Source organism: Solea solea, chromosome 6 (assembly GCF_958295425.1).
Source record: "Solea solea chromosome 6, fSolSol10.1, whole genome shotgun sequence".
Lineage (NCBI taxonomy): Eukaryota > Metazoa > Chordata > Actinopteri > Pleuronectiformes > Soleidae > Solea > Solea solea.
In genome coordinates, this window is record NC_081139.1 from 1292819 (window position 1) to 1412968 (window position 120150).

Below are 120150 nucleotides of genomic sequence, written 5' to 3' on the forward strand. Positions count from 1 at the left end.
AGTGTTTTGTTTTCCATGCAATATGATACTACACCAATTACAACAGCCCAGTCATAACAACAGTGTTTAAGGAAGGCTACTTGTTATCAGATTATTATTTCTCTCTGCAGATAATCTGATTTAAAAAACAGATACACTGTTTTTTAAATCAGATTATCTGCAGTAAGTAAGGAATTACATTTACTCGCATTAATGTAATTTTTTACAGTTGTACATTTTGAAATAATTGTTTTAAATTTGTAATTAAGCAAGAACTGTACTTCACTACATAGATCACTGAGTAAAAAAATGTTGGCCTGAATTTAAATTAAAGAAAAATAATTTATGCACCGGAAACTTTGGCAGTGAACAATGAGGACAGGTGAACGATGATGACAGGTGAATGATGAGGACAGGTGAATGAATGAGGACAGGTGAATGATGAGGACAGGTAAATGAATGAGGACAGGTGAATGAGGATGACAGGTGAATGAATGAGGACAGGTGAATGATGATGACAGGTGAATGAATGAGGACAGGTGAATGATGATGACATGTGAATGATAATGACAGGTGAATGAATGAGGACAGGTGAATGATGATGACATGTGAATGATGATGACAGGTGAATGAATGAGGACAGGTGAATGACAAGGACATGTCAATTGCTGTTGGTCCCTGAGTGAGTGAGAAAGTTAAAGCATTTGTGACCTTTGACCAATTTGGACTGAAACATTATGTTATATATATTATTATATATATTATATTATAATATAATATTTATATATATATATATATATATATTTTTTTTTTTTTTTTGTGCAAAAATCCTTGTCATTTTTGCATGACACAAGAAAGAACCCCAACCTTGTTAAAAAAAACAAGATAACTTTTTACTTTAACTTGAGTACATTTTTAGACCAGTACTTTTACTTGTACTTCAGTAAAATGTTGTGAAAATAGTGGTACTTTTTACTTGATTAGAATATTTCAGTCCTCTTTCCACCTCTGCTTGTGTGGTCACATGCGTTGATTTTCTTCCAGTTTACGCAGCGTGTCAACCTTCACTTCTTGTTTCCATGTCACATTCTGTCATGTTGGAAACAAAGACGTGATCCTGTTTATTTCCACATGTTGATGGTTCTGCTGCATCACAGGTGAATGTGGAAATCACAGATACAGAAGACAAGCAAAACAAGACAGTCAGATCTGACTATAATGTTGCTCTAAAAGTATTTGTAAATGCTCTGTGTTTATATTGCATGTTCTGGTCTTGGTGACCACTCACAGCTGCTTTACACCACAGTGTAGCCATTTTTAAGCCAGCATCAGTCCTCGTCATACATATCAAACCGTCTTTAACCATTAAATTGCCATGTTTTTTGTCATGACGCAGCAAAAATAGTGATTTGAATGGGTTTCAATGAGGACATTTTTGGGCGTAAGGTGTGTTAGTGTGAGTATTTTTAGTCCACGTTGTTTACAATAGACTAAAAGATAATCTGATAGATTTTAAACATTATATATAGCACAGTGAACGAGGCAAACATGCACAACTATACATAAAGTGTGTGTGTGTATTTGTTTCCTCATTTGGATCTTAGGCATAAACACTGACCTTGTCAGGAGCAGTGGTCCACATGGAGACCAAAACATGGTCCTAATGAGGAAAAACCTATTTTCCCACACACACCAATTAGTGTTGGGGAATTCGACCTTGGGCATTTAACCTATCCTTATTATTCCACATGAGTAGTGAGTGGAAACACACACGAGCAGTGGACAACAATTATCTGCACCCAGGGAGTAATGGGGGATTGGGTGCCTTGCTCAGGGGCACCCGGGCCCTTGACCCGTCCTGGGATTGTAAGGTAAATGTTAGGGTTAGGTATTCACTGGTTATGGTTAAGGTTAGGGTTAGGCATTCACTGGTTATGGTTAAGGTTAGGGTTAGGCATTCACTGGTTAGGGTTAATGTTAGGGTTAGGCATTCACTGGTTATGGTTAAGGTTAAGGATAATGCTTTGTTTAGGCTGTCCAAATAAATGTAAGTCAGTGCAGAGTCCTGAGAAGAATAGCTGCACAAACCTGTGTGTGTTTGTAATGATTATACAGTTGCTTCAGCCGTGTGCTCGGCTGTGTTTTACTAATTATAATTAGTAATAGTAGTATAATTTACTAATTACACGGCTGAAGCCACATCATTTTATAATTACAATAATTAAAATTGAGGTTTTATTTTCACTAAAACTAACACATGCTCAGGCCGAGACGTCTGTGACACTTGACTGACAATCATTTCACAATAAGAGCGTTTTTAAATCTTCAAGCTTTACTTCTGAATACCTTCTTGTCTCTAGCTGCAGAGGAAAATTAGAGTTTATGAGCAACATTTTTTTTGAATTAACTGCCAAATCAAACAGTTGATGTGATTGGCTTTAATGCTCTAGGTGTAATGTAAAAGCTAATGTTACTTTGTGATGTGAAGGATCGTTGTGAGCAGTCATTATATTATGTATTACAGTGAGACAGGACTGAACTGATGGAACGTTACATTTCTGTGAACGGAATCAGTCTACGGAAACAACTTGAACAAAGAATCCAAAGAATCTACATCAAACTTATTTAAAAATGTAATTAAATGTGTTAGTATGTTAAGAATAACTTGCATATCACCAAAAGGATGTTTTTGATTTTTGGAATCTGAAGTTTTGTAATTTTCTTGTTTACTTGTCTTATTTTGTGTATATTATTTTAAATTTTATTTTATATACTATGTCAATTGATTCATTGGGATAAAGGGGCAGACTAAATAAGATTATTCTTCTTTCTGCTCCTTTCCATTCAAGACTTGGACATTTTTGTGTTTATATTAAATAGTTTTTTTTATTTGTGAATGAAATGAAATACAGTAATTAAACTAAACTAAAACAGTCTATAGGGTAACCTCGCGTACAGTATTCATGAAGATAAATCTGTTTCTTGGCCATAAAGAGTTGCTCTCTTATACTTGTGTACATTTGGAGTGTTTGTGTGCCAGCTTCACTCTCTCACAATTTTATTCAGCACAAGTTCTGCCACTGACTGTGTTATGCAAAACAGCTTAGTCAGCTGACACAGATTCTACGAAGCCGAGGCCAGAGCCACGCTGGAAACTGAGAGCAGGCATTCACGAGCGTCCCCGTGCAACAGTGAGCTCGCTTCATTCTGTGCTGTAAGAAAAAAACCTCATCAGCAGGCGGATCAAAGCAGGGGTTTAGTTAGTGAACCTGTCTGTCTGTCTGTAGGATCATGAGACCTGGTCCAGCATCCTCATTTTCCACGTCACAGGGTTTGTGACGCATGGAATTAATTTTGGAGAAACAAATTCAAATGGACATGTAGCTGCAGCACTTATGATTCCAACAACAACAACAGCGAGGTTAATCCTCCCCTCTCAATACCACCCTGTGTGCAACACCATCATCATCATCATTGTGAATGTCACACGGTATGACATGCAGTGTGAGGACGACTGCTGCTGCTGCTGCTGATGATGCACAAAATAAAGTCACTACAAGGTTTATTCTGACAGACAATTAAATTCAAAAAAGTGTATTCACCTCACTAATGTTCTATATAAAAGTGGAAGTTCAGAAAAATAATATTCTGACAAAATCTAATGTTTAAGGATCAGGGAAAGTGGTTGTTTGTGAAGTTTAGTGTATTTTTTAATCATGTTTTGCTGCTTGAAGAAATCCCTTGTCAGGCTAACACTGCCCCCTAGTGACCATAATGTGAGCGACCTTTTGCACTTCCAGGTATTTTAGATAACTCTAAAGATAGATGTAGATACAGATGATACTGGTAGTTTGATGAACTCTCTAAAAACCTGTCTGTGGAGTTTTAAATTCATGGGCACAAATAAAACAACCCAGTTTTGGACACTTATATTCACAGCACTGGCGAATGACAAGCCCGACAGTCATTAGAGTCACTCTCTGATCAAAGATAACAAGAGAAAGCCAGAAAGATGGACTGCTCCACTGTCTGTGTGTGGGCATTTAAACCCCCCCCCCCAAAAACTGGCTTTCCAACTGAATGAAGAGCTGATGAAAAATACCAGAACAATCCAGGCTCCAGGAGAGAGGATATGAAAGAGTCTGGCACAAGTAATGACCGACATGTCCACTGGCTGTTCACAGACAATCCTAAAACTAATGAAAAACTGAATTATATTCTTTTATTAAGCTTTGGGATTTAAAACCACTACACTGAAGGCTGATTTACCAGTATGATTTCAAACCGCCCATCATGTTACTACGTCTCAGTATATTGTGCAACAAAGTCACAGCACTGAAGCTGTACGGACTCAGGGACATGAAAACAATCATCTAAAAACTAAATATCCAAGTTACATTACAGATGTGTAGCATATGAACAGGAAGTTATATGTATCTTGTTAGAAGTGATCTTGGAGATCATTAATCCCAATCACAGCTCAGTATCTGTGTATTACTCACACTTCAGGACAAGTGAGAAAACAAAGGCATATTTGTTAGTATTTGTGGGCACAGTTCAGGTTTAATCATCACAATGATTGATTTGGAGTCTCACAGAAAAGGAAAAAGAAACAAACTATTTCATGACAAAATATCAACCTATATCCAACATTTTATGTACATAAATGGAATAAAAACTACAGTCTATATCTGTACAGGGAGAGGGGGCTTTTTTCTCTTCTCTCGTCTTCTTCATGTCACAGTAAAGTCATTTGGCCACACACACACAATTGTCAGGATTTCACAGTTCCTTGCAATTACTCCTCTCTACACTCAGCTCACTCGATCTCAGTGAAGCGTGAAAACATGGCCTTACGAACAGCATCCTTGTAGGTGTCAGATGCTGTCAGTTCGTACGCGCTTCCCTTTATACCCAAGCCTGTTCCCTTGGTCCTTAATGAAGCCTGCAGGGAGACAAGGAGCAGTTATTAGAGGAGGCAGACCGGACACTCAGGTAACACTGCTAATTACTTCGCAAGTGGTAAAAAAAAAATGAAATAAGAACACAGTGGGATGCTTATTCCATCTGTTATTTGTGAATGTTAGTTTCCTCACCGCAATAGGAGTAGTGATGCCCTGTTGGTGGCGCCCCAGGCCTTTGCCTTCCTGCCAGCCCATCGCTTGCAACATTTTGTTCCCGATATTATCGCTTGTTAGGCCGTCTTTGGTCGGCTGCTCGTAGTCTCTGTGGAGGTGGAAGACGGGACGTGACAATCTGTACATTCGCTAAAACCAGACTCTTTAAAATATGTGTTAGTCCAAATAAAAGTTGACTCATCAAATATCTCAATAATGCCGTTAGAAGCTGAATAATTACTGCATGAACAACAATAATAATAATAATAATAATAATAATAATAATAATAATAGATTTTATTTGTATTGCACTTTACATTTGAACAACAAACCTCAAAGTGCTACATTTTTAAAAACAAGATAATAAGATAAATAAAAGAAATAAATTAGCTGTATGCTTTTCTAAAAAGGTAGGTTTTGAGTTCATGAACACTTTCATTCAGACTCAAACTGGCCTGTGCAAATCTGCACATGCTCCACACATCCCACCTCTGGGTTTGACCCAGAAATAAAAAGAAGGAAAAGACAGCAGCGAGAAACAAACGGTCCAGGACGGCTCTTTATTTGGACCAAGGAGACCCGAGTTCATGCTGTGTCAGCTTAAAGAATGGAATACTTTTAAGTGCACAAATGGTCGAAAAAGGCTCCAAGCGACTAACGAGCCGTCAACCAGAAAACATCAAATACTAACAAGCTGAAAAAGGGGGAAATGGTGCCATGGAGCGTAGTTCACTGTGAGAGGAAACATCCTGAAAAACTGCGAGTGACACTTACTGTGTTGGGGGTGGAGGTTGATAGCGTTTCTTCTTCTTGGGTGCAGGAGGAGGTTCAGGGACACCGTACTTCTCCCTCCTCTCTGCGGCTCTGTCTCTGTATTTCAGCTGAAATGACCACGACACATTAGTGAGACTATGAAAGGAGAAAGATTGGACTACATCTTACGAGCCAAATACCTCCGTCTCCTTCCTCTCCAGCTCCTCCAGTTCAGCTTCCGTGAGCCTCGACCTTCTCTGGATTTCCAGATTTTGCTACAAAGTTGAAAGAAAACGTTAGCCGAGCTAACACGAGCTAACGACATCATGTAAAATATCCTATTTCCATCTATATTCACGACAGTTTAAGATCTATAATATCTTTTCTATTTTCACATTTCACTTCCTCCACTGAACAGATGGCACTGCCCGGAATATTCATGGCCACTGCCGTTTTCCACGCTCACCTTGTGGAGGTCAGAGAGCTGCTGGTGACGCAACAGAGCGTCTTTGGTGGGAAACTGACGCCGACACAGCAAACAAACCATTTTCTTCCAGTCTGTTATGTAACTGTCGTCCTCGACCACTCGCTCTGAGCCGCCCTCCTCTGGGTCACTGTCGCCATTATAAGTAACAACGGGGGCAATCTGCAATTAGAGAGCAGGTAAAGGCTGCGGCGTTCACAGATAATATTCATTATCTTCATTAATAATTGTCAAGAGGGGGAAAGAAACCTTATCTGGAGGCTCCTGCTCAGGGATCCTGAACTGTTCATTCATGAGGGGTGACATTTCGAAACCTCCACTTTGCTGAAAGGAAACAGAGACAAATGAAATGTAAAACACAAGATGGTCTGGAAGATAAAGGCCAGTCTCTCATGTTTTAGTAGTTTTCATGACCAAAACGCTAATGACAGCTAAAGGATTCACTGCCCTTCATGTCCGATGTGAAGTTTATTTCTTATTCACCATGACACTTATCCAACTGATAAGAAACAGTATGAGGGTCTAACAATGACACTACCTTCTTCTCAAAGAGGAAGAAACCGGCATCAGCAGCTGCAGACTCTCTCCTCTCTTCCTCCTTCGACAGTCCCATGCCTTGGAAAGTGCTCTTGAAACCTTCTTTTTGCTTATTTAAGCTTTTTGCCCACCGCTCCATGTCTTTCGCAATCTGCAATTTCATTGACAATATTTTTTATTTTAAAAGACACAACAAAAATAGACTTAAATTAAATGAAAATACCTTTTAGAAAAAGCAGCATTTACCTGTTGTGCAGATTTGCTTTTGGGCTTCTCTTTTTTCTCTTTGGGCTCTTTGTTGTTTGAGCAGCTCGCTGCGGACATCTGCTCTGCGTTTGGGTCTGCTGATGCAGGAAAGTACGTCTGCTTATCGCTGTCCCAGTACAGGTACTGCTGTGTCTCGGAGTTATAGTAGTACTATTGAAGACAAGAAAAAATGAAGAAAAAAATAAGTCACGGTTGTGATAAAAACAAATAAAAGTCAGAGTGTTTGGAAGGATTTTTTTATTCTGCACATACCTGGCTGCTGGGATCATAGTACAGGCCAGTCTGTGGATCGTAATAGTACCCTGAAGACTCGTCGTACTGATACGAGGATGAATCTGGGACATCTGCAGATAACAAAAAAACATGTTAAATAAAAGTAAAACACATAGAAACTTAACTAAACTGGATATAATTTACAGTTTGACCGATAAAGGCTAATATGATCTTTAGAAATCAGGGCAGATCAAATACAGTATGATGCTATGTTATTTTTGGCATTTTTCTCTTTATCTGATAAAATATAACCACTTAAGTTATACTAAATACCCGATCTGCACTGTATCGTCTATAGTTGGCTGTAGGTGCCTGGTCTTGCTTGAGTTAAGTCCAGACGCCTACAGCCAACTACAGAAGAGGACCTGGATGACTGAGAACCTTCACAGACCTGTCTGCACTGTAGTTCACCAGTATATTAGATTCTCAAGATTCTCAAGATTCTGCAAATCAATACACTTAAATGAACAATTTATTCATTTTATATCGAAACAGCAACAAGCGGCCTGGTTGATTAACTGGTCTCTCTCTAAATGATAGACACAAAGAGGACGGTACATGCAGCTAAATGAATTATTTTACCTGACACGTTAGCAGCCGGGGCGACACAGGCTGTGACTGAGGAACCTGCTGGTGTTACCAGTGATGGAGCGCAGACACTGGCAGGGTGTTGATGCACGGCGTCGACCACACTCGATACTTGATGTGGCTGCAAAGTGCAAATGAATCACGATGATCTTCCACATCCATCACACAATACTAGACAGAGTTACTTATAATCCTTAGATTATATACAGACTATATTATTCATGTAACAATGAATAGGTCTGTCTGATGACTGTACAGTAGATGACGTGTTGTAACTACCTGTATAAGTGGCTGGCTGACGACGACAGGCTGGTAGAATTGAGCCGTCTGGGAAAGGACCACACCACTGGCAGCAGGGAGTAATGTCTTGATTCCTGGAGCAGCTGGTGACGGGAGCAATTAAAAATTGCAGTTTTAAACGTTGTGTAAAAAAAAGGCATCAAAACACTGTGAGTGATTAACACCTCGTTATTACCTCCGAGTAATCCATCTCCAATGACAGGAGTCAATCCTTCCAGCTGCTGCCGCCACACTTGGAAATTCTGTCCCTACATCAGAAAAATAGTTAGAAAATCATGGCTCATTCTCATTAAAAGGAAACATTGTCACAATAAAGTTAACTTAGTTAAAATTAAATAAACTGACCTGCGTTTGTGGTGGTGCAACGACCTCTGGAGGAATGTATTCAGAGGAAGCCCCTGAACCCTGTTTCAACTAAAGAGACAAGTCAGTTACCAAACAACACAAGCTATATTTAAAACTGTATCGTGTTTTCAACACTCAAAGAAAAACCAAATAATTCTACCTGGCTGGACGACCACTGGGCAGCAGCGATGGCTGTGCTGGCTGCAGAGAGAGCGCAGGCTCTGGTCCCATCAGGCTGTGCAGAGTCTCTGAAAAAGACAGAGCGTTCATTTTTCAATAAATATGGCAAAAGAAATTAGCCCCTAATTGTAGGATTTCTAAATAACATTTTTTTCCTCCAGAAAATAAATACATTTTTAAAGAATGTATTGTATTGCGTAGCATGTATAATTAAAATTCCATCATCCACAATGTGTAGTCATGCACTACCCCAAGCCCCAAAGGTGCTTAACTGTGCTGGATTCTATTCATAGAAAGCTAAATATGAATCCAAGCTGTGTGAGGTGTGATGACTCACTTTCTAGCACTTTTGGCATAATCCACGCCGATTGTTTTCCCATCCAGTTTCAGAGGTGGCTGAAGGCTCTGGAGGATGGTGAGCAGCTGAGAAGCCTCCTGTAAGCAAGTAAAGACACAGCATTGTCACACTTGTGTACACTTGTGTACACTGACACTAAATTATAAACACAAAAATTATACTGCACTGACTAGTGATTGGGCTTTTCAAGCTAAAAATGATATTTGACAGCCCACTAACAACAAACCCCCTGCACATGAGAGCTTGTGAGATTAATGCCGGCTTCACAGTGTGTTGAGCCAAGAGCGGCAGCGAACATGATGCATTCAATGACCCTGGTACATTTCATTTAGGCTTTGAAGAGTTGCTTGAAGATGTATTTCATCACAAGGAGTCCACTACTGCTGCCACCTTGTGGTAGTGGATGCACCACAAATCAAATTGACATGGAAGACTGCATGTTTACTTCCTAACGCAATCATTGAAATTATTGCTCAATTTTGTATATTTTTAATGTAATAACCAGGGCTGCAATGATTATTAATTGATTACTAAATTAATTGTCAACTATTGAGTGTTTTTTTTTTCTATAATTAAGAAGTCATTAAAACATGTTAATTTTGGTCTTTGGATCAAACAAAACATTCAAGAACATCATCATTTCCAGGTTTGGGAAACATTTTTCAACATTTTGTGACATTTTATAGACCAAACAAGTACTTGATTAATAAAGAAAATCAATCAACAAATTAATTGATTATGAAAATAATTATTAGTTGCAGCCTTAGTAATAACGAATAGTCAAGTTCAGTGACTGCGTTAACAATCAAACAAATAATTCATGCCCATCCCTTGTACTGACTGTGTCCATACCAGGGGGGATGAGAGTTGAACAAAAGCAAAGCCTCTATTTTGTCCTGTTTGCTTGTCTTTGATGAGGCGGATGTTGCCCACAGACAGATTGGCGTAGGGAGACAGTATGTTCAAAATCCCATCGACACTTGAAAGGGGGGCGATGTTCCTCAAAATGATAGCTGTTAACAAAAAGAGTCGCAATGAAAAAATGTACAATGTTGTAAAGATTAAATACTTTGAATGTGCAGTAGCAAAAACAACAACAACTCACTATCTCCATTGTAATCTCCTGGATGTTGAGATTCTATGTTTAACCCATTAACTGCGGGGGTCTCTCCGTCTACACGCCATCACAACAAAGAGTAACAATTTGTTGGTCTGTACAAGAGGACAAATCCAATTTAAAAGAAAATACCTATGGTTTGATAAAGCTACCAACTCACCAACTTTTGCTCCTCCACACCTGAAACACTTCAGCCTTTTCCGGAAATTGTACAGACCGCACTGTAACAAAATCAGTGAAAATTTGTTGTGTTTTTCCAGTTTACCGATGCAGCAGAAACACAAACAATGTGTTGAAAAAAACCACTCACAGAGTTGCAAAGCCAGTTTTCAAACTTCTGTCTCCTGTTGCTGTAGTGCACTGCAATGCTTTTCCCCTGGATCACCAAGTTGTTCTGTGAAAGTCAGAGGGTTCCCAGTTATTTCAAATTGTGACATATTCAAGCCACAGAAGCAGGTGAGATCCTGCCACTACCCCACCCAGTGAGTGAGAGCATCTGGAACAGGGAAAGAGTGGCTAGGCTTACACTCGCTGGTTAGGTAGAGTGTCTTTGGGGAATACAAGGGAACAGAGGTAGAAAGAGAGAGAGAACTGCAATTCTGTGTACGAGGAGATGAGGCCTCAAAAACAGTTCAGTGTGTTTGGGACCGGAGTGCTGCCAGCTCATCCCAGTCTCATTCCAGTCTTCGGGTTTTAAATGGAAATGAGGAAAATATCCAAGTGACTGAGCTGGAGCAAAATGTGCTATGAAACCACAGGGAAGTGAAAACTAAAACATTGGGGCCCACTCTGTTAATAAAAAAAACCCTCATTTTGAAAGAGAGGCATGGTGTCTGACTGGGCATGTAACAGACAAATGCAGAATACATCACTGCATTTCATAAAATACAGTGATTTATGCCTAAATTTACAACATACATTAAGAGAAGCAGCTGAAAGAGGATTTTAATTTGGCAGGAAATGTAACTGTATCGTTAGAAAATGAATCATCCAAGTGTGTGATATCAAAAAAATAACTGATTCTGATATGACAGTTTTTGGACTCATCACCCTCACAGCATTAGTTAACTGGAGCTTTAATCTCCAAGAATAATTCTAGACTTGGTGATTATTGAGGCAACCTGATTGGTCTCCATCCATCGGGTAGAATCTTGCAAGTGATAAAACTCCACGAAGGCGAAACCTCGGCTTATACCTAGAGACAGCATTCAAATATAGATGGGAGGTGTGTTAGTTAGAATGCTTTGATGGAACATGCAAACTCACATTGGGTCTTGTACAGTCCAATTCAAAGTAAAAAAAAAAAAAAAAGGTGGGGAGGAGGGTGCTTATAAGGTCAAGAGGATGGTTGCTGCATTTTGTTTACCATAGCTTCAAATGATGCTACTAACATGATAGACGTATAGTACATACTGCACCTGACCGCATCACCAAAAGAGACATAAAGGATCCTCTGAAAATGGTATGACATTTTATATAGTGGTAAAAGTGGCTTTTATGACTGGTGCATTTTGTCTGAGGGTGAGACACGAGCCACTGTAAGGCATCAATCACCTGTTCTCTTCCTCATCAAGCGTATGTCCACAGGCTGCGGTCCCTGCAGCTGCTCGAGTACTGTGCGGATCTGGAATAGAGAGACAGGCGGTCAGAGTCATCCGACTACAGCTGCTGTTCTTCAGTGTTTTTCTATTTTTTTTAACATCATACAAAGAGATCAAACTTGCTCTGTTAGCAAAGTAAAAAGCAATTGTGGTTCTTGTCACAGAACTGTCACTTGACTCCTTACTAAGTTATCCATGTAAAATAAAATTGACTTCCAGAATAAAAGTGAATTTAAATTTCCTCAAACTTTTCCCTATTAGTTGACTCCCTTCTTCTCGCCACCTGAAATCCAATCACACCTCTTGCAAGAGGTTCTGTTTTACTCAGAACAATTAAGAGGGAAGTAGCAGCTGGACCTATCTAGTAGGGATAGGGATTAAGAGAGTAATCATTCTCTTATCTTAACCTCCTGTCACGTTGTGTAGCATTTAGGGCTGAACGATTTAAAATATCTAATTGCGATTATTTTGACAGGACTCGCGATATGATCTGCAAAAACACAGGGATAGGTCATTTTTCAGTTGTACATCATTATTCTCATTTTCATTCCAAAAACATATTTAAAATTATTACTTTGTAATATTTGTGCAGATCTGTGAGAAACAAATAGGAGGAATTCTGACAGACTTTTGCGTTAAAACACACAGCAGTTGAATGTCCATACAACTGCAATTATTGTAGGTTAACACCCCGCAGCAGACCAGTGGCATTTTGCTTTAAATCTCGTGTGATTTTACCCTTTAAAAATACTCTCAAAGTTCTGGCTCACAATCAAAAAGGGTGAACTTCAAACTGTGGATTAAGACCTTCAAACTGTGAAGGGCAGCATTACACCTCTCGGTGAACAGCCTGTCATAAATTATGAGAAGAAGAAGAACTGTAAGCTTACATCATCCTCTGTAACATGGAGAGAGAGGCCCCTAAGCATAATAGTCCTGCTCTCCTCCTCTGACTCCATTCTGTAGTCCTGGTCTGGATAATCTCCATCATATTCATCATCAGATCGGTCACTGCTGTGCCGTTTTCGCCCCCTCTGGTATAGACAAAACAAAAATGTAATGCTGTTAGTGTTGAATTTTGACATTTTCAGTGGTTTCTGCTTCTACAGGTGAGAAAAAGATAAAAGATGTTCCTATATTCACTTACCTGTGGACTGTCTCTGCAATCGTCAAAGCGCTCTCTGTATCTTTCATCGTGTCTTTCATCGTGTCTATCATCTTGCCTATCATCATGCCTGTCATCGTGTCTATCTTCGTGTCTATCATCTGCCCAGCGCCGGTCATAATCCCTCTCTGCATCTCTACTTCGTCTTTCCTGCCAATCTAGATCCTCTCTCCTTCCAACTGAACCATATCTTCCACTACGTTCTCCACGAGTAGTCCTGTAAAAACAAGAAACAACCGATGACATAAATACAATGAACATGTGCCACAACAGCTGGCTGATGTTTAGTTTTACCTTTTATCGCTTCCCATGGTTGACTGTAGACAACACGTGCTCGATCAAGAAACTGTGGGGAAAAAATATTTGACTTCTGTCAGTGAAAAGCAAAAAAGGGTTAACAGATAAACAAACTGAAGCTTCATGATGCATAGTTTTCATGGAATTTCCATGACCTATTTCAATGTTCATCCTCAGAAACAACTACAGAAAGCTGTTGGTAACACCTCTTCAGTGACCACATTGCTCAATTATTCTGGCTAACTTGCCTTAGTTTAATTAAGTGTATTCTTGCTAGATAGCTTTGGATTTTAAGATATTTTAATTAATTCAACACCTGCTTTGAAGATCAAAGCATCTATTACAATCATCACGCTTTGTTTCTTCTTCTATGGGATTTAACAGCAGCTTGTATCCAGTGGTGTGCACAGACAATTGGAAGGGCAGGGGTTAAAATTAAAAGGACACCACCTACTGCACTCTGGTGGGCCGGGGGCCACAAATGCAACCTGTGGCCAACGGAAGCCCGGCCCTGGGGACTGAATTTAATGCTCAATAAGTTCCATAATGATCAATAATTGTGAATGTTCTAACTTGACAATATTTAACGTGCTGTTTTTAATGGTTCACTTTCTGGTTCAGTGTGACATGAGTACTTAATACAGAAAAGTTATTGTGAATAAAGTTAAAGTATTGTGGAATTGTCTGTATTTTGATGCTGTTGTCATACTTCTTTTGACTACATGTGTATTGATGATTGCTGCAGACAAAATTCCATTCCACACAACTTTTAGTAAAAGTGTTAATGTTATTATTTTAAGTTTAACACACGGAGGTCATAGCGGGTGATATCACTGGCTTGAACAACTTAATTGCCAACAAGACAAAGGTATAAGCTGTATCAGATGCCGTGAACTTCAGCTAAAATGCAGATGTTTTAAATGTGCCCTTAAAACATCACTTTATCGTTTTTGAATGTAAAACGAGCATTAGCCCTTTGCTAACACGAAAGCAAACAGGCCACTTCGGCTAACGAAAAAAAAAAGCTAGCGAACGACGTTACTTTAAACGTTTGACGGAAACGGTAAAGACGTTAAATTCAGCCGTAAACTCAGCTGATGAAAAACACAGTTGCACAACTATTTAAATGACGTATATTTGCACTGACCTGATTAGCGAAGCTTGCTATGAATGCATGTCCTTCCAGTCTGTGAAAGAACAAGTCTGTCCTTTTCTTCTTCTGCTTTTTTATTTCGGTTGTATGGCGGTTGGCAAACAACGATTTGGTGCATTACCGCCACCATCTGTTGTGGAGTGTGGATCAATTATTTATCAATACAATATTTATGGTCATTTGTAGGTAGCCTGCTCCAATTAATGATCATTTAATTTTGAATCATAATGGTAATAATGGTAATATTAAGATGATTTTGAGTGTTTTGTCGCATCTACTTAATATTGTTTTAAACAGTTCTGCAGTAATAAGTATGTTATACTCCTAGTTCTTTATTTGATTAACTCGTTAACAATGTTTTGTTGATTTTAAGGTCTTACTGCAATAAGTACTATTGTGCTATGTATATGATTTTTGAGTTTCATTTCAAATGTTGGCTTAGGCTGAATCCTGTGACCTTATTAAATGAGTTAAGCCTTGTTGTATCCTTATTTGTGATGAAACCGTTTTGCATTTAGATATTTACTTACTTATATTTTACCGTTGGTTGCTGGTTGTTGTTTTTTAATCGGTCCCCTGACAGTTTTTGAAAGCCCACTCTTGTCCGAGTTAGAGGCCACACCATCGCCAGGAGACGCTTCCCTCCATCACCACTCGGTGGCACTGCAGCCCCGGAGAAAGAGATGCTGATGAGCGACAGAAGCAGAAATCTGCCCCTCATCCTCAACACTACACCACAATGAATGTGGCAGTACGCACGAAGTGATAAAGATTGTTCGATTCATTCAACTACCTCACATTGCGCCCGGTGTGCGTCTGCCGCAGCGGTGAAGTAAAACGCCTCACGTGCTGCTGCTCCGAGCGCTAAGAAGACTCACCATCTCCCATCGAGCACCAGGAAGAAGGTAGCCAGCTAGCTAGCGTTAACGTTTTTTTTTATTGGCGCAGTTAACCCCCCCCATTTTCTGGTTTATGTGACAATAACAGTTATTGTATATTGATTAATACAAACAACACATGTTTTGTAGATCAACGAAGTCGTTTCTACGTGTCAAATTGCTCCTTGTCATATGTTAGCTTCATGGCTAACGAGGTTTAAGGACTGACAGTCCATCCGTTTGTGCTTTCGAAGCATTTCCGTTGTAGCTTCTGTTGGAGGTGTTGATGTGAATGTTGACTCAGCATCAGTTGCTTTCAGTCTTCTGATGTTTATCTATTGTTGCCTGTTTCGGTTTCGGTATCTGCGTCCACGGTTAACCCTCAATTTCATCATTCGGTTCGTCGGTAAGATCTAAGCTTGTTAACAGCTTCTTTTTTTAATCCTGACAGTTTTTTGGTGTTTAGCATACACAATTGTTCTGTGCTTTAAGAGAGGGATAATCCAGAAGGATTGAGAAATAAGGATGAGAATGAAGGAGAATTTGCAACTGTTTTCAACAGTTGAATGGAGAAAATTGAGAGATGTGATGAAGCAGGGTGAAAATTCATGATAAACTGCGTTTAAGAACGAACTGTGATTTATTTTTTTGGCTGTGGAGGGCAGTGTTGCAATACCTCTTAGTAAATTATTATTATTATTATTATTAGAAGACCAAAATGCGGCGATAACGGACTTCTGTGATAAAGAAATAACTTGGAACTATGTAGGGCAGCATTACACCAAAAGTGTGGCTTGAGTATAGGGTGCAAAAACTGATACTCTAAATTGACTGATTGCATTACTGTGTCCATCTTCTCTTAACCTTTACCTTTTTAAAATCCACCTGACCTTTCTCCTTCTAAATCTTCTTCTTTGATGCTTTACACCAGGCTGAATGGCAGAGCCGGAGCTTCTGCTGGACTCCAATATCCGACTATGGGTGGTATTGCCCATTGTCTTCATAACCTTTCTTGTTGGGGTGATACGGCATTATGTCTCCATTCTTCTTCAGAGTGACAAGAAGCTGACTCTAGAACAGGTTTCTGACAGGTATGTGATCTGCAGTTGAGGTGAATAATGTTTGGGGAAAAAAATGCAATTCATCCAATGTCTTTTTTCCTTTCTTCTCCATCTAGCCAGGTTCTTATTCGGAGCAGAATTCTCAGAGAAAATGGAAAATACATTCCCAAGCAGGTAGAGATTTCTCTTATTTGATATTGGTACATTCATGTTTTTCCTATGTCTAACACGTTTCCTTCTCTATCTTTCTTCTTCAGTCCTTTTTGATGAGGAAGTTTTTCTTCAATAGTCAAGAAGATGGATTTTTCAAGAAGACCAAAAGAAAGGTTGTTCCACCCTCTCCAATGACAGGTAAGTACATAACGCAGGGCTGACTCCTTTCACTTTCCCAGCAGGTGGAGAAGCAACAGACCACTTTTCTGGGTCTTGAGAAGCTGCTTACGTACTATAAAAGTTTTCCTTTGTTTGTCTCCCATTCACCGCTTCACTGTCAGTTTTCAGCTGCTCACTTTTCAATTATAACTTACCTTTTACATAGATATGAAGAGGAGAGAGTCTGGGAGAATGATTCTAAACAATCCCAAGATAATGGTGTGTTTGATGTGCTTTCACTGTGCAAGTGAAAATCATTAGTAGCCAGTTGTGAAGTTTGAGTGGCACCGCTTGGAATCATGTAGCACTGGTGTACTAGTGCAGATTCTGGATGAATACTATTAAACCTACCTGTATGAATTAAAAACCTATAGAGGTCAATAACAGACTGTAAACTGGATGCCAGGACACATTCTGCAGCTACAATATATGATCCTTCAACTTCACAGGCTCTTCTCTGTTTATTTGAATCAAAATAAAGCATCCGCTGCTAAAACACGTCTGTTGTAAAAAAGGCCTATTGAGAGTTTATAGAAAATGTCAAATGCCAAAAATGGTGTTTCTTTTGACACATCTACATTTTTATCAAATGGCAAATTCAACTAACAATAGTTGATTCAACCGATATTGACTCCAATAAAACACACCTACTGTACAAAGCATTTGTTTTTTTCTACAGATCCCAGCATGCTGACAGACATGATGAAAGGCAACGTCACCAATGTGCTTCCCATGATCCTTATTGGAGGCTGGATCAACTGGACATTTTCAGGATTTGTTACAAGTAAATGATCTCTCTTCATCACCCGATTTTACAGCTTATCGTGCAGAATGTTGCATGCTGTGAGTTGGAGTAGCTACCACTTAAAGATATTATTAATTGAGATATTTTATATGTTTTTTCTGAACAGCTAAGGTTCCGTTCCCTCTTACGCTGCGCTTCAAGCCCATGCTGCAGCAAGGAATAGAGCTACTCTCGCTGGATGCATCCTGGTAAACAAATAAAAGACCCACTGCCGTTACGTATTTAAGAATATGTGTTTCAGACCTTGACACGTTTGCTTTTGTGTGCACTTTTCATCCAGGGTGAGCTCAGCATCGTGGTATTTCCTGAATGTGTTTGGACTTCGAAGCATGTACTCGTTAATTCTGGGCCAAGATAATGGTAATGTTGAGATGATTTTTGTCACATGACATTGTGAAATTCTACATTGCATTCAGATTTTTATTTGTTATCTTTGGTTGCTGATTGTTTTGACATGCCGTCTCACAGGCGCAGACCAGTCGAGGATTATGCAGGACCAGATGAGTGGTGCTGCCATGGCCATGCCTGCAGATACAAATAAAGCATTTAAGGTATATTTTACGGTCAACATAGTTTTGGGAGTTGTGGTTTGTTGAGTTGTTCATGTGATGTTTGTTCTTGATTTTAGGCTGAATGGGAGGCACTGGAACTGACTGACCATCAGTGGGCGCTGGAGAGCGTTGAGGAGGATCTGATGAGCAGGGAGCTGGACTTTGATGGCATGTTTAGCAAAGAGCTGCCAAGCGGCATCTTCTGATGACCTTGGTGTTGCTATTTGTAGCCTTCAATTTACATTTTGTATCATTGCGGGAATATTTTTCTGTTAAAGACAGAGATTGGATGAATCCCTTAATGTTATGCAAAGTTTACATTTGCTTATTTGTAATCCTTGTTTTTTTATTTACACCTGTCTGTGAAATACCTGAAACTAAAAAATACACTGGTTCTGTGACCACATTGTAGATACTGAAAGCATTTCTTTGTTGTTTTTTTTCATCTTTGAGATTTTAAGTTTGGTAGAATTTAGGATGCTTTCACTTATAAAACGTTTTATTGTTTAGCTTTTTAATGTATGCCATCATTATGCCATTAAGTAATAGAAAGCATTTTTTTAAACATTAAGATTTGTTGTCTTCATTGTTCCACGTGTAGTAGAAATACAGCACTATTTTACAGGTCTGAACGTCATTTAATAAAACTAACTATGTTTAAAAAAAAACCCTGCTTGGCTAGATTACAAGTTATTGTCGGTGATTAGTGTTGGCTGGACACATGTTTGTGTGATTGAAATATTGTTTTAAGCATTTTGACTGTTTTATTTTGTAAAATAACTCCCTTGTGTTGTTTTGTACGAGATAAAAAGTCTGTTTTAGCTACCTACATTTAATTGCTGTAGTGCTGCAATTATTGCTGCATTTCCTCAGAATTTCCGAGGCAATATAATTTCCTTTAAGAGATAAAACTTCCGTTAAAGAAATAGGAAACTGGATAGCTACGCATTTGCACACATAGCAAAGACATGCAGCAATGTGACGATGTAATTGTAATTATGACACTGAATAGCATCAGCAAATGTAATTTACTCTTGAAAGGAAACTATCAAGACATCTGTGACCCACTCGGCGTTCTGTATTCAACCTGATAGGCTGGGTTAAAAAAAAAAAAGTTGTATACAAATATAAACATCTGGAAAAGACTTGGATAGCAAACCGTATCAATACGCGGGTGTTAAACCCAAACAGGAATCGGCAGCTGTTCGCGACTCGTGAACCAACCGTAGAGGAAGAGCGTTTCCGACGTGAACGCCGCCGCTCTGAAGCTCGCCGAGTGCGGCTCTCCACCCGCGCGTTCACGATACCGGCATACACTGACTGCATGATGGCCGAGGGAGGCGGACCCGAGTCGGGTGGCGCGGCAGACTCAGACGCGGAGCCGGTAGCCGCACAGATGCCAACCCCTTCGACCGAGAGTCAAAAACAGACTGTTGGATCTCTTTTGAAAACTAATCTAAGGAAAGGCGACGAATGGTGAGAACAGAAACCGACCCGCGTTTACGGGGTCTCCCGGTTTGCGTTAGCTAACGTTAGCTTGTGTATGATGAACAGGAAATGCTAACGTGCTATGCTTGGCATGCTACCTTAGCATGTTAGCATTTCCTGTTCATGTCACAACGGAAGCCGCTGTGATAGTGACATTTTGCTCAGCTAATGTTTAACAAGTTAGCATGCTAGTTGCTAACTTCACTAGTTCCAGCCCGGCTTTATACTTGTTCTGTTAAGAGTGGTACTTCAATAAACACTTGTAACCAACAGAACGAACACGGCTAATCAAATATCTTATCCGTTTAATACTGATGCGTGTGGTGTGTCACTATCCGGGCAGACTGGTCGATGTTGAAGGCTAGTCGTCAGTTAAATTAGGCCCTGGATTCAGGTGGTGGATTCTACTGCTGGCCAAACCGGCTCGTTGCTTAATAACAAGGAATTAGGCCCTATCACGGGGACTGTGGCGTAAACAATGGCGGTACCTGTATGTGATGATTTGTCAGATTAATTTGTTCGATGTGTTTGTTCAACTTGTCAGTAACGTGCGTTTGCCAAGGCTATTACTATAAGATCGAACAGCACATAGGCCTGGGCTCAATGCAGCCTCATGGTTTTAATCTCAGCAAGTCATTTCATAGAGAAAATGTACATTTAATATGTTTTTAATAGATAGAACTGGACAAATAGGCAAGAAGCAGCTATTGGTCAGGTCAGCTAACGTGTTGAAATTGGCGTTTAATTAGCCACCACTACTTATAGATGGTCTCAGTTGTGTTGTAATTTAAACGACCTATCATCCCCTGGTATTCAGGCTAGTATATAAAGTTCACAGGCTCATTAACACTGTTGTTTACCCTGGGTAACTCTCTGGACTGGAAACGGACAGAGAGGAAACAATGGGTGGTACAATCCAGAAGAATGCAGCAGTGTAACGTTACAGATGCCAAATGCCATAAAATGCCACTACCAACTTCACAAACAATCACCAGGGGGGCAGAGATTACACTCATTTCATTTTGTGCCTTTTGTACATATTTTCTGCAGTGGTTGCATAACGTGACCAGCATCTTGCTACTGAATTAACCAAAGGTGATTCTCCCTTGTGATGGGATCAAGTCAAACTAGCTTGCTCTTATCATACCTGCAAATGCCAAGGCAGTTTGGTGTTGCATAAAGTCCTGAGTTAGCAAAGTGTACAGTCTCTCCAAACCCTATATATTTTACATTATTAAAATATACATATTCCTTTTCTATTTTTGCTTGATATGCCATGTACACCAAGTGATCGAAAATGTAGGACAACTGATCAAAGTATTATATGTTTATCATTTTCTATTTGTTTTAGGTATCTAATAGACAGCAGGTGGTTCAAACAATGGAAGAAGTATGTGGGATTTGACAGCTGGGACATGTACAATGTAGGAGAAAGAAGCCTCTATCCAGGACCAATTGACAACTCTGGGCTGTTTTCAGGTAACATTTGTTTTTTGAAGAATATTAGAAATTAAAACAATAATTCCAATTCCACAAAGAGATTTAAATATATGTTTCTTTAGTCATCATTTAATTTTTTTCCCCATCAAAGACCAGGAAACTCAGACCCTGAAAGAGCACCTTATAGATGAGCTCGATTATGTCCTTGTACCCACCGAGGCATGGAATAAGCTTGTCAGCTGGTACGGCTGCCTTGAGGGTCAGAGACCAATTGCCAGGAAGGTAATGCTGTTGAAGATCTTTTCATTTACACTGTTCTGTTAAGGTGGGACTCCCTAAATATACCTAAATGTATGCTTTGTTTTCTAGGTGGTTGAACATGGTATGTTTGTGAAGCACTGTAAAGTGGAGGTCTATCTGCTGGAGCTGAATCTGTGTGAGAATGACAACATGGACAATGTTGTCACACGCCATTTTAGTAAGGCTGATACTATAGGTAAGTTACCTACCTGTGACACCTGCAATGTCGGCTTTGCTTGGATACAGGGAAGATAAAATCTTCCAAATCTTTTTTTCCCCAGACATAATAGAGAAGGAGATGAGAATGCTGTTCAATATCCCATCAGAGAAGGAGACACGGCTCTGGAACAAATACATGAGCAACACCTATGAGCAGCTGAACAAGCCTGACAGCACTGTGCAGGATGCTGGTCTGTTCCAGGGGCAGGTATGGTAAAGCTTTATTATTCAAATGACGTCCAGATCACTGATGGACACTATTCCTCATTTCTCTGAAATAAAGAGCACCACTGTCCTGAAGCAAACCTGTGCTCACCGTATACAAAATTAATTTACAGACATTGTACAAAATAAGTAGAGCCTAATGCATCGCAATACATTATCCCTATAATAACACACACTCGTTGAGACTGATATAGACTTGGTTCCGCTCTATTTTTATTAAGTGGAGTTTACATTGTGTTGTACTCCAAGGGCAGTGTAAGGTGTTCTCTTATATAAATTAGGGGTCTAGGAAGCCTCACCTGCTAAACAAACCGCTTATTTAAGTCCAGTTGGATACTCTTGTTTTGTTCATTTTAGACTAGTGAAACAGCACCTGTACCCAGGAAAAGTTGATTTCCAGACCTTGAAAAGTCTCCAATTTTGTGTGAAAGTCTGGAAAAAAGTTTTGCCCATAGTAGAGTTTTAGAGTCTGTGCATGTTTTTGAATATCAGTAAAACATAATTGGCTGTGAATTATGCGTTCATTCCTTTGATTCATTCATGCTTTGATTAAAATGATCTTTTCCATTAAACACAAAAGATACAATCTCAAACAGAAAGCAGGCATGCACATATAATGCCCCTGCCAAGTTTGCAGCATGTCAAGCAACCTGTTCGATAGATATGCAAATAGCAGACAAACTTTCACTTTCATTTCTTATCCAAACAAAGTCAAATGGTCTGTGTTAAAGAACCTTGAACTGTGCTTTGTCTTGAAAATGTAATGGAGCACTTTCAACCGTGGAGGGCACCTCTCAGTGTACAGCCTTTCAGAACATATTGGAAGAAGAGGAAAGTCAAAGTCAACAGACTCGAGTCAAGTGTTTAATTTACTACTGTGGTTGCTGTGGTAAACCACATACAGATGATGTTTGAGGACGTCTCACTCATTCATCTTCTACTGCTTTATCCTCCACATGAGGGTCACATGGGGGCGCTGTGCTCAGTTGACATAGGACGACAGGCAGGGTGTACACCCTGGACAGGTCGCCACAGTCCATCACAGGGGCCACATATAGAGACACAACAGTAACACTCAGTGTCCAATGTGCTCCAAATAACCCTAACCCACACACAGGGAGAACATGCAAACTCCATGCAAAAAGACTCTTGTTCAGATTGTTGACCTCTACACTGAGGACAGTGTCTGTCTCCATTAATTTCTCCATATGAGACAGGGCGTAAGTGGCTCATATAACATTATCTACTGTGTTTCAAAGTTGGTATTACACACATTCAAGCCCTTTTATTAACAAGTTAGAATCTTCTATGTACATTTTATTACCGATGGCAGCCTCTCCAAGACACTGCACCCTCTGACTCATACATTATTTAATTTAAGTCTGGTATATAGCATATGAAGGTCAGTTTGGCTCTTACTCGGCTTGCTTTCACACAGGTGCTTGTGATAGAGCGAAAGAACGAGGATGGCACGTGGCCCAGACAAGCGTCTCATCCCAAGTAAGCCAGGATTTATTTATTTTCTTGGTAAAAGGAAATACAAACAGCAAATCCTAATGTTTAAATGTGTGTGGGGGTTTTAAGTAAATGTTCATTTCAGACGTTTCAGATGTTTTTCTCCTGTTCACCAGATCAAGTACAACCCCATCCAGGAATTTCACTACCTCCCCCAAACCCTCCTCTTACTCATCAGCCAGTATCTCCTCAACATTAGCCAACGGAGACAGCAGCTGTAGCCCTGGATATACACTCAATAACAGCACGTCCTCCGGGAACAGGCAAGTTTTTCCCAAACATAACATAACACTGTTTACCTCAGACACTGGTTTTACTCTCTCTGTGTTTTGCACACGTCTCTTCCATTTTGTATTAAATGGGTATTGTATGGCTTTATTTTCTTTGTGTCTTTTGCTGTCAAATACACACTCTCTTTCACTCAGAAAACTTCTGCATGTGTGCAACCATTTTATAAATGTGTATGTGATATAATTAGAGCATCATTTCAGCCCAGTTTGTGTAATGTCACTGGAGAGTTTGCTGTTTCCTGTCCAGGCAAACATGCATACCCCTATTTAGTTGTGTTTGTGTTTAATAAATTGATTTAAAGTGGCAACTAACGATTATTTTCATAATCGATTACTCTTGTCGATTATTTTCATGATTAATGGAGTAATCGTTTGGTCCATAAAATGTCAGAAAACGTTAAAAAAAACCTGTTGATCAGTGTTTGTCAATCCTGGAAATGATGATGTTCTCAAATGTCTTGTTTTGTCCACAAACCAACCATGTCTTTGTAATGTGGAGCAAAGAAACCACAAGATATTCACATTTGTTCAGAAGCTGAAACAATCAGAAATCTTGTTTTAATCATGAAAATAGCTTCAAACCGATTAATCGATTATCGAAATAGTTGAAGATTAATTTAGTAATTGATTAGTAATCGATTAATCGAGTAATTGTTTCAGCTCTACATTAATTGTGATTGTAAGCCAAATTAAAGATTCCCCTCCTGTGGATAAAGTGGTAGAAAATGGATAGATGGAATTGGTATCTGTGACCAGATTTGTAAATGTTATAGAGACCACTGTAGTGGCGAAAGTACACTTAATTCCAAAGCCACTGAATAGTTGTTAGCTGTAAGCAGGCTTCAATTGGCTTGACTCGTAGGTACTGTTTTAATTCATCAATCACGAAGGCGAGAGAGAGTTGTGAGAAGGGTTTGCACATTTATTTCCACTTACCGTACATCCAAGTTACATTTGTGTCCAAGCTTCTCAAGGATCAACAACACAGAAATATTCCCTTGATGTTCAGTTTGTGAATGACGATCTATAGATTCCAACAGTAAGACAACGCAACCTAATGTCACGTAGTGACCTGACGTCAAAAACCCTTGTTACACCAAAAATTAGAGTACAGCTTCTAAAACGAACACACCAATCCAAGTGCTAGATATTTTTCAGTACATATATTCCAATTCCTTTCTATCATAGCCGTCAAAGATATCAAAGCGTCCATCTAAAGAACAATAAAAACAGAATGGCCCCAAAGCCATGTTCCTTTCCTTGCGAGAATATTTGAATTTAATCAAAGGCTTAAGGGTTACCCTAAAGCCTTTGATTAAATTAAATATTCTCGCCCTTTCTGATGTTTATATAGTTATATAACTACTTCAACTGTTCATGAATTACATTGTAACAAGTGTCAAATCTTGCATTAACCACCCGACCTAACTCTGGCTCCTACAACCACATTTAATCAAGCAAAAGTTGAACGGTAAAGAAAAAGCTTGTATTATAGTTGTGAATTTGTGAAGGTGATGTTCTTTGTTGGTAGTTAGAGCAACGTTTTCCTCAAAATGAAGTTCAGTCTTTGAGAGTAGATGGAGCGTAGGGGAAACCTGGTGATGGTAGACGGTTGTGCTTTCACACTCACCATGAACTCTCGTGCCCAGTTACTGAGTACCGAGTACAGAGAGGGCAAGTGTGAAGCTGAGGTTTGCTGAAAACCATATACCCATTTCTGCCGACTCGTTGAGAAAAGAAGTTAATGTCAGCGCATCACTGTGTCAGGATTTGTCCCAGTGCTGCTAATGGCCCGTCCACATGTGACAGATGGCGTTTTAGAGAGAGGAAGAAAAAACTTGGCTCAACGAAAGTTTGGTGGACCAAAGTAGACTAGTTAATTGTTTGGAAACACTTTTGAGGTACGCATGATTTCTACTGCTATCGGCGCTGTAACAGATCTGCTCTATCTACAGATTGGGGGGCTACAACTCGTATAGCTCCTCCTACAACTACAGGGAGTCCCAGTCGCAGCCTGGCCTTTGTGGTCTCAGTAATTTGGGCAACACGTGCTTCATGAACTCTGCCCTCCAGGTAAAACTCCAAAGTCCTGACATTTATTCATAGAGAGATACTTGTGTTCTCGTGTGTCATATTTCCCCATCAATAATATTAATTGTTTCCTTTTTCTCCAGTGCCTGAGCAACGCATCACCACTCACAGAGTACTTCCTCAATGACCAGTATGAGGCCGAGATTAACCGCGATAACCCATTGGGAATGAGAGGCGAGATAGCCGAAGCCTATGCTGATCTAGTGAAGCAGATGTGGATGAGCCGTAGCAGCTATGTGGCCCCACGCACCTTTAAAGTAAGTCGTGTAGATGCATCTTCATGAGTGGATGCGTGCCAAAAATGATTGAATCCAAATGTACACGGCTAATTAAATGGATTTTTCTCACCAGACCCAGGTCGGACGCTTTGCCCCCCAGTTTTCAGGCTACCAGCAGCAGGACTCGCAGGAGCTGTTGGCCTTCCTGCTGGACGGACTACATGAAGATCTAAACCGTGTCAAGAAGAAGCCTTATCTGGCCCTGAGGGATGCAGAGGGCCGTCCAGATGAGGTAAAGTGAAACTGAAACAGAATTCATGCATTAGTGATTTCCTTCGTGTAGCACACGCAAACTCACCAACAACAAACTAATTAAAGTCAGGCTCAATCTGATGCTGGAGTTTACCTGCTGAAGCGTTGTTGTTTTTAGAAAGTGAAAGCTGAAGGGAAACCTAATTAGAAGCTTCCAATTGAGTTCACCATCTCCACTAATTGATTCACTTTCCTCATCTTGTATTGAATAAACGTTTGAATAGATTTTCTCCATTATTTGTTTGTTTGTTTGTGCAATTCCAGATTGTTGCTAAGGAAGCCTGGACAAACCACCGTTTGCGCAATGACTCCATTATAGTAGATATTTTCCATGGCCTCTTCAAATCCACGTTGGTTTGCCCAGAGTGCGCCAAGGTGTCCGTCACCTTTGACCCATTCTGCTACCTCACACTACCTCTGCCCATGAAGAAGGACCGCACCATGGAGGTTTTCCTGGTGCGATCAGACCCTCAGTCGAGACCCACGCAGGTAAATTGACATTAAACTAACACAACAGTTGGCAATCATTCAGTTAAGCATTGTTCATAATCCTGTTTATTTCTCCGACAGCATCGAGTGATCGTCCCCAAACTGGGTAACGTGACAGACCTGTGCAATGCTATGTCCAAGCTCTGTGGTATCCCTTCAGAAAATGTAAGACCTCTATTATTTTACACTGAGAGCAAGGAATCTTCTTCATTATTAAACCTTTTACATTTTATTTGTCGTTTGCTGAAGCGCTAACTCTGCTATTCACATGTATTTCTAGATGGTGGTGACGGATGTTTACAATCACAGGTTCCATAAAGTTTATCGACGGGACGAGAACCTCAACCAAATCATGGAGAAGGACGACATCTTCATGTAAGTCTCGTTGGTCTGTAGATATTGAGTTTAGTGTTGGGTCACCATGGTCGCTGTTTTGTGTGACATGTTTCTATATATGTGTTCTGCAGGTATGAGGTACAGGAGGAGAACAGCGAGAGGATGAACCTGCCTGTGTACTTCAGGGAGCGCCATTCGAAACACGCCGCAAACTCCACGAGCACCATGCTGTTCGGCCAGCCTTTGCTCATCACTGTGCCCAGGCACAACCTCGTAGCAGATGTTCTGTATGAAAAGATCCTGGAGAGAATTGGGTAAGAAATGATTCTGTTTAATAACTGGAATACAGTCATTTATTTCTGTAATTTATCTTCACTCTTTTTCCTCCAGGCGTTATGTTAAACTACCCCAGAGCCCCGGCACTGAAAGCAGGGCCTCGGCCTCCGTTGCCAGCTGCAGCCAGGCACCAGAATGTTCCACATCTACAAGTGTCAATGCCGGCCTGAGTGGCTGTGGCAGCCCCCTGTCCGATGGAGCCTCCTGCAGTGCCAGCTCCAGTAACGGCAGCAACCACTCGGGGACCTGCAATGAAACTAACGGGACATACGATGGTAAAACAGCCGAAGTTACCCGTCGCTCCAATTTCAAATGAATGTAAAGGGAAGCATTTGAGTCATTAATTCTACATTCATTGGTTGTGTGTTCAGGTGATGAGGAGGCCATGGACCACCAGGTGAGCCCAGAACCGCAGAACGGCCAGTCAGAAGAAGAGGAGGAGGAGACGACGTCTGACTTGGAGAACGGGTCGAATAAAGTAGAGAGCAAAGCAAAGAAAAGCACCGCGCCGGCCAAGCTCTTCACGTTCAGCATCGTCAACTCTTACGGAACAGCCAATATCAGCCCGCTTCCTTGCGATGGAAATGTCCTCAAGCTAAATCGTCAGTGTTTATATATGTATATATTTTATGGTTTCATTTATTTGTTAGTTTCAATGAATTGCATCCAGTTGACGCACATTTCCCCCCCATTTCCTTTATTTACAGCACATTCCACAGTGGCCATCGACTGGGACAACGAGTCAAAGAAGTTGTGCTACGATGAACAGGAAGCCGAGGTCAGTGGGTTAATGTTTCTTAGGCAGCCCTTTGACACAGTATCCAAAACAGTCTTATTTATATTCAGTGTAAATATTGTATATTTACAGGCTTATGAGAAGCACGAGAGCATGATCCAGCCTCAGAAAAAGAAAGCCACCGTGGCCCTGAGGGAGTGCATCGAACTCTTCACCACCATGGAGACTCTCGGAGAACACGATCCATGGTGAGGGTTGAAACACCTAAGGATTACCGTACTCGTTATTTTAAAATCTGAAAAAGAACTGTCAAATAAACCCAACCCCCCTTTTTTAACGCAGGTATTGTCCCACGTGTAAGAAACACCAGCAGGCCACAAAAAAGTTTGACCTGTGGTCGCTGCCTCGCATTCTGGTCGTTCACTTGAAGCGTTTCTCATACAATCGGTGTTGGAGGGACAAGCTGGACACGGTGGTGGACTTTCCCATAAGGTATGATGGAAATCAGGATTTCTAAAGTTTTACCATGTAAGCATGGGGGCTGGAGACAGCGGGTGTTGAATCCTAAGAAATGAACATTCCCAGGGTTATGAGTCCCTTTTTTTTGGCCATTTGATTTATACTTATATATTACATGAAAATGGTGCTTATTAAATTATCCAGGAAAGGCTGTTATTATTATTATTATTATTATTATTATTATTATTATTATTATTATTCAAGAGAACACAGAGGATTTACCCCAGTTTTAAATACAGTGTTAATAATCTTTTTACGGTGATGAACTCCCTCACAAGAGGGAGCTGTTGTCTAAAAACTCGTCTGAGTTATTGCAATCGATATGACTCCTGCCTCTTGAGTCACCGTATTCCAAAGAACAATTACCCCTGTGTTCTTATCTGCTGTTGTGTAACTGTAGATGTTGAAACTTGAGTCATTAACCCCTTTTTTCAGTTGGTACAGAACAGATTTCCCTTTGTCTTTAAAATAGAGAAGTTGCTTCAGGATTACGTGGTTTTAAAGGCTTCCCTCTTGGCGCCGTGTGCGGCACTCATTGACTTTCTGTAGAGGAACTTGATCCAGCTGAAAACCAGGAAGCGGAACACAAGTTACTGTGTGCTTGATTTTGAAAAAGCCTGAGTCATGCTTACTAAGGATGACTGAATCAATTCTTTTTTTCAAAAGTTTTTTTGATCAAGGTCTCTTTTATTTTTCAAATATAACAAGCAAGAAAATACAATTCATACATGGAACAGTCAAGTCTAGTTCCTGTCATACAAACAAACAAACCAACCAACTTCCCAATGCCCCCCACCCACAGGTACTGGACCCCCAGCAAATTTCCATACATCCCAACATATTCAAGTATGGGTCTGCAGACTCATACGTATATAATTAAAATATCTAAGTAAATAAAGGAAAATGACAACATAAATAAATAATAATAGTAATAATTAAAAAAAAAAAAAAACAACATCAAGGTACACACACACACAATTGGGTTACATAGATATGTTAGTAGCTGCAACACCCTCTACAAAGGAAATAGATGGCTGCCAAATGACATAAAGTTTTCTTATAGTGTATCTAATTTTTCCTAAATGAACATGACTCATAACCTCTCGAATCCATTGCCCATATGTTGGGGGGAGAGCATTTTCCATTTAAACAGGACAAGCCTCCGAGCCAACCCAATTCTTCATGCTTTAATGCTGTACATGGTTTGTTCTGGTGTGAAAATTCATGACTCTTTTAATGACTGTGGGTATTTTCTTTTAACAGAGATCTGAACATGTCAGAGTTCGTGTGTGACCCTAAGGCCGGCCCTTACGTATATGACCTCATCGCCGTGTCAAACCACTACGGAGGAATGGGAGGTGGTCACTGTAAGTCACTGTTCATTTTCTTTATATCTTAAACGACAAGCACAAAGTCTGCCAGCTCAATGACAACCTCTGTTATCATTTAAATCACATCTCATTGTTCTTTTATGTGCATTTTATGACTGTTCCTCTATCTGAGTAAACTAATGGCTTGTAACAGCTGTTTGGTAACACTTGTCTTCCTTCCCTCTGACAGACACGGCCTATGGCAAGAATAAAATGGATGGGAACTGGTTTTACTTTGACGACAGTAGTGTCTCGTCTGCCACAGAGGACCAGATTGTGGTGAGTGTTGACTCTTCAAATAATAATGAGTCTGTTTCTCCTATCATTTGAATCTCCTCGGAGGCTCCTCTTTTTTTTGTTTGTTTGTTTGTTTGTTTGTTTGTTTGTTTGTTTGTTTGATTGATTGAAAGTACGTAAAACTCTGCTCGAGATACATCTGTCGTCCACACACTTGCCCACCGTTTTAAAGCTCACAACAACAGAAGTATAGAAACGCTGCAGGCTCTAATTTAGTTGGAAAACTCCAGGGCTGCGTTTCATTACAGATGGGCTAAAAACAACAGTTTTAGAGGATCAATGACATGTTTTCAGGTGTGTTTAGTATGGACGCAATTTTAGGGCTGCACAGTAAATCGTTAAAAAAATCGAGATCTCGATCTGCAAGTACGCGTTCCTTCACGCCATGTGATTGTTGACAAGTAGCACAGAACATAGAAGAACGTGCGTCTGCTCAGCTGAAATAAATACAAAATGGATGGCGATGAAAACCCAGGTGGTAGTGACGAGAATCACTCAACCACCTGACGCAAGCTTATGTCTCGCCACTCACAGGCTTTCAGCAGTGCTGTCACTAAATACACCACACTCCTCTGTTAAATGATGAGATTTTAGATATTTCCTTGCAACATATTAGAGATGATCCCTTTTACCGGGCAAAGAATTCTATTTGGTAACTTCTGGAGACACCCAGAACTGTGTTACCATGAAATTTCACCAATCGTTGGAGGCCTGCGACACTCAAAACTTAGTGCAGTTCCAGAAGGCTCAGTCTTCTCCTGCATCTGCAGTAATATCTCAAAAACTAATGATAGAAAGTTGATGAAAACATGGAAAACCTGGAGGACCAGGATTGTGAAAAGTTCTAAAATAACATTCCTTTCACTTTATTTGTGTTTTCCTTGTATATCTACATACGTATAAGGGCAAGGTACCATACATGGTACTTTTCTGCCTGAAAATAAAAACATTTTGACAAATTTAACAAAAGGAAAAAGGTCTTTCTTTTTTCATTTCCAATGGTTAAGTCTTTTTAACTGATCTACAGTTTGGCCTCTTCCTGTGACGGCACTCACATTTTCCCTGGTTATGACCAGAATCCAGGATCTAGAATCGTGCAGCTCTAACACAGATTATTACTAAAACGCTGTTAAAACGGACGCAGATCTTTTTTCTTCTTTTAAATGAAAATGTAGTCAGAGATGCGGTTGTTTTTATCAACAGACCATTATCAGATGCAGGTGACTGCAGCCGCCGCCCTGTGACTTGTGTCCAAAGTGTCAAGTGTCCCAGGTTTTTGTTTGGTAATCTTATCTCTTGTCCTCCTCCTCCTCCCGTTTCAGACGAAAGCAGCCTACGTGCTGTTCTATCAGCGCAGAGACGAGGAGTCTCCCTCCAAACCTCAGCCTTCGGCCTCACTGGGTGGAGCGCCCGAAGCAGCTGAAGACCACATGGACACAAACTGAGGAGCCCTGACGAAAAAAGAAAAAAAAGAAAAAGGGACGCGCACTGAAATGCATAGAGCAAACCGAGACACTTGGATGCACACAAAGCTACTTTAGTGACAGAAGACTCCACAGACTTGACGTTATTAACCCCCACCTTCCCTGTATTTTGGTATTTTGTCTTGTATGTTGTCAACTAGAGCCAACAGCCTTGTCAGAGACTTCCTTCTTGCAGTGGGGGTGGCCTGCTGATTTCTGAACATAGTTTACTAGTCTGGAACTAAAGAGGAATATACACGGGATAAAGATTGTCTCACTGGATGAACAGAATGTTAGGAGTGCCCTCAAAACACATAGGTAAATAATTGTTTCTGTCGCTCCCAAGACTACAGTCAGAAATATAAAATAAGCCAAATGCACATGTTTCAACCAAAGTGTTTCAAGTTATTTATGATTAAAAACAAACAAACTTGTAAGACATTAGCAAAATAACTGGGACTGTGCCTCGGATAATCTCACCGCGCTGAGGTCAGTGCTAACTCGCGCAGTAAACGCCAAGGTCGGAGAAAGGAAATGCTGGGACTGAATGTCACCTGTGAAGAAAGAGAGTGGATTGCTGATGGGGGGGCAGGGGGGGGGGGGGGGGGGGGGGGGGGATCCTGCTCTTGCAGTGTAGCTGTGGCAGTTGTGCTCCCGGTGTCTGCTGAATCAGTGATGCAATCTAAAACCGCAGAGGGGAATGTGTGTGGTTTTCATTTTTTTTTCTTTTCAACGACGAGGTCCTGACATCTTGAGTTGTCTGTTTTTTTTCCGGGTTCTTGTTCAGCCTTCTCCGTTTTCCCCCCTCGTTCTTTTGACTCGCAGCAGTGGGCTCTGCTGTCTCTCGGACCCTAAACTTGTGAGATAAGTCTGACCTTGCTTCAAATTTTTGTTATTCTTTTCCCTTTTTTTTTTTGTAATCACAATGCAAAAGCGGCCTTTTTGATTCCTGCAACCTGACTAAAAAAAGGAGGCACTTTGAATTCTCCACTAGTACTTTATCTACCTGCTTCTGGTGTTACTAGACATTACAGGATGGTATTGTTTGGTCTTTGGCGTTCAGGTCGAGTCACACACACACACACACACACACAGGATGATTTTAAACGTGTCTTTTAAGCATATTTTAATCGCTGCCTGATTGGACCCCTAAGCTCGCCTGCGATGGCTTGTCCTCATTAGTCTTGTACATTTAATGCAGATCTGTATTGAAATGGCTGTTATTTGATATCTTCAAAGCACACACAGAGTGAAATCAAAAATAAATAAAGTATAAAACTGGTGCTTTCATTCATGAGACTTGCTCCGGTCACGAGGAACAGAAAATGCATGTGACTTCAGGTGGGGGTAGGGCGGCAGCAGCAGCAGCAGCAGCAGCAGCAGCAGCAGCAGCAGCAGCAGCAGCAGCACATGACAGTTTGAATTAGTTTTCTCCTCTTATCTGACTTATTTTTTTTTTTTGGTCTTCATGAAAACAAACCTGCTCCACTGAGTTATAACGGGCGTTGAATGTGATGAGAATAAAGTGAAAGTTTACTCAATCTTGGTTTTCAGAGGTCGAGTGAAACTAGAAACGATGCGTAGCGGTTTGTCTGTTTCCTGTTCCCTGCACTTTGTTTCACAGCAGTGTGTCTCTGCTGGTTGTTCACAAACAACTACCTAAATATAACCATGTATGCCTGTGACTAGGAAAGCTTTATCACATCATATCTGTAATATATGGCTAAACAAAACTTTTCTTTAAACTACAATTCAAACCCTTTTCCCTTCCTTCAATCTCGACAGTGATTATTCAAACCCCCCCCCCCCCCCCCACACGGAAATCGCTGAAGAGATGTAAATAATCACACTATTTTAAATAGGTGTATAAATTCTTGTCCTCATATTTATCTTATTTGCGATATCTTACAATTATTTGTTTTTAAAAAAAGAAATATTTGATTTCAAAATATACAATAAAGACTGGAAGCCTCAACTAAAGCACGGTGCGGTGGTTTGTTTGTAATGATTCACACAGAGTGGAAATGAAGCTGGAAAAACTGCATCATTCTGAATCAGCTTAAAGTTAATTACTTTGCATTATAGAAAAACAAAGCTCTCAGTTTGTTTATGTCTTGTAGGGAAAGAGCAAATTTCAGAGGTTCAAGAATGTAAAGTTTGACTTTTCTAATGTTGGAATTCATCCATCCATCTTCTACCGCTTTATCCTTCACATGAGGGTCACAGGGCGACAGACGGGGTCACACAGTCCATCACAGGGACACCGAGACAGTCATTCCCTCACACACACACACCTATGGTCAGTTTAGAGCAGGGGTCTCTAACCTGTTTTCTTCTAAAAGCTTCTTTGACAACATGAAAATGCCCGAGAGCGACTCGTGTTTTATTGTTTTATCTTTATCGCTTATATCCACCCAAACAAAAACACTGGACCTGAAATTTTATATAAAATGTTGACGTCGTCCGCAACTCACATTTTGCAATGAACACAAAATAATATTTAAGCACTTAATTCAGCTCCATGTGCGTTTTGTATCTCTGTAATCTTTTCTTTTCTAGTATAATCGCACACACTATTGAATTAAAATATTAATGCTGTCAAAATAGAAAAATGCATTCACAAATATAAAGACATGTTGTCTTATCTGCCCACTCTGTCACAGCGTCACATGTACAGCTGTATGTATGATGTATATACTGGTATTTCCATTTAGTGACGTGACTGGCACTTGCATGGAGTCAAAGAGAGAGGGGTCCACTCATTGGCTAATCATTTAGTGTTAGAAGGGGCAGGACACCCTGTTGGAGACGCCCTGGGTTAGAGTGTCCAATGTTACCTAATCCCCTTACTGCATGTTTTTGGACTGTGGGAGGAACCCGGAGATTTTACATCATAAACATGTTTTTATGTTTTTAAGTATTGTGAAAGACTTTTACTTTGAAATTTGCAAAGTATCATCACATATATCTCTATTTCGATATCATGATGGAATGTTGTGTTATACTTTTTAGATCATATTGCCCACTTGCCTCCCAAAAGTTGTTTTCCTCACTTTTTCCTCCCCCTCTTGACCAGACTAGACGCTCACTGGCCCGTTAGAATCCCATGTTCGACTAAAATCCACAGTTTAAAAAGACAGTGAGACCATTTTTTAATCCTTTTAATATTTCAAAAACCACAGCAGTGCTTTACATGTACTCGATGTAGCTGAGAGGTTCAGCCTTTTACGTGTCATCAGATAACCTCCTCACATCTAAGCTGGTTTCAGAGGATGCCTTCATTTAGTAAAAGGACAGAACACAGTCATCGTGCACATGAGAGCACAACAGGTGGTTAGGAAACGTGTCCAACCATCTACAGAAGCTGCTGAGGGGAAAAAAGGACAAGCATTTAAGTGTATTTAAGTGTGCTCACTAAGTGCAGAGAGGCTGGTGACAATAACAATCTGTAGGACAACAAAAGAACACTTGAGAGGACGGCTCGTTCAGTGCGCCTGGCTGAGGAGCTTCTTGATGTCTGCCTCGATGTCGCTGGTGAGGAACCTCCTGCTGTAGCGCTTGAACGGCGCCCCGTCAGGCCCGATCAGGAACTTCTCGAAGTTCCAGGCCACGTCGTTCCGGCACACGGGGCTCCAGATGATGCACTTTGGGTCGTTCATGAGGGCGAAGCGCTCGTCGCTGGGGAACGGCAGCTGCTCTCTCAGGAACACAAACAGGGGATGAGCGTCCTTCCCGTTCACGTCCACCTTCTCCAGGAGCTGGAACTTGGGCTCGAAGCCGCTGCCAGGACGGACGTACTTCAGGGACAGCAGGATTTCCTGGTTCTGGCAGTTCTCCTGCGTGGGGAAAAGCATTTAGTGGAAGATTTCTGAGCTGCTTCAGAGTGTGACGGGTTAAAACACTGGTGGTGTTAAGACTTTAAGAGCAGCTGAGCAGCTGAGCACCAGATACTGTTGTGGAATAAATAAGGCACGTCACCAAACCTGTGCCTGACGCACTGATCTTAATCCCTGTAAACACTGACATTTGGTTTGTTTGTTTGTTTGTGAGTCACATTTTTAACTGACTCAGACATTTTTATTTACCTTAGCTTTTGTCTTTTTTTTTTTTCCTTCGACAGGAAGAACCAGCTCCAATCACACAATACCTTCCACTTCCCATTGTCAATAACCTTCAATGAATGAGTGACTTATCCCGAGTTGATGGATAACTTGTTGCTTACTGAGTGCATCATAATATTCTAACATTATTAATGTTAGATTTCCACTTGTTTGGTCTCCTGATGAATGCTGCTGTGTGAAACCTCCTGTTTCATATGAGTTTATGACTCAGACTTTTTTTCTGTTTAAAATACAAAATGCAGACTAGAAAAACTCAGACTTTTTTAGTTTTCGGTTAAGTTAAATTGTATTGGTAAATTGTGCAACCTTTTTTTTTGGCAAAAATTCAATAAAAATGTAATATACTACCCAAAAATATGTTTGTACGAGTAATGTAAACACTTTAATTTTTGTTTAGTAATTTTAATTTTAGTTTGGAAAGTGAGGCATAAAAAAAGAGAAGTCAGCTCTGTTTGTTACAAGAAAAGTTATAATAGTTTGGGCTTTTTCATTAGTTTTTGTCTTAATTTAGTTTTGACTTTTATTTTATTGTAAATGCTTAGTTTTAGTTTAATTTTTATGTATTTCAGGGTGTAATATGGGGTATTTGCCAGGTGCAGGAATCAAAAATGTCATCATACGTATTGTGTGTCTTTAAAAACCCAACATTTTAAAAATGTATGATAACATGAACAACCATCTCTGAATCAAATATAATATAATAATAGAAATTAGACTAAAGTGCAAAATGTGCACTGTTATTATGAATGAAAATAAAACATTTCAAAATAAACAAACTGCAGATGAAGCCAGAAGAATGATGTATGAAATTAATTTACAAAGATGAAACTAAACATTTTTACTGCAATTTTAGTTAGTTTTGTAAACACACAATTCCAGTTAGTTATCAGGGTTATTTAAACTCTTGCTTTCTATTTTTATTTCAGTTAACTTAAATTTTTCTTCCGTCATTTCGTTAGTTTTCGTGAGCAAAATCTGCTCTACATGGCTTACATAAAACAATAAAAGGGTCATTAAATCTAACATGTGCCTCTCATATATATGATGATATATGATTTGACTCAAAATATTGAAATAAATTCTAGAAATTCATCCTATAAGTGACAAAATCTCAAAATGTCACCTGTGTCGAAACAGCGTGGGACTTCCGGGAAACATGGATACACTTATATAAGATAATTAAATAATTAAATACAATTCAAATAAAGACACACACGCACACGCACGCGCGCGCGCACACACACACGCGCGCACACACACGCGCGCGCGCGCACACACACACACACACCCTGAACATTAAAGGAAGAGATAGATGGATGTCCTCACCTGGTGGCCGAACTGGTTGCAGGGAACTCCCAGGATAACGAGCCCCTTGTCGGCGTAGCGCCCGTGGAGCTCGTTCATCTGGGTGTAATCCCTGGTTGTCGTTCCTCAGAGAGACGCCACATTCTCAATGAGGACCACTTTTCCCCGCAGAGAGGAGAAGTTAAAGGTTTCCCCTGTCAACAATTTGGCCGTGAGGTCGTAGAACTTCGCTGCCATTCTGGCGGTCATTGATTTGTCCTTTCCAGAGAGAGTGAGAGAGTGGTGTCCGCCTTCTTTAGTGTCCAAAAGTCTGTCTACTTTGACTGTCCTCACTCCTTGGAGCAAAACCCTTGAATTGTGAACAAAGAACTGGTGTTGGTTTACGTGTCAAGATAATTCACCCCCACCTCCTTCTTCTTCTTCTTCAAAATATTTCGAGAATTAAGTGGTAATATTAAAAAAAAGTCATAATATTGCAAGAATAAAATCATAATTTACAAGAATACAGTCATAATAGTTTGAAGACAAACTCGTAAGATTAAAATAGTTGTAATATTACGAGCATAAAGTCGTAATATTATGAAAATAAAGTCGTAATATTAGCAAAATGAAGTCGCAATATAATGAGAATAAAGTCGCAATATTACGAGACTAAAGTCGCAATTTTAAAAAGTTGTAATATTATGAGAATAAAGTCATAATATTGTGAGAATAAAGTCACATTATTAAAAAGTAATGATATTATGAGAATAAAGTTATAATACTGTTGTTATATTATTATTATTGTTATTGTTATTTAGATTTAATGCTAGTTGATAAACAGTGTAAAAGTTGCATTACCGCCACCTTCTGGTCTGGAGTGTTAGAAAAATCTGACCGTTTCCTTACGTAGATTCACCAGCGTTTAAGTGTTTTCTCCAACTTTTCAGCGCTTTTCTTCCGTCCACATTCTCTGTTGATGATATTTATGACATTCTATTATTGGAATAATAATAATAATAAATAAAACCTGTTTTTGTTGATGACGTTTTCCTAATTACTGAGTTGTTAAGATTCTGTTCAATCCACTTGTAATAATGCCCCCAAAATAAATAACTTTCTACATGTTTTTACTCAAAACCTGACCAAACATATGTGTAGTTTAATGACCTATAACTTCTTGCTACGTCACATGACTCAAAATGTTTATTTTCATAATTTTCACTTCAGATGTTGTGATTGTAGTTCGTGTGTCACATAAGAATTTTTGATTTACAGCCTTTTACATGTGACGCACTATTTATACGTAATTCAATCGTTGTAAAACACGACTGAAGGATGCATGCAGGGGGGAAGCAGCTTAAACAACAGTTTACTCTTCGATGTGGTTGCGCACCTACAATTTCTCTGTGGTTGCGCCTGTTTCACCATACAACGTCGCCCGAAAAGCTTCACCATATTATTACAATATGGGATAAACTAAACCCCGCCCGACAGTGTAGAATACGCTGTAAAAACAAGCACGCACATTTAAGGGACTGTATAATAATGTGTTTTTATCTCGTTAATGTTGAACACCTTTGCATTTAATAGATTACCGCGTCCAGGATAATGTTATAAATGAGTTACGAAGAGAAAGAAACTGTGAATGAATGAATGAATGATGATGATTTTCTTTGCCGCTACAATCACTGCTCCGCTACGTCACACGGAAGTGGACTGTGTTCCCTGGCTGACTTTGATGACGCAATGGTGCTTTGGCGCGGAAGTTTGTTTTGTAAGTGGAATAATCGTCTTCAGTCGTCTGTCTTTGAGCACTTCTATTCACTTTTACATTCTCTTTTCTATTCACTTTTCTATTCACTTTAAAACCATTTTCACAGCCAACAACTAAAACTCGTCGTAACCACATACACGCGAGGTATGTGTCATGACTACAGACTCACGTCCTGTCTTCATTAATACGTCAACTTCTCTACATTTACTGTTGTACAGTACAGTAAAAAGCTCATTAGCTCGTGTTTTCTCTGGTAAACTCTCTGACGTTTGTTATTCTTTTAGATGTTGCGCAAAAAACGACGCTCGTCTGCGTCTGCGGATAAAGGAGAGACATCCACCACAACTAACAGTAAGTTTTTATTTTGTTTATTTTAAATTTTTAAATATTAAGTCATAACTCATAACCAAGTTTATAATAATTTGGGATTTTTCATTCGTTTTTATTTGTTGTAAATGATTAAGGTTTAGTGTTAGCTGTTTTTAATATGGAACATTTGCCAGTAAGGGCAAGATTCAAAAAATGCAGAGTATATTCTACTCTAGTAAAAGTACTGGTCTAAAAATGTACTCAAGTTAAAGTAATATATATATATATATATATATATATATATATATATATGCAGTTAGTGTGCCAGGTAAAAATCTAATAGCCAACTGACTAAAGGATACACATGAACATAACATAAATCTCTAATCTCTCTCCCTCCATAATAGAGGCAAAGAAGAGCCGCAGCACAGGTCGTCATCCTAAAGTGGCCATTCCGGACGTCACTAATGAAAGTGCATTTACCATATTCCTGAGAGAAGCAGGTGTCACCTTAAAGCGAGGTGGCACATCCAATGAGATCGGTAAACATACTTAAATTCAATTCCAAATCCATTCTTTGGCCAAATTAAAGATATTGCTTTAAATAATCTTTAAGATTTTCTCCTCTCTCTCTAGCTGTCGATCAAGTCGTCTTCCAGAAAAGGATAGAGCAACAAATACGGAAGAGTCCCAAGTACCCTGGAGTAAGTAGTGTGTACTGTATACATGTACACAAGACTGTTATGTTCATTGGCATTTCATTTCTCAGGTTGTTCAGGAGTTTGTCACTGGGTTAGAGAGTCACATCGAGGACGCAGATAGTTTTAGGAATTGCCTCCTGCCGTGTGTCCCACGACTGTCTGACGGAGATGACAGGTAACCTTTTTACAGACTATTATGTGCTTATGTACTTAATTAAGCCACGTTTGTATGCTGTAACAGACTGATTGAACGTCTTTGTTGTCGTAGTTCTGCCAGCTCATTCCAGGAGAGTCTGCTACGCATGCTGTTGGCTATTGAACTTCTGCAGGTAAGAATTTGACCTCTGACAAGGACAAAAGTGGACAGATTTGAATCACATTTTCTGGGGATGTAGGTTGTGAACCAAGGAAGAAATGATTAGATTTTTGTGGTAATTCAGGATTTCTTGCAAGATTGGGGATTGTATTAATGCTGTGGGAGACTGAGCGGTCTTGGATGAGTGTTCTTCTCTCTACAGCATCACATTTATATGATCAGACGAATCAAACAATACAAATATATGAATTGTGCAAAGTCTACACATATGTGAATCCTTTATCTTCATTTTTCTCTCACGCAGACTTCCATCATTAACACCTTGCTTGAAAAACTCCCCGAGTTCATGCTCGATGGGTCAGTATTTAACATGAGTTCATGAAGGGTTTTTTTCCCCACTGTCTTCTTTCTTTTTAAATGTCACCTGTCTTCTTGTTTCCTCACAGAACCGGAGATGGAGGACTCAGCATTCCACGCATGATCATTAACCAGCTCAAATGGCTAGACAGGGTTGTGGACAGCAAGGTAAGTCATTCCTCTGATGATAGGGTTTCCTTACATGTTCATTTCTCACGCCCATGTGTGATGTGCTTGTTAACCTCTGTCCTCTCTGTGGCCTGTTACTGTCTGTACCTGCAGGAGTTGGCAGAGAAGCTCATGGAGCTGGTGTCCGTAGCGCCGGTGGATGTCGCGCGAGACATAATCACCAGTCTGCCCGAGATACTGGAAGACTCGCAGCACAATGACATCGCCAGAGAGCTCAAGTGTGTACACTAACTACTACTGTAACTACACTGTCTGTGATTCCTCTGTGGTTTATTTATCTCTGCTCTGTGTAGCGATTTGCTCCAGACCAACACTCAGCTGACCGTTCCCATCCTGGACGCTCTCTCCAGTCTCAACCTCAGCTCCTCATTACTGACTGAGGTAGCAGACGCCGCACCGTTCATTACACTCACTTTGTGTGACTTATTAAAGGCTTTAGTGAACGTTTACTCTCTGTTTTCACAATACTAAAGGTCCGTGGAGCAGTTATGGCCACGCTGGCTGCCGTGCAGCTGGAAGACCTGCCCGTGGTTGTCAAGTTCATCCTGCACTCTGTTTCAGCCTCTGACGCACATGAGGTTAGATCTCTTACTCATGTCTACAGCCGTGTGCTTGTAGTTGTACTTGTTGCTTGTTGAATGTCTAAGAATCAGTGACATCTAATGGTGAGAACAAATGAAGATCAGGCAACTACAGTGGTCTTTCCTTTGTTTTTATTTTGGGTTTTTTCATACTAAGCTCCACTTTAAACCTGGCATCACAAGATGGCAACCTCTGTAAAGCAAGGCCTTCACCCTAAAGTAGTTATAAAAGGCTGATTATTAAGGATACGAAAATCCAGTCACATACACGTATATGAACATAACCATGGGTAGTTTATTCAGTATTTGCCAGTAAACCCTCCTAAATGTTTCACACTGGAACTTTAATAAATTGTCTGTTTATATTCCTGTGCTTTTATTTTGAAATGAAGGTGGTGAATGATCTTCGTAAGAAGCTGGAGCTGGAGCAGTGTGTTCTCCCTCCAGTGTTGCAGGCCTCTCAGAGTCGCATGAAGAGCAAAGGAGCAACAGAGTAAAACAAAACACATGAAGAACATTTCTCTGGTTTGATTCTTGTCATCTAATAAATCTGACTTTTGGCACAGGGTCACGTCGGCTCCAGGAGCTGGGAACAGCATTACACTGACACTGGACGGCATCAAGTCAGCAGTGAGATTTCAGAAAACTATTTCAGAGGCTTGGCTCAAGGTGGGTTGTTGTTGTTGTTGTTGTTGTTGTTGTTGTTTTGTGAGTGCAATTTATTTCTTTTTAATCATTAGCAAACATTTGTTTTCACAGACTTAACTTTCCCTTTGTTGTCTTTCGTCAGGCAATCGAGTCTGTGGATGAAGCTGAGGACCACAAGGTGACTGTTATCTCCTCTGTTTGTCTGTGTATTATTATTTGATATGCACATCTTCTCTATGAATGTGACTGCAGGAGGTAAAGGAATTGCTGTTTTTTTCAACGTTTGACAAATGTTGCTTCTCAGAAATGTGATGAATGCTGCACAAGTGTTTATTTGAAAAGATTTGTTTCAAGACCTGTTTACTGTATATAATATTTAATTAATAACATATATATGAGTGCCCTGCAATGCAGACACAACATGCAGTTATTCAATAGCTGTTTTTAAGTTATTATGATAATAATAATAATAAGAATAATGAGAATACTAATAATACTAATAATAATAATGATAACAATAATGATTATAATGGTCATATATCGGCATGTATAGAGAAACACATATTGGTGGATCTTTCCTTTAAAAAAAACAAACAAACCTCGGCTGGACCTTTCCAGGTAATAGATCTGCTGGTGCTGTTCATCCTCCACTCCACCAATGCCAACCTGAGTCGACGAGGAGCAGAGCGAGTGCTGAAGCTTAAAGTGAGGACAGGACTGATTCAGGAGACTCTGCTGCAGAAGACCTTCAGGGACTATTCCCAGGTGGGTCAGTCTGTTCACACAAGGTGGTATCACAGAGACATATTTTACTTTGTGGATCATTAACTCTTAGAACACAGAGCATTTTGGCTGCTTTTTTCCCATTACTATGTTCAAACATACAGTTTTTGCCAACTATATAGACACACCTGAGCAGAAAGTACTCACAATGTTTAAAATCTGATTTTTCTGAAATTACGTCACAGTTCAAAGTGGAGCTGAAACAATTCCTCGATTAATCGATTGCTTTTTTCATTATAAAAACAAGATTTATGATCGTTTCAGCTTTTTAAATGTGAATATTTTCTTTGTTTCTTTGCTCCATAAAACAAAGAAATCATTAAAAGTGAATAAGTTTGGTTTGTGGACAAAACAAGATATTTGAGAAACTCATTATTTCCAGGTTTGACAAAACGCTGATTGACTTTTTTTAACGTTTTCTGACATTTTCGATTGATCCATCGATTAATCGTGAAAATATTCGACAGACTCATCGAAAATAAGCGCCAGTTTATGAACAAAAAGAAAAGAAAAACGATCAAATTTTGTGACTTCTGCACAATTATTGCCACTTTATATCACGTCTAAAAACTTTGACAGAAGAAGTAGGAAAAAAAAACCCACACATTTTTTAAAGCCTGAATATGTGACACACTATAAACACACACACACACACACACACAGCTGGATGTCCATATCAGGAGTTGTGTATTATTCCCCCGGCAAATGACCATGGGTGCACCTGTATGAGCACTAAGGGTTAATGATCAACTGATAAACGTGTTGTACTTTTTCATTGATTCAGGTGTTGCGAGGGTATTTCCCGTCCATCTTGTCTTTGGCTCAGTGCTTGTTGCGCTCCCATGACCCCTGTGTGGTCCCTTTTGGAGGATTCATGTACCGACTCTCCTTCACTGTGTTTGACTCGTACTGCCAACAAGTGCGTTCTTCTTTTCTTTCATTTTCAATGTGCATTTTTGTATTCATCTGTTTCTTTTAAAGTGGAATGCACGTGTGTGTGTGTGTGTGTGATTTGTCACTGTCCTGTAATGTTTGTCAGGAGGTGGTGGGCTCTTTAGTGACCCATGTCTGCAGTGGTGTGGCGGGGGAGGTGGACATGGCCCTGGAGCTTCTCTGTGACCTGGTCACAGAAAAACCCACAGAAATGTCTCTTTATGCCGTCTTTGTGAAGGTGAGGAGGTCACACTGTTCTGTTTTGGTTTGGTTTGGTTTTTGACTGAGCATTAATGTGATATGATTACAGGGGATTTTGGACTACATGGACAACCTCACACCCCAGCAGATACGCAGACTTTTCCACCTCCTGAGCAGACTGGCCTTTGGGCAGCAGCAACAAGGCTCTCACATTCAGGTGAACAGTCACGCGTTCATGTGTCCCACCTTTCCCGTGTTGTGTCTGTTCTCTAATGTCTGTTCTTGTCCCCCCCCCCCCCCCCCCTCAGGACGACATGCACATCGTGATCCGTAAGCAGCTCTCCAGCACCGTGCCCAAGTACAAGCGAATCGGCATCATTGGTGCCATCAGGATTGTAGGCAGCATGGGAGCCTTCAGGTGAGGCCAGTTTGTCGTAGGCGTCATTGTCATTATATTCTCTGTATCCTGATTATTCTTCTTTTTCCACATCCAGGCTGAAAGTGAAGGACACACAGAATGAGGCGTTACCTCAGGAGACGTTCAGACAGGTAGGTACAAGTTAGGATGAAATGTGGCGCAATACTTCATTTGCATTTAGATTTACAGTAAATACTTCATTGTCTGTGCTTAGGTTATTTTCTGAGAACAAAACATGTTTTTTGTTACAGTTTATCCATTTGTTTTGATGTAAACAGCTAAATTGAAATGAATAACACCTTTATGACAGCATTTTGTTTTTGGATATTCTTCATCTTCTATCTTTTTGGCAAACGTGTTTCATCAGACGGTTATGTTCGTTTGAAACTGAGAATCTCGTAAATGCTTTACTATATTAGACTAGAACTGAAACAAGTACTCAGTGAATCGATTATTCATCGATTACTAAATGAATCGTCAACTATTTTGATTTATCGGTTTGAAGTTTTTTTCATGATTTAAACAAGATTTCTCATAGTTTCAGCTTCTTTAATGTGAATATTTTCTTTCTATTTTTTGATTTCTTTGCTCCATTTTGGTTTGTGGACCAAACAAGACATTTGAGAACATCATCATTTCCAGGTTTGACAAACACTGATCAACGTTTTTTGACATTTTATGGACCAAACGATTACTTGATCGTGAAAATAATCGACAGATTAATCGATTATGAAAATGATCGTTAGTTGCAGCCCTATATGAGACCTCCTCAGTTCAGTCCAGGTTAACTATTCTTTATTTGGTGATTCATGGAGAGCTCATGTTTGAGGCATATTTACTTGATGACCCCACTGCTGAGTGGTGATACCTGGTTGGTTTCTGGTCCGTCGACGTGCTCGTCATGTGTCAGTGTTTGGTTTCCTTGCAGGTGACGACTCTGTTGGAACTCGTGAGGTCAAGCAGCGAGAGTTCACCCGAGGCCACGGCTCTGTTCTACGATGAACTCGCCAATCTAATCTCCAGCTCCACTCTGGACCCGACGGTGCAGGTGTGTCTCAGCAAATAATGATTCACTGTAAGAGTGTTTGAAACAACCTTTTATGAACTGCACCTCCTGTTCCTACTAGCACTTTGATTCTGTTGTGTGTGTATATATATATATATATATATATATACACATATCCCCTCTTCCCAACAGGAACACATTTCTAAGAGCGTCATAGACGACTTTCAGAACGACTTTGTGGTGGATGTTTGCCCTGAAATAAAAGGGTTAGTAAGAATTAGACAAGAATTTACTGGAATGTTTATTTCTTAGTGTCATTAATCCCCCCTTCCCCCGTGAATCTCAGGTCCTTCCCTTTACCGGTTCATTTGATGTACAACCTGGAAGTACTGGATGAGAACAGCATCGCCATCAACCTGTTGCCTCTGCTGGCGAAAGATATTCAGAACAAAGGCGAGCAGCAGAGTCAAAGCAAGAAGGCGCACAAGTCAGTCGACTTCCCCTTCTTATGTTCTTATGTATTTTAAATCAGTGATGTACTGTCTTTCACTTTTGATGCAATCAGATTGAGGATTATAGTTTGAGTAACAACTGTCCATAATGATTTTACAGAAGAGTATTAGGGCCACATGTAAAAAATAATAATCTAATAATAATAACAAATTGAAAAAAAGAAAATAAAATGGCATGAATTCTGACGAGACTTTAATAATTCTGATTTTAATCTCAGAATTCAGACTTTAATCTCAGAATTTAGACTTTAATCTCAGTTTCAGACTTTAATCTCAGAATTGTTTTTTTTCTCAGAATTATGAATTTAATCTCAGAATTCATGCCGTTTTATTTTACATGTGGCCCTAATCCTCTTCCATATGATCTAGATTTCTGATGTTTATTTAATTTGTTTGATTTTATTTACAGGAGAGTGTCTCCTCTCTGTCTGGCTCCGTTTTTTCGCCTCCTGAGACTGTGTGAGGAGAAGCAGAATCCTGGAACCCTGGAAAACATTGATGGTCTGCTGGGTAAGGACGAGGAAAGAGACAAATCTATCATTAAACCTGTTTGTTTTCAGTGCTGTGGTTGTGAAGTAATGACTGTCTTTGGCGTGGGTCAGGCTGTCCTCTGGTCCTCACAGACATGGGTGTAGTGGAGAAAATCGAGAGCCTGTCGAAAGCTGAGAGGGAGTTTCTTTGTAACTTACTCTTTTACACCATCAACTGGTTCAGAGAGGTAACTGCATGTTGAATTTAAATCATTTTTGTTTCTGAACATATGAGCTCTGTGACTAAAGTCAGGCGTTGTTTTCTTGCAAGACTGTAAATGCATTTTGTGGGCAAAAAGAAACTGAGTTGAAGATGAAGGTGATGACCCGACTGCAGAACATCACGTACCTTCAGACGCTGCTGGAGAGGGTGCTGGCCGGTACGTATTTGACTAATTAAAGTCTCAATTATGTTTCTAAAACTCTCTGTTAGCTTGTGAGCTGCAAAATCCAAAGTCTGGTTAGTCTAGTCTAGTCTAGAGTCTAGTCCCTGCTGGTCTCTGCTACATGTAATGCATTTAAATACAACATAACAAACCTTGGTGATGCCGCGTCTAATATTAGCTCTTCCAGGACTTGCAGGGTTATGGCAGAACATTTTCAAAGGCCCTGGGTGTCTTCGACGACGTAGGCTCACACCGCTGGCAAATTCTGCTCCACTTTGCCGGTGTTTTCGCTCCCGCTGCTCCCAACGCACCGCAGTTCTCATATACAGCAACAGTCGTTGGACTCCACACAGGAATCTCTCCAGCAAACACACCATACACGGAACACTTGCCCATGGACTATTTTACCTTCTCCATTGCTCCGAATGGTTGTAGCGCTATCCTGTTGCATGCAGAGGGAATTTGAAGGACGACCGTTTATCCCGCCCCTCGGATTGAGCCCTGCCAGTTGTGTGTGTCAGGCTCGGTCTCCCTGTGACCCCTGCAAAAGGGGTTGCATTGGTTTTAGTGTAGTTTGCTACGTTTGTCCAGATTTGGACTAGTTCCCCCCCCCACACACACACAAACACACACACATCTTTGTGTATTAAAGTGTTTCAGAAACAAATTGACATACAAATTCTATTCTATTCAGTGGAAACATATCAGTTCAATAATTGAACACAATCTTAACGTGTGTTTCAGGAACGCCTGGTTTTCTTCCACCTGTTGCTAACTTTGATGGAGACAGCGCAGAGGGAGCAATACTCGTTAGTTCCACTGCTCCTGTGAACAAGGCAAAGAAAGGTAATAAAGCCCAACACCTTTGATGAAATACTTCAAATAAATATTTAGTATAATATATGAAACATATGTTATGTAGATGGTACAGGAAAGAAGAGGAAGGCAGCCGGTAAGAGCTCCTTAGACAGCAGCTCCCTGCACGATGAGACGACTGAGGCAGATGAGACTCAGCAGGTAAAACTTCAGCTCTCACATTATCTCTTCTTTGTTTAACATGACCAAGCTAAAAAATAAAAAAACCTCCTGTGCTTTTTCTTAAAGGAGCAGCCCGAGAAGGAGAAGGAGAAGGAGATCTTACACGGAGTCAGTCTGGTGTCCTACAGACAGTTTTTCAGGGAGCTGGACGTGGAGGTGCTGAGTGTGCTGCAGTGTGGCCTCCTGTCTCGCTCACTGTTGGACTCTGAGCTCCACACCAAAGTAAGACCAAGAATATAACTCTCTAATCTTATTCAAAGGTCTAGTGTGAGAGAATCAGTGACCTCTAATAGTGACGCCTTCCTTTCATAAACACAGAGAACTCTGTCCGAGCCAAGGATGTTTTCTTTTGTGTAGTAAGACACAAAACACTTGTTCTGGTTGGTTTGTCTGATTGGGCTGACGTAGAAACATGGTGGTATAACTTATTATTATTATTATTATTATTATTATTAATAATAATAATAATAATAATAATAATAACAACAACAACAACAACAACAACAACAACAACAACAACAATAATGTAATAAAAAAGGAAAATAACATTTAAAAAACAAATACAACATTGAAACTCAACACAGTATGGAAAGGAAAAGTCTAAAGTGAAAAAGTGAAAACCCTGTGTTAACTTTAGATAAACTAAAAATGGAATATAAACAAGCTAAAATGACAGCCTACATAATGCAAGGCTATGAAAACTCTTTATATACTTACATACACAAACATACTGATAGGTAATTTATGCTATTTCTGCCAATAAACTCCACTAAAAGGACATTTTAACACAGAAGCCTTTCATATTTGTGTTTAATTTAATTTAATTTAATTTAATTTTATTTTATTTTATTTTATTTTATTTTATTTTATTTTATTTTATTTTATTTTATTTTATTTTACTTGTTTATTTTTTAATTTTTAATAGTTTGCCACTAATTTTATTTCTAGGTAACTGAATGTGTTCAAAATGAACAGAAGAGATGAATGAGGTTCATTTAGATTCAAGTGAAATTTGTGAAATTTATGCCAGTGATTGCTGGTTTTTAACTCCACCCGTGATACTCTGACTTTACTGAGGTGCAAGAGGAAGTCCTGCTGGGTCCGGCCGAGCTCGTCCTTCTGCTGGAGGACATGCTTCGCAAACTGGAGTTCAGTCTCACCTCTGCTCCTGTCAAGAGAGCGCCGTTCCTCAAGGTACGAATCATTCAACAGATTTGAGCGTTCAGGTGACAAAACATGTAGTATCAGAGTTATTTTACAGCTGCAGACGACTTGAGTTTCATCTGCAGGTTATTAACATTTTGACACTACAGATTTGGTAGTAAAGTTGTAAACCGAGGAGGTGCAGAAGTGTTGATGTATATTCCACTGAGAGGTTTAATGGAGTTAAAGATCAGTGATGCCAATGGTTGAAAGTTATGGCATTAGCAGAAAACATTTGACTGAGGGAAAACCTGTTAATCTTTGGTAAAACTCAATTTTCTTGTGTATTGTTTTCTTACATCTGACTGATAAAGACACCTGAGAGTTGACTGACTCTGTCCCTTAGTCATCAGTGATGTTCAGAGGCTCCGGGTATCAGTGGCCTTTAGTTGCAACTGTATAAAACTGTCATCAGCAGGCTCATATGAGCCAAACACTAAATGAAATGTTTTCTTTTCCAGGCAAGAGCCGATAAAAGCGCTGGTTTCTCCCATCTGCAGCAGAGGAGCGCCAAGGACATCGCTACCTTCTGTGTCCAGCTGTTACCTGCGCTCTGCTCACACTTGGAGAACTGCCACAACCACTTTCAGGTAACAAAGTCACACACTCGGGTCGAGATGGACTGATTATTGACAGGTTTTTATATCACAATCGGCCAATTATTAATCATATTGTTTGCTGTGAATTGATAAATGCTGCAAAGTGCACTAACTAAGAATTGTTTTGACAGTGTTTATTAATATTTAGTTGATATCTTGCTTTTATATTAAAGGTATAAATAAACTGCAGTGCAGTAGAAATCCAATATCGTTATTATTATCGTAATATAGTTCCAAATAAAAGGACTGTCATGCTGTCCTCAGACTCTGCTGACGGACAACAACGGTGTGATGGATGGACCGGCCACAGACGTGCAGGAGCAACAGTTGATGACATCTTGCTATCAGCTGCTCCTGCGGGTTCTGAACACCACCTTCAGCTGGTGAGAGCTGGTGGTGACACTGATTTGTTCTGATCTGACTTCCTCCTGTTGACCTTGTTTTGTGTGTGTTTTTGTTCAGGTCTGGATTCAGTTTGCCAGGTCAGAGAAGTTTACTGAAGAAAGCTCTGGGAGTTGTCGCTGAACGACTCGAGGGACAGTCCGAGTTGATCCTGGAGAAGCTCGTTAAGTGAGTTACAGCAACTCGTTAGTGTCACTGCATGAGAGCAGAATAAACCGGATCTTTACCATGTGTTTTGTTTTAGACACTGCTTCAAGTACCTGCTCAACTTCAGCAGCACGATGCCGAGTCTCAGCACCGCTCTGTGTCTCACCCGGCTTCTGTCCACCGTGTCGGAGAAAGGAGGAAACCCCGCTGCCTTCCGAGAGCAAACCGGTCAGTCTGACTCGTTTTTGCTGTGTTTAAATCAACTTCTAATCTAATCTCCAGTGAACTGTCGTGATTCATTGCTTTATATTTTTAATCTCAGCTTCACTTGTGAAACGTTTCCTGAGTCAAGACTGGGTGACGGCCAGTGGAGAGAAGGAACGAGGGAGCAAATTCAATGAAACACTTCACACTCTTCTAAGGTGAGTCTCCTGCACTTGGATTTCTGTAGAATGGGATTATGGCTGGTAGTTTTAGCAAGACATAGCCGTTTAGAAATGACATACAGCCAAAGGAGTGTGGGCCTGATTGATGCCTAATTTACCCTGAAATCTGGTCAGGGACCCAGATTCTCTTCTTGCTGACTCATCAGTGCTGTCCCAATAATATCAAATATGTCTGATATTTAAAAAATAACAATAATAAAAAAAACACTGATGAGGATTATGTTTGAGCAGTACTTTCAAAGATGAAATGCAATGGAAAAATGCGGCCATGAGGCTAATATTATGAAGTAATACTAAATTATTAATAGAATGTAAAAGTGCTCTTTTGTGTATTACATAATCTATATTGTAATCTAATTCTGAGATTAAAGTCAGAATTATTAAAGAATTCTGAGATCTCAGAAGTCGCGTAGTTAGTTAGTTGCATACAATTTACTTTGTAAAATAAATAAATTTTATTCAGCAACTGCTTTAGCTGCACATGAACTATGGTGAAAATATTAAAGTCACAACCATACATTGTCTCTATTTGATTCTTACGCCTGTTTTTAAAGTGCACAGTTCCTAGTTTTGTTATAATTCAAGTTTTTTCTTGACTTTTGTCTTTGCAGCATCTACCTAGAAAATGTCGATGACGTTCTAACGGCCGTGGAGGAAATAGCTGAAAATCAAGTCTCTGAGCTCGTTAATGCATCAAAAGACGAGGGCTCGTCATCGTGGCCCACTCTCAACAGGTAGATCCTCACCCCTTCACTTTCCCTGTGCACTCTCCTTAGAGTGAAATAGAAGTTTGCTTGTGCAACAGTGAGTTATAAAAAAAAAAGCCACCCAGCATTTGGCTCCCTCACAGCCTCCACGGCTGATTACAACAGTGTAATGTAAACTGTAATTATCAGACACAACCACAGTAAAGGATATCATTAGCCGTGTTATTGTTATTCCTGTGCCAATCTTCCATAATCCCCCCCCCAGGCAAACATTCCTGGTCTTCTATAAAGTGATGATGGCAGAGCTGGAAAAAGCTGTCAAGAAGATTCCTGCGAGCAAAATGAGTGACAACACTGAGGTCAGGTTCTTTCAAACAACTCGTACTAAAAGTCTAAAAGTCATACTGTAAAACATGTGTAGGCTTTTTTTGGACTTTGGCCTGATTCCTGCAGAGAGTCGTTCCTGTATTTCTGTATTTAATCGTTATTTGTGCTGCTGTAATACCTGACGTGGTGATAAATAAAGGATTATCTGTCTGTTCTCAGACGCAGAGTGAGAAGCTGCTGACATGGAACCTAGCTGTCAGAGATTTTAACATTCTGGTCAACCTAGTGAAGGTACATTATTGGCTTTTAAATGTTTATTTCAATTATTTTAATGATTTTTGTACAGTTTTACTAATATTTAACTTCATCTTTATGCATTACAGTTAAGTTAAATTCACCCACTCGCTGTTTTCCTGCAGGTGTTTGATTCCAGACCAGTTCTCAACGTGTGCCTAAAGGTGATCTCCACAGTTCCACAGTAGCATTTCACATCCAGGTGCAGCTGCTGGTAATAACCGATGTTAATGTCGTTATCTCATAGTATGGCCGTCTTTTCTTGGAGTCTTTCCTGAAATTGGGGATGCCGCTGCTGGACTACAGTTTCAAAAAGCACAAGGTACAAATGAAATTGAAAATTCCACAGTGCTCTGATTTATGCAGCACAGTGCAGTGATCCTCGACCTTATCATTCGTGTGTTTGATGTATGTGATTGTCTGTGTTTCAGGGGGAAGTCCACAACCTCCTAAAGACCTTCCAGCTCAGCACCAGGCAGCTCCATCACATGTGTGGGCACTCAAAGGTGATTACAGATCACGCAGTTTCAAATTCTACCATCAGAGAGAGAGAAATGCTTCCATTACATTAGAAGGAAGCATACGTCTGGGCATATGTTACTCCTCAGGTGCTCAATATCGTCATGTGTTTTGTGCACAGATTCGACAAGACATGAGTCTGACCAACCATGTGCCGGCCTTGAAGAAGAGCCTGGAGCAGTTTCTGTACAGAGTGAAGGCCACGCTCACACTCAACAACTGTCAGGAGGCATTTTGGATCGGCACTTTGAAAAACCGCAACCTGAAGGTACAGCCTCCTCGCTGAATGTGTGAAATAGAGCGTTTTTTAATAATGGTTTCACATATTGTATTTTGTTTTTGTGGTGTACGCTGCAGGGTGAAGAGATCCTTTCACAGAGGTCACAGGACAGTGACGACGATGACGATGACGAGGAGGAGCAGGGTCCAGCGCAGCCTGCACAGGCGAAGGCTGAAGTACCTGCAATTACAATTACAGTCTTTTTAGTGGTGTTATATTATTAAATCTGATTCTAAATGTTTTTTTTTTTTTACCACATATGAGAACATGTTGAATATTAATTAATTTCCCTAACATACAAGCCATTGTCAAATACGTCCCTGTGAGTGCTGGAATAGATATATATATATATATATATATATATATATATATATATATATATATATATATATATATATATATATATATATATATATATATATATATATATATATATATATATAATATACACATATATATATACATATATACGTTAACATATTTTCCATACTCATTTCAAAGCAGATGTAGATATAGATTTTTTTCATTGAGCGAAATAAATAAACGCAAGAAAATAGTAGTAGTAGAGGTCGCCGGCATAGAAGTCAAGGCGGTCGCAGCTACTGTTGTAGTCGTTACTCATATCAGCAGATCTTGGTGTGTTTCTGATAATATATAATATTTCACAATATACACTAAATCCTGATTAGAGCATATTTTTGCCTACTAAAACTTTGTTAATATTGCTTAGAATAGGTAAACCAGACATTTCCAAGAGAAATATGGTTTTCACGCATAGGCCATTGAAAACATGCACAAACACATAGTAGTTGAAAGGTGTCATAAGTGTGAATGTCTTTTTATTTAATGTATTTCAGGGATAAGCAGCACACGTGAGTAATACAGTTGATTACATAAGAAAAACACACTCTCACACTCGTTTCCACGGTGGTCATTTCTGTGTCAAGTATACATGTGTTGGCCAACAGACTGTGGAAACTGTAAAGAGCAGTGTGGGCTGATATGATCATTTTTTAGAGCTCTTGAAAAAGACACTGATGATTAGTGGTGAACACAGTTGGCAGGGAAACACTTTGATGTCTTAATGTGAGCATTCATTACTGGACTTGCTTGAGATAAGTTTGTGTTTGCTAATGTTTCTCATGTTTTTTTCCGTCCAGGCCAAGATAAGTGACTCTGAGGAGAGTACGAAGATAAACGGAGTGAACGATGTGGATGAAGAAGATCTCACAGAAGACTCTGAGTAACGCGCTGAAGCACATGTACATAACAACACAGTTAGCTGTTGGCTTTAAATCTACAGTTTATTATTATATTTTGAAGTTTGGAATGTTTGTATGTCTTATTGATGTTTTCAGAATGTATTGAATATTGCTGCGCGTAGTAAATAAAATCACATCTGGCAAAAACACCACATGCTCATTAAAGAAATGAAGGGATGAGTTGTACTTTCATGTTTCCCTCTCTGTTGGAAGATAAAATAACACAGTAAATGGAAGTTTTCAAATCATGGAATGTAAAGAGTGTGAGATCTAGAGATCACTTTTACGAGGCTTGTTTTTTTATGCTTATTGGGTTATGACAAAACTATACATTCACTATGTAAAACTATAGAGCAACACTGACTTATTTTAACCACACAAAACTTAGTGAGAGCAGAAAATGGAACACTGCACTCAGAGTAAACACTGAGATCTTTGTTCCTGCAAATCCCGTAAAAAACCACAGCACTGATGACTGTACTCTTTAAAAGCTGCTGTGAAAAGAGCCACCTTTCATTCAAATGTTTGCATGAAATTCAAATCAAGTAGACGTCTGAGGGAGGGATACCTGTCAAGGTCATCCTCATGAAATAAGAAGATTATCAGAAATTAAAGCACAGATTGAGGCTGGTTGTACAATAAGTAGATCCTCTGCTGGTTTGAGTACACAAGACAAGATTTAAGTGAAGAGAATTAATAAATCAATACACATTATCCTGCAGAACATTTAATCATCACTGCATCTGTATCTAGTCACACTTTATATATTTAACTGAATAACAAGACAACAAGATGACATTTTAAACTATTTTAAACTATGTAGCACACTAACTTAAGCATGTAATAGCACACTGTAGGGATGTACAAGGTATCGTATAGATATTGACCGGATATTGGCAAACAAGCCGATATCTGCCAATAATTATGACTGATGACTACAACGGTTAGCTCCTTGACTTAAATGCTGGCGTCTTCAACAACTATTATTATTATTTCATGTTTAAAACTCAATATTATGCTAATTTCACTGACCTCTGCAGCTTGGGGGGAACCATATGTAAGTTATCGGCACTATATCGGTAAAAGCTCCGATATCATTAACTGGTCATTGATCTTGTCACACGAGAAGAATTATGCTTCTACATTTAGATGAATTATTTTGTATTTGTTTGTGAGTCTTGAGGAAATTGTCTGTCCTGTTTTGTCCTCGGTGGACTTTGTTGATAAAGTTGAACGCGGCAGGTTCAGTGAAGTGTTTTTGACTCTAAATAAACAGCATTATTACATGAGACATTCACGTTATTCACTCAACTCAGAAATCAAAGAAAGAAAAAGAAAGAAGAACGTCGTTGTTTTTCCCTTTTGTTCCAGCGTTCTGTCACTTTTCGGGTTAAACCATAGTAGTGAAGAGCGGGGGGGAAATCTTTGTCGTGCGTGAGCGCCAACGGTAGATTTACAAGAGCGAAAGGAGTAAAACTATAATCACAATTATACATTTAATACGTGTATTCCATATTCCGTTTGTTGCGGTTGATATATGGAATGAACTTACTCATAAACATGTCCATTCACAGCGCTCTCCCCCCTGTGTGGACGAGAGTGGTTTATCCAGGAAGCTTGTTCCAGTGTTGGGGTAAAACAGAAAATACCCTAAACAAACTGACAGTTATTCTTTCTTTCTTTCAACTTCACGAGTGTTTTCTTTCACTCTCGTTTCCGGTCGTTTCCCCCGCGAGTAACTGACATTTCACTGTGTCTGTTTCTGTTCAACCCGCTGAATGTGACACGGAGCAGGTCGTTCTGAGCGTTAACAGACAATTGTTTGGACCTATTTCACCGACTCCTGCTCCTGCTCCTGCTGCTGCTCCTGCTCCTCCTGCTGCTGCTCCTGCTCCTCCTGCTGCTCCTGCTCCTGCTCTGAGGGGAAACCATGTCTGACTTCATCCTGGTGCTGCTCATCGTCTTCCTCCTCCTGTGTTTGGTGGCGACGGTGGGGGGTGCCCTTCTGTTCTCGGGGCTCCTGTCAGACGTGGTCGTAAAGACGGGGCCACCTCCGATCCGGAACGTCACCATCGCTTATAAGTTCAAAGAGGGGCCATACAAAGACTGCGGGGCCGCCTACACAGAGAGCTGCAGCATCGGCCCAAAGCTGAGCTCCATCGGCGTCTTCTACGATGACCCCAAGCAGGTGAGGTCACGCACACGCAGGTCTCAGCACCTGCAGAGAGTCGCCCACGTCTGTGTTTACACGTGACCTCATGACATAACCACGAACCCCTCGTGTACTTTGTTTCCTGATAAGGTTACAGTCAGTGTTTTGTTTGACGTGGACAGAGTCACGTGACAGGTCACACAAACACTGATGCTGTAAAAGTCTTGTTTAAAATGACAAACAGAGTCTTAACTCATCTATTATGCAAACAACTTACACCACACGTGATCTAGAAATCACATTTCATAAGTGTAAAACAGTAGATTCATTGTTTATTTAGACAAATGACCATAACAACACATACACTATATTATTTCTTATTGTGTAAAATACTTAACAAAGGTACGGTCTATAGGTATTGGAGACATACAGTATAAGTGTAATGGCAGCGGTGAAGACAGTGGAATAGATGCCTTCTTATTCAAATGTGTTTATATATTATATAAATATTATAATTATATAAATACCTTTATAATATATTATTATTATTATTATTATTATTATTTTATGTACTATGAGCTTCGTTTCAATCTTTTTTTTAATTCCTATTTTCATTTTACTTGAATTTGTAATAAAGTGTGAATAGTCTGTGAGTTCTCAGTCATCCAGGCCAACATTACCAACATTAAGGAGTGTAGACGTAGGCAACTGGACTTGTAAAGTCTGAATTGCATCAGTTCAAGTTGATGTAATACAGTGTAACTCCCAAGGCATGGCTCAATGGGTTAAACATCCGAGTTTTCTTTTGAAGGAAGTCAGCTGTTCACTGCCACGTTGCACTGTTGATACTTTCCCCCTCTCATCTGTGGCTCCACCATGCTTCAGCCTTTTTCTTGCCTTTGACTCACACTTGCCATAATGGCCTGACATTTTAAATGCAGATGTGTGACACAATGATTCTCCCTCTGGATGTTCCTTAACTTAAACCCACGACACACAGTCGGCCACTCCTTGGCAGAGCTCTGTAATTGTCCGCTGCTTCATTTTACATCACGAGTTGTGTTGAGTCAATAATAAATGTCTGCACAGCAGCTGCTTGTTAGACAGGAATGTTTGCCGACATCCAGGGTGACACAGGTCACGGACACCACGTCCATTAAACTAAATAATACCGTTTCACAATGGTACATGTACACATTTATATATATATTATATACGGTATGTGTATACTGTTCTATTGTGTTCTTTGATTAGCTGATTAACTGACACCGTGGCAGCACTGCTGACATTTGAGTGTTGACATTTGTTGTGGTTGTGTGACTAAATCCATCTTTCAAACGGAACGGCAAAATAACGGCTTTTGGCATAAAAAAAGTAAAGTATCCCAGTGAACACGCTCAGCGGGTGTCCGTCATGTCAAACCATCATTTAGTTCTCCTTTGAGGAACAGGAAATACGGCACACTGGCAGCTGAGCTCACCCCCCTTTTTTGGGGCATGTGGTCTGTTTTAAGTCGAGGCTGTAAGTGGAAATGCTGAATGTGAGTTTACCAGTGGAAAGTTTTTGGGCCTGAGTCGGAGTTTGTTGAGGGTCTGGATCACATGCAGCCGTGAGCAGGTGCACCGAGGTCTCTGGGTCAAACACATTCACTGATTCTGGGACGTGTCACTAAGATCCAACGATGTCTCGACCTCTGATTCTTTTTGTGATGATAAATTGGCACTCGCATAATGGATTAAGAACTGGTTTAGCTCAGTTAAGTTAAGCTGTAAATGCTCAATTTACAGTTGGACCTCTTAGAAGTAAGCAGTTCAATCACTCAGGCAGAAATGAATAGCCCAGTAAATTGGACTAATAACATTTAATTAAGCCTAAAAACAAACATGTAGTGTAGTGAATGTTCCAGTTGGGCCTTTTTCCACTGAACCTGCTGAAGTTTAGTGTTTGTTTACTCTTGTAGTTTATCAAGACCGTGCGTCTGATTACTCGCTCGCTCGCTGCAAGCACAGTAAACTGTGCACAGTACAGCGATGTTTTATGCCTGAACTTTATGTGAGATGTTAATTCCTGGACTCTCATTGTTCAGAGATTTAAGTTGGAGAAAATGGTGAATCATAGTTGTCCCGAGAGGTTTTTAATCCTTTTAGTTAGTTTTATGTTGACTTTTCTTTCTTTTTCAGCGTGACAAGAGTTGCAGTGTCATATGTAACTTGCTCTGTTCATTGTTTAGGCTTCATCAGCTCATTTCAGTTGGCCTTTGTGTCTGCTATGACTACAGCAGCTCATTATTGTTATTATTATCATTATTATCATTCACTAATGCATGTAATAGTAGTACAAACCAGTCAAATCACCAGCTCAGGTTGTACTGTATGTTATTAATGTTATTAAAGTCTGTCATGCATGAACACCACAGTGTGCTGCTTATATAATGTGGGTCACGGTTGTATAATATGGCTCTTGCTCTATTAACCTGAAAATATTGCTCAGTAATAAATATATTATATACTCTACTTACTACCCGACCATGTGCACTGTGTGTCGGTGTAACGTGACGGCCACTAGATGTCAGTATTAGCATTGAAAGTGAGCGCATGAGGGAGGCAGGAGCCACTTGGAACCCCCTATTGATGTCATTCTTAATTTAAGCAGGATGACTCAGCCTGGCGTCTTTGAAGCATTTAAAACAGGAGTTTCATCACATTGAAGTAAAACTAGACTCAAAACCACCTCCATCAGTGGCTGTTAGGTATTAACCGGTTGCTGCCACTCATGCGTCTTTCACTCCTGCCTCTGGATCCTCCTGAGTTGAGCTGCTTTTCATCAAGCACTTATTTGCATTCGCCAGAAATTTGTGTTTAATGAGCACGATAAAAAAACAAGCAGGACTTTGTTGTTGCGGCTCAATCTGTTGTTTCCCTGTCAGGTCAGTGTGTGTGTGTGTGTGTGTGTGTGTGTGTGGGGACAGTCTGATTTTACCCTGCACTGATAATGACAGGTGGCTGAAACTCTCACCTCGACACTCGGAGACATTTAAGGCAGCGAGCTAATTAACACCAAATCCAGTTGCTCATTTTCATGCCTCTTGCGTCCGTCTGTGTGTGTGTGTGTGTGTGTGCATGTATTGTATACTCATCATTAACACAATATTAGTCACTTGAACCTGCCTCAGGCTCAGCTGTAATGGGGATTTGACATAAATATTTAAGACTGGTTAAAGTGCATCACACTGTCTGTCTTATTGCAAGGAATCTCCCAGGTACACTTGTGTGTGTGTGTGTGTGTGTGTGTGTCAGTAAATATGGGACAGTAAATAAGCAGAGAGTCATGAATTCAATGATTAATATGATTTCAGTGTCTGTAAATAACTGTTAGTGTACACATGTCGTGGACGTGCTCAGCGGAGATGCTGAAAATAAAAGCTGCAGCTTGACAGCATGAGCATTGGTTTTGTGGGTGGAACATTCCATTCCATTTAAAAACAATCATATTTAGCTGAGTGCTTGTATTGATTGACCGAAGTAGACGTGCACATTAATTACGGATGAAATGCATTGTGGAATCAAATGGCATCGTTGATATGAATAAATCAACAAATTAATTTATTCTGAGAAATGAGATGAAAGGAAAAGCATTAGACAAAGTATATGAAAAAAGGTCATAATAATAATCAATGACAAAGGAATATTGAGCATTTAGCATAAAACTAAACTGAAACGAATATTAAACAAAAACTTCAGTATTAAGCAATTCTTTTCAGCATTTTGAAGCTTTTTCTCTTTGGTAGCAGAAATGACTGTAAAACGAATCAGGAGTCAGACGATCAACACTGATGAACCGGTGTTTGTTTGCACTAATCTCTGATGTGATAATTGTGGTGAAATCCAGCCGTGAGTCCAGTGAAGATGCACAGATCACATGTGGACACCGTGGTCACCCCTGACTGACACTGATGACATGTTGTGTTCACGTCAGAGCTCAGTCAGGCTGCTGTTGGGTTCATCCTCCGAACCGCTGAATTCCCACTTTGTTTTACTTTCCGCGGCGAGCCCACTCACAGCCCGCCCGCCCCCCCATGACAAGCAGGAGAAAATGAAATGTCATGTGTAGACACGTACGGGAGTGGCAGTGAGAGATGAGGCGAGGTGTGCGACTGCCTTTAGAAGAGGGATATAAATTGGCAGGGGTCTGACTCGCCTTGAGAGCCTCGCAGTGTTCAATTCATCAGTTGGAATTTTTAGATCAGAGCGCGGCGTTGCCACACTGCCACTCACATTTATTAGCATTTTAGTGTCGCCTGTCTGTCTGTTGACAGGCAACAACATGAAAGAGGGGGCTTCTTTTAAAGGTGGATATAAAACGAGAGGGAAATATGGTAATACTCTGAAGACGAGTCCCACAGGTCTCCAAGTCAATATCATGAGTCACTGTGGATGTCCCGGCTAAATCACCGTTAACGGTTATGGACGTCTCAACACCGAGTGACGTGCTACAAAGTGATTATGGCAGAAATCCAGACAGAATCGGGTTAAATGGAGAACAGCGTTTTATTCTAAACGCTTGTGTAAAGAGTCATTTCAGGCCGTTTAGATTTGGTTTTCACAAACTGTACGACATTACTCTGCAAGGTGGCACGAGTGAAACGAGACGGTGAGGAATGTCTCCAAACCCTCTGCGCCATCAATCATGTGACGCGTGTTGGCTTTTCAGCGTGTGTTATGATGCGCGGGATATTGGATTACGGGGCTGAATATTTATCAGTGCAGTTTAGTAGCGGCGGCGGCAGCGAGGAGGTGGAGAAAGATCTAAATATTTGTTGAGAAGGAAGTAACCTCCATGCAGAAGAGGAGGAGGAGGAGGAGGAGGAGGAATTCATTCATATCTCCTATTAGAGGAGATTATCTTTCCACTCTGTCATCTGGCTGGAGGAGTGCCACACTCCGTCCAGCTGGCCGAGGCGTGGTGAAACCAGCCGCACAACTGTGGCAGAGGAAAACGTGTGTTCTGCCTCCAGCAGGCTGCTTATCCTCGGCAGTAATTATACATGCCAGAACTCCCAGGATGCTTTGTGTAATTACCAGCTAAGTCTGAGCGCAGCCTAAAGGAATCGAGCTGCTGTTGGTGAAAGAGTCACAGAAAGAAGAAAAGATTTCCACTGGCTCCTGCCCCAAGGGGTCGCAGGGGCCGCAGGGGCCCGTGCCTCATCGCTGTTAAGGATGTGTAATGGAGTTCGGATGCCAGAGGAGGACATATTTGCACTTTGCAGTGCCAATAATGACTTTTACACTTATTGCAAGCAATGTAGGTTTATTTAAGCCGACGTTAAGTCAGTCAGTGTTTAAGTAGCAGGCTCGCTTTAACTAAAACTCTTTACAGCACTTGACAATTTACCTGCGGTTGCTGATGCTGTTTCAGTTTCCTGCCTGGCAACTTTGTGGGTGGATGGCTTTCCATCAGCCGACGAAGGCAATCACTCTGACTCACTCTGAGGGGGAAAAAAAGAGAGATTGCTTAACCCATAGTCTTCTGTTCTCCTGTGTCAGGTTATTTGCTTTTTTAATGGAAATGGACACCTGTCAGTGTTCCAGATGTAAAATGTAGATGATACTGTGTGAGCCAGTGAACACAAAGTGAGACAGACAGCTCTGAAGTGTATTCTGTGGGCAATTCATTCGTTCAGTGTGTTCTATATGAATGCTGCATTAGCTGTGTAAAGATGTAAAGACGGCTCGGAGGTCAGAGAGATGAGGTTTGATGATGTGTTGACTGCAGTGGAGTGACGGACACTTGTACGATCAGCCATAGTGCCACCACTGTGAAGGCCACCACACCTCCCTTATGAAGAAGGCAAAAAAAGAACGTGAATGATGGTTACAATCTGCAGTATCACCTTTTAGATCATGTTACTAATTCTTACTCACTGGCCCTTAACCCTTACTGCTCATGCAGCAGGGATCTGTGCCGCAGGTGCACCCATGGTAAATTCCCGTGGGAATAATACACAACTCCTTAAATGGACATCCTGGGCATGTGTGTTTATAGGTGACATATTCAGGCTTTAAAAAATGTCTATTTTCATCTTCTTATGTATTGTTAAGTCAAAGTTCTGATTCATTTTATATTGCATTTTTAGTCGTGATATAAAGTAGCAATAATTGTGCAGAAATCACCAAATTAGAGTGTTTTTCTTTTCTTTTTCTTCCTAAGAACGAGCTTTGAACTGTGAAGTATTTCCAAATTTCACGAATTCAAGCCGATTTTAAACATTTTGAGTGCTTTTTGCTCAGGTGTGTTTATATAGTCGGTGAAAATAATTGTTTTTTTTTCATCAGATTGCCTAAGTTGTGCTGAAAAAAATGATATAAGACACTCTATATTGTGCATGCTTATACCCTCTGTATATACTGTACATTTAAACATAATAAAGGAAAAAAAGCAGCCAAAATGCTCTGTGTTCTGAGGGTTAAAGTCTTTAGGTTTGCCTCATAATAGCACTAAATGGTATAGTAAGTTTTAAGAGACGGCCAACGTTATCCTCTTCAGGTGTTAAATGCTCCCACTCTGCTAATTTAGCTCCACATTTTGTTGATTTGTCCCTATAAAAAGGGGCATTGTGTTGATCCTCCATCAAGAGTGAACAGCAGTGAACTCGTGCTGCTCTAGTTATGATCCGGGCCCTGAGGCCCCCCCCCCCCCCCACACACACACACACGACACTTCAGAAATAACCCGCTGTAAATGGGTCCAGAAAATGGTGTAAGCCAATATCACGTATTTAACCACATGCACATAAAGAATAGAAAAGAAATGAACAAATGGGGAACGTGCAAGCAGAGAGGGATATTTTCATTACAACATACATCAGGCTTATGGGGTGAAAACTGTTCTCAGTTGTGCAGAGAGAGCTGGTGGGAGATGCCCTCGCCTGGCAGGACAAATGCACACTGACAGGACTAACCGACAAATAAAGGACAAGCGACACACAAGAGGACAGGGAAACAAACACAGGGGAAGGGGAACGTACTGTAGCTGCACACTCCTAATAGAAAGATGAGTAAATGAAGAAAGTAAATCGTCATTATGTGTCTGCTAATAAAGAATTACCTCTGTCAGTCGCACTGTTTTATTGTTGCAGAGCCCCCATCCATCAAAAATGGCCCTTGTAGCCTCAAGCAAAGAATTGCTTTTGAAATTACTTTTTCTCCCAACAGGTCCCAGGAGACTGGGCTGTAGTGGAAACGGGTAGAGATGGGAATGGCACCATTTGTGTGAGGAAAATACATTTTAGTTTCCCCATGAGCTCGACGACCGGAGTCGGCTGTAACGCGACTTTCTTCAGATTTAATTTGCCTTCTTTAGGGAAATACAGGATTATTGCATAGGTAAGCGGCAGAGAGACGTATTCAGATGGAATTAACGCGTTTTTGCAAATCGTGACGCTAAGCTTTAAAGTGCATTCAGCGCACATTGCAAGTTACTGTAAACTTCATTGGTTTTTCCAAGATGGTACAAAGATATAATTTGTCCGTGTCGAGGTAGAACTCTCACAGTCTTCGCATTATCAGACACTCTGCTTCTCACATGGACCAATCAAAAGACACAGTCGGCTCTCTTCAGCTACCTGTGAGGAGCAGAATCTCACGCTGTCTTTTAAAACATCGCAGCTTTGGCAGCAACAGCTGACTGAGTGACTGAGTGACTGAGTGAGTGGTGTCCAGCTTGGAAGGCATCTGAGAGATTCTACCTTGTGGAAACAAAACACCTGTTGCAGGGAAGCGAAGTCGAGTGCGTGGAGTGGTGTTCCTCTCTTTCTAATTGCCTGTAGTCTCTGGTGTTTTATCTGGAGAGAAACAGAGATGAGATTTCTGTCGACGCTGCTGTTTGTTCTTGCTACTGTGTGGGATTTGAATGATCACTACAGAGCCCTGAATGATATCATTAGTGAACTACACACACACACACACACACTCTGCAGAGATCGTGAGATGGTAAGATACTGAGTCAAGATTGTGGGAGGACAGTTGTTGTGCCCTTTGTGTGTGTGTGTGTGTGTGTGAATGGTTATTGTTGCTTCTTATCAAAGATCACTGGTGTTGACAGGAAATAGCCACGTACAGTAGCCTTGTCAACAAGTTGTTTATGAGAAAGAAGAGCGATTCCAAACAAGCTTTACATAAAAGTCCACGTACATGTGAAAATATAGATAAATATGACGTATACCGACACATCTGACATGAAATGTACAGTTGAAACTAGGCAGCATTGATAGATAAGTGGTTGTTGGTTATTTAAACAACAAAGACTTGAAGAAGACCTGAAACTACTGATTTAAACCATGAACTCTTCAGGAAAATGTTTACTGACATTATAAATCAAGTGGGAGTTTTCTCAGACTTTCCACTTGCAATCAGGAGGGTTGCCCCGAGTGACCACTGGTTTTATTTGTGGGGATGTTTCTGGCGCTGCCGCATTACAGGAAAGCACCTGTATTATGCAGAGTGAGTAAGTGTTGTGTAACAGAACAATAGGAGCACCTGTGTGTTTCCTTTTCTGAATCGCCCTGTAATCTGATTCAAAGCCTCTGACAGTGCAACATATTTTGTTGTGAGGCTGTAAACAGAGCCAAGAGGAGGTGTTAAAGGAATCATCAAACAAATCATTGTTTTGTTTGGTTCCTGTATAGTTTATTATTCTTATTTAATCGTGATTTTCCCATTCTTTAAACGTTTAACTCACTCAGTATGTCTGTAACTGTGTAGGTTGGAAGACAATGTCCCTTCATTGTTAAGTCCTCACCTGTGCTGCAATATAATTATCTCCAGGACAGAAATGTCCACTGCACTCATTATGCTAATGATGAAGAACACCAGTGTTTGCTGTGTGTGATCGTTCTTCAGGTCAAAATGTAATAATATTGATTATTGCATAGTATTGATCACCTATAACCCTAACATGTCCATCCGTTCATCCATCCATGCATCTCCTACCGCTTCATCCTCCACATGAGGGTCGCGGGGGGGAGCTGTGCCAATCTCAGCTGACATAAGGCGGTAGGCGGAGTCACGGCCTGGACAGTGGGCCAGTCCATCGCAGGGACACATACAGAGACGAACAACCATCCACTCTCACACTCAAGGTCCATTTAGAGTGTTCAATTGACCTAACCCCCAAATCTGCATGTCTTTGGACCGGCGAGGAAACCGGAGAACCCGGGGAAAACCCGCGCACTCTCCATAAACGCCATGCGGAAAGACCCTTGTTCCGACCCGGGTCGTCCTGCTGCAAGGGCAAGAGTGCAAACCACTGCACCACTGCACCCTGACATGTTTGCCATCAAATCAATAACGATTTGGACACTGCCTGGCCAAAAAGAAAAGGGTCACACACTCTAATATTCCGTTGGACCGCCTTTAGCTTAGATTACTGCACTCATTCATCGCTGCGCAAAGCCTTCTCCAGCACGTCCCAAAGATTCTCAATGGGGTTAAGGTCTGGATTGGTGGCCAATCCATGTGTGAAAATGATGTCTCATGCTCCCTGAACCACTCTTTCATGATTTGTGCCCGACCTGTCAGCTGAGATTGGCAAAGCTACCCCCCACGACCCTCCTGTGGAGGATAGAGTGGTAGAAGATGGATGGATGGATGGAATCCTGGCATCCTGTGGCATCAGGGAAGAAAAAATCCATTGATGGAATAATCTGGTCATTCTTTATATTCAGGCAGTCAGCTGACCTCATTCTTTGGCCACATAATGTTGCTGAACCTAGACCTGATCATAGCACTGCCCCCCACAGGCTCGTACAGTGTGCATCACTTCCTCTGCCTAACCCAAGAGGCAACTTTCTTTTTGTCCATGCTGTGTAATTCAGGGTTATTTGTGTGTAGCGTGATGGGCTGCGTGACACATGGCACCACGTCCAGTGCTCTGGGAACCGGCCCGAGGCATGGAGGCTCATCCGCATTGAAAACATGGCTGACATCAGGGGACACGCAAGGAAACAACTGATTTCAGCCGCTGAATAAAATCTCCACCTGCTTAATTCTGCAACATCTTAAGAATACATACGCTGCTTTATCTTTTTGCTGTTAGACAGCGTTTACCTGCTGGATATTCTTCCACTTAAAAGAGATAAAAAATAGGTTTGTGTCACTCAGGGACATGTGAGAACCCTCAACTATAACCCGTAAGTGCTTGTGTGTGTGTGTCTGCGATGATTCATTGTTGTTCTATATTTCATGCCAAGTTGTATGAATGTCTGTCCAAAAGCGAGTCATCTCACTGTTTAACATGGAAGCGTCTCCGTCAGGTGACAGTTAAGATTATCTGCTACTGTCAGTTATTATTATTATTATTATTATTATTATTATTATTATTGTTACCCATGTGATGCAGACAATATGAGACATAGAGAGTTAGGGGTGGAATGATCAAATAGATGAACTCAGCAGCAGCAGCAGCAGCCAACAACACTGAATTATGGCACAGAAGCTGCTCTTTGTGAACAAAGCAAGAATCAGTGTCGTCGCTGCATAATGCGGTCAACAAAAATTTAAATAGTAATGAAATAAAAACACCCCGGATGTGAGAAATCTGAAGGAGAAGAAGAGAGGGTTGTGGCATTTACACTGTGTGCCAGGGACATGAAGATGAGTGTCGCTGTCTCCCATCTGTGCCCCTTCAGTGCCAGAGCTCCACAGACCTGTGGTGTCACAGAGCGAAGAGCAGCAGCAGGTCTCACTGAAACACACCAGTCTGTTTGTCTGTTTTACTTTTCAGTTTAATATCTCTGTCCTTCAGACCGACCATGGCTCCCTAAACTTGGTAACAACATTATAAAAAAAACTAAACACACTGCTGCAGTTTATATGACCCATTGTTTCCCCTGGAAGTTATGAAACATTTACTTAGACAAATAAAAAATACTGTGGCAAGATCCAGAGAGTTATGGGCACAAGTGTGGTTGAGTTAGTTGAGTTGGCAGCGCACACACAAAGCTTTTATGGTCTTTTAACAACAGTTCCCACTCACCATCTGAGGCTCTCCAGATAAACTGAGGCGGATAATCTTCTTATTTCTTGACCACGCGCTCCGTGATTGTCATTCTGTCTCAGTCTCACATCTGCATACAGACACTTACAAGACATAAAAAGACACTTGATGATTATTAAAGCACATATATAAGGTAAACTTCTTTATTATAGTAGTATAACAGGCCATTTTAGTAGTATCTAAAATGGCTACCCTGTTATTTGTGACGTTTCTAATAATATTCCTATGCTATAAAATGAGTAGTATCATTTAAATGACCACACACGGGACAGAGAGTGACCAGGCTGTTGGATAATCTTTAATCATGGGATGTTTACCACAGCTGACAGCCCCTCTCCTCACTGACTCTGAAGGTGCAACGTCTCCAAGGATTTAAATCAAATTGTTGCTATTTTTACTTGTACACATGTGCAGCTTTTTGCTGACACAACGTTAACCTCAAACGTGACACACTCTTATTCTTCAAGGACTCATTCTTAGACGTATTCTTAGTAATAATGATAAGAATGCATGACGGATTATTGACTCATTTATTCATGAGCAACTTTGAGCGATTTTGTTGTCCGTTTGTTCTTGTGTTGTATTTATTTTGTCATGTATTTGCAGTTAAATATGAAAGAATCAAATCAAATGTCTCTTAGTTGTGTTGCTTCTACTACATGCTGTGTTATTTCCATGTCCCACAGCTGAAATACAGGCGCGATGGTCTTATAAATAAGAACACGGCTGGCTTCCACTGTACATCCATTATTCTTTCCCTCTTTGTCTTCTCAGAGGCCACCAGAGAAATGCCGCTACTTGGTGGGCAGTGTCCTGTGTGAGGGAGAGGAGAAGCTCGACGAAGAGCTGCAGAGGATGTACGAGGAGTTTGGCTTCAAGGTGTTTTCGCTGCCAGAAGTGAGCCACGCCGTGACCACCAGCTTCCCCTGCACTACGCCTCTGTCCCACGTGCTGGGACCTTACAGAGTCTACCCGAGGCTTGCTTCTTATATTGAGGTATGTCCGTCGTTCTAAAGTTAATTATGGTCTCATTCTTTTAACTAAGTTTTTCCACGGTTGATTTTCTTAATTTGAGGTTTCATAGAAATGAATAGTTTGATGCACTTCACACAAACTGTAAGACTCTCTCTCTCATGTCCATTTTCCAGCATGTTTCGCCGTCATCTCTGCCCTCATTCCGGCGCCCTCTCTCGTGTTTAATTAATCACACGATGCACAGTTGCGGTCTTTAAAGACGATTAAGAATAGATGACATAGTAGGAAGTATAGGTATGTTGCCATTCCCACAGCCCGTATGCCGGTCTCCATGTCCTCAGGACAGGCCTGAAAAAGCGATTGACATTTACGAGTGACATTTACGCACAGGGATTCATTTAGGGACATCCCAGAGCATGAATAATGCCCCACATGCACTTCTGTGTGTGAGCGTATGCACATCTGTGCAGCTGTCCATCTGTTTATCGAAGCCTCTGCCTTTTCAACAGGAGGTAAAAAAGAAAAGTGCTGGATGTTCTCACGTTCACCTTTTTGTCGGTGAAACTTTTCTCTCGTATTAATGAGAGTGGGAGACGGGGGAGAGCTGAAATGCAGTGGTGTTGCTCTCTTATTCTGGGAACCTTTAAGTATTTCTTCAGTGAGCTGCAGTCTTCTGAGTTGCCGGCACATATCTGGTCAGTGATCAGCATGTAAAACGCTGGTGTCAATGTGCTGTTATTATGCCGTGGGAGTAGTGCGCTCCTGTGCTGATTCCTTCGTGTGTGGTTGTGTTATTTTGAGGAAAGGCATCTATAGTGCTTCGTGGTATAGATGTGTCATAGGCTGACTTTTTAAGAAAATTCTCAGCTGACTTTTTTTCCTTTTACTCTGGCCTTATGGTTTTATTTAGGAACTGCATCATCCATCCATCTTCTACTGCTTTATCCTCCACATAAGGCAGGCTGTGCCAATGTCAGCTGACATAGGGTGATAGGTGGGACAGATCGCCAGTCCACATATAGAGACAAAAGAGCTGAAACTGGTTCAAAGCTTTCTTCATGATTAAAACAAGATTTCCGATTGTTTAAGCTTCTTAAATGTGAATGTTTTCTTCTTTTCTTTGTTCTGGATAACAAAGAAATCATTAAAAGTCAATCATTTTGGTTTGTGGAAAAAAGACGTTTGAGAACATCATCATTTCCAGGTTTGACAAACACCGATCAACATTTTTTAAGGTTTTCTGATATTCTGAACACCAAACGATTAATCGAGAAAATAATCGGCAGATTTATCGATTATGTAAATAATCGTTCGTTGCAGCTCTAGAGACAAACAACCATCCACTCTCACAATCACACCTATGGTCATTTTAGAGTGTCCAGTCTACCTAATCCCCATATTGCATGTTTTTGGACTGTGGGAGGAAACACACACACACACACACACACACACACACAGACACACACACACGGGGAGAACATGCAAACAAACTCCATGCAGAAAGGGTCGCGAACCCGGATCTTCTTGCTGCAAAGGCAAGAGTGCTAACCACTACACAACTGTGTGGCCCCACTGACTACATGATGATTTTGTAAAATGTTAATTTGTCCCACAAAAATGCAACACAGTGCAGGATCAACTGTATTTACTGTACCCCAGATGTAGATTTTTTCACCTGCCCACACAACAGGATTTGTTGTTGTGTGGCTGAAGTGCATTCTCTAATGGCCAAAAACTGCCCTAAACTCTATTTGCTTTCAGACGCTGAGCAAGAAATCACAAAAGCAATGGTACAAAGTGTGATGTTTACCTCTGGGATATTTCATTATGTACAACCTTGTGCACATTTGAATACCTTTTCCCTGCTTCCACATGTTGAGGTTGTAGTGGTGTTATTAGTCTGTTATGTACAGAACCACTGTCACTCTCTGTTTGTCATCGTTTCCCAGCGTTGTGTCCTTTTTGTCTTCATACTGTAACACTCTGCATCAGAGCGAAGGGCAGACCCTTTAAACGTGTGCACTGACACAGACTAAATGGCACAGGGAACAGCATCCATCCATCCATGTTTCCGTATGTAGTAGTATTCCCTTGTAGGCTCCGGTCCTGTTACATCATCGCGGACAGTGTCAGTGCAGTGTGCGTCCTCTGTGAGCCAGCAGATCTGTCCGTCAAAGCTATAGCGAATGTCAGAACCTCAGTCAGTCAGTGGACCTGACTGTTGTGACAGGTTGTTAGGGGCTGTGCTTGTACAGCAGAGATGCTAATCACACACGAACATCCAGTGTAGTGAGTGCACTATGTACTGTATACCAGCCACAGCCACGCTAATGAATAATGGAGTGTGGTTTGGAGGGGATGGTATATGCATGTGTGCATATATACTGTATATGTATGACTAATTGAGTAGGTTTGTGTCGTATAAGGGACTTTGAAGGGAGGGAGACTCTGGCGTGACGTCGCATGCTGAGGATTTATCTGAACTGTTTTCAATGCTGCAGCTGAGGGAGGGCGCGATGAGAAGAGCACGGCTGACAGGAAATACACAGTTAAACCCAAACTGTATGTTAAAGACACCAAGAACGTTCTGTATCCCCTGGAGACTCATCAACAAGGTCATGTAGTGCTCGTCTTCATAGTCTTCACAATCACTCAAAGTGATCGATTCATCGATTACTAAATTAATCGCCGTCGGTTTGAGTGTTTTCTAAAGAATTAAAACCAGTTTCTGTGATTTTTCAGCTTCTTAAATGTGAGTATTTTCCGGTTTCTTTGCTCCGTGTAACAAAGAAATCATTCAAACTGAATCATTTGGTTACGTCTGAGAACATCATCAATTTCACCAGGTTTGACAGACACTGATCGATATTTTTCAGCATTTTCTGACACTTTGTGGACCAAAGGATTACTCGATTAATCGTGAAAATAATAGTAACTTTTACACTAGTTTTGCCATCATTCACCAGTTCAAACTAGAGCTGAACAAGTAATCGTAATATGAACGAGTGCAAATATCCAATTTGACATTCTGCAGAGCTGCTGGAATTCAGTGGCCAAAAATAATCCCGCTCTTCAGATGAGAGATGATCATTTAAATCATTAAAATAACATATATAGCAATCACAGTATCTGTCACAATACTTTGTGTATGTACGTGTCATGCTGGTCAAATTCATACCCTCTTCACACAGTAGAAGCACATCTACGGTTTAATTTTTATGACCTTCTTGTTAAGAGACAACCCATTCTACCTCAGTGCTTGTAACGGCTCGGTATTCTCTTGGAAGGCGCTGGTTTACTGTGTGGGCTGTGGGTGTTTTCTTTGGTAAACCTCTCAGCTTCCTGCCATGCTTTAGATATCACATAACGGGTTAAATGCATTACTACACCTTCTTCACTTGAAGAATTCTTCTCCGGTTCAACATCTTCCTCGCAGCTTACCTTGCTCCGTGTTCTCGACGCGCAACCAACGCTTATCCCACACCTAACTGAAAACTAATTCAGAACTCAACCAGCCCTTTGAGAGTAGCAAGGACTATATGTTTGAACCCAGGTGTTTTTCATGTGTGTTTATCATCAGAGGAAAATCAGAGATCTTAGAGAGCTGTATTTCTGTCAGTCCACATGAAAAGCACAGATCAAGCTTGTCACAAAAAATCAGACTGAACCCAAATGTGGAGTCAGGAAGCAGGCGGGGCACTGAAATATTACAAGGTTTATTGAATATGCTTTGAAATGAGATGACAAAAAAGGTTAGAAAGCCCTTGAAAAACAAGCAAGAAAACAAATGCTGACAAAAACAAAATTACGAGATGGAGGAGAACTTTGAACAAATGGTTTAGTTCAACAATCCAGCAAGGACAGCGGCTTAATGGTGTGCAGGTGTGCTGCTCTCCAACAGAGAAAGAACAAAGAGAAGATGAGCGTAGTGAGGGAAGACAGACAGAGTGACAAACACAACATCATTCAAGAAATAAAAGAGCACTCACACATGTGCAGATGTGCAGATGTGGCAGCAGCAGGGACAGGGACGGTAAAATGAATAGATGGAGTCGTTCTCACATCATATGACAAAGGGAGGGAGAAAAGGCGGGCATCCACTCACACCTACAGGCAACTGTGAGTGTCCGATTAATCTCTGTTGGACATGTGGAAGGAAACCGGAGAACCCGGAGAAGACCCAAGCACATACACACACACACAGGGAGAACATGCAGAAAAGACCGGGACAACAACCATCTGCTCCACCGTGTGGCTCAAGCTTTTGTTCAAAACCGGAAATAATTAAATGTAAATAAAGACAATCTTCCTTTTTTTTGTGGGGACTGTCTCAGACATTCTCTGTCGTCCCTGCAGAGACTACCCCCCCACCAACCCATTTTATCTGAATCAAGCGTCAAATGTCATAAAAGCATAATTATTTTTCCCTTCTTTTTGAAACATGCCAAAGGCCTTGTAGCTCCCATAGCAATTAAAATATTAAAATTGCCCATTTTATTTTGCAGGTTTGCAAAACTAAGATTATCTTAATTATTTTTTTCCCCTTTGTTATTTTCCACTCACATACAGGACACTGTTATAATGAAGCGAAAGCAAGATTTTACCAAGGTTTGCAAATTTATTCAAAACAAAAAATGTTCTTTGTGAGTCTACCTATAATTACATTCCACATCGGCTTTAAATGATGCATCTTTATTGGACTACATTTTTTTATCGTTTGCAAAACCAAGCCAAATATAATAGTATTTCATAAAGTACTATTATATACGGTGAAGATGAATTTGGGCGAGTATCTCTTTCAAAATGGATGCAACTCTTGTGTCTATTTTCACTGGTTTGAGTTTCTGTCACCTCCGTGCGCTGACACTGCAGAGTGTGGATTCCTCACCTCCGTGCTGCTCATGGTTTATTCACCAGGCACTCTTCTCCACCCCCCCTCGTCTTCTTTGTGATGTTATTATTTGTTGAATTAAATATAGAAAATGTGTTTTGCCTGTCCACAGCATTTATTTTTCATGCAACAGGCTGATTAGGGGTTAGCCAGGGGAAGTGCTCTTATATCTGCTGTATCTGCCAAGTACACTCTGGTGGTTCTGAATATAAATGTGGCATTGTTTTGGGATTATATGTTACCAACAATTACTCATGAGAGTGATGGAGTTTGTCTTTGACTTTGTCTCGGAAACTGTTGCTTCACAGCGACACACTACCACCACTTATTTTATAATATAATATAATATATTATAATATAATATAATATAATATAATATAATATAATATAATATAATATTATAAAACTACCACCACTTATATTATGAATATTATGAATTTAACCATGCATCACAAGGCTTTAAATCCTTCTTTCACAACGCTCACATTCCTTTCTGATAATTACTGTTTTATTGTTTATTTATATTCCCAGCTTGTATACACAATGTATATATTTATACCAATATTCTGTTGCTCATCTTTTTATTTTTTATTATAGAGTACATTTCACTGTGTGTTACTGTGTAACATACATGTGACAAATAAAAACCCTTGAATCCTTCACGTGACCAAAAAGTACTTAAAATGTTTAAAAATTTGTCACAGTTCAAAGTTCACTTGGCTCGTTTTTATGAACAAAAAAGAAAGGAAAGAAAAACGGTCTAAATTTGTGACATCTGCACAGTTATCACTACTTTTATATCACAACTAAAAATGTGATATAAAATCAATCATAACTTTGACTCAACAACACATAAGAATTGTTTTAAAGCCTGAATATGTGACCTATAAACACACCACCAGGATGTCCATATAAGGAGTTGTGTATTATGACCACGGGTGCACCTGCGGCACAGACCCGGGTTCAGAGCAGGCATCAGTTTGAGGAGTGAGTTGTTTTTATGCAGATAGCTTCTCCTTTTTCCCTTTTGTTGTGCAGCATTTTAACACCATGCAGAGAATCATCTGGTTCATGTGGAGTTCCTGAGAGTAGGCTAACTGTAAAATATTTATGGGGCTACTTTGATTTTTTTGGAAAACTTCTTTTTTGTTTTACTTTTAGCTGGACTCACGTACTGATGCTTGATCACATCTCTGCAGAGTTGAACGCTCACCTGAGCTCACATTATGTATATCTGTGAAATCAAACAGGAGCTGTTCGGCTTCTCGCTTCTAGCTAAGACATAAACAGCATCTGTGAGTTTATCTGATCATCGTGTTTACACCGTGGAAGCACACGGTTAAAGCTTTCATCTGATACCAGCATTGTTGGTGCACACTTAAAGCACTGTTTTATCTGTGGTATCATTAGCGATGAGTCCCTCATTGACCCGGCGAGGTAGCGGCAACTTAAATCAGCTGGATAAGGAAACCAGGGGAAGGCGGGGCACGATGGCACCTGCTTTGATCTTCAGTCCCTCTACATTTTTAATTTCTCCTATAGGCTCACGGCACACACTTCCTTAACTGCTCTCTTCAGCACTTTCTGTGTGGGATGATGCACAACTGCAGGGGCCGTGGCTGCAAACGCCGTCACAGCGCAGAGAGCAGTGGGAGAGTCTGTAAGTTTGTGAGTAATGTGTCTCTGTGACTGATCGCAAAATAAGTCTCTTTCATTATTAACGCTGTCATTCCACAACATTGTTCCCGCCATTACATTTTTTTATTGGTTAACACAAGGTTCTTGTTTCTTGAAGGCTCTCTCAAAAAATAATAATAACCTGAACATAACAAGAAAGCTGCAGCCCAGAGCCTTAGGCTTCGTCTTTTGTGTTTACAATTGATATGCCTTGTCGTACCTTCAGTCTGTGGAAGAAAACACTCGCCTGTAGGTGCTCAGTAATATATTTAACCACCAAAGACGCTGATGACAGTTTCATCTTTTCTTTCTTATTCTTTTCTTTCCACAAAGTGGGCTTCACTGTGTTGAAGCCCCGTGCACACACCAGGGTTTCCACTAAATTATACCAGACTCTAGTGCTGTTGTAGCCTTAATATCATTTTTGATCCAGAGGCTTTCTCCTTGGTTGAAGTTTTTTTTCACTACTGTTTTCAGTTGTTATTGATAGATTGTATTATGAACAGTGTTAACCTGTTTCTGATGAATACTGTTGCTGCTTTATCCTCCCAGTCAATCCCAGCTGTCATAGGACAACAGCTGGGTCATCTGCAGTCAATTTAGAGTCACCAATTAACCTAATCACCAAGGGAGGAAACCAGAGTACAATGAGTGACCTTCTCGGTGTGAGGCAGCAGTGCTAGCCACTACTCCACTGTGTGACCCATGGATCGTTCCATGTATTCTCTGCACCCTCTGCCTGCAAGTGCTGCGTTAAAGCAAACAAGGACTTTCCAACTAAAAGATGCTCTCATCGTCACGACAACTCATTATCTGTTTTTTTTTTCTCGCTTTTTCACAGAAGTCTGCATCTGGTTTAGTAGAAAATGGGTCACGATCCAGCTGAAGTACCTCAATGGGAATGTTTAAGCCTTGAAACTTCTCACTTATTCTGATGTGTGATCTGAGTTGTGGGAAGTGCAGCAGTTTTGTTGCATTTAGGTGTGTGTGTGTGTGTGTGTGTGTGTGTGTTTGCTAAATTGCTAACTTGGTTGTAAAAGATCAAAGCCTGTCAGTCAGAAAATGAATCTCTGTCACAAACTGCTGATCAAACATGTGCACCAACAAGGGGATGCTGTCCGTTTGTGTGTACAGATATGGAGGAATGACACAATCTCCGGGTGGAGTTCACAGAAATGGTCCAGAAACGTTCCCTTTCCTCCTCCGTCTTACATCATGATGCAGCAGTAGACCTCTGTGTTCGGCAAACACACTGATGAGTGATGCAGTGTGAAATGTACGTTGTACATTCATCGTCGGGAACTAACAGGCGAACCTTTCTGTCAATCCACTTCACGCTCATTAAAGAAAAAGTCACAATCTGAAAAGTCACTTCACCTGGGACCTGTGTGTCACTCCGACGGGAATAAGTGGGAGAAGTTCCTCCAAGAAAGTGCTCTCCATCAAAAACAACGTGACATCGCTGCATAACTGTGCCATGTCAGTACAGTCACTTCATTCCTTCACAGTGAGTGGCTTTGTGAAGGCTGTCAAAGGCTTCTTTCAGACATCCTCTGTAAGTAGTTCCACTCTCTGCAAAGACCTGTTGTATCTGAGAGAGAGGCAACTTCTTAATGGCTGTCCCTTTTTTTCTTTTTGTCAATCACCACTTGAGCAATGACAGCAAGCACGCAGTCTTTTCACAGTCTTTGTAAAATGGCCTGTCGTGGAGTTAACATCCACAGCTACACAGAGAGATGTTTCTGTTGCCGTCTCTTGTTCCGTGCTGTTGTGACCAAGAGCCACTTGACTGTGTAGAAACGATGCTAATAGAAGCTGTAATTCCTCCTCTGCTCCTCCGTGCCCTCAGGAACACTGAGCCAGGGTTTGTCTTGTAGTGCCTCTTTAAGTTGTTCTCTTTTTGTTGCTTCTTAGCCTAATTTACAGAGTTTTACAGGCCATAGGACTTTAGTATATTCACCCCCCACGGGGCACTTCTTCAATAGGCCTAATCAGTAGCTCTGAATTTCATTCCACAGAGTGAGTTCATTCCAAGTAAATAGGCTATTATCAGCCTTATTAAATGGGATCAGATGAAAGAGTTTAGCACATTTAACATTTAGCTCACGTGTAAATAAATCAATGGTTTAAGTTGTGAGACACTTTTTGTTTGCTTATCTAAAGACAGAGTTTAAGGTGATGTGGTCATTTATCTCCTTTGATAGCTAACAACATTATGGTTTACCATCAGGTTGTTACTCCAAGTAAAACCCAAGTCAACTGAACTTTCATTACTTTCAAGAAAACCTGTTATTAGCTTAATGACTCACATGGTCCTATTTTCATTCTTCGTGTTTAACCCTTAGAACACAGAGCTGCTTTTTTTTTTCTTCCATTACTGTGTTTAAATGTACAGTATATACAGAGGCTATAAGAATGTGCAATATAGAGTGTCTCACACACCTGAGCAAAAAGTACTAAACACGTTAAAAATAGGATTGAATTTGTGAAATTTGGAGTCTAATTTGTGACTTTTGCACAATTATTGCTACTTTAAAAAAAAAAAAATCATGTTGCACTAAAAGTGGTGGATGTTGCAGTCCAAAAATACTTCATGCCATTGCAAGTTGTAAGAGATCATGACCTTGTTATCAGCCGTGTGTGAGAGAGAGTCTGCCACAGCTTCTTTGCAGTGATTGGCATCTTGTCAGCAAGTCTCCATAACATGTTTGGATTCATGACCACGTGTCACTGCTCTAACTCGTGGATATGAGTCACTGACCTTGGAACAATTTGCTCAGTATGTCAGGACAAGGCAAGGCAAAGAGTAACATGCAGTTTTTTAATCGCCAGAAAGTGATCTGTGCTTCTACCTTGTGGCTGTCAAAATAACTAAGTTGCGTTGCATTGCATACCCTTTTATATGTTGAGATGCCGGTAAAAGAGCGAGTGCAAATAGTAACATGCAGTATTTCAGATGCCAAAAAGTGATTTGGGCGCCTGAGGGGATATTTTTCTGTTAAAATAATGAAACTGCATTGGAATATGACATATTTTAAATGTTATAGGCCTCTCATACCCCTTTTACCAGTTGAAATACCTCTAAAGGGCTAATGCAAATGGTAACATGCAGTATTTCAGTTGCCAAAAAGTGATCTGGGCTCCTACCATGTGGCTGAGGGGATCTTTTTCGGTTAAAATCACCACATTTCATTGGGGTATGACATATTTTAAATATTTGACACAATTGTATACTTCTCTGCTTTACTTTGTGATTGGTTTATACAGTTTATTTCTATTATTAACCATATTTATGACATTCACATTCGTCATTAAACACCACAAACACACAACAAAATGAGGTTCGGAGTACATCACATACAAAACCTCACAACCGGTCTTGCTTTGAGTGAATTATGCATCCTGACTGGTCATGTGTTAGTTGGGTACACCAGTCTTTTCTGTCGGATGCGTTAAACACATCATCACAGACGTATCAACTCAGTAATGAATTGTATTTGCTTTAGCAGAGTAGGGTTTAAATTAAACAGAACCTGTGCAGCCTGGAATGAACTCCACTGTCCACTGCTGTGTGAGTGTGTCGGCAACGTTTGATGCAGTTAAATAACTCTGCCTTTAATTCTTTTGTTCTGCTGTGAGACCATGCATAATAACTATGTCTGGACCAAACACTATGCCAATACTTATATAGCACTATTTTAAAATACTTAAAAGCTCTATCAGTTCTGAGTTGTTTTTGCCCAAACTGGAGTCTATAAGTACATATTTACTGCCTTAACATATATACTGTATATACAGTATATACTACTGAGAGCATTTCTAAAGGCAAACAAAATTATTTTTAGATTGCAAGAAGCTATCTGTTTGCACAAGGACACGAATAAATTAAGGCGTAAAATGTTTGCTTTGTAAATGGCATGTTTTTCTGCATTTCAACAAGGACCGACCGCTATGTCTCATTGTTTATGTCTCATTGTTTATGTCTCATTGTTTATGTCTCATTGTCCATACGAGCACCTGCACTCTGTTGTGTGTAAGTATTATCTGTGGCTTCAGATACGTTTATGGGATGTTTTGAATGATCAGTGCATGAGTCGCTGTTTGATATGCACGGAATCTACCGTGTTATGTTTAGAATTCACCCCATGTCAGGTCCACAGCCCCTGAGTTTCACTCCTGTCAAAGGTTTTTAAATTAACTTCACACTTAGCCACGGCCTCCAGACACTGAGCACATTGACCACATGAATCCATTCCCCGCTCGGTCACTCATTCTGCCGCTCTGGCTGTTCAGCGGTGGAAAAAGCCACAGCGCTTTGCCACTGTGTGTGAGCAGATATTAAATAAATGCCAGATTACTGAGAAAGACCCCTCTGGGTGGAACATACGGCAGCTAATCCTCAACCTTCTGGATGGTGAGACACAGGAGTAGAGAAGAAGCAGAGGTGTCAGAAGAGATCAGCTGCTGACATTTCCTGAAGTGCATCTCAACTGTCACTCCCTTGTCCCTTGACTATGTCTCCATGCTGGCGGCGGTCGTGTGTGTGTTCAGGTTGTCCATCCATCTGTCCTTTCATTTCGTCATCTCTCTGGAATGCTGTGAGAGAATGTCATGGATTAAACGATGAACTGATGTAGAGGATAATCACATCTCTAGAAACATGGCGGTGCAAGATGGTGGCCTCTGTTAAGTGAGGCCTTAGTCTTAAGTACACTTACAAGGCGTATTCAAGGACTAAGAAAATGAAAAAGGTACTTTGAGTCCATTATGCACTTTTTTCTGCCTATAAAAATGTCGCACTTACCTTTAATACCTTTTGAATAAATACCCTCCAAGTCATCTACTACTGTTAGTAGGTGTGTGGACAGACATGGGTGTAAACTACAACTTCATGTGGGAGACATTCAACTGCTTGGCGGCAATAGTTTTACAGCAGTTATACTACAGACCTCCACTTGATCAATGTTGGTGTTACAACATTGTTGATGTTAAATGTGTGCACACAACATAAGGACATTTGTGTTTGGTCAGTTATTTATTTGTTGTCATTCATTCATTCATCATCTACCGCTTTATCCTCAGCCAGAGGGTCGCGGGGGGTGCTGTGCCAATCTCAGCTACATCGGGCGATAGGCGGGGTACACCCTGGACAGTTCGCCAGACCATCGCAGGGCCACACACAGATAGAGACAAACAACCATTCACTCTCACACTCACTCCTATGGTCAATTTGGAGTGTCCAATTTACCTATCCCCACATTGCATGTTTTTGGACTGTGGGAGGAAGCCGGAGTACCCGGAGAGAACCCACGCACACACGGGGAGAACATGCAAACTCCATGCAGAAAGGCCCTTGTTCCAACCGGGGCTCAAACCCGGGTCTTCTCGCTGCAAGGCGAGAGTGCTAACCACTACACCACTGTGTGGCCCTTTATTTGTTGTAACAATGCTAAATCTTATACTGTTGGGAAGACTAGAGTTTATTTCCCTTTTTAAATGGAGTTGAGTATGTGGGTTACGCCCATGAAAAACTTGCCAAATCTTCTCTGCTTATGTCAAACAGCTTATTCTGCTACTGACATTTATTGGATTGGATGATTGAGGTCTGAAGAAACAAGACATATTGGCAATTTAACCATTTATTAACATGGGGGCCTTAGTAGCATGTGGAAGAACCATACACAGCCACAACAGCCTGGCACCTATGTCTCATGCTGGTCACCAGCTTATTCAAAAACGTCTGCCATCCCATTCTTCACTCATGTGTTCAGTGGTGTTGAGGTCAGGACTGCAGGCAGGACATTCCATCCTCTCCACTCCCAAACTCCGGAGGTCTTCTTCTTGGCTATTCTTGGCTGATGAAGATTAATGGGGTAGTCCACTCTGGCTGCATGCCCTTTGATAACTGTCAAGGCCAATTCTGGATTTCCATGTCCTGTGTCAGTACATCGGTGTCTGGGTCTGCAGTCTCTCTGGCTCTTCGCCTCTCTCTTTTCTCCGCTAGGCTGTTCCGTCTATTTGAGGCATGGATGTTATCCTGCATAGTCTCTGATAAACCCTGCTCTGTGGAGGTGAGCGTTGAGGAGGAGGTGCCAGGCTGTTTATTAGGTTTATTATTCTGTGCTAGAACCTGGTCTACACAGGTTCTAGCAGAGTGGATTCAAAATGATAATATGAGGACTAAGGATGTGAAACGTTCAGATAAAACTCTGACTCCTTTATGATCAAACTTGAGCCTTTACGTCTCCTTTGTCCTCGTCCTTGTTGCACTATGGGCTGCTCCCCTGGGAAACAGCACTGTCCACCTGCAGCTCTGGCATCTTAGGGAGGATTCCAGAGCTTTAAAAGAGGAAAGGTCTTGTGATAGATGATGTTTTATTCTCTCATGTGATGAAAGTATTTGTCAAAATAAATTTCTCTGCCATTGTGCTCTTCCTCTTTCTGTCCCAGGACTCTTCACAATCTGTTTTAAACCTGTAGTTCTAATTCTAGTAATCTCCATGAGAAAGGAGATGTCCGAGTGCTGGAGTCCCTCCTCTGGTAGATTGTTTTCCAAAAGTCTGGCCCTGCTGCAGCACTTGACCAGAACACTACATTTATCTAAGTCTTATTGATTGTTCAATGATGATTCTGGTGGAGGTAATCCAGTGTGCAGTGGTCATTTCAGCTTTTAATGAACTCAGTGATTAGGGAGTCTGTATGCTTCAGAGAGCAGTTTGTTCAATACAATACCTTTTTAATTAGCAGCCATTTACTTAGGACTCTCAGCCTTTGTTATGCTCACTATATATGTGTTTGTTTGTTTGTTTGTGTGGTTCTTTGGTCCTCGTATGCTTTCCCTTTCCCTTCTGTTTGCAATTGGAGCCCCGAGGGCGGGGTGGGGGATTTATTTTTACACAGCAACTCACATCCTCGTGTAATCAGAGCCCAGTAAAAACCCTGAAACTTAATTTCAACTGCATTTAAATTTCCCACACATCTGCGCCATCATTGTGTATGATATATCGATCGATGCATATCTTACAAGCCATGGTCAGATACACGGCAACATAAGGGAAAGAGTTGCCCATATACAAGTGGCTTTTCTCCCTCCTTTAGCTTACACATAATTGACTTTTAGTTTAGTTTTCTTTCACAGTGATTTGACAGATCAGACAGACACAGAAATCCAATCATCAATTCCACTTCAGTATGTTGTAAGAGATCAGATATGCAGTATATCAGATGTGTGGCCTTGTGAAATGAGTGAGAAGCGTCCAGAATCTCTGAGCTTTGATGACTTCATCGACCTGCGCCAACAATGCAGGACGGTGCCATCTGTGTGTATCTCGACTAGAAAGCTGCAATATCTTCGTTAGCTCTTAATACTTGAATAGCTTTAGTAGTGAGTGGTCTCACAAGTGTGATGTTGTTTTGTTGCTGTTCAAACATAAAAGTCAGATGCAGGACACTTGTAGATGTCAAATCGGTTCTGTAATGAACTGGAATTGAATTGGAATTGAACAATGTTGCTGGTGAACGTAGTCTCAGTTTCCACTGTTTCAGTTTCATCTTTTCATTTGCGCTTTGTTTAAAATATATATCCATCCTCGTAATGCATGTTAATGTATTTGTAACGAAAATAACACAAGGATAAATATTCTAATTTAGTTAAGAGACGCCAGTTTTCATAACCTTAATTAAAACATCCTTACTGGCTTACTGGCTGACACTTTTTCCAAATTGTGTTCCTACCACCGCCTCCTCTGCTTGATTTGTTATGAAACTCCTGCAGGAAGTGTTGAGTTAAAATAACATTAGCTTTATATTCACAATTACAGCTGCAAGGGAATGGAGAGGAAGAGGGAAATTATATAAGGCTCCCACTGTGGCACTGTGTACATAAGTGACAGCGAGCGCGACTGCAGGCAAATATTGATAAATGAGACAATGTTATGTACAAGTTTTGCCGTGGTTCTAAAAATGTTGACTGTCAGTGAATGAATATATAGTTTAAAACCAGGCGTCGTGTTTTAGTGCAAGTTTAACTTTGAGAAGATTTGCATGCAACACTGAACTTAGCAAGAAAATATTATGTGAAGGCTCAACTCTACACGTTCTGGTTGGTTTTACATTACTGTAGTACCTCCTCAACGTGGGCGGAGTCATCACTGCACGGCTGCATGAAACTGTCGTGACTTTGTTTTACACACGACACGCACAACACACACAAGCTAGTGACTTGTAAAGCAGTTCTTTTCAGTGTAACTGAATCATTAGAACCAGTGAATTAAAAAGATTTGTTCAGTACTTCCTCCATGACCGGAGCACAGCACTTTCAGCAGTGCTGTCGCTAAATACACCAGAGTCCTCTGTTAAATATTGAGATTTTAGACATTTCCGTGCTAAATGTTGGAGATTAACACACATTTAAGTCTTTTTAACTGAGCTACAGTTCGTCATGACTCTTCCAGTGACGGTACTCTCTGACCAATCAATGGCCGGCAGTCTGACGACATCATGCATAGTGTAATTACCCAGTACCAGGTACTATCACTAATGGAAAAGCAAAATAACCGTGCCGTGCTGAGACGAGTTGCCCTAGTGGTGTACTATTGATGTAAAATATACATCAATAGTGGTTGTTTATAATTGTCTCTTTTGTGGACTCAATGTATTGAATCAGTAATGTTTTGGTCAAATGGATTGTGAGAGACACTATAGTTGTATTTAGCCTTGTATGAAATTCAGTTTAAAAACTTGAATAATTCTTTAAAAATCCAAATTCTTCTTTCTTGCACCTTCCACGTGTGCATGTGTGAATTAAGCTGTAGTGTAATGTAGTCAGACACCTTTATCGTCTCCCTGTGCACTGGTGTATGTCAGACATTAACTTGCAATAGCACGGAGGTGCAGAGGGAACAGACTGTGTGTTAAAGATGCCTGGTGAGCCCTCCCTCATTAAAGATGAGACAGCACTGTTCTGCTGTGTGCAGCCTGCAGAAATTCTCGATGGGTGCAAATATTGATTCTGTTGATTCTCTCCCAGAGGGACGAACCGTGTAGATCCATGTAGTTGAATATTTGCTCTGATTAATGATCAAAGATTATTAAGTTTAACATTTTTTTTTTACTTGTGATGTGGAGGTCCTGAGTCTGGTTTCAGGTTGAATTGTGGCTAATAAATTCAGTTAGGTCAATATTTCATTGACGATCAGAGTGGAGCTCTCACACTCTACAGCTGTTGTTTATGTGACTAAAAGACATGAGTTCTTTTATGATCTCCGTTTTGTTTCTGTTCATCCATATTTATTTTATCAGTGAAATAAGGTGGTGTTTGGCAGGAGGAGGTTATGGTATAACTTTAGAACAAGTCTTTGCTGTTAATTTAGCTTATTTTCATTAAACACTGAGCGAGATGCCTGTCCCAATGAGGAGCTGACTTTGTCTCCAAGCTGCTTTTGGAGATGAGTGGTGTGGATTCAGAGATGACTGCCTGCTCACTGCTCACTGCTCTACAGCTTAACTAACTCCTTATAAACACAGCACAGCTCCTCCTGGTAGAGGCAGAAAATGTGTTTATTTGTGGATGTAGTGAAGCATGTCCATGAGGTCATGTGTACATGTATGAATGTTGGCGGTTTATGGATGTGCATGCATGCATGCGTGCATTTGTCAGTAACAGGAGCGTAGAGGTAGAGACAATCGCGCGCTGCAATGTGATTAATCACACGTACGGAATAACCGAGGCCCAAACTCACTTCCTGTGGCTAAATAAGTCCATTATGTTCTTTTAAAACAACAAACAGGTTGAATTCCATCTGGCTTTCTGAAATGATGATGCTCTCTGTAGTTAAAACCATATTTACCGTTATTTTAACCCTTTAGAACACAGAGCATCTTTGGCTCTGTATATACAGTATATACAGTTATAAGAATGTGCAATATAGAGTGTCTTATATCCTTTTCTTCAGCACAACCGAGGCAATCTCATGAAAAAGAATGTTCATTTTCATTTTCTTGTCTTTTTTTCGTCCTCAGTCTCAGTGCTGCGTCGTGCTCATACGTGCTGAGTATGCCTCGCCACATCTGTCGCACAGCTGTGCTCCAATCCATTTTTGCACCAACAAGACAAAAAAATACAATGTATCCAAACGTTACTGCGCAGAATCACTAACAGACGCCTCTTGAAATGTGTTGTAACCTTTCAAACATTAGACACTGATTCCATTGCACACACAGTAAGAAATGCAGCAGATATTGATTTCATACGAAATGAGTGACAGGAAGACAGTGCCGGTTATCGCAGCGATTATAAGCGTCTCATGTGTTCTCCGTCCACCTCCATCATCTCCTGTCACATTCACTTCTGAACCCAAATGCCACATTAGCATGCCTGAGACCCACTCCCACAGTGTGCATCACACTGACAGCTCTCACACTCACACAGCTCATAGATCCTCTGTTCAGACAGAGCTGCAGCTTCCATCATGGTTTATGCATGCTCTTCTTTTCTTCATGGATCATTTACAGTGTTCAGACAGGCAGTAAATGGCAACGGGGAAAAAAAAAGAAAATGCAGTATAAGAATGGTCTGTTTAAAATAAATCCCCTTGTTTGCTTTTAGTTTTGCCAGCTCAACTTAATTTGAACAGCTGCGTAATTTCAAATTGAATGCAATGAAGAACAATATTGTTGTCAGCAGAAAACATTTTGGTATTGTAAGCATCAAAATATGCTTTTAAGTTGTTACTAAAGAAACGGAAAAGTTATTTAATGACCTATGCAGGTTTGATGTTGTGTAAAATTGTGCACCACCACTTGTAAAGAGACTTTTTTTTTTGCTGCTGGACAAAGAAAGCTGTGGGTCATCGTTCACCTTTCGTTGCTATAGCTTTAGTATCAAAGCATCAAGTGTGTCCAGCTGGGAATTGGACCTTGGCCATCAGGGATTTAGAGGCTCAATAAAGCAGCGTGATACTTTTCTTACCTCTCTGACTCAACCAACCAACACCCACTGTGTTCCTGAGAAGGACACGTCACAGACGTGAGGCATAGCCGTAACAGCTGGACTTCACTCAGAGGCCGGGACTGTCCCACAAGTAAAATCTTAAATAATAATAATAATAATAATAGTAATAATAATGATGATAATAATAATAACAATGATAATAATATACCTACACCAAATTCCGACAGCTACTGTTCTGTCTAATACAGTCACAATAACATTGTTTATCTGGTCTCTGAGGTCATCAAGGTGAGAAGTAAGTGATGACTTTCATCTGCATGTCCAGTGTCTCCAAGAGAATTAAATCAACTGTTGCCCAAGCAAATAATGGTATTTTCTATGTTATTGTTAGCTCACTAGATATTTTTTAAAAGAAGACTTACAACTTATATTTGTACTCTAGCCTTCAACTAGCTCATTTTATTCCACCCTGTGTTGTGTTTTATTTGCATTTTTAGTTGATTATAAAGTTAAAACTGGGTTTTATTTGTGAAGCACTTTGAGCTGCATCCTTGTATGAAAGGTGCTATACAAATAAAGTTTATTAAAACTAGACGTGCAGCTTACATTCCTTTTAACTGTGCATGGCGATTTCAAGCATAATTGTTTCAATTTACAACAGGGACATCCATTAAATATTTGAATGTTCTTAGTGCTTGAATGAGTGTTTAACCAGGTAGGTCAATTGAGAACATAACAACATTTAAACAGTTATAACACAGAATCAAATTTACAACAGTGTAAAGTCACAATATGCACATATTGGATTTTTCATTAGTTTTGACTTTTTGTTTTTAAAATGTGTTAGTTTTAATTAGTTTAAGAGCAGGTTTGCTAGTTTTTTATTAGTTTTTATTTTTTGTAAATGCTTAGTTTTAGTTTAGTTTTTATGAGTTTTAGTTTTTTGTAATATTGCGTATTGAGTATTAAAAACGCCAACAAAAGATCAAATTTTAAAAATGTATTTAGGACAAATGAACAACCGTCTCTAACAGTCTATAAGAAAGTAGACTGAAACAACATAAATATTAATAAATAACCCTCATGAGACACATCTACTAACTACATAACAAATGTTAGGTTTAATTTGCATAACCTCATGTCGCACAGTGTAAACAAAAACAGATTGAAAACATTTTGTTATGAATGAATTATGAAAACTAAGCACATTGTCGCTACAATTTTTTATAAACACACAATTCAGTTTCCGTTATTGTTTTTTTTTTTATTTCAGGTAACAGAAGTATTTTTTTCAATTTTAGTTTTTGTTATTTTGTTAGTTTTCTTTAACTATAATAACCTTGGTACATACAATGTACATCAAATTCAACTAAAAGCAGGAGCAACGATCACAGCTAAAGTTTGTGAAGGAGGAAATGGAAATGAACGAGCTGAGTTTTCGATTCTGTTGTAACTGTTTCCAGTCGATATCAGACATAACTTTGTCAGAGGTGAAAATTCTCCAGTTTAAAACAAACAAACAACAAACACAGAGTTATGTGGGGTCCACATCGTGTTGAGCTTAGAGGTGCGACTAACAGAAACACTGAAGTTAAAACTTGGTTAATTTAATCACTTCTACAGACACACGTGCCGTCCAATAACTAAACACTTGCTGCTACGACCACCTTGAGGTAAACTGATAAAACTTTTTTTTTTTAAATATATAATTACGACTAGTCACATTAGCCAATTTACTTTTTATAATAATTTCATTGAGTATTCATGAGTATTCATGCCCGGCCGTAACATTATTAGATTCATTGGTTTGAGTGTTTTTAGTTTTTGTTTTTTTTCAATAATTAAAACAAGCTTTCTGATTTTTCAGCTTTTTAAATGTGAATATTTTCTGGTTTCTTTGCTCCAAGTAACAAAGAAATCATTCAAACTGGATTGTTTTGGTTGGGTTGGTAGACATTTGAGTACATCATCATCCAGGTTTTGGTACACACTGATCACATTTTCTGACATTTTACAGACACAAATAATCATTAGTTGCTGCTCGAAACTGGAATTCATTAAATTAGCGTCAGACTTCAGAGCAGGTTTGGAGTAAAGGACACAGTTTTTTTTTTCTTTTTGGTAGCATTTTAATGATGTCTTGAGGTGAAGTTCTCGTTTTAATAAATCAGTGACCTTTCCACGTTATGTTGCTTTTCAGTGTTTCAGTGATTAGGGCAAAGACAATCTACCACCTTTGCACCACCTTCCTTCTTCCACAAACATACTTAAATTTCAGACCTCTATCAAATCTGACACAGACTGAGTCATTAATTAAAAACACAATATTTACCTTCCAACAAAAATTCTGACCTTAAATGAATAAATAAAAAAGATTAAGGATCAACACAAAATCAGCTCATGTCTTTATTTTTTTTGCCATCGTCTGTATATTGAATGTTCATGTAGCAGAAACAACCTTTTGGTTTATCACCTAATGCTTAACCGCTGGCTTAAAATATACCAAAAACAAGAGCAGCACACCAGGAATTAGCCCCAAGGAAAGCATCCAATTAATATGTAAAGACTTGTTCTGAAACGAAGATCAACACTTGTATGTTCCTTTTTCAAAAAAGCATTTGGCCTTGGCACTGAAGTTGAATCATTTAGCTGTGGGTAGAGAGTAGGAAGGGGCTTTTCATCTTGGGGCAGATGTGGTATTTTAACATTCATGCCACAGGTTATGGATCAGCAGTCAAAGGCACATTCCTCCACACACCCACTACCCTTCACTTTCCTGATAGATCTTCCCTTTAGCACTACAATCATTGTGTGTGTGTGTGTGTGTGTCCATACCCATTTCCTGTTTGTCCACAACATTAAAAATAGCATTGAAAACACAGTGAAAGGTTATTGTTACACAGACAGTACGTGAAAGGCCAAGTGTGGGGCTGAACCTGAGCACCCTTGTCACTGCAGGACAGATGGGTACAATAGAAGATTTCACATGTTGTTCTACCACCTTTAAAGTAGATGAAGAGAGTGGGACTGAGCTTGGGACTGCATGTGTTTCTGCAGAAGTGATGACATTTTCAAAGTTCCTTGAAGGCATCAGCACTTAATAAAATTTGCAGGATTCGCTGAATGCACGTCGAAGCTCAACCACGCCATTGACTAGCTGTCATCTCATTGGCTGGGCTTTTCATGGATCCAGCAGTGGTCTACTTTTTGTTTTGCTTCATGATTAATCATTGGGAGAAAATCACATCTAAACACAACAAAAAATGACCTTTAAATGAGCCTTGAAGCCTTCATGTCGAGCAGTAATCTGCATCTCTATATGACAAGTAAAGGCACTATTGGTGCCAGAGTGCACCCTTGGCAGTAGGTTGTAAAACATCCCATGAGAGCTGATTAGTCAGCTAATTATGATATAATATAATATAATATAATATAATATTGTACACATTATTGTAAAACAAATTTGCTTTATAAATAAAAACAAGGTAAAAGACATACACATTGGAGACACTAATAGATAAACGTAATCTAAAATGGCTAAAATAATTCAATAATAATGAACTGTTCTCTTCTCCAACACAACCCTCACCATCTGCTTACAAGTGAATAGAGAGAAACTATTATCTCCACACACATGACTTTATGAACTATTACTGGAGCAATGTAATGAGACATGAGTGCAGTGCATAGGTGCGCTCCAGTTGTCGCTTTTAAAGCAGATAAAATGCTTACGACAAACCTTCCCTCGTGACCCGGGGTCCCTCAGAAATTCAGCGCTTGTTCCTCTGTGAACTGAAGACGGCTAACGGGGGGGGGGCATTTATTAATGCCATTCATGATGCTGTCGCTCAGACGAATGAGGCAGAGCATGCACAGGGTGTGAAATACCATAAACATCCTCATGGCACTGAGCAGTTTGCCGAGCAGGACAGCAGGAGGTGATGGGATGCACCCGAGTGCAGTGGAGAGTACAGTGTGTGTGTGTGTGTGTGTGTGTGGGGGGGGGTATCGCCATGTGGGACGACCAGACCAGCTCGACATCCTACTCCTCTCTGGTCATCTGTGTGTGTACTAAGGGATTTCTTTTAATAGATGTGGCTTATGGTATGTAGATCACCGAGAGTTCGAGACGCACTGTAAGCTGTGCTGTATGTGAGGGAGCAAGGGTTAGAATTAACACCTGGAATAAGGGCCTTTCATGTTTGTGTGAATCTCTAATCACATGGGAATTATAGGCCTTTAAATAAGTATTATAATTATTAGTAGTATTATTGCAATTAGCGTTGTCATTTAACTCCCATGCAGGAATAATACACAGCTCCTTATATGAACTCCTATGTATCGCATACAAAAAGATATCTATTTTGTGACATCTGCATAATTATTGCTACTTTATATCGCTACTAAAAATGCGACACACACCCCACACATGTTTTAAAGCCTGAATATGTTTGCTATAAACACACATCCCCAGGATGCCCATATAAGGAGTTATATAAAATATTTATTATATAAAATAAAATAAAATAACACGTTTTTCAGAAGAAAAAATAAACCGCTCCTACAGGTTAAGGTGTCGCGTAATAAGTGTGATTTACGCTTACACTTGAATAACGGCACGACTCTATAACGCTCTTGAAAGTGGAGTGGAACCCTAATTAACGGGTTTTGGTAAAACCGTGAAAAATCTGTGACAGCTACAGGTTTCTTCAAGACGTGTTTGAGCGTTACACACACACACACACACACACACACACACACACACACACGTTGTCCAGAGACCAGAGTGCTGGATATATACATATAAATACTACGTTATATAACGTGTGTTTCTTCATCCATCAGTGTTTGATCATGCAGAAGCTGATGAAGTGATAATATCAGACGTAAGGACTTGGATTCACTGTGTGCTGTGCGTATGTATGTGGGTGGATGGTTGGGTTTGCTTTTGCACTCCTGCTAATTGGAGGGAACGCACTATAAATAGAGTTCGCTCGAAAACCTTAACACATTGAGGGGGAAGTCAAATTTGTATGTTCCTCTCTCTCTCTGTAACATATCTCTGTGTGTGTGTGTGTGTGTGTAATATTTCTCATGGCGTCATCTGACAGTTTTAATCAGGCGATGATCGGCAATCCAGGACGCTCCCTGTTTGCTGTACATTAATAACGTGACATTGCGGCATCACTCTGCCACTGAGAACAGAACAATCTGCCGAGCCTTCATTCATCTCCCTCCTGTCACCAGCGCTGCTTCGGCTATGAGGAATACTTTCATATGGTTCCCCGTGTCCCCCCTGAGACTCGTTGGCAGCTTATTGTTCTCTACATTTTCACGTCTGCGCGGGAACTTTATTATATTTGGCTGAAAATGAAGATAAATTGTTTGTCTGTTTTATGTGAAGAGCAGGGAACATACTCACATTCTCCTCTCCTCTTTCCCAGATTCATTTGAATAAGTTCTCATTTTGGGTTTGTCTGGCCTGTGTGTTTGGTGTTTACTTGATGTGGTGCAGTGATGGAGAGATTCAAATGAGCCTGTTCCTTATATTTTACACTGATGTTTTTGTGTGTTCATGGAGCCGTCTGTTCATTTAGCTTCTTTTTTTTCAATCATATGTCCCCAGAAGTCTGAGTGAGTGAGTGAGTGTATGGTGAATTCTTTACACCATACTAAACCTCAATGATACAGATTTTTACAGAGCCCTAGACATGACAGAGTCATAGGGCAAAAGGCGGGGTCACACCCTGGACACATCGCCAGTCCATCACAGGGACACGTAGAGACAACCATACACTCTCACACCTATATGGTGAATTTTAAAGTGTCCACTGTCCCTAATCCCCATATTGCATGTTTTAGGCCTGTGGGAGGAAACTGGAGAACCCGGAGAAAACCCACGCACACACTGGGAGAAATAGTGCGCACGACATGAGTAATATTAATTACATTCTCATGAATTACCTGGAGCGCTGCGAGCAAGTAAAGAGAGCAAAGAGGGCTCAGATGGACAGAGATTATTGTGTGATTGAGTTTTATTTTAGGTTGAGAATGAGTTACAGTGATATTCTCCAAAGCCTGGCATTGCAAGGAGAGGCATTTAAACAGAATGTTCACTCTTAGTGGTCACGCGGCACCAATCTGTGCCGCAGGTGCACACATGGTAAATAGCGATGGGAATAATACACAACTCCTATTCAGGCTTTTTTCATCTTCTTATGTGTTGTTGAGTCAAAGTTATGATTATGATTTTGTATCGCATTTTAGTCGTGATATAAAGTAGCAATAATTGTGCAGAAGTCACAAAACAGCATTTTTTTTCTTTTTGTTCATAAAAACGAGCAAAATAAACTTTGAACTGTGACGTATTTCACAAATTTCACAAATTCAATTCGATTTTGAACATTTAAAGTACTTTTTGCTCAGGTGTGTTTATATAGTTGGTGAAAAAAAAGGATATAAGAAACTCTATGTTGCACATTCTTATAACCTCTGTATATGTTTAAACATAATGTAAAAAAACAGCCACAGTGCTCTGTGTTCTAAGGGTTCAGAGGCAGGTTAGTTCACAGGTAACAATGTAACCCCGCCTCTGCCTCCGCCTCCGCCTCGCTGAATCCACGCACGCTCCCGCAGCAGGGGATACAGATCCTGTCCTGGAATAACTACCGTGACATGACACATGCAATCCCAGGCTTTTGAGAATATTCCAAACGTTAAATAAAAGTCACTCACACTATCGCTCTCTATCCTCTCTTTGCTCGCTTTACTTGTGTGAGAATGAGTTTTTTTCCTCCCATGTCGTGTCTGGGGCTCCGTAGATTTCACTCCCTATGTCGGAGTTTAATTTGATTTCTCGACCACCGTCTGTGAGAAATCAATGGACTTGACTTTCATTTCTTAAAGGACTTCCTGTGTTTTTGATCATATTACGTTTAGCCCACTGGGTTTGCAAATCATTTCGACAATGTTACATCATCTTCATCTGTGTCACAAATCCCTTTAACATGATGAAGCTAATTCAGACACAAGCCATTTTTTTAAAGCATGGTTTGATTGAAGATGAAAAGCCGTGTCTGGAATTGTTACGGATAACCTTGAACGAGAGCTATTCCAAATCTTCACTTTGCCAAAGAGTCAGTGCTAACATAACATGTGTCTGAGTCTTTGGAAAACTGAGACATTCAGGGGAAAAAACAAAATCTTGAAGGCAAAAGAACTCGGTGAATCTTACACAAGCATCTCATCAGAATCGTCCTTAAACTGAACACAGAGAGGTTGCACCTTTTATTTGCTTTAAAAAGAAATAACATCACGGTTAGTCATAGGTCCCTAAAGTCTTTTCTCCTGAGTACATAATTAAATTGCCAATGTCCAAATTCAAAGAGAATTAGTCGAAAAATCTGACTCATCGTTGAAAGAAGGAGCTCCATTACTAGAGTCAATATAATAATCTGTAAATAAAAGCTTCTCTGTAGGATATTGTCTCAGTTCTATTGTTTTGAGTGAATTCTCTCTTTTCCACACTCGCATGGTTTGATCTTCACGAGTGTTTTCCAGCTCCCCGCATGCTCCACAATACACTGACTGCTATGGAGCTATAGAATATCATATCGCAGACTCACATACAGTTCATTTCAACAGAAGACACCTCAGGTGTGAGTGGGTGACAGACACACACACACACACACACACATGGAGATGTCTCAGTAACACACACACACAGTCTATCACTGGTGGCATTTTTTTTTATTATTTTATTTTTTTTTCCAATTTTCTCATTTTGCTCTTCTGAGAGAACTCCTGTGCTTCAAAAGAGATTTGGCAGCCACTCCATACTCCCCCACGTCTTCTGCAATCCCTCAGATTATCAAAGTATCCGGTCTCCATGGAAAACAGTGAGAAAGGGATCTCTGGCTGAGGCAGTTGCCCTGGCAACAGGCTCACGAAAGTCAGCTGCTCATAGCCCAAGTAAAAACACAACGGACTGAACCCGCGTAACTGGGAGTTGGCAGAGAGTTGACAGGAGAGTTTAGGACAGAAGACTCGGCCTGTCTTGGCACGGCAGAACCACCAGGGCCGAGATCGTGTGAAGACTTTTGAAGTTTAATGAAGAGATCTTAGTTCTTCCTCTGCTCTGATAAAATATAATTCTCATATGTATGTCAGAATTGTAAGAGTTTCTTAATACAAGTATCCTCTTACGCTCTAAATTCTCAATTTCTTATGGAATTAGATTTGTGTCAATATGTTCAAACAACACTTTTCACAAAGCAAATAAAATATCGAGTTAATCTTTCAAAAATATTGTATTTTATTGTTACATTTGTTCCTTCTTTCTGGAACGTATAATTGTATCTAACGTTTGTCAGATTATAAATGTTAGATACTTCGACGGGCAGCGACTCTGAGCCTGTGACGACTTCTAGTCCATTGAGCTGTCACTCCAAATCTCAGTAGCCAGTCAGCAGGCAGCTTCCTAAGGCCCCGCCCATGGTCAGAAGCACCAACAAAAAAAACACGGCATAAAGAACAGGTCTATTTTCAAACAATAACATTTTTGAATGATTAAATCGATATTTTATTTGCTTCTTAAAAAGTGTTGACACAAATCTAATTCCATAATACTGCACGTGATTCCTTTTACTTACAGTACGTCATCATGGAAACATCACATTTTTTTGTTTTGATGAATTGCTCAGTCCTGATGTACAGTCTATGTTGGGGATAAGACGATGTGTTTTTGTCATGATTTCATTGTATCATGATAATTTACCCAAATGTTTAAATGCACTTACTGTAAGTCGCTTTGGATAAAAGCATCTGCTAAATGACATGTAATGTAATGTAATGAAGGCTGCCAAAATAAATTCATTATTAATGAATCAATTAATAGAGAAAATGAAAATAACCGTATGTCATGATGCATTTCATGAGAGAATAACCCACGAGTCACATGTATCTAAATGGAATGGGACAGTGGTATAAAGTGGTTTTAAATAAGTGCTACATGTAGCTGTCAGGACAAGCGTTTATTAGCTTTGCCTGCTTAATGCTCACTGAGCTCATGCTGTAAGAAAATGAAAAATGAAAATGATGCAGCACAAATGTCAGCCCTTGAATCTGAAAACCCCTGATTGTAAATAACAGTGATTTAGTAGAAAGATGACGATTGAGGCGGAGCAAGTCTTTTTTTTAAATAGTGAATAAAATCCTTTTGTGGCCTGACAGCATCTCCAGTTTCGGTCGGAGGTTGCTCATATGTCTCTCTCTCTTAGCTGCTGCCGGTCTTAACTGAAGGCAAGTTTGCTGCTGACATAGACCTGTCGAGTTCCTGGTGGATCTCACAGTCCAATTAGTATTTTGTTGACAGGCTTGGAATGTGAAACATGGAGAGACCTGAAATAAAAAATGTCAGCCATATCAATTGTGGCAGCACTGTACTGTGTACTCACTGCCACAGTGACAGGAAATGCTGACGATTCTTGTGGCATTCTGCTTGTAGGTTGTCTGTATGTCCAATTATTTCCAACACAACAAGGATATCTTAACAGTGCCATGAGGGAATTTCTCCACATTTCATATGTAATGTTCATTCAGAAGTTGGTGGTCAAATTTGTTACAACCAGTACGTTCACGGATCTGTGCCGCAGGTGCAACCATGTTCATTGTTTGTGGGGATAATACACAACTCCTTATATGGACATCTTGGAGGTGTGTGTTTATAGGTCACATATTCAGGCTTTAAAAAATGTGTGTTGATTAATTTTATATGGCATTTTTAGTCGTGATACAAGTAGCAATAATTGTGCAGAAGTCATAAAATAGAGCGTTTTTCTTTTCTTTTGTTCATAAAAACGAGTCAAGTCAACTGTGACGTATTTCACAAATCTCACAAATTCAATTAGATTTTAAACATTTTGAGTACTTTTTGCTCAGGTTTATTTATAAACTGTTGTTTATTGCACATTGTTCCTGTATTTTTAAACATAGTAATGGAAAAAGCATCCAGAATGTTGTGTGTTCTAAGGGTTAACTGTTAATCTGTGGGTCGAAGTAGCCTCATAAATCAATTTTAGTCTTTGAAATGTTCCTTTTGAGTCAACGACTGTATTGACTGAACCTGCTTTACAACCACTGGGCACGAGTTCCATTTTTAAGTGCTTCTGCGTCAACATGAGAATTCACATGTGACATTTTGCAAAGGTATTTCACTGTGAAGGAACTTTATGAAAAATCACTATGTTGTGTTGCTTCAGTGTGAGAGACGACCCATAATGGCCACCTATCAGTGTCAGGAGGACAGTCGTGACATTAACTGGAGACGCGCCTTGAATTGATGGACAGAAATGACTGTGTGGAGGACAGTGATGCTCACAGAGGGACTCTGTCTCCACACTGATGAGGATTAAATCGTAGTTTGGACTCAGTGAGGTGTGGTCAAATCGAATGGGCTTAAGAAAATAATCTGTAATGATGTCAGAGTGGGTGGTTAGGGTTACCTAAAACAAACAAGCAGCAAAAATAACAAACAACTACTAGAATTAAAATCAGGCCTCAAAACATTTTTCTTAATAATCATCTTAGCTTTTAAATGCTCTTTTTATTGGTAAATCTCACTTTTATCTCTCATGATTTTATGACTATTGCTTTTATTCTATGGTTTTCTTAATGTATTTATATGGCCTTGTAAAGCACTTTGAGTTGCCCTGCGTATATAATAGTGCTTTACAAATAAACTTGCCTTGTCTAGAATAAACTAACAAAAATATGTAAAGAGGTGAAGAATGAATCCAGGTGAAGTTGTTTCAGAAGAGAAGATGATCTCAGAGGAGGGAACACACCGCACGTTGTTGTATAACAGCTTCTTTTGTGTGATGTTTTTTATATTTTATTAATGTCATTGCATCTTTATAACCTGCTTGAACCTGACATTGTCCACTGAATGGGAGATTGAGGAGATTGAGTTGTGAATCTCTCACTCTCACGTGTATGGAGGCACCAGGTTGCCCTAATGAAAGATCAAACAACACAATATATACTGTATATTTTTTTAATATTGGTGTTTCTAGACTGATCATCAGCAGCCGACTGCTCGAGAACTCCCACTCCTCCAGGTGGCCTGTCTGCGTCTGATTGCCAATATCCACAAAAAAAGTTTAGTTGAGTTATAGCACAAGCATCAAAAGGCACAGTGTTATTAATCATGTGGCAACATATCGAGCAAAAAAAAATGCAGTATCACAAACTGTTGTTTATTTCCAGAAGATGTTAGAAAAGACTTTGCTTCAACTAAAATTGGAGAAACAAAAGTGAGCAGAAAAGGATCAAAACAAACAAATTAAAGCCAGTGTTTACTGCACTTCTCTGGGATTTTCCTCCAAACATAATACGGCTTTTGTTAAAGCGGTTTCCGCTGAAGTGCTTTCAATTCTAATGACTAGTTTTATTATTTAAGGAAGTAGTTGAAATGATCAAATACTGTGTTTGCTTAATCTGGGATACTGACATCGTGACAAAAGCAAAAACCCTTATTATCTGTTGAGCTCTTGAGTCTTAGGCCATCATTAGAAGTGCTACAGTGAACATACAGTGATAATTATTTATCAATTACTTCATTGGAAGACAGAAAATACACCAAAACATGTATGCAGTCGTTTGGTCTATAAAATATCAGAAAAAGAAATGTTGATCGGTGTTCGTCAAACCTGGAAATGATGATGTTCTCAAATGTCTTGTTTTGTCCACAAACCAAAATGATTCACTTTGAATGATTTCTTTGTTATCCAGAGCAAAGAGTTGAAGAAAATACTCACATTTAAGAAGCTTAAACAATCAGAAATCTTGTTTTAATCATGAAAAAAACTTCAAACCGATTATCGATTATCAAAATAGTTCTCGATTAATTTAGTAATCGATTAATAATCCATTAATAGATTAATCGTTTCAGCTCTAAAAAAAGTCGACGTGAAAGTCATAAAAGCCTTAAAATGAATGTAATCCAACTCTGTAATAGAATGTGAATGAAACAAACACAGCATAATGACTTTAAGTGTATTCTTAATGTGTGAAACAGCCCTTTAAGGCCCTGGTATACTACCCAACACGCATCGCGCACATGTGCGTGCAGCCCAGATGGCACATGCGCAATCTAAATATCCACCCCAACGGTAATGCTTCCTATTCCCTGCGTCCAGACTTGTACCGCCACCCGATGGTGAAGTCAGATACTACAGGACCCTGACGCGTCCGCGGCATGTGCGCGGACGTATACACTTTACTTAACACTAGAACAATAGCACAACCCCGGCTCTCTTAAATGTTATTATGTAAAGTTATACATGTATAAGACCAGCTTTCAGTCACATTATTCCAACATGCAGTAAAAACAACAAAGCTGGCAGTGCCCTTTGACCCTTTGCACCACCGTACTGTATGTGCCATTTTGTCCCCTCCCCTTTTACCATTTCTCTCTATAAATGTGCTCATCCTACATTTTCCACACTCCAGCGCCGTCTCTTTGAACTCGGGTTCCTTTTTTCCACTGTAGCAATAAAACACAGTCATTAGAGCACAATCAGACTGAGGGGAGCACACAGAGGACATTCAGATAGGAGCTCTGTCAGCAGAAGGGATTGTTAATTGTAACCATTAGGCTGCCGTTGTGCCACGCTGACAGAGCTTTAATAGATGGTGGCCTGTGGTTTAAACACGGCTCTCACTGCGTGGACAGCAGCAGGACGGTAACGTTTTTAACCCAGACCCAACGGCTTGTGTTCTGTGGCTGACATGCATCATCCCTCCCTGTGGTTTTTCCTGGCCTCTCTGGGTAGAGGCGTGGAGCTAAAACAAAGTGTTATCTTTGGTACCTCTTAAAAGCATGTGATTAGTTGGCTCATCAGATCCAGTTTCCTGTTCTCTTGTCTCCGGTCCACTTACGTTGATTGTGGCCGTGACATTGAGGTTTGTTTGCCTTCTCGTATGTGTTGTATGTGCACTTTTAAGAGGCTTAATTGAACGACACTTAAACAGACTTCAACTCCCTGTATATGCCATAGTAGTGTATTGGCACATGGAGAGTCTGATTGTGTTATTGACTCTTATTAAGGCTTTTAATTCAGATGACTGAGTTAAAGTGACATAACAACATTTCTAAGTTGGTTCAGATCTGATTATTTTCTCAGAGCTGTGTGGACTCTTTATGATGTGGTTCTAGATTAGATATATACCTCATATGTCGCCATGGTCATGAGTCTTTTATCTATATGAATGCACTGAGCGTTACCATAGTAACCTGCACACGCCAAACAACAATGGAGGAGAGTGTTTTTTACTTTAGAGCTAAATCTCACCCACAAATTCTCTGCAATATCTTCCATTTCATATATAAACAAACATTTATATATACATTTGAATTCAAATAGCTCTTTTCCATCATACGGTCCAGCTCTACTCTACTTGGCTTGCTATCAGGCACGTCGTTTTCCGTTACTGTAGTACCCATCGTTGCACGAAACTGACATGATGTTGTTGTTTTTTACACGACAAACACAAACTAGTGATTTGTAAAGTCTGAATCATTAGAACCAGTTTATTAAAAGGATTAGTTCAGTATTCCTGCATGATCGGAGCATGAACTCCGTCTGACACAGTCTTTTTATTGATGAAGCATGTGCATGCGTGCCATTAAAGGGACAGTCAGATACTTGTGTTATGGATGTATATATCTGAGCTGAAATGAATCTGAATTGAATCAGATTTTTACAACATGGCTGATAGTTTGATCGCAGCCTAAGAAGCGAGTGACTGTGGATGGAAATCATCACCAAATTTAGCTTGCAGACTTTGGCCTTGTGTTTAAACCTGTGTGTTCCTCATCAGAAACAGACACACACACACACATGCAGAGTGGAATGGAAAACATTTCCACTGTCGAGTCAAAAGATCACAGGTTTAATATTGATGCGACAAGATGTAATGCAATCTATCTTTATCTTATTTGGTGCTGCTTTGTGCCCCTGCTCACACACACACACGTATTATTCTAATTAATTGTAATTGTCACTAATTGTTTGACTCAGATAGGGAAAGACAGTGTCATCTTCTTTTTTAATTTGTAAATATGAGGGTGGTTTTTGATATTCTGTACATAATCTCCCTAATTTGGATCTGCACACAGATTATGACTCCCACATATCGGTGGCTCTTCTCTCTCTCTCTCTCTCTCTCTTTACTGTCTGTGTAAATTTCCAAGGCCGTGTAAAACAATTAGACAATCAAAATGACCTGAAAGGGCTCGTGAACTGCTTTAGCTTTAGTGTTCTGTTCCACTTCGTTATTCGGAGCTCCGTGGATCGTCTAAGTTAAACAGATGCCACGTTGAGCTCCAAGAAATTACGAGGATTTCAAGGTTTTAGCGTTTTGCTCCGGGGGATTTTCAATTATCCCCGGGCTGAGTGAGAAGATCGGGAAAACAAAATCAAAACCCACAGAATGTAATTCAATCTTTTATGGTCAAGAGGTCCATAATTACCAAATATACCAGAAATGTCCCGATGGATCATGGGAGAAATGACCAAGTCCTTTTTTTTTTTTGTGTTTATTCCTGGTCACATGTGCTTCCAGCTGATGTATGCCATCTTCCTTTGTGAATCCCCAAGGATGACTGCACCCCGTGATTTATTCATAGAAGTGGTAGAATGCCTGATGGCTCTTTTCCGGGGCTATGAGGAGGTCACGCAATAGCTACGAGGTAATGAGGATAATTGACAAAAGTGAAGTTTAATCAACTGACTGTTTTTTTCACTGATTTTTTTGACGAGTGCAAGAAATTAGTTTCATCTCCAATTGTTTCTCTTCTGTTACCCGCAGTTATTTGTTATAATGTGCACAGTTTTGTGATGAGATTATTCTTACCTTCATATCTCCGACCACAATACTTATTTCTGCTGCTGTCTTTTGTAACATGCATGAAAATAGATTGTTCATGTCAGTGATGGACAGCGCGTTCCCACTGAAACTTCACACAAATGAAGACTTCTTCACTTCCCTGACAATAATCTTAATCCCTGTAAATTCCTCCAGGTTAAAACTGCAGTGACATACATTATATGCCACATATGTTCAGAGGTGCATTGAACATTCAAGGCCTGCGGGAAGGAAAGTAAAGATAGTCCAGTCTTTTCTCCATCACACAGCCACTGTCCACATAATTGTATCTCATTAGAATAGAGATGTGAACGTCCCCTAACATTAGACTCCCAGATTAAAATCTCCATTAGATGTGGGAATGTGTCTGCCTGTTTAAAATGAATCATCAGTGTGTATATGCATGTGTTTCCATGTGCGGCTGAATTTGTAAGCTTCACGTTCTTCACCGTTCAGATGAAGCTTCTGCTCGCTCTTTAGTAAATGTTTACTTTCAGGAATATGAGATTTTAGCCCTCGGAGGGCTTCATTTATATTTTTCTGAAGGAACTCTGACACTCGTGTTTACTCACAATTACACGGACAGTTTGTCGAGTCGATGTTGTCGGGCAGCCGGTGAATGTGGAAGTGGAATTAGCAGCACATGAAGATGTTTTCAGAGGACGTGTGGTAAAATGACTGTTAGCACTGCTCCAGGATATTCAGAATCAGATCCTTAAATAATAGTTTTCACGTCGGAATCGTAGAATATTAGACACACAAAACAAGCAAATACAAAATATAGACTCATCTACTCAGGAGCAGGTGTTTAAACTGTACTCAAGCTTTCTGAATGCTGAATTAATCTGTGTTTACCATAATTATCATCTTTATGTAGAGTGTAAACATGATAAAAAAACGTAATGGCACTTGTGACAAATTACAGCGTTGGCTGATGGGAAGTGTCATCCGTTCAGCCGTTGTTTGGCGACAAAACAAAAACACTGGACAAATTAAAAGTAAAGGGTTCACGTGTGAGTCTGTTGTGTCTTGTAAGAGACATTAAAAGTGTGCATGAAAGTTCATGGTTATCCATCATCTTAAAAGCCAAAAATGCCAACCTTGTTGTGACAGTAGAGGAGTTGATGAAGTTCTTGCTCAAAGAAATGCAAACGTCAGCTGCTGAGATTTAAGTCGCGAGCGTGGGTAATATTGTGGGTACAAATCTGATTACAATTCTATGGAGATTGTGTTTTTCCATTTTCTTTTTAGGGTCCGAGCGAACAAAGTGTGGATCCAATAGTCACCTGATGGCTTCCAGGTTTACAATAATGGGGAAAGGAAGTGGGGGGTGTGGTGTTTATAATCCACAGCTAAGAGACTATAGCTGCTCTCAGTGCTGCTCACCTCTCGCCAGCTTTCCAGATCAATTGTGCAGGACCTCTGGAGACCACAACATCTGCTGCTGACAGCGTCACTAGACGTGTAGCTCATCAAGTCTTTCTTCTTATTGATTGCACGGGTGCACAGAGAGGTTGCCGCACAAACCCATCCGCTGGTTTTCAGTCCCGAGCTGTCCCTCTACCTCCTCCTACAGCCATCTTTGACGCCTCCGCCACGATGACGTGGAAGCAAACGGGGGGGTGATAAAGAGGTCCCAGCTTGTCGAGACGGATGCAGTAAATAGCACTTTTGCAGACAGAATGAAAATACTCAGTTCTGGGGGAAAGTGTGTGACGGTAAGGGACAGTTTGATTAGACACCTCCGCGGAGGTGTGAAGTAGAGTTTGTCTCTCTCTCTCCACAGATAGGAAAGGGACAAAGCAGTTATAGTGGGTGTGAGGAAGGTGGACTCTGAAGCTGTAATAGTTTAATGGGAGAAAACAGACCAGGGGAGCCAGGAAACCCAGGGGGCTGTCACCAATTTTCACCACAAGCCGCTCAGTTTGTCTTTTAATTTTCCTTTTTGTGTGCCAAGGGTCCAGGGTGAGATATCACTCCTCTAAAAATAGATGCGTGTGTGTGTGTGTCCATTGTTTATGGATGAAGTGATCTTCCTCCATCTTTGCTGTAGGGTTTTAGTTCGTAGCTGTAGGTTGCTACGGCAAATTCGGGTGTGAATGATTGTTGTGTCTGCCTTTCATTATTCACCGCAGCTCCTCAGCCGTATTTCGTGTCTCTTCTCCCCTGCGGGGGAGGGGGAGGGGGTGAGGCGGAGGTTTTGCTGTCACTGAATCTCACTGCTGGCAAGACAACATCTTTTTCTGTCTGAGATCACTATGTTTTTGTTTTTTTAAAGATTGGCTGTTTAAAGGAGAAATTCACCGTTTGATTGTTATCGTGTGATCGTCTGCGTTCCACTGTGTAGTGCAGCTCTTCCTAAAGTTATGTGTCGCCCAGGGCTGCACATTCAGTCACGAAATAATTTAAATCACAATATCCAAATTGAAAGACACTGCAGTCATTTGCATGAATTCACAGGCCCCCAAATCTTCCTTCTCATAATATGTTTCCTAGGAGTAAAAATGACAAAAGGCGTCAGTTGCACCAATTTGTACCACTTTTTTTTATTGTAGTGCAACCTGTCAAAACAATTGCAATGAGTTCTTGCAGCTCTAGTGTCACAAACCCATTTTAAATTCTAAAAATCTGCTGCGGCTCACCCAAACCTTAGGATCAACCACTTCTCTATAAGTTCTTTATTTCATAAATTAATGGAAAATAACAATTTTACAACTGAATAGCAACACAGTGTTATGTCCAAACAGTGAAATACTCTCTGATGCCACTTTAAAATCCTCCATTGTTCTTGTTTATTGCGATCCAGAGACAATTGGACCTCTTTGTCTCATACATTTTTCTGTCCCACCTTCTTGTTAAGTCAGTCATTTTCGAGAACCTCCCGGGGAGAACTCCACGAGACCTGCTGCCTCCAGCTGTGATGCATGTGTTTGTGGAAAGGCTAATGAATCCAGCAGGAGGACAACTACTTGAAACAAAATAGGCCTGTCCCTATTTAATGTTTCTGCAGTTACACGACGCTCTCGGTGACATAGTTTTCTTCTATTGTTTTAGTTGTTTCAGTTTCACAGTTGTGCTAAAGTGTCGCGTCTCAGGGTCTCATTTTCTTTGCATTGAGAGGATCCACTGACAAAATGTGATGTATCCACTATAGAGTGATTTCCCAGTCAGACCACTTGATGGTTGATCTCAAGGCACTGTACATAGACAATATCATGGAGAGCAGAGAAATCCAACAGTTCACACAATGAGCAAAGCACTAGGCTTCAGTGGAGAGAAACAGAAGAAGAAATCTCTGACAGAACCAGACTCAAAGATGTGCCAAGACAGGTTGGGGTGAAAGGAAAAATGGGGTACAGAAAGGGGGGGAGAGAAAGGACAAGAGGATCGGGAGCAGAATGACAACAATGGTATCGCGTTTTAAAGTGTCTCCTTTTCTCAGAACACAGACACAGACAGATGGGATTTGACGAGAGAAAAAAACCTAATGCACACATTTGAAAAGCGAGGCAGTTGTCATGTCATGTCATATCTTTTAAGAACATACTACAGAATCTGGAAGAGTAATATTTTGCCAGTGTGATTCACTAGACCTCAGAAAAGACCAGAGAAGGTGTGATCCTCGTGTCACAGTATGTGGTCATGTTTATATTTGAGTGTTGGTTAAGTGATGCAGTAAATCAAGCTGCAGCATTGTTTTATTTATGTTTACTCTCGTCTCTTGTCGGGGTTTCTATTGGATGCTGTGTACTCAGCGCAGCTGCTAGAGTGGTAAAAGATACTATCAATTCCCACAGGGGCCCCTTCTTCTATATACTGTACGTTTGTTTCTCATCCCCCGACCATTAAAGCACACAAACCCATTCTTGTGCTGCACATATCTCAGAAATCTGTCATTCCTAATTTACGCCAATGTCCAGTTTCATCAACACTGAATAAACGTAGCAATTCCAGTTTCTTCCATAATATTTCTACTTTCATGGATCAAAAATCCAAGCGAGGTCTAAGTGACACTCGAGGTCACAACAGGAACTGAGCATTTGTGCAACTTGTGTTTAGTTCTCACCTTTCCTCCAAAGTAACATTCCGGTTTTACCTAATTGGATTTGTTAAAGGCCTCTTGAATGTCACCTCCGAAGACTCGTGACAATTATAAAGCTCATCTTGATCATAGGACTGCTATCACACTACTCCTAAGAGGCTGCTTGGTAAGCAATAATAATAAAGATGTGGTACTTTTATTGAGAGAGTGGGGAAATTACTGACTGTACGTCCTGAAGAGGATAAAATGTCATCGTCAGTTACACCCAGGGGGATGTAAGAGATATTTTTTCTCAGCCTATGGGGACGTGAGCAGAACTGGTGCTTGAACCTGTGTCCTTTTGATTCATTAAATGACAGCACGGCAGCTCATATTGAATTAATTCTAAATTTAAAAGTGATTTAAATGTGATTTGGGGTTTACGCTGGGGTCACATAGAGCAGACCACTTTCCCTTTTCACTCGAATGGGAACCTTACAGCCCGTTTATGGCTAACCCAGCTAAATACATCCTGAAAACTTTACGGTATTTGCAATATTGTAAAGTCCAAAAGTGCTTTGCTCTCTCTACATCACCCACGTTGGCCTGATAAAACCGGCTAAATTGAAAGAAAAGACCCCGTCAGTGTTAAGTATAGCCAAGTTTTTGTTCTATCACAACATTCTCTGCCAGGAAAGTAATGTTAGCTGAGGTAGTGTTTATAGGCATTGTTATACCATCGACATTATTCAGCTTGTCGTGCCAACATATCTCTGCACTGTTTATTTAGGATGTTGTAGGATGTTGTAACCGCACACTACAGGGAAATCACTGATGTAGTGCAGATGTTTGGTTGAAATGAAAACCACTATATTTTTAGTGCTTGATTATTGCACAAACATGTTTGCACCTCCAAAATGCAGATTGTCTTACACCTCAAACCTGATGTCACTTTCCAGTTCTTCTGCTGTGTGGCACCATAGGTTTGAGAATATCGTCTTCATAGTCAACACAGTTGATAAAAGAAAGGTTATTCTCTGTCAATGAGAAAATAATCAATAGACCAACTCGAGTATGGATAAATTACCATCTCCTCTGAAGTAAAAAATAATGCTCGAAATACAGGGAAGGATAAGGAATACCCTAATATTCACATTGGTGAAGTTCTTTGAAATACATCAAAGGGTAGCACTGTGATATTACAAGAAAGTGGAACTGAAATGAATAATAAAATCAAAGATTAAGCTTAAGAAAATACCTGCAGGGAGGGAGACCATTTAATAAATATTTCAGTTTAGAGAGAGACGAGAGTCGGAAGGTGTGAATACAATTATTTCTGAATCCACTCCGTTACGTGGAATACATTAACAAGTGAGTTTGTTTAAGAATTGATTTGGAATTACGGTGGAAATAAGAAGCAAAAATGTATTATAGATATGGTTAGTAACCCTTAGAACACAGAGCACAGAGCTGCTTATTATATCTTTAAACATACAGTATATACAGAGGTGATAAGAATGTGCAATATAGAGTTTCTTATTTCCTTTTTTTCAGCACAACCAAGCAAACCTGAGCAAAAAGTACTCAAAATGTTTAAAATTAGATTGAATATGTGAAATTTGGAAATACGTCATAGTTCAAAGTTCACTTGAACAAAAAGAAAAGAAAAATGGTCTAATTTTGTGACTTCTGCACAATTATTGCTACTTTATGATATAGAATGAATCATAACTTTGACTCAACAACACATAAGAAGATGAAAAAACCCCACATGTACACCTAAATACCCCCCCCCCCCCGATGTCCTTATAAGGAGTTGTGTATTATTCCCACAGAAAATTATAGCTCCGTGCCGCGTGAGCACTAAGGGATAAACATCAAACGTGTTTATTTCAAGTGAAGTAAAAGTCCTTGTTTCTAAGCGCACCGCTGTAATAAACTTTGAAGACATGTAAACAACCATGGACTCTTAAAGGAATACTTCACTGATTTACATTTAGCTGTGTATTACTAGAACAGGGCTAGTACTTTTGAATAACAATGAAACATTTCGAGTTGGGAGGGAAAATGTCCTTTGTGGGAAGAAATCTGCATAGATGATAGAGTGAGGTCAGTGTCACGGAGCACCGAGCAATTCTCAGGTTTTCATTTCTACCAAAAGATAATATGAGGTGATTTCACCGTGAGCTCCACCTCTGGCTGATGGTGAGTGAATGAGTCAGTGAAATGGCACGATGTAGTCGTCTCCTGTAGAACCCATTTGAGACACCACAACATTAACATGATGCACAAGTTACTAGTTTAACATGCTGGTGTACTGGCATCTTTCTCGCATGCTGTTTTCACTCTATTTTCTGTGACTATATCCCTTGGAGACGTGTGTGTGTGTGTGTGACTACAGTACGGTGAACTGTCTTTGTCTCCATTCCCCTGCTCATTATTGGCACAGGTTCAAAGAGATGGGTTCTCATTTGCATATGCAGCTGTGGGGCTGGAACTCCTGTGTAGCAGCCAGGTGATTCATACCAGCTCCCACCGTCTTATTTTTTTTGCAGAGGCTTAAATTAAAACCAATCAGTCAGCCCAGATCACACTGACCCAGAGGAGAGGGAGTCAGGTGACCGCTGTTAGGCCGACCAACATGTTAGGCCGACCAACATGTTAATTGCCCTCTGCGCAGCCACTGTGGCGACAATTAAGAGACTAGAAAATTCATCCTGAGACCGTTTCGCACAGCGAGCGGCAAACCAGTGTGAGCACAGAAATTATGGTTAATGTATTGTGTTGTGTACGAGGTGTAATTGGCTGTTAACACGTCCATGTTGGGGGACACGAACAATGCAGAGCTGTAGATCCATTTAAAACACTTAACAGTCCAAGAAAACAAGGGTTAATCTCCAACAGTTACCAAGGAAATGTCTAAAATCTCATCATTTAAGGAGCCGAGGCAAGCGAGGACCATGTAGTGCTGGAGTGCCCACGCTTTTTCAGCTTGGGAGCTACTTTTAAAATGACCAAGTCAAGATGATCGACTTTAATCTACATAAAAAAACGTTTTGTATATATATATATATATATATATATATATATATGATAACGTTGTATCAGCAAAGTGAAGATGTTTTAAAGCGACTCGTCCCTCATATTTTATGCCTCTCCGATGCTCTGTATTAATACACGTTAACCATGTTTTCATTTTGGAATTTAGCAACAGTTTAAAGTGGATTTTGTGATGTTTCAGTGTTTAAAACACTACAAATGTTACAACAAGTTTCTGGACACAGTCTGTCCCTCAGTCTGAGCAGAATAACTTAAGGTGAAAAGGACAGATTTTGATGACATTTCCTAAGGGATGGAGTTGATAGCAGAAGGAATAAATGAGTTATTAGCTCGTCATTAAAGCAAGGGTATAGTGACAGTCCACTCTAAAGGGCATGACATGTTTTCTTGAAACAAAAACAGTTGTTTAGAAATGAAGACCTTGGTGATAAATGCACTGAACATTTCTAAACTCAAGCAGAATAATAGAATCATTCATAGTCAGCGCTCTGCCCCGACCTTCCACACCATGTGCTGTTTGTTTGAATATAAATTGAAGTTTATAATACCTTCTTTAATAATGTTCCTCTTTCTTGTTCTCTTTTGTTAAAGTGGAAAAGGTCAGCGTGTTTTCAATTAGACGCTTGTTTTTAAAGCTGTGTCATCCAAACACGGATGATTCTGAGTGTCAGGGTTTCTGATCAACACTTTGGAGAGGATGCACTCTTTTATCTTGTCCATTTAACTCTCCTCTGTGTCCTCGTCTTTCGCAGGAGAGGAAGCTCTGTGCGTTCCCATTTATTGAAATCTACAGCGACGATGTCATCAACTATATGGTGCCGCTGTCCCGCCAGACGGACTTTTTTGTTCCGGAGATGAAGGAAGAGGTCAAAACAGACGTGAAAGAAGAGGACTCTGACGAGGACAGAGGAACTGACATAACAGGTACCTTTTTTTTTTCCTCATTCAAGTTTTTCCTCATTCAAACCCAAGGCTCCCATTTTTTCAGAAGTCTTGAGATCTTTCTTGGAAAGAAATCCACTAGATAGGAACTGTGGACTGACAGATCCAAGGAGATTGTGGGGGGGGCTCTTGGAAGAGCTGAGTCTTCAAGAGCTTCTTGAAGCTTAAGGCATTCAGTAGGTCATTCCACCAGCATGGAACGAATGATTGAATTGAATTCATACGTTGTGCGATTTAACATCTGTTTTCTGTTAAACGGGAACCTGATTTACAGACGTGTCGTAGTTGAAGTTGAAGTTGAAACCTCAGGGAAAATGCTCATTGACAAAATACCTCATGAGAGAATTGGACTCATCTTCCCACATTCTGTTCCATTTGACTTTTTTGCAAACAGTGAAGTTTCCACCCCGCTCTTTTATTTTCAAAGGTAAACTCTAGCAGAAGCTCCACAGCAGCACGGCTGCATGGACGCAGTAGCCATTCTCCCCAAAGCTGTGCCAGACGCGGTGGATCAGAGATGCAGCCATCGCGCCCTGCACATGCATCCAGTGTGAACCCTTGTTTTGACGTCGAGTCCCACATTAAGTATTCACAGCATCTGCTTGAATCTGCGTCTGCCAGTAAACACAGCTCAAGATTGTCCACTTACTTCACTGAAAACCCCAAAGTTTTCAAAGGTTGGAGAACAGATTGATCACATGGTTGTTGGTTTTGTGTTGTTTTGTTCTGTGTCCGTGTCTCGCAAACAAAGAGGAAACATATTTTATCAGGCACTGCACTGACTCCTGAGGACATGATATATGAGACGCTATAATTGTTCTGTCACTGCAAGTATGTGACGATGTCTTCTCTGCTGCAATTACTCTTTCAAACTTGCTGCACCCGTAGGCTGGACCCCATGTCTGTATTGACGCCGTCCTTGTGCAAATCACCAGAGAAATCAAATGGCTCTGGGTTGGTGGGACGGAGTGGGCGTGGGCTTACATCAGACGCTGTCTTCCTGAAGCGGAGAATCTCTTGTAAACGCAGCACAGACGAGTCTCTGGTATTAGCCCGGCATGTTTAGACTGCAGTCGCCGCTGAAGCGGAGCGGTGCCACCTGTGACAGGTGAAGGCCGCTCTCCAGAGACACTGCAGGATTGTCTACTGTAGCGTCATTGACTTCCTGCTCAACTGAAAGTAAAGGCTGCTCGTAACTTTAAATGAGTTTTGTCAGCGTTGCCAGACCGAGACCGAGTTTAGATTGTTGCTTGCCTTTCCAACAAATGAGAAAGTTAATAGAACAGACCTCAAGTTCTGGAAAACATTTCCGTTCAAGTTCACACACGACTCTCTGTCTTCCTCAATATTTGAATTTGAAGTCATTTTTGCTCACGACAGTGAATTTGTCCTCTGCATTTAACCCATCCTGGCCATGTGCTGCCGTGTTTGGGTTCAAGAAGTAACCCCAGTTGTGTAAAACATGAATGAGGCAGATGCTTCAACAAGTGTTTGAATGTTTCAGACTTCATACCAGGGTCAGAAATTAGCAGAAGAATGAGGCTGAATCACGTTCAAATATCTGACATTGTCCTTGAAATTCAAACCATGAGAGGTACAAATGCCCCCATCAGCAGCCAAGCAGTCGAAGATGAGACTCTAGAGTGCCCACGACTCCACTCCCGTTCTCCCTTCTCCACAGCATCGGTTGCCAGGGCAGCAACCGATGCCAAAGCTCTCCAACTGGCCTGTTTACAGAACACAGAGCAGTTTATTTATGAAATACCTCCACTAAAACAAAATCAATTCAACACAGATAATATTACTGAAACAGTCACTGATGCTGGCATCAAACAAATATATCCTTCAAACTGTAATGTAGTGCAGTTGGCGCTGAATTTCATTCTAAGTGGTATTTAAAAAGGCCTTAAAGGGAAACTAAAGGGTAACTAAACCCCCTCTTCTGCCTGATCTTTAAATGGTCTAAGAGCTGAGTGACACCGAGCTGCCACTGTCTAACGATGTTCTCTGTGAGATGAGCCTCTCAGTCTCTCACATCAGAACGAAGGTTAATACGAAGTGACAGCTCCGGCTTTTATGGCAGTACTGGAATTTCACAACGTTTGATAAAATTGTCCTGGAAATGATCTAAAATGTCCCTGAAACATGTTTAAGACACATGCTGTATCACCTGTGTTGAAGATGTGGAACCAACAAGGCGTGTTTTTAACGTGTTGAGACGGAATGAGATTCACCGACATTCAAGCGGAGCTATGTTTGCTTCATAAATAAGTGTGAAAATACTTATTCTTGGTATTGGTGGTCAACGGTGCAGTATTCTGGTGGCCAACACCTCGTTTTAAGACCAACGCAACCACAGGTGCATTTGTGACCGACACGACGCGGGCACTGGCCGACAACAATGACGCTTCCACTGCGGCTTGTGTCGCTTTGCACTGGGTGTTGGATCGAGCCTTAACTGTCAGATAAGGTTAAATAAGCTTCACTATCTTCAGAGGGAGTTGCACAGTGTCTAACCCACTGATTGCCAACTATTCCTCGTTTATTTCAGCATTTGTTTGAATAACATTCTTGTTCAGTGTGGCAGCAGGTGAAGATGCAGGCTGCAGAGAAATGGTTATTAAAAACAAACGCTGCACTTGAGATTCTTCTCATGCTCTTTTTGAAACGCTTAACACCGACTGCCTTTTTTTATTATCGTTCACAAGATCTGAGAAGAAAGTGTTGTGATACAAGCATCAATGGAGTTTGAAGAGTTGTGAAGTGTTATCAGAGCTCAGACTGCTCTATATTCTGCTTTAACACTGCATGGGTTAAGTTTTTCTTTCTACAGGTTTGTAAAGCTAAAGAAATAGATGTTGATGTTTATGTTAAAGCAGTGCATTTATCACACTTTAACACAATTTTCTACCTGCATTGTTCCTCAGTGATGGCAGATATCAAGTAGAGACTCTCTAATAAATCTCCACCCAAACTCTCTTAATGATCAGAAGAGTAAAATGTTGTTTGACACGCCAGCTGTGGAGATTCCTCCCCATCAGGTCTCGGTGAGCGATACAACAACCTAAGACAAAAAGAAAAGTAATTAATACTCCATAGGTTTGAGTGTGAGAGTGAATGGTCCAGTTGATGTCAGAGCTGACAAAGCGGTAGAAGATGAGTGAGTGAATTGTATTTGAGTTTGAGCATTGTTAACTTCAGCTTCCTTCTCGCCATCATTTGTAAATGAGAAGATTCATCTCTCCTCACCTTTTCACCGTGGCAGTCTGGTTCTTAAGAACTCTCGGCGCACCTCGGCACCGGCTGTCTCATTACCAACCCTCTCCTCTGTTTCAAACAGTTTGAAGCGCAAGACCCTGATTCTTGGCTAATAATCCCAGTGGGCCCAATTTACCCACTAATTTAAGCAAATGCTCTCTGATAGACTATCAGAGGCAGAGCTACCTTCAACCAACAGTGGGTGAAACTTGTCCAGTGTGCTGCAGCTGTTCCTGTGGGTCCTGTCCACCTAATTACCCTAAATAGACCCATTATTTTCCCCACAAAATTCCTTGAATTGTAAAACAAGTGTGTCTGGTTGGTAAAGTCGGCGTAAAGTCGTGCAAATAAAATGGACAGTAAATCACCTCATAATCTCCGATCGTATGAATTTTCTCAAGCAATATTTCTGTCGCGTCTTCAGCCGTTTGTGTCTGGACCTGCAAGTTAATCAACAGTCCCATAAAAAAATAAGACGTAAATAACTTTAATGGACTTGTCGTGTACTTTATTGTAAACAGGGTTAGATCTGTTGGATGTGATAATTAGATTGTTTTTTTTACTGAGATTCAAATGAATGAAAACAAAAGAGTGACCTTTGTCTGGAGCTTATTGTGTTCTGGTCCCGGTTGACGCGAGTTTGTCTGTGCAGCACGAAAATGAATCGGACAATAATGTGTCTGCGTCCTGTGGGACAGTCACGTCATGTTCTATTTCACGAGGACATCGTATGTCGTTTTTTTTCTGTTGTTTTACATAAAACAACAAACCAAAAAAAGTTATTACAAAAATAAGTTTAATGGTCTTTTTTCTGACGTGTCATTAATCTCTGGAGTTTCACTTTTCAAAAACAGAAGATATTTATGTGTCGACCTGTGAAGTCGCGCCTGCTAATATAGCCGTGATTTGCTCACTGAGAGTATTTGTTGTGTAGGTGGAAGGTGTGATGTGCTCTTTTTCTTTGTTATCCAAAGTTTAGATCATTTCCCCGATCCACCTGTCAGACCATGTTTTTTATTTCACAAACAACTGATTGTTGTGCAGTTTATTTATCACACGTTTCGGCTCTCCTTGCAATTAGTGCCTCTAATCACACCTGAGCACATGACGCCATTTATCTTCTGAGTTGCATTAGAGAAGAATATCAGTAGGCGGCGATAATGAATGGCTGTGTGGTCACAGAGAACCGTAGATCAATTTGAATCAGGTTTAGTCTGAAAGCATTAGTGAGCCTTTCATGTGGGTGAGGGGATCTGCAGCAATTAAGCTAATGGACGTTTTCTTTAATGATGACTCCAGATATGCTTGACGCGCTGTGGACCGCAGCAGCGACAGCGTTCCCTTCCTCCCTTTAAAGCAGAGTGAGTTGCACGGAGCTGTGAAGCCGGATAATTAGATGCAAGTGGCATGTTTTTGCTTTGTGGTCTTTGACTTCATTTAAAGGAGAGCTAATCTTTTCAACTCTGATAATCTGGTTAGCCTGAGCTCGGCTGCAGCATTATGAGATTTAATAACTAGGTTCAAGCCGAAAGGAAGAGCGGTCAGTGTCCGTGTCATTATGATAGTATGAAGTATTGATTTAAGGCAGATCTGGTGAGTGTTAAGTGACAGGACACAATTTATATTGGTCCTTGTTTGTGTGGTTTGCTTGAAGTGGGGAAGTTAGCGCCTGACAAAAGAGGAATAAACTACAGAGAAGAAGTGTCACAAAGAAATGCACTAGATAGGAACAGTGAGGGCAGAAGTGGATCCAAGTGCAGAAGGAGGGGGGTAAGTGTAAGGTAAGTGCTAGGACAGAAGACGCTCCTGGAGGAGTTTGGTCTTCAAGAGCTTCTTCAAGACAGACAGGGACGCCCCCTGGTCTGGTAGCGCTCAGTAGGTCATTCCACCAGCGTGGAACGACACATGAAAAGAGTCTGGACTGTCTTGTGTGTGTGTGGGGGGGGGTTAATTGTTTGGGCTTTGACTTCAGGTGTTCACACGCTGGTGGAGTTTCTTCTCGTCACTTTGGACATATATCACATATCACAGGCCCCTGTACAGGAGGCTCTCGTATGGAAGAGGTTTTAAACGTACAGTATATACAGAGGTTATAACAATGTGCACTATAGAGTGTCTTATATCCTCTTTTCCAGCACAACTTAGGCAATCTGATGACACATTTCTTTCATTTTCACCAACTATATAAACACACCTGAGCAAAAAGTACTAAAAAATGTTTTAAAATGGGATTGAATTTGTGAAATTTGTGAAATACGTCACAGTTCAAATTTCACTCGGCTCGTTTTTATGAAACTTTTTGTGACTATTATTGCTACTTTATATCACGACTAGAGATGTGATATAAAAGGAATCATAACTTTGACTTAAACAGTACAGTATAGTATTCTGTAACGTCTCACTTTTTGGCACCATGACACACAGTGGCTCCACCTCCCTAAAGGGTGGAGCTAGAAAAACCGCAGCCTGTGATTTGTCGACACAAAATCGTCACTTATGTGCGAAGGCAAAGGAAAAGGGCGGCATTTTTTTTTCAGCCTCATTCCAAGAATAGAGAATAGCTGCATGTTCTCATTTTTTCTTTTTGTGTCGTGCTGCTATGACGTCATGCTACTTACCGAGATGACCCAGCTGCATAAATGACATCATAAATGAAAGCCAGCAGGAACAGGCTACTTCTGAAAGTGTCCCAAAATGTCCACAACTAAGCTGAGTTGAATAAAGTGTCAGTAGGTGCATTCACTGTAATATCTGAACTTTTGTTCCAGGTGCAGATTCCCACAGTGACGTGAGCTCGGTGAGTGGCGGCGTACCGTGGGACAGCAGAGAGACTTCCCTGGCCGCGTCCACAGCCGCCTCCCTGGCCTCCTCTCTGCCTCTGAGGGACGTCATGGACGCAAACGAAGACGTCAGGCACAGGGACCACAGTGACAGAGACTCAAACGAGTCCGTGGGCAGCGGCTCGTCTTTTGAAGAACTTGACATGGACCAGGACGAGCAGGGGGTGCAGGAGGTGCAGGGGGTGCAGGGGGTGCAGGAGGTGCAGGGGATGCAGGAGGTGCAGGGGGTGCAGGAGGTGGGAGAAGAGAGGGAGGTCAGGGAGGACGGGCGGGAGCGGGCGACCCCCGAGGGCGAAGATGGAGCTGGAGAAGCAGTTGAACTGATGGCTGAAAGAGACGAGTCCATGGGGGATGGAGAGGAGTAAGGGGAGGAGGCCCGTGCAATGCTGGCGTGCTAGAGAGTTTCTCAGTTGTTGCTGTTGCTGGTTAATCTGTCGTTTAATCTGTTCATACCATGACCAACAAACCACATTCCTGCGCCTTCTTATTCTCTGCTTGAAGCCTGTACGTCTTTGTTTTTTTTGTTTTTTTTTAGGGTTGGGTAATGCGTCCAAAAACACACATCACCATGGATCCATCCATTTTCTATCCTCCGTGTGGGGGGGGGTTACTGTGCCAATCTCAGCTGACAGGACGATAGGCGGGGGGGGGGGGGGGGGGGGGGGGGGGGTCACGTCACGTCACACCCTGGACAGTTCGCCAGTCCATCACAGGGACACATATAGAGACAAACAACCGTTCACTCACACTCTGTCACACCTACGGTCAATTCACAGTGTCCAAATTGCCGGGGATTAAGACATTTTGGACACTCTAATCTGCATGTTTTAGGACTGAGGGAGGAAACCGGAGAAAACCCACGCACACACACGGAGAACATCAGTCGATATAAATAATGATCATGATGATTAAAAGTTAATTTGTGGTTTTAAACAGAAAATGAACATTTCACAAATCTAAGGCAAAGCATTCATAGGAATGATGTGTTCAAATTATCTTTACACATTATATAAATGTTATATCTATACATGTTGAACCTTTGAAATGATATCCTAATATTATTGCCCAACCCTAATTATTATTTAATTTCAAACTGTATTTTTCTCTCTCTCTCTTTTCAAACTTGAATTAACACGACTTGTGCCCAGATTAGAAGTTTCACAGCAGAGGACGGATCATGATACAGCGTCCTTGTTGCCCTTGTGTCACGGTTAATATTGTCCCCCCCTTGAGCAAAAATTAGGAAAATGAATGTGATTTGTGTTTGTGTGCATTAACGTGACTGTGGTGTCTTGATATAATGGTAAGTTTATGGGATGGAAAACGTGCAGGAGCTTCATGCTCGAGTGACGTCGATGGTCCTGTGTCATTTTGTGAAGTTTGTGGAAAATGTCTCGTCACACACGGGGAGCTGAGAAGACACGAGTGAGGACGCCATGAAGGTTCCACCAAGTCACCAGGACCAAGTGTTTATGAGAGAGTTTCAAAATGAAAACCTTGTACAGATACTCAGATAATTGCTTTATTTTTTTTAATAGTGACGTCCTCTTCTGTTGTTGTTTTTTTTTTTTTAATTAACTCTGTCTGTGTCCAACACTCACTCACTTCCACAGAGACGAGCTGTGATGTTACGTTCGTAGCCTGAAACTGTCGGTGCTGCGAGACATTAGAGACGATGTGCAGCACGTGACACTCGGCGTTGTGTCTTATCTGTCTGTAATAAAAAAAACTTTCAAATCAAAGTGCGAGTCCAGAGGAATCAGTCGTGTGCGGATGCTTTTTGGAGGATAAAACCTTGGTTTTATGTTTTCTAACACAAAGCTTTACACCGTTCGCTCACTCTGAAGACCTCGCTCATCCATTTGTCTTGTCCTTGTCCTTGTCCTTGTCTTGTCTTTGTCTTTGTCTTGTCTTTTTCTTTGTCTTTGTTTTGTCTTTTTTTGTCTTGTCTTTGTCTTTGTTTTTGTCTTTGTCTTTGTCTTGTCTTGTCTTTGTCTTTGTCTTGTCTTTGTTTTTGTCTTATCTTTGTCTTTGTCTTTGTCTTTGTTTTGTCTTTGTCTTTGTCTTTGTCTTTGTCTTTGTTTTGTCTTTGTCTTTGTCTTTGTTTTTGTCTTGTCTTTGTTTTGTCTTTGTCTTTGTCTTTGTCTTTGTCTTTGTCTTGTCTTTGTCTTTGTCTTGTCTTTGTCTCCCCGGCAGATGAAAGTAACTGTGGGCGGCCGTGCGACACGTTGTGGTGCAGGAGTTATTGATGAGGCCGTAAGTGTTGGACGACTTATTGAAGCCGTCTCTTAAATTTTTACCACTTTTTTAAGATGTCACTGTCGGTGCGACTGCGTGTCTTTAAGGCACAGACACACACATTTGGCACAAAACACAACAAAAATAGTTGCCTGTCCATGCGGTCAGATGATGTCACCTTAGCACCAGCATTTCATGTTTGTATCACAGTTTACGTGTTTTTACAGGACCAGTAAATGTAGAGAGAAATGTCACATTATTTTACACTCACATGCCGTTTTATTAGGTACACATGTTGGTTTTTTTTCCATGACTATGTTTAAACGTACAGTATATACAGTGGCTATAAGAATGTGCAACATAGAGTGTCTTTATTATTTTAGCACTACATAGACAATCTGATGAAAAGAAAATCTTCATTTTCACCAACTATATAAACACACCTGAGCAAAAAGTAATTTGTGAGAATTCGGAAAATACGTCACAGTTCAAAGTTCACTTGGCTCGTTTTTATGAACAAAAAGAAAAGAAAAACTTAAGTCTATTTTGTGAATTCTGCACAATTATTGCTACATTATAACACGACTAAAAATGCGATATAAAATCATAACTTTGACTAAACAACACATAAAAAGCCACATTTTTTAAAGCCTGAATATGTGACCTCTAAACACACCCCCCAGGATGTCCCTATAAGGAGTTGTGTTTTATTTACTAAGGGTTAAAGGGCAGGAGGTGGCACGTTGTCTGAGGTCTGAGGTGTTGAATCTTCAGAAATGTTCTTCTTCATTCTTTGGTTGTAACAAATCACCGAGTTCTTCACTGTTTTTCACTCTTTCTCCTCTGACCTCTGGCACAAACGAGGCCTTTCCGCCCGGAGAACTATAGCACTCGCTGAAAATGTCCTCTTTTTGTTCGAACCTAGAAAATCCCAGTAGATCAGCAGTTTTTTGAAATACTCTGACACAACAGCCCTTTTATATTCAAAGTTTCTTCTCCCTTTCTTCCTCATTCTGATGCTGCTTCAGCGGCTCGTTGTGACCTTGTCAATTAGATATTTGCATTAACGAGCAGTAGAGCAGGTGTATCTAAAAAAGTGGACGCGTATAAGGCGCAGGAGATCGCTGACTGAGTGTGAAAGCTGTGGGCTGGAGTGGCTTTCTTCACCAGATGTTTTCGCAGTCGAAGCCTCGGGAGATTTTAACTGATCGTACGCTGACAACGCTGCTCTCAACAAATGAGGCAACGTTATTTATAAAGATTGATGATCGCTCCCGACAGCAGAGCTCAGGCTGAGGAGCAGGGAAACTTACGGAGACGCAGATAATCACTGTAAATTATTCCCCGAGCTGCACATTGTTCTGGTCGTTTAAGTCTGCGATAATAACAGCGTTGTCTCGTAGCATTTCAGGGGCAATTGTGACATTACTCTCTGCATTTATTTGTGTCATAATTGTGAGAGAAAAGTGTAATTACTCACATATTCTTATAACCAGACCCGGTGTTCAATATAAACGGCCATAACTTAGGATCAGGCACAAACTATAGGTGCCTTTCACAGTTCCAGGCATCTGGACCGGATCCACTCTCTCAAGTCATAGACTAACTCTATGTATCAGACCTGGCACATGCTGCTCAGATGTCAGGCATTGTCTCAGTTCTCCTCGGATCTTCTGAGCCGTCTTCAATAAAATCTCTCAACTTAACTCGTCACTGACTCCAGAGGTTCCATCATCGGTCGTCTCACCGGATCGTCAAAGATCTCCGTGACAATAACGACCAATAAAAACAAAGTGTCACCCTGCAGCAACATATTTATTTCAATAACCATCCAACCAAGTTCAGTTCTTGGGGCTTTTACCCACTAAATGCCCTGGTCACATATCACACACCCTGCTATACTTGCGTGACGTCACCATCGGTTCAGCGGTACAAGTCTGGACACATTCCTTCCAAAGAAGAAGAGAACGATTCTGATTCTACAGTTTCCTCGTACACCAGGGCCTTAAGTGAGCTATAGCCATGATTCTCAAACTGTGGTGTATGTGAGCTTCCTCTGTTGGTACTTGGAGGGAAATCAGAAATACTGTCGAGGTATTTGATTGGTATTTGAGCGGAGCTGAGGAACTTTGACCGGAGTGTGTAGAAAATGAAATGAGTCAGTGACAGTAGTCAGTAATCCCAATAAGATCATTTTGATTTTATTGGGATTAAATCTGCCTCCTGTGAAAAGTCTGCAGCTGACTTTTTACACCTCTGTATTTTAACGTTGGTGTTACTTTGAGAGCTCAATATTTCTCAGGTTGCACTCGGTGTAACCACTGAGGCTATAGGGTAAAGGTGCTTTAGCGCGACCTGGGGTCTGTCCCAGAGACAACCACACAGTATACAACCAAGTTACTGCACTGTTACTTTAGATGAAAGAGAATCTTCACGTTTTTTGTCAAAAACGACAAACTTTATTTTCATCAATCTTTGCTACATTTCACACAGAGGATTGTAACTAACACTTCCCAGCTAACAATTGTTGGTTCCCAGAAAGTTCTGGGAACGTTACATTTTGGTTGCTGGAACGTTCCCTGAAAGCCCCCCCCCCAGGTTTTCCTGTGGTTGTCACAGACATTTTTCCAAACTTTAGTTTTTGGTTGCACGTTTGGTTCCCAGAACATTACTTTGTTACAACCTTCATACAACCTTTAGAGAACGTTCTCTTAAGGTTACCAGAAGCATACCTAACTCTGAGTGAATGTTCTATAAACGTTAGTTTTTGGTTTGGTGGTAACTAACCTTAGGAGAACCTTAGGGGAACGTTCTTTGAACGTTGCGTGTCTGTAGGGTTTGTATTGGGCCCTTTTGTTTTTTAACCTTTTGTCCAGAAGCTCAAATGAAACGCAGTCAGGGGAAGAGACTGCGGTGACGCACCCTGGATGAGCGGCTACTGATTTAATGAAGTGTGAAACCCGCGGGGATGTCACGGAGATTATTGCCTTCCCGTGACGTTAATTATTAATCTCATTACATTACACGTTGCGAGTGAGAGATATGGGTGCAGATGTCTCGGCAT

The 120150-nt window shown here is 40.5% G+C and overlaps 6 protein-coding genes across 11 annotated transcripts; 4 read left to right on the forward strand and 2 right to left on the reverse strand.

Moving 5' to 3' along the window:
• Positions 1 to 4512: 4512 nt before the first annotated feature.
• LOC131461077 (RNA-binding protein 5-B-like) lies at positions 4513 to 24769 on the reverse strand. 4 transcript variants are annotated; one of them, XM_058632071.1, is made up of 26 exons: positions 24595 to 24769; positions 15045 to 15177; positions 13359 to 13410; positions 13047 to 13281; positions 12790 to 12933; positions 11853 to 11922; positions 11420 to 11493; positions 10609 to 10692; positions 10459 to 10519; positions 10287 to 10355; positions 10034 to 10194; positions 9161 to 9258; positions 8804 to 8891; positions 8644 to 8712; positions 8474 to 8546; positions 8278 to 8381; positions 7993 to 8119; positions 7390 to 7481; positions 7117 to 7287; positions 6872 to 7021; positions 6583 to 6657; positions 6316 to 6495; positions 6050 to 6124; positions 5871 to 5977; positions 5076 to 5205; positions 4513 to 4924 (listed from the first exon to the last, which is right to left on the reverse strand). In XM_058632071.1, the coding sequence occupies exons 3-26, from the start codon at positions 13373 to 13375 to the stop codon at positions 4799 to 4801; spliced, it is 2580 nt and encodes an 859-aa protein (XP_058488054.1). In that variant the 5' UTR covers positions 13376 to 13410; positions 15045 to 15177; positions 24595 to 24769; the 3' UTR covers positions 4513 to 4798. The 4 variants fall into 4 exon arrangements, with proteins under 4 accessions (XP_058488054.1, XP_058488056.1, XP_058488053.1 ...); XM_058632073.1 differs by lacking the exon at positions 15045 to 15177; XM_058632070.1 differs by lacking the exons at positions 15045 to 15177; positions 24595 to 24769 and adding an exon at positions 14509 to 14612.
• On the forward strand, positions 15185 to 18605 carry emc3 (ER membrane protein complex subunit 3). Of its 2 annotated transcripts, none has more exons than XM_058632085.1 (9): positions 15185 to 15419; positions 16324 to 16483; positions 16570 to 16627; positions 16711 to 16804; positions 17505 to 17609; positions 17737 to 17818; positions 17911 to 17990; positions 18099 to 18181; positions 18259 to 18605. In XM_058632085.1, exons 2-9 carry the CDS (start codon positions 16329 to 16331, stop codon positions 18385 to 18387), a joined length of 786 nt encoding a protein of 261 aa, XP_058488068.1. In that variant the 5' UTR covers positions 15185 to 15419; positions 16324 to 16328; the 3' UTR covers positions 18388 to 18605. The 2 variants fall into 2 exon arrangements, with proteins under 2 accessions (XP_058488068.1, XP_058488069.1); XM_058632086.1 differs by lacking the exon at positions 15185 to 15419 and adding an exon at positions 15667 to 15798.
• usp4 (ubiquitin specific peptidase 4 (proto-oncogene)) lies at positions 19414 to 32205 on the forward strand. The gene is made up of 22 exons (XM_058632068.1): positions 19414 to 19657; positions 21021 to 21148; positions 21261 to 21391; positions 21479 to 21605; positions 21691 to 21836; positions 23292 to 23353; positions 23485 to 23631; positions 25614 to 25731; positions 25833 to 26006; positions 26101 to 26259; positions 26544 to 26768; positions 26850 to 26933; positions 27049 to 27143; positions 27236 to 27418; positions 27495 to 27715; positions 27812 to 28042; positions 28148 to 28218; positions 28309 to 28424; positions 28519 to 28668; positions 29959 to 30062; positions 30256 to 30344; positions 31685 to 32205. The coding sequence occupies exons 1-22, from the start codon at positions 19506 to 19508 to the stop codon at positions 31805 to 31807; spliced, it is 3036 nt and encodes a 1011-aa protein (XP_058488051.1). The 5' UTR covers positions 19414 to 19505; the 3' UTR covers positions 31808 to 32205.
• Positions 32206 to 34970: 2765 nt separating this feature from the next.
• gpx1b (glutathione peroxidase 1b) lies at positions 34971 to 37549 on the reverse strand. Its single transcript, XM_058632090.1, has 2 exons — positions 37273 to 37549; positions 34971 to 35661 (listed from the first exon to the last, which is right to left on the reverse strand). Exons 1-2 carry the CDS (start codon positions 37498 to 37500, stop codon positions 35311 to 35313), a joined length of 579 nt encoding a protein of 192 aa, XP_058488073.1. The 5' UTR covers positions 37501 to 37549; the 3' UTR covers positions 34971 to 35310.
• A 1420-nt stretch (positions 37550 to 38969) lies between these two features.
• On the forward strand, positions 38970 to 54376 carry fancd2 (FA complementation group D2). 2 transcript variants are annotated; one of them, XM_058632065.1, is made up of 45 exons: positions 38970 to 39007; positions 39114 to 39151; positions 39292 to 39358; positions 39724 to 39858; positions 39953 to 40020; positions 40086 to 40192; positions 40286 to 40346; positions 40638 to 40690; positions 40780 to 40858; positions 40973 to 41097; positions 41173 to 41260; positions 41353 to 41457; positions 41853 to 41953; positions 42027 to 42129; positions 42251 to 42286; positions 42727 to 42873; positions 43676 to 43810; positions 43931 to 44062; positions 44135 to 44242; positions 44334 to 44443; positions 44520 to 44574; positions 45372 to 45491; positions 45642 to 45715; positions 45796 to 45936; positions 46371 to 46471; positions 46564 to 46679; positions 46763 to 46871; positions 47622 to 47723; positions 47800 to 47894; positions 47982 to 48137; positions 48993 to 49109; positions 49580 to 49708; positions 49982 to 50100; positions 50180 to 50287; positions 50364 to 50494; positions 50589 to 50688; positions 51324 to 51446; positions 51685 to 51778; positions 51966 to 52037; positions 52166 to 52204; positions 52288 to 52362; positions 52472 to 52546; positions 52681 to 52827; positions 52917 to 53015; positions 54000 to 54376. In XM_058632065.1, exons 3-45 carry the CDS (start codon positions 39292 to 39294, stop codon positions 54084 to 54086), a joined length of 4344 nt encoding a protein of 1447 aa, XP_058488048.1. In that variant the 5' UTR covers positions 38970 to 39007; positions 39114 to 39151; the 3' UTR covers positions 54087 to 54376. The 2 variants fall into 2 exon arrangements, with proteins under 2 accessions (XP_058488048.1, XP_058488047.1); XM_058632064.1 differs by lacking the exon at positions 38970 to 39007 and having other exon boundaries at positions 39018 to 39151.
• A 1325-nt stretch (positions 54377 to 55701) lies between these two features.
• On the forward strand, positions 55702 to 115213 carry tex264a (testis expressed 264, ER-phagy receptor a). The gene is made up of 4 exons (XM_058631118.1): positions 55702 to 56289; positions 68080 to 68301; positions 108561 to 108732; positions 114777 to 115213. Exons 1-4 carry the CDS (start codon positions 56032 to 56034, stop codon positions 115211 to 115213), a joined length of 1089 nt encoding a protein of 362 aa, XP_058487101.1. The 5' UTR covers positions 55702 to 56031.
• The last annotated feature ends 4937 nt before the right edge of the window (positions 115214 to 120150 follow it).

Coding starts and splice junctions, on each gene's coding strand:
- LOC131461077 (XM_058632073.1), bottom strand. Junction 10,520..10,608: donor AAAACTGGCTTTGCAACTCT/GTGAGTGGTTTT, acceptor ATTTTGTTACAG/TGCGGTCTGTACAATTTCCG. Junction 7,288..7,389: donor ACTATGATCCCAGCAGCCAG/GTATGTGCAGAA, acceptor TGTCTTCAATAG/TACTACTATAACTCCGAGAC.
- emc3 (XM_058632085.1), top strand. CDS start 16,329: ATGGCAGAGCCGGAGCTTCTGCTGGACTCCAATATCCGACTATGGGTG. Junction 16,484..16,569: donor CTAGAACAGGTTTCTGACAG/GTATGTGATCTG, acceptor TTCTCCATCTAG/CCAGGTTCTTATTCGGAGCA. Junction 17,991..18,098: donor AATTCTGGGCCAAGATAATG/GTAATGTTGAGA, acceptor GCCGTCTCACAG/GCGCAGACCAGTCGAGGATT.
- usp4 (XM_058632068.1), top strand. CDS start 19,506: ATGATGGCCGAGGGAGGCGGACCCGAGTCGGGTGGCGCGGCAGACTCA. Junction 26,260..26,543: donor CAGAGGGCCGTCCAGATGAG/GTAAAGTGAAAC, acceptor GTGCAATTCCAG/ATTGTTGCTAAGGAAGCCTG. Junction 30,345..31,684: donor CCACAGAGGACCAGATTGTG/GTGAGTGTTGAC, acceptor CTCCCGTTTCAG/ACGAAAGCAGCCTACGTGCT.
- fancd2 (XM_058632065.1), top strand. CDS start 39,292: ATGTTGCGCAAAAAACGACGCTCGTCTGCGTCTGCGGATAAAGGAGAG. Junction 40,193..40,285: donor CTGTCTGACGGAGATGACAG/GTAACCTTTTTA, acceptor TTGTTGTCGTAG/TTCTGCCAGCTCATTCCAGG. Junction 49,110..49,579: donor AGAGAGCGCCGTTCCTCAAG/GTACGAATCATT, acceptor TTTCTTTTCCAG/GCAAGAGCCGATAAAAGCGC.
- tex264a (XM_058631118.1), top strand. CDS start 56,032: ATGTCTGACTTCATCCTGGTGCTGCTCATCGTCTTCCTCCTCCTGTGT. Junction 56,290..68,079: donor TCTACGATGACCCCAAGCAG/GTGAGGTCACGC, acceptor TTGTCTTCTCAG/AGGCCACCAGAGAAATGCCG. Junction 68,302..108,560: donor GGCTTGCTTCTTATATTGAG/GTATGTCCGTCG, acceptor CGTCTTTCGCAG/GAGAGGAAGCTCTGTGCGTT.